This window comes from Bubalus bubalis, chromosome 20 (assembly GCF_019923935.1).
Source record: "Bubalus bubalis isolate 160015118507 breed Murrah chromosome 20, NDDB_SH_1, whole genome shotgun sequence".
NCBI classification, from domain to species: Eukaryota; Metazoa; Chordata; class Mammalia; order Artiodactyla; family Bovidae; genus Bubalus; species Bubalus bubalis.
The window spans coordinates 59,786,494-59,930,672 of NC_059176.1; the positions used below are offsets into that span (position 1 = coordinate 59,786,494).

Here is a 144,179-nt window from a genome sequence, read left to right on the forward strand (position 1 = left end):
TTGAATGTAGACTCCCTGGATTTGAATTATGTGTCCCAGCTTACTAACAATGTGAGTTTCAGGCAAGTTCCTGACCTCCATAAGCTTTGGTTTGCTTGTGTTGTTGTTTTCTCATGGATAATGGAAAATAACCACAGTATCTCCCTCAGAGTTGTATAAGAAATTAAATAAAACAGTCCAAGTGTAGGACTTCCTATGGTGCAGTATATAGTAATCCACCTGCCAATGCAGGGGACATGGGTTCCATCCCTGGTCCGGGAAGATCCCACAAGCCACAAGGCAGCTAAGCTCATGTGCCACAATTACTGAGCCCCTTCATCGCCACTACTGGACCCCATGTATGTGCCTGGAGCCCGTGCTTGAAAACAACAGAAGCCTCCACAGGGGGAAGCCCACGAAAGGCAACTAGAGAATAGCCCCTGCTTGCTGCAAATTGAGAAAGCCCATGGGAAAAACAGCAAAGGCCTAGCACAGCCAAAAATAATAAATTAATTAATTTAAAAAATAATAATAATCCATGCCTATACTCACTATTGGAGAAGGAAATGGCAACCCACTCCAGTATTCTTGCCTGGAGAATCCCAAGGATGGCGGAGCCTGGTGGGCTGCCGTCTATGGGGTTGCACAGAGTCAGACACGACTAAAGCGACTTAGCAGCAGCAGCAGCATACTCACTATAGTTCTGGTATATATATATATAGTAAATGTTAACTGCTGTTAGCAATCACCATCATTTTCTTTATTTAAATAATGAAAAACCCTGAAAGGATCCTAGGAAACCAAGGTATGAATTCTGACTCTGTTCCTATTAGCTCCATAGCCTCAGATAAGTCTTTGAGCCTCAGTTTACTCATCAGCAAAATGGGAATTTAAAATCTCAGTCTTGCAGGATTTTGGTAAAAAATCCAATGAGTTATGCATGTGAGGATAACTTTTGTAAATAGTTAGAGCTCTATAAAAATGCAAGGGTTGATGATTTTATTAAAACATTATTATTCCTAGGTCACAAGGCCTCTCGATGCCTAGAGCCGGTTAACAGGTGATAAAGGAACTAATGCCACTGATTTGTTTCTCAGATAAATCACCTTAGAAATGAGATATATGCAATACCATGAAATCATAAAAGAAAAAATGCATTTCCTCAATTATCACTGTTATCCACTTAGTCCTGTTCCACTGTTCTCTACCTAAACTTGTAATTCTCTCATAATTTTATTTTACCAGGGAATTAGGAGATGTTGAAGTGGCAGAGACAGGGTTTAGAACACTGAAAACAGCACTTTCTTCTTTGCCTTTCAAGTAAGGGAAAGAAAGAAATATCTCAAAGTAAAGAAAACATACTTTATGAAATATTCATTGAGCGCTTCCAAGAAGGCTTCATAACTGTGTTAAAATACTGGCAAACTTTGCCAATGACCAGCTGTCCATTGCATGTGAACTTTAAAGTATATACATGATTAAGATACAGTTTTGTTTAAGCTAAAGAAGCATCATGGGATGCGTAATTGTTTTGTGAGTAGGATTAGTAAAGAGTCAGGGCCTAAAGGTGTATGTCTATTTTAAAAAGAAATTTTCTGATTGCAGATAACTTCTCAATTTGATTTACTGTCGAACGATAGTGATGGGGTTGATAAGTGAGCATTCATCGGTAATTCATCTTGTGCTGGTAGAAATTTACAGCAAAGCAGTGCTTTCCCAACAGTGACAAGCCCTATTAATCTTCTTCAGACACATTTCAATAGGTGTTCCCATCTGTGGCCAACATCTAAACACTCTGGTATCACTGGCGACTTGAAGACACCTTCATTTCAAGTCACACTAGTGAAAATGTGATACTAGATTGTACTCTATTTTTTAACCTAATTCTCTCTCTTCATTCAATTAGCCTTTCTTGCCTGGATTTTCTGCTCATGTGTAACATCATTTCCCAGGGAGAGCACTCAAAAGATGTGGTTTCTTAGAGATGCACAATCTCAAGGTTAACAACCAACAACTTTTTTACAAATTAATATTGCATATAGATTACAGTTCTGACCATCCCTGGCCTCTGATGGCGTATGTCCTTAAAAAGTAGAACCTGCTCAAATGCAGCCACTGGTGCCTTGAGAGGCCGGAGGAAAAGAGGAAGGCTGGAAAAGCTATTGTGTTCATATTCAGAATGCAGGGTAGTATCCTGAACTGTGATGCTTAATTTCAGCACAGGGGAATGCTGGGAAAAAGAGATGTTATTATGAAAACAGAACCAAAAAATGAAAAAGAGGCCCAGCGTTCAAAATAGCCACATGTACTCAACACAGTAAGGCTATAGGATCAAACCCCTCTCCTGTTCCTTTGCATCTGCTGGAGGACCTCCATTAAGAAAGAAATACAGTAATCACTTTAGGGGTAGATTATTTTACTTAAATTGCCTCTATCTACAAGCAAAATGCTCTCTCTAGCTGCAAGGTTAGTCTAGGTGAAAAATGTGGAGAGGGTGTTTGATTTTGGATTGCACCTAAGTGCTTTTTTGTGCTGTTTCGTCCTTATAATGGGTTTGGTCTTGCAAGGAAGGTGCATTTGAACAGCATTTTTCTTGTGCACTTTAGAAATCATTCAAAAGAGAAAACTGGCTGACATTCTTAGTTTGGAAGGGTTAGATCTACCTGCATATTGAATGGATTTTTTTTTTAATTTATTGTATCTTTTTGTTTGTATGTGATCTGAAATGTATATATATGTATTACTTCTGTGTGTGTGTATGTAGGTAGCTACATATGTATGTGTATGTACATATCTTCCTATGTAATAAAGACAGTCATTCTCAGAAAGATCTTCTTCCCTCACATAAATTATTTTTCCCAATGATCATTTGAGTTGTTATAGATCTCAAAGTTCTTATTGTAGGTGGCAAGTTTAAATGTGCCATATTAATAACTTGTTATCCAAGACAAATTAAGTCCTTATGTGTCAAAAGCACTAGGCACTGGATTATCTACAAGACAAGTATTTATTGAATAAATGTTGAGTCCAATTTCATTTTAATGTGACTGACTATGTTTCAGCCTCTCAGACAGAGATAAAAACACTCAGACCTATAACTGTGTTGCAACATTACACCTAACTTGTCTATTTCTATTATTGTCTCCTAACTTAGAATATGTAAAGAAGGCTTTTTTTTTTTTTTTTGGTGGTGGTGGTGGTGGTTCTGAAGAGCAAAGGGAGAGATAGAAAAACGGCTGGCATTCAGCCTAAAGAGAAATCATTGAAACAAATTAATCCTATGCCGTTTAAATTGACATGGTAATCCATCATCAGAGAAGGCAAACTCTGAAAGCAATCTAGAATCTGCCCTGCTCTTTCACTGGCCCTGGAGGCACAAGACAGATAGTAAAGGAAGGGGGATGGGGGGGGGCGGCGGAATCATAAAAGTTAGGAATGCCTTAGAAAATAATAAAATTGGTAATATCAACTCTCACAGTCCTGCCTCTGAAAACCTTCTTTGGAAAGGAGAGGTTGACTTTCAACAGTTGCTTTCCAAACTTTCCCTCTAAGTGGTAGGTCATCTGCAGTGATCTCAGAGAATCTGCTTCCTTTTTGAGGCTGCCAGGCTACTGGCTAGAGTGGAACCACTGCCTGGCGAGTTTCAAAGTAGACCAGCCAGGAGCTCGGGCAGGACCCACAGTTAGCACAGAAACTTTCCCTAAAGTGGTAAGGGGCTTCTTATGTGGGGGTTAGGATTGGAGTTTGTTTTGGCTTTTGTTGGTGCTTTGGTTTTTTGGTAGAAAAGAATGAGAGGGAATCTTTTCTTTTCTCCCTATAATTATCTTGCTTTGCACCTGATGAGAAAGCATGTTATTGTAATTTTTTAAAGTAAAACTTTCATAACATTCCTAAAAACGAAGATAAGCCTCAGCCTTGTCACGTGTGTGTGTGTGTGTGTGTGTGTGTGTGTGTGTTTACTTTGGAGGCTTATTTTTCAAATCTTCCTTCACTTCAAAAAGCCTGTGACATGTTGTTAAAACTTGATATAGTGTTAAAAGTTGCTCAGACTTCAAAAATTATATATAAAACTGAAGTGTCCCATCTTGGGAGATAGTTAAGATGAAAAAAGTCTTATAAAGAGATCCATTGTGAAAAACAATGGTCCTATATTTCCAACACACTGAATCCTAAGGTTTTTTTTTTTTTTCTCTTTAACTTGTGTATATAATAATTTTGTTGTTGTTGGATTTGGGGGGGTGGGCGGAGCAGTGCAGAGAGTCACCTCCTCATTATTGTCTGGACATACAAATTTGAACACAGAATTGAATATTACTTCCCAATTTAATAATGTATGAAACTATAAAGACAAGACCACTTGAAAGTATTTTCATCTCAAAATCTGCTAACAATAGACAGTGTGTGAAGACAAGAACCCAGATACCTTAGTGCCAAAGGCAAAAAGGCAGAAGGACACGAATATAAACCATACCCAACAGCTGCCCTATTTAAATTTATCTAGGATAGACTTTCTTCCAGTTTATGAAGAAAACTTTACATGTTCCTGAAACTTCAGAGTAAACATCACACCTTTTCTCTATAATTAGAATTTTATTCACTATTTTTCAAGAACATGAATAATTCTTGCATATGGACTAATGCTTTTTTAAAGTATTTAACCATAAAAGACAAATTAGAGGCATTTCCCAGGTAAACAAGAAGAGAAATAAAGGCTCTTATATAAAATATTCATCCACAGCCGTGCCAGTTGTAATTTTAAAAGTTGGTAGGAAAGAATAAGTTTAGGTGTTTAGAACCTGGGAAATTTATACAGTAGCTCTTCAATAACTGAATATTCAATTACACTTTGCGAGAAAGATCCGATGCCTTTAAATTTGTTTTCAATGTAAAAACAATGTAGAATTCATCACAATAGTACATGATTTTAAAACCTATTAATCAAAATCATATGGAAAAAGTCAGTGAGTAAATAAGCATAATTCTTGGAAACTATAAAGAAAAATATTGTTTAAGATTTTTTAAACCTCACTTAAATTTCACTTCTTTCTATTTGGATGGCAATATGACAACAAAGTATATGAAAAGTAAAAATTTTCACCATACATTTTGGAGTCAATAAATATATTATTAACATGCATTCTGCAGAGAAATAGGAGTGCCTAAATTTTTAACTTCTCCCTGACCTGTGATGTAATGTAATCCTGTCAAGAAATACCCAATGTGACATTTTTCACTGAAGTCAATATTCTCTTCCTTTTACATTTTCACTTTTTCTTTAAACTATTTTAAGTGATATCATCTCAGTCAATTTGCCTCAGTCAAGCACAGTGTAATCCCTTTGATAAGGTTGACTAATTTATTATAAATTGTAATAGACAGATAGAAAAGGCACCTTTCTCTATTCTGTATTCAAAATAAAAACGATCAGTGTAAATTTTATTTAAACATCACACTTTGTAAAACCTCAAGCGATACTTCCTACAGTCAAAAAAATAAAACTGAATATTGTTATATAGCCTCCTCTTAATTTTGCACAGTAGTCCTTTATTTTAATATGTACCTTTACCATTTCAAGAAACCATCCTTTTAAGAGAAGTACAGTTGATAATTAACTAATTAATTATGTTTTCTAAATTCATACATTATGCTTTTCTATTATGGCAGTATATCTTTGTCCATTTACTTACTTTTCTAATTATATGCTTTGTACTAAAACTGGGGTTTTTCAACCTTCTAAAAGCCAAGAGAATGGAAATTACCCCTTATAGTATTTTCTCCTTCTGAAATTCAACTTAAGTTTGTGGCTAAAGGAAATTAAACAAGATAAATCCCCTCTGTTGTTTTATTTTGTATTTTCTCTAAGCACATTGATGCAGCGAATTAACAATATTAATTTATCTGGATAGTTGCCTTACTAACACCTTCACATTTAAATGACTGGCACTTGATACCATTTGATTAATGCCTTTTTTGACATACCAAAAATGAACTGTCATTTTAAAGAATTCATTACCAGTCTCTTAAGAGAAAAAAAAATACAGAATCAGACAATCTTTCCTCACTCTATTCACTTCTAAATAAGAACTGATGTCCACATGGCTTTAGATGTCTTTAAAACTTTTACAACAGGAGTTGCCTTGCAATATAATATTAAAAGCATATACAGACCACATCAGACTTGGTTAAATGGGCAACAAATCCCTTATGCTATCATCTCTAACTAGAGCCTATTCTCTTTTAATTCTTCAGTTCATTGAAAAGTAAAATAAACAGTAGGGTATTGTTGAATTTTTAAATAAATATATTAGACAAAAGATGCTCACCTTTTGTTTAAATGCCCTGCCAAAGCTACCAAACTGAAAACTGACATTTTTACTTTGAAGTATCTTTCTACGATTCTGCAAGGCACAATAGCTTCATCAATACTAAGTTGTTTTAGCTTGTATTTCAACAATAGTGATTCTAAGGAACTCATTCGAAACTCTTTTTTGTACTGTTTTCCTCCAGAACCCCAGCATATACACATGAGTGACAGCCTCTATCTAGTCCTTGAGTATATAAACTTAAATCCATCAAGGAACTTCTACCACCCCAAGAATATATACACACCCATGTGCATATATACCTTCATGCACATAACTATTATATAACTACTCATTAAAAGGCCACCAGGTATGAAAACTGCAGAATGTATTTTCCAAATCTCATCTGGATTTTATGGCTATAATTTGACTACTGACAAGATTCTAAATTAGCTTTTACTTAAAGAAGGTAAAATATGTTTTAAGATTGGGGGGCTGCTTAACCCCTCCCCAAATAATTCATTGTTGCTTACATGTTAGAATGATTTTTAAAGTGAACTGGGTGGTCAGTTAAATAGAAGAAAATATTTCACGACATTGCGTTTTCTTATTCCCCAAAGTCCCTCTCGGTGGACTGAGGTACCTTGATGGATGAGACTGTGGTCTCTCTCAGTGGAAACCCCCTTTCGTAGGAAGGGTGGGGGTGGGGGAGGACCAGTGAGAGCTTTAAAAATCCTTGGAGCTAGAATGAATTTACCTTTCTGTCCTTCCTCCCTCCCTCTCTTCTTCCCACCCTTCCCTCTCTTCTTCCTTCAACCCTTCCTTCCTCCTTGCTACATCCCCTTTGGTACATTAGTGTAGTTAACCTTCGCTCTGGCCGAGACCAAGAAGGGTTAATAGAGACCCGGCTCCTGACAGCCTGCAGGTCAGCGATGCTCTCGAGCTTCCATCGCAGGAATTAAAGGATTACCGAGGAAAGAATTCGAGGCACCAATCGCTTCACACCTGAACACATCACTCCAATCCACTGGGATTCATAAAAAAAAAAAAAAAAAAAAAAAAAACTCCCTTCTGAAAAACGGTTAATTGGATCTGCAGTTATATTTCCTGTTGCGCCGAGGAGCCAAGTAGGGCAGCCTGAACTGAATTCCTCAAGCTGCCAAGGAAATCGAGCAAATTTGGGGAGAGGGAAAGTAAATAAATAAATAAGCCAGCGAGCTATCAGCATCTTCAGGAAGAGCAGATTGTTAGGGAAAGGTTAAGAGCGAGAAAGGGACGAAGAAACGATAGAGATTCTTCCCTTTCTTGCCTTCTGTGTCCCCCTTTTCCCCCCGAAATTTGTGCCTTCTTGATTATTTGCAGCTGTTTCGAACCTCAAGGTTTGTCCACAGGAGAGAGCGATGCCTCTTCCGCTTCAGAAGTGAAAAGCCTTTTTTTTTTTTTTTTTAACTCCAGGACTTTGCTGTTTGAGTTTGGGGAGATTTTCCTCTTCTTCCCAGCAAACCTCCCCCCCTAACTTCAGCTAGCCCCGCAAGCCTTTGCGCCCTCGCACTTCAGGCCCCTGCATCTCGCCTTGGGGCCACAGACCCATTTCCCTCGCTGGACAGTCGCTTGAGACCCCCCACCCCCAAAAAACTGCTTTCCCAGCCCTGGAGAGGACGGAGACCTCCTTAGGGGCGTCGCTGGTGTGTGTCACCCCGCCTCTGCCTGTCTGCTCGCCCTCAGACTCCCTCCCACCTGTCCAGGAGCCCCGAACCCCGAATCCACTCGCCCTACGGTCCGCAGCGGGTCCCGCCACCCGGCGGCTGCCCTTGACCCTGGATGGGTGGGAAGGAGAGGCAGCCCGCGGGGCTGGGCCGCTGCGTCCTCTCCGGGAACACTAAGAGAGACGGGGGCGCCCAGAGATTCATCCAGGAGAAAGTTCGGGGATGCTACGTGGCGCGGCGAGGGGGAAACGCAACCGTTTGGGCCACACGGTTCCTCCAGGAGGCTGCCTGGAGCGCTCGAGCTGTGGCCAACCTGCCAGCATCCCGGCGCCGGGCCTGCGATCCCCTTGAGCGGCCACCTGACCGCTGGCTCGCGCGACGTGCAGCCCGAGAGCCCAAGCCCTCGGCCCCGCGGCGGCCCGCTCTGCGCTCACCCCGCGCCGGCCCAGCCGAGCCGGGCTGCGCCCTCGCGTCTCCCGTCGAGGACGGAGGGACGCAGGCCTGCGCCCGCAAGCTCCCGGGCAGGGCTCGGGCCGCCCCCCTCGAGGCTTGTTCCCCCTCTCTCAGCCTCGCCAAATCCCTGAAAGCCCCGGCCCCCTCGGTCACCCCGGGGGCTTCTAATCACTCCGTATCGATTTCCCTAACTCTTTTCATCCCGTTGAAGACACATCTTAAAACACTCCAGCCCGGAGTGTGCTCTGGGCTTTATCCACACTAATAAAATGATTTACCCTTCTCTCTGAGCTCTCCTCACAGAGGAAAATCGTTGGAGCCCCGGCTATTTGTGTGTGATCAGTAAATATTTAGTGCGGTGACATCCTCAGCTAGGCTGCGGATCGATCCGGGGCCCACCGGGAGGTGCGCACCGGCCGGGCGGGGCCGCGCCGAGGGGGCTCCTCCCGCCCTCGCCGCCGGCCGCTGATTTACGGCCTCGGCAACCAGCAAAGGGGAGGGGGGTGGGGGACGAAAGCGCGCCGGGAAAATTGGCTTTTCAACCTTTTTACTTTTGACATTCAGCCGCCTCCCCAGGCTCTAATTCTCGCCCTACTCCCCCCTCCCCACCCGGACCCAGGGCGCTCCGTGCGCTCTTCCCGCGCCCCGGGGACCACCTATCACAGCCCTGCGCCGCCACGCGGGGAAGCGCAGGCCGCGGCCCCGGAGGTCGTCTTCTGGGCTCGCTGCACTTTGTCCGCCCACACCTCCGAGGGCGGAGGGGGTGTGGGGAGGCCCGGGGAAGCTGCGGGGACCCGGCCCTCGAGCTACTGTCCTGGCGCCCTCGTCTCCGACCCCCGGTCATTTCCCCACTTCTGCGACTGGCCCTCGACGCCGCTTGGGCCGGCTGGCGTCGGGCGGGAACTTCGCTTTGCTCGCCGAGAAACTCCCGTTTCCTCAGAAGCAGAGAAAGCCCGTAGCTTGGACAAGTTGGAAGGGGGCTTCCTACTCTGATCCCGGATGCCCGAGGGCTGCGGCCGCGGCTCTGTCCGGGCCCCCCCAGGCCCCGCGGGCCTCCCCGGGGCGCACACTCCTTCCTTATGCCAGGGCCGCGCCCACGATCTAGACACCAGCCCTGGGCCCGACCTGGACTCACAGCACCACCCTCGCCCGCTCCTCGGGACCGCCACCTCGGGCCGAGGGTGAGGTTGTGAGAGATGCTAACACCCTGGGCTCCGCCGCTCTCCGGACGGGGGCGCGGGCCTGCAAAGCTCCAACACGGCCCACCTGTGATCCGCCCTGACCCCCTCTCACCTGAGGCCCGGGTTCCTCAAATCCCCCGGAGCCCAGGGAGAGAGGTGAGCGACCCTGCTGGCCCAGGCACCCCCTCCCCAGTGCTAGCCCTCTCTCCTTTGTCCCACACGTGATTTTTCTAAACCGCCTTATCTGCGGACTATATCTTTATACTAATGCATACTTAATTGGTCCGTCTTGACTGTCCATATAAAACAATTTAATTAGGGTGCTTTCTGGCTTTGGAGAGCAAAGAAAAAAAATCTGCCCAGTGCTTATTGTATTTAGCACCAATACAGGCAGAAAATGTAGCACAAGTTTTTGGTTGAAAGAGCACCTCTGTGCCCATTGAAGGGCGTTGATCCGAAAAGACAGAAAGGACAAGTAAAATCGATTTGAAGCGACCCTCTCTGTCGCTTTCACACCATTCAGAAACTCCATTCCTTCCAAGACAAAGACCAGCGCCTTGGGAATTCTCAGGGGAAAAGAGGACTCCAGTCCCACGAGCCTAGGGCACTTTTGAGAAATCTTCAATATTGCACTGAAAACCCGCTCTCAGCTCTGTGTCCGCCGCGTGCGGGTTTCACGGGCACCCCCTCGGAAGCGGCAGGCGGCCCACTCCTTCGCCGGCTCGGCCTTCTGGCCAGGCCAGACCAGCCTTTTAGGGTTAGTGCAGAGCTCACCTTTGACCCCCGAGATCGAAGTGGCTGCTACACTGCGGAGTGCAGAGCTACAACTCAGGCCGGAGTTCAGTCAGCAAAATATGTCTCTAGTCCCAAACCCAGAGAAACCAGTTCCGGTTCGGTTGCCTGAGCCATCTTACCCAATAAACACCTCCACCCTCAACTTTCCTCCCCCCTCCCCTTCTTTCTTCTTTTGCAATGAACTGCCCTAGTCACCTCTAAAGGAGGGAACTTGGGTTGTCAGAACTTGGGTTGCGATGTGCTGTCCTCCATTAGGAGCTCAACGCCAGGTTATCCGACTGGCGCCCTGGCTGGGGAAGGCGGTCACCGATCAGACCTGGCAGGAAAGGGAGGAGGGGAGGGGAGGCGAGGACCAGGGAAGGGGAGGGAAGAGGCTGGGCTGTGATCACCTTCACCTGCCCCGAGCCGGCCCCCCTGTTCAGCTATCCCTCGACCTTCTGCTGGGGTTAAAGGGGGCGGGGGCGAAAGGGAGGGGGGCACCCCCAGTTACACAAGTGGCCTCCTTCTCGAAGAGAATGAGTTCACCACCTCCCCAGAGGAGCCTCGCCATCCATCCCCTCGGTGTAACTGATGAGACAAACCGCAAGGAAAAACTTCTGTAGCCCTTATTTATGGTATTAATGAATAGTTAAAAAAAGATTTACACTTCTTATGATCAATATTCTGAGTTATTTCCCTCAAAGTATATAATTACAGTGTCTTCAGAGTTTTCATCATTGTTTGAGGTGGCAAAACCATTTGTAATTTTCATTAGCCAGTAAACATGTAATTAACATTCAGCACTGTGTTTAACTTAATTCCTGTTTAAGACAAGGACAAGAAGCAGCCGAAGAGCGTTAGTTCCATTTGTTAATTCTGACATACATCTTACCATAACAGTTTCCTAAAATAAAAGATCCGTGTTTCCCCCATTATTCTTCTCTTAAAACAAAACAAAAATCCATTAGTTAAAATTGTATTAAACTCTGAGAGGCAGCATAGTTTATTCTCATTTTTCACTAGTTACTGTATTCCTGCTTCCTTTATTCATTTTGGGAGGTGGATGGAGGGAGGGGGTGAATTAGGCATTCATTATCTGAAGACTTGGAGTAGGGAACCCCTCCCCCCCCAAAGAAATAGGTTCCGGCTTCAGGAAAGTTCTAGAAGCAGAAATGGGAAGAGGGGGGGTAGGCATGAATCCGCAGGGGAGAGGGAAAAATCACTTTGGGGGGTAGTTAAAAGTAGAAAATGAGGATTTCAACGGATTCCTAGGAAAATGTTGCCCTCCTGTTTCAAGTTCTATCTTTGATCCAGGGTGAGGGGAGCCTGTCTGCCAGTCTGTGAGGCTGCTGCTTTTTTCCCCTCCTCTCCCACCTCTGTTTTTTTTTCCAACTTGCTTTAGGATTAGTCTCCATCCCTCTCGACCCCAAACAGTGGAATTTGGCTGTGCCTTGGGTCGTCTTTGCTCTGCACTATCGCCTATAGTTGTTGGCGGTTTTCTGCTGAGGCTGAGCCGTTAGCCCCAGCCTCCGACTAAACTCATTAAGTTGGGAGATTTTTTTCAATTGGACGGGTGTTTTTAAAGTCTCCTCTTTCCAGCCCCAAACAAGGTGTAACAACGCACTCTTCCTTCTAAGGAATGAGATGAGAGACAAGGATCACTCCAGACATCTCCTACCTACGGTTTGGGGTTTTTTTTCTTAAAGGCGAGGCTTGCATTCCTCAGCAGCTATGTACAAAGCTCCCTGAAACCTCGTCTCTCTAAAGTTACTGTGCAGGGCTTTCCAAGGCTGAGAGCGTCTGATACATGGGGAAGCACTTCCTTGAGGTGGAAGATCTTTCCCTTCACCTTTCCTCTTTTTCCCTGCAGGCTAGTGCCTACTTTTTATCAGTTTGCACAATCGCTTAGATAAACACCGAGGAGGAGATTCTCTTTAATTATCAAAGACACATCTTTTCAGGGGGCCAACAAAGCGGTTTATTTCACCCGCCAAACTAAAGGAGAGTTATTCCTGTTTAGAAGGAAGATGCAAGCGGTTTGGGACCTTGAACAAGGCAAATATGGTTTTGGTATGTTTACTTACAGTATTTTTTTTTCTCTCTCTCTCTCCTTTCTCACTTTTCTCCTTGTGCTATGTGGGGTTGGGGATGACTTGGGGTTTTTCAAGAAAAAATCGGATGCTAACGTGTATGGAATGCCTAGGACTGTGGTTTAAGGGGTTTGGGGAAGGGGAGACCGTCAATTCAATGCATTGCCATATTTTATTACATGTGTGTGGTAGGAGAGGTGGTGGAGGGGGGAAGAGGGGGAATATACAATTGCAAAGCTGCCAAAATATGATTAAACCGAAGCGTAAAGACTGCGGTGCCTCCCATCTCCTCAAACTCATTTCCTTCGCTAGAGCAAACTAAAAGCCAGTCCTTATAAGCGTGCTTTTCCAAGCAACAGACGACTCGGTTTTCTAGCAAAGGAGCTGCTAGGCTCGCACTAAGTGTCAGAATTTACTGTTCGATTTGCCTCGGCGCTGCATTTTGCAACCTTGTGCAACTGACAACCAGCCAGGCAGGGAGGGCGGAAAGCGCTGCCCGGCGCCCTCGGCCGCGGCTCGGGGAGGCGAGCGTTCGGTTAGCTAGGAGGAGAAGCGCGACGAGAAGGGTACTCACCATCGGGCGGGGTGGTGGAGCTGGCGTGCGAATTTCAGGCAAACGTTTACCTTTTTGCTGTCTATTGCAACCGCGTCGGGCTGACTTAAGCAATTCTGTGCTCTATCCAAAACGTTCAAGGAACGGTTCCTCATTTTTAAAAAGCCAGCGAGAGAGACGACAGAGACAGAGAAAGAAAAAGAGAGGAGGGGGTGAGGGGGACGCACATAAACCCAGTTCAGGAAGGAAAAAAAAAAAAAAAAATCATCACCTCTCCGCCAGGAAATCGGGAAACGCAGAGGTAGCGAGATCTGAGTCCGGTCCAACCAAGTCAAAGCCAATTAATTTTAAATCCTGAAGAATTATTCAGATTAAAATGTACAGAAGTTTCATTCTGCTATGCCTACGTGAGCTCAAAGTCGTTTCCCTTTAAGAGCTCTTTTCTTTTAAAGTTGAATTTTAGGCAGCGAGGACTCTTACACTAGGGGGCAGACAGATACTGTACTAGCTCCAATCTTAAGCAATTTTTTCCCTCCCAGCATATGCTCTGATTTAGCACTGTAAATTTTTCAGAGGACCCAACTCTGACAGCCCCTGGTGATTTTCAAAGTACCACAAGCCAGTGGTTAAAAATTGCATTGACTTGGAAGTTCAGAGAGACACAATGGAAGCCCCTTTCCCTATTCATGGAGCTCCAGTGTGGTGGAAGAGAAAAACACACACGGACTAGATTGAGGGGAAGGAGGATTTCAATGAATCCTGGTGGACAGAACTGGTTTCTACTGAGTTCAGAGTTAAACTCAGCATTTGCTGAGGTCTGTATTCATATTGTGATTTAATTTGTGTAGAATTACAGGCACTTTCTGCAAGAAAATCATATTCCTGGGTGGGTTTTTTTTTTTCCCCCTACAGTTAAACAAATGTTTTTTCAACTTTCTCTGGCCAAATTTAAGCCTGCCATTCTTCTCATTAAAATAAATTTATATCTGCAATAAAAGACTGGGCTGGATTTTTTAAAAAAACAACATATTGATATTTATCTTTTAGCCTTAGAGCTGTTTTGTTCAAAGAATACGAACATCTCTGAAGAAGACATTTTAAAACCTGCTCCCCTCTTTTTCATTCTCAGTCTGCAATCTTCTCTCTTCTTCTATACAATAAAATTAACTGCAATTGATAGTCATTTTTTTGGTTTGTTTTTGGCTTTTTACTAGCACCCCCATAACTGAATGAGTCCTAAGATAAAAACACCTCTGACTATAGCTGCCCTGGGGTCGTATGCCTAGCAGACTCCAGAGCTGTTGAAGATGGTTGGGAAATCCTTCATTTAAAATCTGAGGCCATCAGAGCGTACTTCAAATACCAAAAATCTCAAAGTGGACGGGGTAACTCTTGCTCCTCAAAATTTTTCCCACTGCATGTTTCTAGAAGGTTATCTTGCCATAGAAATGCCTGCACCCAAGAGCCAAGTTTAGGGTTTCTCTGTAATCAATTATTCTTATCTTCTATTAAATTGAGATAAGGATACCCATTAGATTTTCTATCTCAACCCCAGCCCTACCACATCTTTGCTGAGTCTGCCCCTAATCTACTGACATCTGTAGCATTAGGCAATTCCTCCTCGAATCATAGTGATTGAAAAGAAAAAGAAGAAAAAAGACACAACCTTCTCTGAAATGATTTCTCTTCCATCCTTCTTGTCCTCTTTAGGAGAAAATTATACTGTATCTATAATCATCCTGAAATTTGCTGCCTGGCTTCCCTCTACGGCAATCTCATTACACACCAGGTTCATGATAGTTCAGTGTCCACTGAAGGTTAAAAAAAAAAAAAAAAAAAACTTTCAAATAATCCCAGCACCTGCAGCTTTAGTGAAATATCTAATTTCAGTGGAGAAACGGTGAAGGCTAAGAAGGTTTCAAGAATGAAGCAAGGAGGATCTTTTCTGCCCTAAAACCAAGCCCCTCTCCGCCTACATCTTCCTTTAGTTCTTACCTCGTATTCTGCCCCTGTGTGTAAAGGGAATACAAAGTGCAATCTACACATGTCAATTATTTGTACAATTTACTTTTTTAAATTCTTCATTGCCTCGATTTCTAGAACTACCAAGGATGCTTTCCTGTGGTCATTAATTTACTCTTTATGTGTGTTCATGTTTCCTGAAGCTCAGCATGCTTTGTGTAAAATATCTTAATTGTTCATAAACCTGGTTGGATTACTAGTCCATAGATTTTTTTGGTGCAAAGAGTGTATGATGGAGTCGCAGTTTTGTTCTATAAATGTTGAATAGTGATGATCCACTAGCTGGTCAAAAGTGAACAGAAAGATTACTGCGTTGGAATATAATGTGTTCTGGGGGACAATTCTAGATGTTTGATGTTTAAAACTAAATGCTCCAGAATTCAGAGATACAACCGGCTTGATGATTTTTAGCACACTGAGCAGAATGGCACAGGCAATGAAGTTGTTCTCATTGCAGCGAATCTCTTGAGGTAGAATATGGCTTGTGCAGTGATTCCTGTGACTTGTACTTGGTATTATTGCCAATTTGGGGCAGAATCTCTGTGTGTGTTTTAATGGCTGTATGAATGCTTAAAAGGAATTGAGGAACAATGAAGTCCTACTCAACTGTTCTATGACCTAGGAGCATAGTCGCTGAAGTCTTTGTCTGTGTACGTTGACAAATGTGCATCTGATACATGTGCGCTTACATGTGTGTACAGAGGGTACGCACAGGGGACGCTGGAGGCTGCGTCCACTTGTCCATCAGCCAGCAGAAAGGTCTTTTCACCTCTCCCCACGACTGGGTGTGTGTCAGGACGCTCGCTGGCTTGGGAGTTAGCTGAAACTAACGAGAGAGAATAAAGTTGAAGAAAATTGATTTTAATTGCGTCATGACAATGAGATGAAGTCTACTTCGGCTTCTCAGCATCTGAGATGCTTTATTTGAGCAATTAAAATGTCAGGCCACATACCTGTGAAATGTTAACCCTACATGGACAAAAAAAAAAAAAAAAGCCACTGAACGGCTCTTTTTATTTAAAAAAGAAAGAAAGAAAAAGAACCACCAAACCGAGCAAGTGATCAGACTTGAATAAGGAAAGGGTCTATTCCCGGATTTGACCAAATGGTTCGTTTGGAAAATGCCTGCCAGCTGGGCTCTAGGTACCTTCCCATCCTCACCCACTACCCCTCTGCAAAGAAACCGGGCAGCTTTTCTCTTTCTCTGGCACCGCGGGCACCAAGATGCGCCGGGAGCCCCGGGTGGTGCGCGAGCTGCGGATCCGGTGGCATTGCCAAGTTGCGAGAATCGAAGTCCCCGATTCCATCCAAAGCCTCTCGCGGAGCCTTTAAGAGGCGTCGTTCCGTGCGCGCCGCGTTCCTCACCCCGCCGGGGCGGAAACCTCGGGTGCGGGGTGCGCAGAACGCGGTGGCCGCGCGCCCGGGGATGGCGCGGGCCCATCCCCCGCCTGGCTGAGGCGAGGGCATCGCCACCCCCGCCCCGCCCCGCCCCCCGCCCCGAGCCCCCGGAGCGCCCGGAGCCCCGGCCGCGACGCCGCTCGCGCTAGGACCGGGCTGCGCCCGCGGCCGCCATGGCGGGGCCGCCGCGCTCCGGCCAATGACGGCGAGGGGGCGGCGCGCGCGCGCCTGGCCAGGCCAACCCCGGCGGCTGCCTTATAAGGCGCGCCGTCGCCATGGCAACGTGCGCTAAGTTGCAGCAGTCGTGTCAAAGTTCACTATATAGAGAGCTCAGTGAGCTGATCGCGGAGAAGCCACTTCTGCCAGCCCCGGCGCCTATAAATCGCATTCCCTCCCGCGCCCCCCTTTTTAGCATATTTGATCACTTTGATTCTCTGTTCTTTTCTCTCCGCGGTGTGTGTGTGCGTGCGCGCGTGTGTGTTTTCTCGTCCTCCTCCTCTTCTCCCCGAGTTGCCTTCTTTCTCCGGGTGCCGTGCTGCCTTTTTTCCCCTCTTTCATTCTTTCTCTCCGTCTTTTTCTCCCCCCTCTGCGCACGAAGGATGTGCTTCTAGGTGGTGATCTGCCCTCCTCTCTCTCTTTTATCATTTCTCCCCCGCCGCCGGCGAGTTGACTCTTTCCCTATGTGTGTGAGGCGGCTCCGGCGGCAGCAGCAGCGGCTCCGGCGGCGGCAGCAGCGGCAGCAGCGGCAGAGGCTTCAGCGGCGGCGGCGGCGCTAGACGCGGCGGCTCCGGGCCCGACCCGGCGGCTTCGGCGGCGGCGGCGGCGGCTCCAGCTCCAGCTCCGGCGGCGGCGGCGGCCCAGGCGGCCCGCAGGGAGCAGCGAGCGGCCTCTATCCGGCGAAAGCGGGCGGCGGCGGCCGGAGCGAGCGAGGCGCGCGCCGGGGCGCCCGGGGCAGGCGGCGGCGGCGGCCCAGCGCCAGGACGACGCCGCTCAGCGCCCGACGCGGACCACTTTCATGCTGATTCCCCTGGACTCGGGCAGCGCTCCGGCCACTCCGCGGGCCGCCGGCCTCCGCCCCGGCCTGCCTGGCTCTCTGGGCGCGCCCGAGACCGGCGCCTCTGCTCTCCGAGTCCTCCCGATTTCGATGGCTTTCCTGAATGGCTGACTGTGGGCTGCCCTGGACTTGGCCCCCGGACAGTCGCCTCTCCTCCTCCTCCTCCTCCTCCAACTCCTCGGCTACACACCAGCTCTGAGAGCGAGAGAGTGAACAAGAGAGGGAGGGAGAGAGTGAGAGCGAGGAAGATCTTTGGAGAGATTTTTTTTTTTTTTTTTTTGCCTCCTACTTCTGTCTTGAAGCCAGACAATCGACTTGCAGCTCTCCCTCCCCTCCCTCTCTCTCCCTCTCTCTCTCTCCACGTTCTGCTCCCACTTGCTCTCCCCCGGCCCCATCCCCTCCCCTCCCCGGCGGAAAGCCCCCCGAAAGCAACAAAGCTGAGCCGAGAGAAACAAACAAAACAAACACACCGGGCCAGACGAGCCATCGACAAAACTTTGCAAAAGCAGAAACAAAAAAGGAAAAACTAACCAACCTCAACCAACCAGCCCCCCCGAGCCACCCGGGGCGCCCTCCCGCGCCCTCTCGCACCCTTTGCACACACAAAAGGCGGCGCGCCGGAGCCCGAGACCCGGGAGCCCGCCGCCGCCCGCAGCCAGGGGAGCAGGAAGTCCGGACGCGGCCCCCATAGATATGGCAATGGTAGTCAGCACGTGGCGCGACCCCCAGGACGAGGTGCCCGGCTCTCAGGGCAGCCAGGCCTCGCAGGCGCCGCCCGTGCCCGGCCCGCCGCCCGGCGCCCCGCACACGCCACAGACGCCCGGCCAAGGGGGCCCGGCCAGCACGCCGGCCCAGACGGCAGCCGGCGGCCAGGGCGGCCCTGGCGGGCCGGGCAGCGACAAGCAGCAGCAGCAGCAGCACATCGAGTGCGTGGTGTGCGGGGACAAGTCGAGCGGCAAGCACTACGGCCAGTTCACGTGCGAAGGCTGCAAGAGCTTCTTCAAGCGCAGCGTACGGAGGAACCTGAGCTACACGTGCCGCGCCAACCGGAACTGTCCCATCGACCAGCACCACCGCAACCAGTGCCAGTACTGCCGCCTCAAAAAGTGCCTCAAAGTGGGCATGAGACGGGAAGGTATCGGCCTCTCATTTCTCCTCCCCTCGCCCGGGGTCCCGGGGCCCTGGGTGCGTTTGGCTAGCCTGCTCTGGGTAAGGACACAGATGCCCCAAGCTCTTCTCTTCGTATTGCAGCTGAAAGGGGTTTTTATACTAGAAGCAAGTTCTGCAGTGGAACCCAGACCCCCCCCAAATCCGCATGCTTTGGCCGACTGATTTCCTCAACTCTCTCTTCGGGCTGTTTTCATTTCCTTTGCATTGATGGCCAGTTCATTCGAGTTCGCCTTTTTGCAAGGGATGGGGTGGTGGTGATGATGGTGGTTGTTTTAAAGCCTGGTTTACTTCTTTTTCCTCTCCGTTTCTCTCTCTCTCTCTCCTTGTTTTCCCTGCATGTTCAACATATGTCCCTCCTCCCCACCCCTCTCCCCAGCCCCCACCCTCTCAAAAAAAAAAAAAATCAACCTGAGATTGTACTTTTTGTACAGGAGGTTCAAATTACAAATGGCAATTTTATGCACTTCGCCGTATTAACGCTGCCGCCCGGGCAGCGCTCATGTGACCCTCCGTGGATTAACATTCGGCTAAAAAAAATACCTCTGTTTTCTTTTTTTCTTTCACTTTTGAAAGGAGGAGAGCGCGATAGGGAGTAGGAGCAGGGTGGGCGAGGGGCCTGGGGCGGCTGCTTTCGCTCTGCGCGAGTTGGGTCTTTGTGATATGAAATTCGCCGAGCGCCGCGAGCCCTGCTCGGCCAATGGCGCGCTCGGCGCCGGGCGCGGGCTCCGGGTTGTGGCGAGCGAACGCCCGGGTTTCTTTGTGTTTCTGCGAGAGCGACTCTCCCCGTCCGGCGTCAGATAACCGCTCGTGCCCGAGCCTGGCCGGCCCTCCCCGACCCTCCCGGGCGGCGCTGCCGCCGGCCGCCTGCTCCCCGCCTCTCGCCCGGCTTCCTCTCGCCTCGGCCGGCCTGTCTTTCCGCCCTCTCTCTTCCTGCGAGCACACCGAGTCGGCTGCCGCCAGACCTTGGCTGTCGGCTCGCCTCTCGGCTCGCCTCTCGCCAGGGGTGGCCCGTGGGGCCGGGGCTGCGGGCTTCGGGGTGTGGGGTATGGAGAGCGGTGCTGGGGTGGCCACAGGCCGTCCGGGGTGAAGCTCCTCGGTGTCTTTTGCAAAAGCGTCTCCCCCTCCCCCCAGCCTCGGGCCCCCCCACCCCCACCCCGCGCTCCTTCTCCTCCAATCAATAAAAATATCAGCCGTTCAGCAGTAAAAGAAGAAAGATGCCCCCCACAATGCTCCATCCCTCCCACAGTGCCGGGGGCCCCGAGGCAAAGTGGTCCATGCTGGGTGCGCGGCCTCCCGGCCTGGAACGGGCCTCTGAAGCCAGTGGGCCGCCCTGATCGCCGGAGCTGGACTGGGTGGTGGTCGGAGGAGAGGGCGGCCGGGCTCCCGGCCCCCCTCGGGTCGGTGGCCCTGGCTCGCCGGTGAGAGAGGGGCAGGCCTGCCGGTTCCTGCGCCGCGCGGAGTCGGGGTCGGGAGTTTTGGGGGGTGAGGGGGGCGGGCTTGGGGCTGACCCTGCCATGGGAGCAGGGGAGACGAGGCTGGGCATTAACGGCGGAGTGTCTCCTTTCCTCCCCGCAGCCGTGCAGAGGGGCAGGATGCCGCCCACCCAGCCGAGCCACGGGCAGTTCGCGCTGACCAACGGGGACCCCCTCAACTGCCACTCCTACCTGTCCGGATATATTTCCCTGCTGCTGCGCGCGGAGCCCTACCCCACGTCGCGCTTCGGCAGCCAGTGCATGCAGCCCAACAATATCATGGGCATCGAGAACATTTGCGAACTGGCCGCGCGGATGCTCTTCAGCGCCGTCGAGTGGGCCCGGAACATCCCCTTCTTCCCTGACCTGCAGATCACCGACCAGGTGGCCCTGCTCCGCCTCACCTGGAGCGAGCTGTTCGTTCTGAACGCGGCCCAGTGCTCCATGCCCCTCCACGTCGCCCCGCTCCTGGCCGCCGCCGGCCTCCACGCCTCGCCCATGTCCGCCGACCGGGTGGTCGCCTTTATGGACCACATACGGATCTTCCAAGAGCAAGTGGAGAAGCTAAAAGCGCTGCACGTCGACTCCGCCGAGTACAGCTGCCTCAAGGCCATAGTCCTGTTCACCTCAGGTAGGAAGGAACCCTGCCTCTCCCGCGCCTCGGGGCTCCCAGCTGAGAGTTAGGGCCTAAAACCCTTGGGAGCCCCCAGAGCCACACTGTCGAGGGAAACTTGGAATGGGAACTCTGCCTAGCGGTGGGGCTCCGGCAGGCTTGTTCTGGGGAGAGGAGAGGAAGGCTGGGCCACGGGAAGGATGCTTCAGACTGTTGACTCTCTCAAAATGGGCCATGGGGAAGCCTCGCAGGCCTGTTGCCCTTCCGCCAGACCAGGATGCACGCTCCTGTTCCCTCCCTCACCTCAGGCACTCTGGGCCAGCTGAGCGGGAATCTTCTCTACCCCCATGGCTCTCCAGTCACCCGGGCTGAGCCTACGGGAGATGCCTGTAGGCACTGGAACAGTCCTGGTATCAGCCCCTCAGGGGAAGGTTTGCCCCTGGCGGGAGGGGGAAAAGTTTGCCTGCTAACTCAGTGCAAGTTGGAGCTCCAGGCCCGGCCAACCTGAGGGCAGCAATTTTCAAAAGCATATTTTTTCTTAAAACAATGCAGACTGTCCAGAGAGGGGAAAGAGCTGTCAGGAAGGGGCAGGAGGAAGAAAGGGGCCATCATCACTCTTCAGAATGTCTGCAGGGGGTTCAAGACTCAGGTCTTTCGTTTCCCCCGCCCAGGCAAACACTTAAGGCAATTTTTAAACACCCCAAAGTGTGTTCCAACTTGGGCTGGATATGAGTGTTGCCAGAGATATAAAACCATCACTGACTACATTATGAAATCTAATTAGTTTGCAGGTAGTTTAACCTGTGTGAGTAACAGATCTAATGTTAATTAACTCTGGAGGTCAAATGTTCATAGAAGGTGTCTGGCTTACCACTTTGGGCCACACCTGAGTCTTTTGGCTGGCCCCCCCAGGCTGAGTTCAGCAGAGCCCAGGTGGGTGGAAATCACCCCTTCCACATGCTTGTTCCGAGTTGTCAGCTGACCCCCTTTGTCACGGCTCAGAGAGGAAGGGGGCTCCCGGTTCAAGATAACAAAATTTGGACCTGGGTAGGGCTTGGAACCTAGTCACCCACTGTAGGTTTTGCAGCTTGTAGTCAGGACACCAGGAGAGCTGAGGAGTTCCTGTAGCAGACAAAAAGATCCACAGTCTCTTCCTTATTGTTCCAAGGAAATCTGGGGACCCAAGTCTTGAGCTGAGTCTGTCTGTCGTAGGTTCTGAGTCCTTAACCCACTTTCTTTTATATATTACCTCTTTTTGCATAAAATCCACCCCCTCCACCATCACCCCCAAATTCTGTCTTTGAAAGTCTTTAGGTAATCAATTAAAGGGCAGTGTCTGGGCAAGGAAGGGCTGTATGCAGAGGCTTGGATCTGGATTATTTTTCTCGGGGGACCTGTCACAACTAGAACGGTTGCCTGATGCAAATGTACAGACAGGATCGTCCCCTAACCCAGAGTCACCTTCAACCCTTCCTGCAACCCAACACCCAGCCCATGTTCCAAGACCATCCAGGCGGTGGTTCCTTTCTTGAGCTCATTGTTAGCTCTTAGACTTACCTTAGTCTTCCAGGGAAAGAAATGCCTGATACTCTTGTAACAGTTTAATTTATTAGTGTTTGTAAAATGTAGAGGCCTGTGTGGAGAATGCAGATCGCCTCACAAAGAGATAAAGGTCCCTGTTATCTGATTCTGAGAGAGACAGTGCACTTGCGGAGAGAAGGAGTCCAATGCAAACAGATCTTTTAATTTCTGATCACAGACACCTATGCATTCTGTAGATATGCAGAGCCCTAGATCCACACATGAGGAGGTTGTATGTGTGTTCTGGTTCTTGGGGTGGACTCAGTGGCGGCTTTTTTTGAATATCTGCTTTAAGGATTGACAATATGCATGTGTTAGCCCTAGTCTTGCCTGAGGAGCCCCCAAAGGTCAGGTCACAACCTGCACCGCCTTCACTGAGAAGCCTCTCATTTCAAAGGCACTTATTGTATTTTCACATATCCGAAAAAGAAACGTGTTTTCCTGAAGATAACAGGGAGGGGGTTTCTTCTTCTCGGAGGGACCTGGGTTTACCAAAAAAAAAAAAAAAAAAATCAGGGGGGTGGGTAGGAGAAAAAGGGATAGAGAAGAAAAGGAGGGAAAAGAAACAGCTCAAATGAACAGAGAGATCACAGTTTGCATGGCTGCCCTTCAATAGGCTAAACTGACAAGATCAGTTTTAAAGGGCCACTTAAATCAGTTTCAAAGACTGGAGAAAAATGAGTCGCCCTCTTTGGGGAGAATCTGAGGCTGGGTCGTGGGCACCATTACCCGGGGCTGGGCCAGGTTATTGCCCCCCCCCCCACTATATAATTATAAGCCAAACTATTATTTACAGAGGAGGAGGGGCGGAGCACTGGTAGTTTTGGTTTCATCTGTTTGTCAGTCTGTTTACTGACCTGAGCTGGATTCACCCGGTGCACTTTGCTTGGGCCTCCCGGTCACCAAGCCTGAGGAGTGGGACATAGAAAGCCTGCAGTACACTGAATTGTGTTCTGTTTTAAAGCTAATATCCCAGGACCGTCTCACACGGTTCCCCCCTCCCCAGCCCCCAAGTTTTCAGTCCGTAGGCATTTGCTCCTGCTCCGGTTGGGGCAGTTTGACAGAGCACTGTACACACACTTCATGTGACCCATTTCAAACCTCTTAATCTGATGACTGAATTCTTCGTCGTCTTCTTCTTCTTTTTTTTTTTTTTAAACTTTCTTCCAGATGCCTGTGGTCTCTCTGATGTAGCCCATGTGGAAAGCTTGCAGGAAAAGTCCCAGTGTGCTTTGGAAGAATACGTTAGGAGCCAGTACCCCAACCAACCAACACGATTTGGAAAGCTTTTGCTTCGCCTCCCTTCCCTCCGCACGGTCTCCTCCTCAGTCATAGAGCAATTGTTTTTCGTCCGTTTGGTAGGTAAAACCCCCATCGAAACCCTCATCCGGGATATGTTACTGTCTGGCAGCAGTTTTAACTGGCCGTATATGGCAATTCAATAAATAAATCAATCAAAATAAGAAGGGGGAGTGAAACAGAGAGAAAGAAAAGGCAAAAGACTGGTTTGTTTGCTTAAATTCCTTCTGTTAAGAAAGGATATAAAAGGATGTTACAAGTTTGCTAAAAGAAGAGAGGGGAAGAATTTAATGGACTGTGAATTTCCAAAAAAAAAAAAGACTGTCGAATGAACTTTTACAGAATGCATTAAAAAAAAAAAACTCCTGTGTCGGTCAGAACAACTTGCTACTTATCATTTTTGTATAAAAAGGAAATTAGTCTTTTTTCTTTTTTTGGTAAATTTTGGAAAAATATTGCTAAAAGTGCATTTAAGGAGATTGGGAGAAAATTAGCAGAATGGAGAAAGTAAGTCTTTTTTTTTTTTTTTTCCAAATTATTAATTGTCCTGTGTCTATGTACCTCTAGCTGTTCTTTTTTGTACTTTTCTGGTTCCAAACCAGTTTATTCTGTGGTTCTATAATAAGTTTTGATATAATCTTGGCTTCTTAAAAACTGTGTATCCTTAAAATATATGTTCTGCAAGAATTAAAACTGAGTCCATGAAAATATCATAGGAAGACATAAAACTTTAAAAGGCAACTCAAAGATGATGGAAACGCACTTACAAGTGGTGACCAAAAATTTTAGATGAAGTTGAGCACTCTAATTTGAGAACTGGAGGAACCACATACAACACTTAAAAACTTCCCCTACCCTGACCCACCCCCGCCCCCCAAAAGACACCATGACAAACCTAGCTTTTTAAAAATATTTTAAGAAAGAGAATGAACTGTGGAATTTATTGGCAGCCAAGGAATGTGTCCAAGACACATGCTGAGGTTTTGAATAAAAAGTGAACTTTTGTAATTTGAATTGGGTCCCGCTTAGTTCTTGAATTGTTATGAAAATCCTATATCTGTTTGTATATTTGCAAACCCTTTGTATTATAATTGTTGATATTTTCCCTTTTTAAAAAATACCATTGAAATCAGCATGACAAAATAACACTGTTGGCACTTATAGGTAACGTGATTGATTCAGTATCTTAGAGTTTACAGTTTGTGTTTTTAAAAAAAAAACTGAAGGTTTTTTTTTTTTTAAGTGCAACATTTCTGTATACTGTAAAAGTTATAATAACTGAACTGTTTGGTCGAGTCTTTGTGTGTTATATTCCAAGGAAATTGAAAGTATTCAGAAATTAAAATATTATTTGATATCTGAAACCTGTTTGGCTGTCCCCACTGTCTTTCCATCGAGAAGCCCCTGTGAGCTAGCTCTCTCTGAGCTGGGCCAGGGGCTCGCTCTATTTGTTCACTTCCCTCAGCCAGTTTGTTCAAAGGTAGACTAGTGTATTTGCCTGTTTAATTTGGGTGTGATGGGGTGGGGGGAGCTGAAGTTAATGGTTTATCTATGGTTTAGGAAGTGCCATACTGATATGGTAAACCACCCCCATTCACCTAATCCTTCTTTTAATTAAAAATGGATTTTCCAGGAAAAAAAAAAGGGCCCTTATATTTGTCACACTTAAGTGCCTGCTTAGGGAAGGTATTGTGAAAAGTATTAGAAATCTGGAGATCAGTATCTATTTTATGATCAGGAAAAAATACTGTTTTGTACATTTCTGACAGTTACGCAGAAGGCGGTTCAAGCAAGCTAATCCAGCCTTGTCAATAGAAGGCAGTTGTTTGCAATGAGTTTTTCCTTAAGTAGGCGTGATTTTTAAAAATATTCTGTGGTTCTCATCTAGGGTGGTTGTTGAGAGGATTTCAAAATCAGTGATGTAGCTTAGAGTGGCTGAAGGGTTTATTTTTAATGTATATATGATAACTTGCAGTTGGCCTGCCTTCCCCTCCCCCCTATACGTTCCTTCTGTGAGAGCATGACCACAGGTCAAGGAAATCTTTTCCATTGGAGTTCTGTACATAAAAACACAGCGACATTCTGACATTTCAGATTGTGTAGATACAATCTGTACTACTCTTGGGATCCTTTGTCCTTAAAAGCCAAATTAAGAAAAAGAAGAGAAAGAAAGAAGGAAACTTTATAGGGTGTGTGGATTTGGAAGTATTAACTATTTTGTTTTGGAGGTTTGTTTGTTTGTTTTTTCCTTTTCCCTCTCTCTTGTCCTGGTTTGAAGGAAGCTCAGTGTGTGGGAGCTTGCAATTTTTGTTCTTACTGAGGCTTTGCAGTACCCACACCACCATCATACATCACTGTGTTGTGGTTTGATTTTAAAAGGGGGTGGTGGGTAAGGGGATGTGAAAGAAAAGGGATCATTTTGTAAAGTGTATTAAACTTTGATACTCAGTTCCAGTCAATACATGTAGACCAGAAAAATCTGTCTGATTTGTGCATCGGAGCGGAGTTCTCCATGTGACCCTCAGCTTCTTTCTGTAGATATATACATACATAAATCTAAGTATGTTCTTATGACAGAACATTGCTGACCTCTAGATTGAGGTTTCGTAGGTTGTTGTTTATTTTCTCCTCTTGCAAGTGCTATCCATGTGAGTGTGTGAAGTTTTCTCTAATAAGTAAAACACAGGCCCTTTGCCTTGTTTGTTTTGTGTTAGTTTATTGTAAACAGCCATTTGTTGTAAATTATTATTGGCATTAAATTATAATTTATGATTTTCAAAGCAAAAGACAGTCCCTGTTTTATTCTGCTTTAAGCATGTGTTCTAGACATTGGAAATCTCTCTCTCACTCTCTTAAGTTGCAGCAATGTAGCTTGGGATCTGCGAGGCAGAAAAACAGGACCCAAAATTTTTCAAACGGTTAAAACAAAACCCCTTGTATATGTTTAGAGTGGCCGGAGGAGGATCTGTTTAGAGTCTTGAGTTTGGTTTAAGTTTATAGCATTTAAAGAAAGTTTTTCTTTTCACGCTGAGTTAGAACAAAAGATCTTTGCTGCGACTGAATTGGACAAAAGACGAGGGCTGGGACCCAGCGAGTGCGTTCTGTGTGAAATTGACGAGATCTTTTTTAAAAAGCTGCTAAACATGGCGACTCTTTCCCTTTAAGTGTCTCTTTTTCCTTGCTTTTTTTTTCCCCTTACCCCCCCCCCCGCCCCCCCACATCTGATCTGAGCTCGCTTTATTTCTTTTCCCAACCCCGCTGCCCCTCCTCCTGTTGGTGCTCGGGGGTGGGGGGGGTGTGAGAGAACCCAGTTAGACGCGAAATGCAACAATGGTCCGAGGAGAGAGAGAGAGAGAAAGGGGCGACCGCTGCTTCTCGCCACTTTCAAACAAACCCGGGGGCAGACCGAGCTGGGGAGGGGAGTGGTGATGGTAGTGGAGGGGGTGGGTTGCGGAATCCTAGCCCGTGCGCTCGGCTCGCGGTCGCCCGGCCTCGGCCCTTCAGCAGCGAGTTCTCGCCAGGGGCCGGGGCTCAAAGTTCGCAGGCTGCGCCCGGGGCCGGCCCCGCGGAGACGGGATGCCGGGGCGAGCATCCAGCCGGCCGCCGGGCCGGGGACCGGGAGCAGCCGCAGGAGAGGTGCCCCCGGCCCCCGCCCCCCGCCGACTCGCGGCGGGGCCCCGTCAGCTCTCCCCGGAAGGCCCGGGGTGCCGGGCGCGCCGGGCCGCCCTCCCGGGACGCGCGTGAGGCGGCGAGCGGCGCGCGGGGGGCGCGCGCGCGTGCGAAACTCGGCCGCGAAGCCCCGCTCCTGACTGGGTCCTGTGAGCGGAGCCAACATGGCGTCTCCCAGCGCGCCGCGAGCGCCGGGCTGCCAGGCGCGGCGGGGCCGGCTAATGGGAAACACATTGGGTATCCGAAAGGGGGAAAAAAAAAAGCGGGGGCGGGGGGGCTAGGGGCTAAAGGCCGCTGCTTCTGCAGGCAGAGAACCCTCGTTTTCAAACTCCCCCCGGCGAGTAAGTGCGGGCCTCGGTGGTGCCTGTAGTTAGAGCGACAGAACTGCGAGGGGACACGCTGGTGACGCGGTGGCCCCCTTCTCCGTCCGCCCCCCGCCCCTCATGACCAGGAGAGGTTATTCCAGGTCTGCCCCCTCAGCAAGAACCGAGTGAGAGAAAGTCGGCCTCCACGACCGCTGGTCTTCAATGAGTGGTGGAGGGGGAGGGGGCGAGGCCATAGGAACAAACCTCGGTCAGTCGTCGCGCTCGTTAATGTAGGGGCTGCAGCTGGGGGGGTCGTCCCGCGAGCCCCTCCGAGTTGTTGGGGTGGGGTGGGGGCGGGATGGTGGAGTGTGGGGACCGGCCGGCCATTCCCCCCGCAGGACGTGGGCACAGCTAACTGGCTGCTTCCGTGGCAAACTTGGAGGAAAGGGGGCTTTCCGGGTGGAGGGCTGCCTGGGGGCGCTCAGGGGTCGAGGGCGGGCTCCGGGCGCGGGGGCGGGGGTCTCAGGCCCTAGAAGCGCACGAGCCGGCGTGGACGGCGCCCCTGACAGGAGCGCTTCTGCAGTAGCGGGGGATGATCTCTTTTATCGAACAGGTTTGAGAGCAGGGGAGGTCGGCCGTGGGACAGATCCGGCCGCCCATAGAGGGTCTCCTGAGGGCCTCTTAAGAGACTGGCTTGGGCCCGGGCTGAGCTCTCCGCCGACGGGGGAAATCGCCCTGAACGTCCCACTGCAGCTCCAGCCCAGGCCTGGAGACCCTTACCCTCAGCCTCCTGGGAGGGAAGTGAGGTTACTCTCTGAATTCCGGGCCTCGTCAAGATTTATTGAAGTTAGGTTTAAAAAACGTGCTTCAGATGATTTTTTCCCATTTTCTCAGATTTCAAAGGCTCCCTGCAGTGCGGCTGCCTAATTAATGGTGAAATTCAACTAAATCTAATTATGCAGTAATTTTAAAGCAGTTAGTGCTGGGCGTTGGTTTGTAATAGGACCCCAGTTTTTTAAAGTTTGCTTACTGTGTTGGTTTAGGAGAAAGCTATCTGTTGTATGGCAAAGAAAGAGGGGGAAATAGTTTTCCTGCGTGAAGGCCTGAGACCGCCCCCCACCCGCTCCATTTCCATCCCCACTTCTATCTATCTCCCTGCCCTTCTCGCTCGCTCTTTTTCCTTCTGCCAAGCTCAAGCTGAAAGGCTGAGTGAGGTGCTAACCCAACCAGGAGACCCGGTTTCATAGCCAAAGGGGAAAGGCCGAATTTTTCACAAGGAGACACAAAGGGACTTGGTATCTGCCCTCCTGGACGCATCTGTAAATGCCCGAAAACAGGGAAGGGACTCTCATCTCCTCTAATAGAGAACAGATTTCCTCTCTTTAACATCCATTGTCATTAAGGGGAAAAGCTGGCTCTTGGAGTTATAAATCTTATCGTCCTTCTGATAACAGACTTGTAATAAGTTAGCGTCTTATTCAAAGTGAACTGTAAAACTGCCTCATTTAATATGGCATCTGTGTCATTAAAACTTTTTCATTTTTCCCCCCTTTGCGTCTTGCAGGCCTGGCATTCAGGCAAGCCCCGAGGTGCCTAGTGGGCCTCTGGGGTTGGACCGAGAGGGAGAGAGGTGTGAGAGATGGGCTGCCTGGTTTAGCCTCTGGATCTCAGTCTGGGGGTGAGAGACCCCTGAGGCAGAGAGGACGTGGGTGGGGGGGTTGCTGTGTCCCCCTTTCCCATTCCCCTGAGCGGCCCCCTCGAAATGACGTTCCTTGAAAGAAACATGCTTGTGATTAGCTAAGCAAACACATCTGCTTTCGGAGTTGGGCCTTCGTTAATTAGCTGAACAAAGGGCCGTTTTGCTTTTTACCTTTTGCTGGGGGAGAGTGTGTTATTTCAGGAGTGTCGCGGGCCCTCCTCTTTTCAATTGCAGCCACGACGTTAATTTTATTGGGATTACTGATGGGAAATGAGGTGGCGCAGGCTTCCGAGAGGAAAAGCTTGATCATTACCCCCTCTGGAACTATATTTTTCCACCCTACCTCCTGCTTGCGAGGAGGGGGTGGGGGCCGAACTGCGCAGCAAGTTCGGAGCAATTGGAATCAGGCTCGCCGTCCGCTGATATCGGGTGACAGAGCGTGTGTGGAAGCTGAACTCTGTAATTTGCGCTTCTGTTTCTTTATTAGGCCTGGACAGCGAACTAATGAGCTTTGGCCCAGCACAGTGTCACTTGTATTTATTTTCTTATGGTAACTTTGAGGTAGCGGAAGTGTTCCTCACCAAGAGCCGGGAGGGCCAGCAGCCCCGACCGAGGCTGCCCTCGGCCGGGGCTGGTGGCCGCGTCCCCGGGGAGCGAGGAGGCGCGCAGAACTGACGGAGCCGGGGACTGGGCCTTTAGGTGAGGCCCTGGGGCGCTCAGGAAGGGTTAGGCCCTTTGGAGGCCCAGGCATTCCCGCAGGCCCAGCTCCCTGAGATCGAGGTCGAGGGCCAGGTCGAGGGCCGTGAGGCTAGCCTGGGGCAGGTCCCCAGGCGGGATGATGGTCAGAGGTGCAAAGGTGGCGTGGCTCCCTCCTGGCGCCGGACGGAGGAGGGCTCCACAGGCCGAGCAGGTCGGGCCAGGGACACCTTGGAGCGAGCGGGGCTCTCCCGCCCCGTGGCTAAGGCGCCGGTCTGCTTTGTGTCGAGGGAGGCCTGGTTCAGCTCTCTGGCTAACTGGTGGGGGGGTGGGTGGGGCGGAGGGGACGCTTTAAAGGCGCTCTCGGAATCCTCAAGTGCCGGGGCTTCCCTGCCGCCTCTCCCTGGCTTGCTCCAAGGAGTGTCAGTTGGAGAGGCCTAGGATGGATACAGTCAAGGAGGAGTTGGGGGCTGGGGACCGCAGAGGGTCAGCGGAGGCAGTGCGAGCATCCCTTGCGCTGCGACTGAGACCACAAGCCCCCCCAGGCGGAGCGGGGTCGGGGTGCGGAACGAACGGGAGCCCAGGGAATTGCGAGGCGAACGGGGGCTTCTCCGCCCCGCAGCCGGAGGCTTCCCGCGGCTCCTGCCTCACTCCCCGCCAGGCAGCCCCGGCTAATAAGGCCCAGGCGCTGTGTCCCCGCCCGCCCCATCTCCCCTCGCCCCATCCCTCTGCTTTTTCTCCCCGCTCCCCACCTCTTCCTTCCTTCCTGCAAATGGGTGTTAACGTGGGTCTTTATGTTCTGTCTATAACTAGGATGTAATCACGCGCCCCATGCCTCTCTCTAAAAGCATTTAATAAATGTCTATTAAAGCGCTACAAATGTAAGATGAATTTAGTGGCGCGGCTGCCTCCCTGAATCTGAACGGTAATGATGGATTTATCAACGGGGATTCGCCTTCAACTCAGCAAGGGAGGTTTACTCAGCAAATACGTCTGCGAGCACCCACCCAAATACAATCATTTGACCCCCTGCGGGCATTAGCCACCTCACCTCTTCCGCCGCCTGCTTGGGGCGGGGAGGGGTGGGGGGCGGTTAGGGTCGCCCGGGGCCAGCGCCACCCGGAGGACCAGAGGGGCACCGCCCCTCTCCTGGCCTTTTGCCTCTCCTCTGGGCCTTCGGGTCTCCGTCTCACCTTTTGGACGAGTGGGGGACCCGGCTTGCAGGTTTGGGCATGGGGAGTGGGTGATGGCAGTGGGTGAGCACGCGATGAAGTGTGGGCTGTCTTGGTTTTGCCAGGTGACATCAGTGAGCGGCCTTTCGCTCCTCTCAGTTTTGAAGAGAGAGCAATTGTTCCTGCGATTAGGCTCTCGAGTACCCAGCTTTCAAGCACATCTTAGGTCCTCGGATCCTCGCTGGGCCCTGGGCACCATTCTAGGAGAGGCGGCTTCAGGACAGAGGCCTGGGCTGCCAGGCCCTCAGAGGGCCCCGGTGTGCCCAGAGTGGGTGCCCGGCGGGCCTGCCGTCCCCAGGCTCCCCAGACCAGCCAAGCCAAAGCAGAGGCGGCTATTTTCCGAGTTTAGGATGGAGCCCCTAAGGCAGAGGGCAAAACTTCAGAGTGTCTTCCCCTGAACAGATCTAGCTTCTCTCCCACCTGCCCTAGCAGAGCCCACCCGGCCATTTTAAAGTTTCTGTGGCTGTGGGTTTTATAGAATTTGGTTTGGACTGTGATCATTAACGCGCACAAACCCCCACGGACCACCACCTCTTTCTTTTTGTCTTTTTATCTTTCTTCTGGAGAGGGGAGGAAAAGTGCTGGCCTGTTCCATCAAGCCCAGTTCGCATTTGCTCTGGCCTCTGATTTCTCTTTCTTCTTTGGAAATTTCATTGAGATGTCTCTGTACTTCGCTTGTCAGTTATCTTTGTTCCTTTTAAATAAAGGGCTTTTAAATGGACTTATTGCTCCCAGCGTGGGTTCCTCTCTCTAAATGTTAGAAAATTGTGCCATCTACCCGCTATGCTGAGTACTGTCACACTCGGAGACCTCGGGGACCTCCGGGCCGGCTTCAATGCCGCCGTGTCAGGGGCCGCGGGCGGCTGGAGGAGGGGGCGGCTCACGTGGATTTTTGCAGATTTCCGCCAGCAGTCGGCCCGCGTGGCCACGCCAGGGCCCGGCCCGCCCCGCGCGCCGCCGACGGCTTCATGGCGGCCGCGAACCCGGGACTGCGGCCGATCCCGGAGCACATCGCAGGCGTGGCCGGGGCTCTCCCCTTCTCCCTTCCCTCCTCGGAGATGCCTCGGGCCGGGAAGGGGGGCGCCGGTGCTGCCTGTGGACCCGAGCAGCCGCCGGGGGTGGGGGTGGGGGGGGGTCGGGGATGACCGCGGACAATGCGGGGAGGCCGCCGGGGAGGGGCCGCGGGGGGACTTGGCCACGCCGCTTTGGAGTGCTCCTGCCCGCCACCGGCCCCCCTCTCTGCCTCGGGGAAGCCCGGCCCAGGCCTGCGGAGAGCCACGGCCGCCGACCGGCTTCCCCGCCTCGGTGAGCGAGAGGGGAGCTCGGGCCAGGCAGTTCGCTGGCAACTTTCAGCTCCGTTTTCCCCGGTAGAGATCCTTCTGTAGTCTTCTGGAAGGCCACTCACTACTTGCTTTGCTTCAGGGGAGTGTGGTTTAGCTGAACCGAGTTCGAACAAATCAGATCTCTGACGTGGGGTCTCCTCACCCCGACCCCTCCTCTGCAAAAACCACAGGTTCTTTTTGAATGAGTTAAAATGGATTAACAGTTTAGATTTTATTATGTGGCTACCCCTCTCAGATGCCTCCCCCCCCCCTTTTTTTTAGCCTATTAAAAGTATTAGCTAAGATTTCCAAGTGTCAGTCGGGTATTTATGCTACTGGAGGTGGGGGGGAATCTCCGATACGGTTTATGACTTTTATTACATGTTTCACACTGTTCGAGAAATGGAGTTTTAAACAACATACAATTAAATCTATATTGCTGTTTGGAGAAGGGCCAAGGAACTCGACAATCAATTAGTTTAGATATTTTGATACTTGTTGCTAAAATCAAAGTGTAAAACTACCACCCCAAGGTAGAGCTGCTTCTCCATTTTTCTTAAGGTCATGGAGCTACCACATAGGAAATGGCAGTTGCTTTTTTCCATCCCAGGCTGTTTTTCCTGATTACTCTGCACAGATTGGTCTTTTTTAAAAATTCAGACTCTTTTCTGTGTTTTTTCCTCCCGTTTCTCTCTCTTACTGCCATCTCACATCTGCCTTTATCAGTCAGGTTTAATTTTTTAAAAACACATTTACTTTTAATTTGTATTATTTGAAAATGAATTGTCTGCTCACCCTTTCTCTTTATCCCTCTCTCCTTGCCTTGACACTAAGAAGGGAAGCCGGCTTGTTTAATAACCACAGTAATACAGTGGTTTCCAGACAAAGACAAAATTCTATTCTTTATAACTACAACATGATGAGAATAGGGGACTCATCCTTTCTCTCTCTCTCTCTTACTCCCTCTCTCTCACTCACACTTCTGTCTCTTTCAATAAGCAGTTTAGGAAACAATCTGCATTGAACAGAAACTGCTTCCTTCTTGAAAATGACTCCTTTTCCACCTCCCTGGCTCTCTCTGGGCCAATCCCCTTGACTGCCTGGTGGCAGTCTGCCTGTCCTTGGTCCTGGCAGGGGTTGGGGGTGCCTATGGAGACCTGGAGCATCATGAGAAAGTAGGAGGTCCAGTTCACCTGTACCAGGCAGCTGAGGCAGGGCTGCTGGCAAGTTCCAGAGAGGAGCTTGCTAATTTATTAGATAGTTCTTACTTCCCCTTAGCATCTTCTCTTTGCAGACACCCCAGGTTCTGGAAAGGAGGGGGGTGTCTGAGGTTTTGCGTCTGTCCACCCAGCCCAGCCCACCTCCGCCCACTTCCTCTTCTGCTTTCTAGGCTGGGCAGCTCTTGGCCAGCTTCATGACTGAGTTGAAACCCCTGTGGCTCCTGGGATTGCGCAGGCCAGTCCGTGAACGGCCATTTCCACTGGGATGTGGCATCCAGAACCTCCCCGCTTCTCCAAAAGAAAGGCTCTGAACCCAGGGAAGGGATGGGATGGGATGTCATTAGCCTCCCTCCAGAAGCCTTCCTCTTCCTCCCGGGGCGGAGAGGGACCTTTGCCTGGACTCAGCAATGTGGCCTGGCTGCGCCTGGGCCTCTGCTTCCACCCTGCCTTGTGCCCACCCCCATGCCGCGGCCCTAATTGTGAGGAAGGTCTGGGAAGCATTTTCTCTGTGCTAATTTTATATTTCCCCTTTCCCCCTCACAACATTAAACATAATTTTGCGCTGTCAGTGTCACTAAGATTGCGGTTTGTTGACGTCTCTACTTGGAAACACGACCCCTCCGCCTCCAATGGGGAGTCCTCCCTGCGTAGCCTCTGGGAGGCCGCTTCTCCACCGAGGCTTTCAGGGTTTCTGGAACACCCTAAGAGAGAGAGAGAGACTGCAATAAAGGCCATAAGGGTCCCTACCAGAACCCCACAATCATTTCAAATCCCCTCTCCCTGTGACAGCAGGAGCCAATGTGTTTTTGATGTGCGTTTGGTTGTTGGCTTGTTTGTTTAATAAAATCCCTGTGTGTGTGTGTGTGTGTGTTTTACTGTCTCAGTGTCTGTGACGTGTAACCACAGCCACTCCACTTTAAAAATTTCCCTTTGAATTTCTTTTCTGTTGGTCTGTTTTAGTCTGTCCTCTGCAACTTCTTTCTGTTCTCCATCCCTGCCCCCTCCCCCCCCAATATATTTCCTTGGTCTTAGCAGTAATCCTCTGGCCCACCGGCCACGTTCCTGGAGATAAAAATCCATTTATCCCTTGTGTTGCTTCACCGAGGCCCAGTTATCCGGGGTTTCTGGCGACAGAAGGGAGCAAGAGAAAGGAAGACACTTCTTACTTTGCAGGCCCTGCTCCTTTCTTTCATGTGCCAGCCTGGAGGGGCTTGGGACTTAGCAGATGCACCTAGGGTCTGCAGGTTTGCTCTTCATGCCTGGCCGTGGTTCTGGTGGCTTCTCCTCTGTTTTCCTTTTCTAGCTGCTAGCTACTCTGCCCTCTCCACAACAGTGTTTCCGCGCCTGTGTGCACCAAGGCTGGTGGGTTTCAGGGCGATTATCTCATTGCGCTGGTGCAGAGCGAAGCGGCTTGCAGCCCCTGGGTCAGGCATTCAGCAGAGGGCCCATGTCACAGACCCAACCCAAAGGTTAATTTTCCCTCATTAGCATGTCCATAGTTTGCTTCTAGCCCAGGAGCTCGGGCCCTCCGTATGTCACCTCCCGGCTCCCTTCTAAAAGTCTTTGGCACCTTCGCTGTCTCTTCTGGACCTCTCTTCACAACCTCACGTTCTGCCAGGTTCCTACTGGGTTCCTGGACTTTAATCTCTGAAAACCCATCTCATGCATTTTCAGACAGTTTGCCTATTTTCATCCTAGAGCCCCTAGCTTCCACCCGCCCCTCTCTTTGCCCCCCCCTTTCCTCTATGCACCTCATTTACAAACGGATTCTGCTTTATTTGAATTAGTTCACTTTTCCTCTTTTACTTTCTCCCCCTCCCCTTATCCTTTCATTCAGGGCTAGTAAAAGGAAAAGATACAAAATGGCAAAGTTCAGCTGCATGTGCGTGGGGGGAGCCAACCATCCCAGCCACCTAGAAAGAAGCTGAAGGTTTGTAATGACAGAAGAAACAACAAAGAAAAGAGAATTGCATTTGCGGCTTAAGTGGGCAAGTGTGTTTGTGTGTCTATATCTGTGTGTATTTTTCAGATTTCTTTGAACTGCTTTTGTGCTGACTCGACAGAGACATTTGCCGAAGCTAGTCAGGGTATAGGAACTTTGAGTTAACCTCTTATATCAAATGAATCTTTTCATTTAGAGACCAATAAATCTCAATCTCTAGCTACCTTGTGTAGACCCAGCCTGAGCTCAATGAGACAAGACTGGGGCTTATAATAAAGACCAGATAAAGTTTGCCAAAGTTTGTTTTTTTTTTTCTCCCCCCTCTCCATTTTTTTTTTTTTTTTTAAAACCAGCCTGAAAAATTCCCCCATCTAACAAATAAAACTTCAGGGAAGTAGCAGCTTTTCCTCAGCAGAAGGTTGGGGATTTCTTTACCTTCTCGCAGCAAGCCTGTTGACTGAAGTGGTTTTCCAAGCTCAGACACTGAAATGATTTATAGTTTTTCAACAAGTCATTATTTTGGTGTGCTGTTTAGGTGGGGTTGAGACAATCTAATAATCAACCTAAGATGGGGGGAGGGGATTGCCAGTGACCAAGAGGAGAGTTAACATCAGAAACATGAAAGCCAGTCAGGTCTCCAGGGATAGAATTTGGGAAAGAGCCTGCACACGTCTGCTCCTGGGCTATAAAGAAATACATTGTTAACAACAACAAAACAGACAATGCCCTGAGCTCTGCCTTGATTCAGAGCTGAGCTACTTTCAAGATTTTTTAGCAGCACTGTTCATTTTGATGGGGTTTCTGGGCCATTTGAAATTCAACCTTTAGCCAGCCTGCTCATGGGGTATGGTTACAGAATTCATTTTCTGATTTACTATCCCTCCTCCTGTATTTTCTTTATTTCCTGATGGCCTCCCATGGGGCTAATCTTTTTTTTCCTTTTCTTTTATATTTTCCAGTTTTGTTCTCCCCACAAACGACTCAGTGTTTTTCCTGTTTCTAGTGATCACTCATTTGCTTCCTTTTTCTCTTTCCTTCCTTAAGAGACTGAGGAAAATAAAGAGCATGGGAGGGGGATTTCCAAATCATTCCTAAGTGTTATTAATTACTGTTACAAGGCAGGCGATTCTTAACTAATAACAAAGTTGTAAATTACCCCTGACTTTCAAATATTTCTCATTTGTCAGCTCTGATTGATTTGATTAATATTCTGTCCTTTGGAATAATTTTAGCCACACTTAAAATCAGCTCTACTCAAGAAGCAGGGAGCAAATCATCACACTCACAGGACCTCGCCCCTCTGCTTTTACTTTTTAAGTGAAGTTTTGGTTTCCGTCCTGAGGTCCATGATTCTGACTGGAGAGCAATGATGGAAAAGCTCATAGGCAGTTAAACCTGCGTATGTCCAGTGATTTATGTGTAATTTTGAAAACATTGTTGAGGAAATTAATTTTATTGAGACAACCAAACAGCTTCATTTCCTAGTTCTCCTAAACGTTTTACCCCTCCAGATTCAGGCTGAAGGAATGGATTTCTATAGGATTCCTAAACACAGGACATTCACCCAAGCCAAGCCCAATTTCTCCTTATTTTCCTCTACATCTTTTCTCAGAAAGACCTGGTCTACCCCCAGTCTACCCAATCAGAGATGGGGATTGCTGCTGGGGGGAAAAGGTATATGCTGAGCGTTGGGGGTCGAAAAGGTCAAAAGGGCTGCCCAGAAGAGAGCACCCTGAAAACCCCATCCTTTGGGAAGGGGGTTTGTATTTTCCAAAAGTCCTTTTCCCTTCCATCATCATATTCAGAATGCAATTTTTGAAGCTATCAATACCCGCTGCCTCCAATACCTCCGGAGTTTTCATCTTAATTATATTATTAAGTGAAGTACTGTGCTGTCAGGGAATTGAACATGATTTATGACGTCTGCCTATTAAAGGATCGATTGTGAATATCGCTACTATCATCTATCAATATTCTTAGGCCGGGGGTATTTCTCGCTCCACGGTTGTTACTTGTAATACCAAAATGATAGACTGCAGGATAAGACTATTTCTTCTTCTCAGGACTAGCTTTCCAGGTGCAGCGGTGAGTCAGCGTGGAGAGATCGGAAGCTCAGCGCGCCCCACCACGTCTCGCACCCAGAGAGGGTTTAAAGTTTGTTTTGTTTTGTTTTGTTTTCTTAATGTGAATTTTCCCTCGAGTCTAGTAGAAGAAGCTAGAGTCATTTTTTAGAGAAAGAAGTAACCTCTGCTGGTCGATATCAGGAGCCGGTGTTTCCCTGCTGCCAGGTGATTCGCAATGAGACCAGAAGCCAAAAGAGAGAAAAAAAAAAAAAGAGCGAAGGGGAGGGCCCTTTTATAGGAGGGTGGCTGGGTGGGGGCAATCGGGGCGGGCGGGGGCAGACTGGGTATTTGGGGAGCAGGTACCCGGGTCGTGCCGATGCCCTGGGCCTCGGAGGTGTTCCGTTTCTGGGATCAGTCGGGGCTCTCTACCCCGACCACCCCGACCACCCCGACCACCTGCTCCGCCTAGGTGGAGGCGGGTGCGAAACGTGCTCCAGCCGAGCCTGCACGCGGAGGCCTTTTGTTTGCAGACAGAGCGCAGCGTCTGTTTTCTTCTACCCTTGCGGGGCACGGCACGGGGTCACCGGCGAGTCTCAGCCCCTGGTTTGGTGGGGTGGGAAGGGGAGGCCGTGCAGGGGGAAGCCAGAGCCCTCTTCCCCGGAGCCGCCTGGGAACGGAGGCCGGGGCGCCCCGGCGGGGTGGGGCGTGGAGAGCGGCCGGGCCTGCGCCCCGCTCCGGCCCCGGGGCGCGCCTGGGGCCGCGAAGAAGGCGGAGGCCTCGGAGCCGGTGCAGCGCCCGCGGCCCCGCGGGGGAGGCGCACCTCGCTCGGAGCGCCGCCGCGCCCGGGGCCTGGGCGGCGGGAGGAGGCCTCGGGCCTGGTTGCGGGCCTAGTCTCGGCGCGCCCCGCGCTCGCCCCGGCCCTCGCGAGGTCTTCGCCCTCCTCACGGCCCAGTCGCCTTGCCTCCTGAATTCCAGCAGGAAAAAGTGGGCACATCAGTGGAACTCCTAGCCCTCCTCTCCGGCCGGAGGTTGGGGGCCCCGCACAGTGCGTGGCCGCGCGGGGCCGGTCGGATGTGGAGGACCACAGGCAGGGCGGGAGGCCGGCTGGGCCCGGGTCCTCGCTGCCCCGCGCGACCCCTCCTCTCCGGCAGAAGACGCCTTGCGAGGCAGGAACCTCTTATCCGCCGCCACGGGCTCCCACCTCTCTGGCTACTTATCTGCTCCCCCCTCCAGGCCCCCCTGGTCTGCGGCCTACCCCTTACCACTGCTGGGTGTTCCAGGGGAAGGACACAGTGTCTGGTACACAGTAAGCACTCAGTAAATGTTAGCTGTGGCTCTTAGCATTATCAGGCACTTCCGGTTCCTCCGTGAGCATCACCTCTCTCATACACGTTTATTCTGAATCAACCACAGCACAGCCGCGGTCCCCCAGCCCCCAACTCGTACCTAGATGCCCAACAGCTGCTTCTGGCCCCTCTGAGCCCAGAGCCACAGCCCTCCACCCCTAACACACGGGAAGAACACCCGGGGACCTCCCCCCTTCCTCCCTCTCGGAGTGTGTTTGTCCAGGTCTGAACCACCGTGAACCCAAGACACTGAGGCCCGAACCAAGTGTTACCCGGTTTCTTCTGAGCTCTGCCCGGGTCAGCGCCAGGAGATGGGAACTTCTATTAAATAAAAACTTGCTGGGGAAGGTGGGCGGGGGGTGCGATTTTTAAAGCAAACAAGAAAAAATGACGACCTTCAGTGTGGGGTTTGGGGGGGGAGCAGGGGCAGGCCGAGACAGGAGGAGCAATAATAGCTGAGTCAGAAGCAGCGGAAGGACACCCTTTTCTTCCAGAAACACATTCTTGGGTAAGCCTTTCATCGGCCTGGGCTGAGTACCTGGGCTGAGCTGTCGGAGACCTGCCACTAAATATACATAAGACACCTTCAGGCCGGATTTCATCTTACGACCTCAATTAAATATCACCCCGCCTTCCTGATTCTTATTATCAATAATACCTCTAATATTCTTGTTATTATTTTGCAAACGACGTTTCGGCGGCGGATGTCCCCTGGAACTGCAGCGGGAGCCACGCCCAGGAGGGCGCTCACCTGCTGCGCAGGGCCCGGGACTTTGCCCCATCCGCGTCCCTTGCCTCTTCCCCACTCCCCCTAGGCTGATGGATATCCTTGGATGTGGAGCCCTTTAAAAATGACAAATGCCTTGTCAATACAGACCATCCCTCCCCTCCTGCTTTCTAATCTTTTTTTTTTTTTTTTTTTCCGGAGCAAGGATGGACCCAGACTCAAGCCCAGCGGCGCGGATTACACGGCCTGCGTTGTACCGTAATCGCCAAAACCTTGGCCTAATTTACAGCTAATAGATCTCAAGCAAGGGAGTCGGGAAGAAATCAGTGGCCTAAGGAGTTAGATTGGGGCTTTGGAGGGATCGGAAATTAGGGACTGGAAAGAGGATGTGATTCACTTTATTCACCGCTCCCCCCAACACACGCAACACACACACACACACACACACACACACACACACACACACACACACACAACCAGGCGCCTCCCGGCTCCGCCTTCGCGAATGCGGCCCTTGGTTCTCCGCGGCCTGTGTCCCTGTCGCTCGCTTCCCTCCATCGGGACCACACTGAGCGTCAGGGGCGCCTGCGATGCGCTCAGACCCCTCGCCCTCCTCCCGGCTTCTCCCAGCACCCGGGAGGAGGCGCTGGCGCCCGGGTCGGCCTCTGGTCCCTCCCCGTCGGCGTCCCGGGAGCCCCCATTCACAAAGCCGCGCTTGGAGGAGGCGACACACACACACACACACACACACACCCGCGAAGAGGGGAGCTTGATCTTGTCACACACACACACACACACACACACACACACACACACACACACACACCCCGAAGAGGGGAGCTTGATCTTGTCTCATTGGTGTCTCGGGCCTGAAAGGAAAATCTTTTGGGTAAACAGCCAAGCTTCCAGGCTTAGCGCCCGGCTCCCGCCCCCGCTCCCGCCCCCCGCCCCTCCGCCTCCCCCACTCCCCTTCCACCCCGCCCGCCACCCACACTCCGCTCCGCAGCCGGGCCCCGAGCGAGCTCCGCGCCGCCGGCCGGGAGTCCGGGGCTCACGAGTTCAAAGGGCCGCGGCCCCGAGGGAGATGCCCTCCTCGCTGTGCCCCGGGGGGCAGAAGCGGACCGCAGGGCGGTGGGACCGGTCCGGGCCACGGTAGGAACCTCGAAACCTCCCGCTTCCCTAAGTAGAGCGGGTCTCGGGGGAGGGCGCCGGGGAGTTCCGAGCCCGGAGAGACTGTTTGGCCAAGACCGAGCAGAGACTGAGCCCCGGGCCCGGACGGGCCGTCCCGGGCAAATGTGCAAGTGTGTGCACGACCGCGGGCGAGGGCGGTGAGCCTCCGCAGGCCCCGTAGCGGTCCACACACTGCGGGTTGATTACCGGGTCCCCACCTCCCTCCAAGCGGGGCGGCTCCTGGAAAAGCCTTTAATCTGATATTAAGGGTTTTCCGAAGTTTGATTCTTTCCAGAGGAGAGTTCTTCACTTAACTGACTGTAAACATAATTAATAGTTATTTAACATGCAAAAAAAAAAAAAACTTTATGGTGTTTAAAAGGATATTGCTCTCTCTAGTTCACACTCTTAAAATCTCGAAATCCGAAATTATCCTGATGAGATTATTAGACCTGATTATATGGTGACACTCCCTCCCCTTTCCTCTATAGAAATTCCTCTCTCTCCTGCCTTCCTCTCTTTCTCTCTCTTTCTCCTTCTCCAGTCTCAATCTCTCTCTAATCCAGGAGTCATTAGCAACACCCTCTGGCTACATGTTTTGCATCAGTGAAACACCGTGACATAGTTGTAATACAAACTCTGCCGCCTTGCACTGCATCTTGCGGTAGGAAGTGTAATAGCAATAAAAATCATTTTTCATCTCCAGGCATTATTCGACGGGGGTGGGGGGCGGGGGTGGGGGACGGAAAATCTGAATGTGAGAAGCTGAGGGGGAGGAGAGAGAAATGAAGAGAGGGAAGATAAGGAGGGAAGGAGAAAGAAGAAAAAGCTTTCCAATTTAGAAACTTCTCAGAATTAGAGGCACATAGATTCAAGCCTATCATTTTCTCTTTCTTCTCTGTTTTCATCCTTGTCCCTCGGTGGGCCCCTGAACCCTGATAGGAATTATCTCCTAGTTCCCAGGGTCTCTCAGCTACTCCCCTCTACCCCCAACATAGCATCCCTTCTGGTGAGGAAGCCCCAGAACTCCCAGGGGTTGGGCCACCCTTTCTCAGCTGGCTGGGGTGAGGAATTCTCATTCAAGTCCTGCTAGGAAATTGGGGCCTCTTTTCCATTGGGTCTCTCAGGAATCTTTCCTGGCTTGATAGAGAAGGAACAACCACCCAGGAAGCCAACGTGGCTATTTTCCTGATGCAGCCCTATAATTTTCGAGCAAGGGCCCTCAGAGAGCCCCCTAATCTTCACTGAGGAGTGCTGGTTATAGGGAGAAGGAGCATTCCCTCCTTGCCTGCCAGCCCTTAGAGAACTCACCCTGCCAACTCAGGGAGGGCAGAGTTTCCGGGAAAGGCTCTCCATGTTGCCTTTGCTCAGGCAGGGAAATGCCAGGGCTCACCCACCACCACAAGCAGTCTCCCCCAACCCTGTAGTCCCCAGTCCAACCATCATTCTATGTGGGAGCCACCGAGTTCCTTTAAACAAAAGCAAACTTGCAGTCAGAACTAAATTAGAGAAAGGTTCTGTACCTGCCTCAAAACAAAGAAACCACACAAATCTTCACAGGACCCTAAAGTAGATACGCTCTCCTTTTAACAGGAAAAAAAAATCTTATTTTGTGAAATATCTTACTAATCACCCCTAAAGTAGATACTCTCTACTTTTAACAGGAAAAAATCTTGTTTTGTGAAATATTTTATTAATCACCCTGTGTCTGGGGCAGTGCGCTTTGAAACAACAAATTGAACAAATACACATATAAGTGAGTTAAATTTTCTGTGTATTTTTAGTCGTTTGAGCTTAAGAGTAGGACAAAACAGTTAAGTTACCAACCGGATAAAATAAGGTCAAACTTGCACCTTGAAGAGAATTGCTGTGTGATTTGTGCTTCTTGCCTTTCCTGTTTTCACTGGCCTACAGGTGTACAAGTTAGGAGCGGCATTTTGTGATTATTTTGTCAGCAGAGCTGAAGGTTGGGAGGGGGACAAGGTCCCAGTAGGCTGGCGACAGGCATGGCACAGCCCCTCTTTATGTTCATCTGATGAGAATGAGTGGATATGGGTGGAAATCGTAATTGGGAAGGTCTGACTTCATAAGCACCCGCCTCCTGGGAGATATTCGCAGCCGCCACAGCTGAGTGGCCCTGGAACACACGACGGCCCAAATCCGTGGCCTCCAAGAAGACACCGCTCATTTATGTTTCCTATGAAAGCAGCATCACCACTTAGATTCGGTGATGCTGTAGCTGTATATTTGCTCCTCTTTCTCCTATGATTTGCCCTTTCGCCCAGTGCAGACATTGCGGGGTATATTGGTCACAGATCGGTGGGAAGAAGGCCTGTGCGTTTCGACTTGTCTTCAAGTTTAGATGATGCAAGGAAAACTCGTTGACTGTCCAGTGAGGCGGGAGGCTGCGCGGGGCGGCCGAGAAGTTCCCGTTTCCGCAGCGAGGTGGCGCTCCAGGGCGCGGCAGAGCGCCCGGCCGTCCGCGCCGAGCGCCGCGGCCTCGCTCCCGCAGAGACCGCGGCCTGCGAGCGTCACTCCCGCCGCCTCCCTTTCGCCTAGGCGCCAAAAGGCGGGGAGCGATCAGACCCGCTCGGCCTGCGGGTTCTCGGGGTGAGCGGACGCCCACGGCAGCGACCGCGAAGCTGGCGGGGTCGGGGAGCGCGGCGGGGCCCCGCCGGGGCGCGTTTAGAGCGCCGTGGTCCCGAGGGCTGCGAAGTTCGTATTCGCAGCGGGACCCGGGCGGGGCCGGCGCGGCGGCGCAGGGTTCGCTGGCCCGGTGAGCGCGCGCGGGGTCAGCCCCGGCCCGGACACTGCGGAGGGTTAGGCAGCTCTTCCCCGGGCTCGGGAGCCTTCCTTCTTTTCTTTTTCTTCTTCTTAATTTACACACATACATATATTTTAAGAAAAAAAAAAATACAGGAAAGAAAATCTAATGCACTCCTTATTGGTTTGTCCCCAAACTAGGCAGTTTTCCAGTTTGATAGGTTTTTCTTTTTCCTTTCTTTTCCTTTTCTCTCTCTCTTTAAAAAAAAAAAACTTTCCCCCTCTGTGGTGTTTCCCCCTCCTTTCTGTGTTCCCTTCTTTTCCCCCCCAACCTATTAATACTTGTGAGAGCTGGTTCCTTGTGAATTGGTGGGTGAGAGAGAGATTAATACTAGCTCCAGAAGACCCAGCATTGGGCAAATGACAGCAAACTGGAAGAAGAAACTATTTCAAATTATTTAACTATTTCCATCCACACGATTTCGTTTCCACACTTGCCTTCCGTAGGTATCTCAGAGCTCTAAGTCAAAGACGACGGGCAGGAAATGCCTTTCACCCTGTCACGCTCAACCTGCGGTTGTGGGGCCCATTAGAACCAGTTTGGAAACAATGTCAGAAATAATAAGAGTCATAAATAGTCACGGTGAACAGAAATTCTATCCTGCGTGAACTTCCTCTGCGGTTTGCCCCCGGCTCTCTGGGACCCCGGCTCCACGCGCAAACATCAGGCTGGGCCCTCTTTTCAGCATTTTGATTCCCTGGAGCCCTGCCCTGAGAGTTGCCCCCTTACCTAGGGGCTTTGGGTACCTGGCCTAGGCCCTCGCCCCCACTGGGGAGACTCTGTTGAAGCTGTACCCGGTCGCCGACTTGTCGCCAGCTGCACTTCCTTTAGTCCGTATTTCCGGCTCCCTCAGCCTCCCTGACATTTTCTGATCTAAATGCAGGAAATTTCGGTCCGATTTAGGAATCTACAAAAATTCAGAGGGTCAGGTCATTAGAATGTTAACGTGGCGACCAAGAATTATAAACATGATCTAAAAGTCTCTTCCAATTCATTTCTTCAAGTATTTATTTGAGTTAAGCGATGAAAAGTGACAGTTGTGAAATAGACAGCTTTTAAAAGTAATGAAGTCAGATGAGGCTTTAACCTGTCGATTGCGATAAATCAACTTTGAAAAAGACGAATGAATAATATTACTTGGGCGCCTAACCGCCAGCGTTTGCTGGGCAGGCTGCAGATTCTGAAATCGGCCTGTGATTGCCCTGCGAGCCATGGCCTGGTGAGGCCCTGAGACTGAAGCTTGGCCCTTGGGTGACCCAGCAGTCCTGGCACCCGCGCTGCCTAAAGGCAACACTTTGACGGGGATGGGTCTCTCTTTCCGTTTAGACTTGGGCAGATTTCGGCCACCGCAGTTTGTCTGGGCAGGTGACTTCAGCCCTCAGCACGGTTAGAAATTCAGAGGGGCCACCCCCCAGGGGACTAAATGCTATGCGTGAGAGAGATGGGTGCTCAGCCCAGCTCCCCACCCAGCTGAGGGTGTCAACTTCCAGCCCCGGTTCAGAAGGACCAGGGCCTGCCTGACCCCCGATATTACTAACCCTTTGGAACTGGTAGCAGAAGTTGGAAGGTGAAGAAGAGCAGAAAACTAAATTTCCCAGGGGCCCTGGGTGGGTGGCGCCGGGAGCGCTTCCGGTTCTCACTGACATCAAATGGCCTTATCTACGAGGGAACCTGGAAAAGACAGAGACCCCCGGGACAGGCATCCAGGGGTCTTGCGATGGGGAGAAAGGTCTTAATTCTGCACCTCCCCCAGTTAGAGGGTCGGAGAGGCGGTTCTAAGCAAGGTGAACTGGTAGGGTGTTTTAAAAGAAAGTTGACACATTTTCTTGGACATCTCAAGTTCCCCACAGTTCCAACTTGGGCCCAGGCTTGGGAGGACTGGTTCCCTTCCCAATGATTTCAACCCCCAGTCCCTATCCCCGCCCCCCCAAAGTCTGAAGGAGCATGCCAGGGGCTTCCAGCCCTCTGGGTCTGCCAGGATCTCTTTCCTCCAACAATTCTCCCGGGCGAGGAGGGCCCAGAGGTTTCCCCCGTTTCCTTTGCCCCTGTCCCCCAGGGAGAGGCGCCACTCTGCGGGAGTGCCAGCAACAGGTCCCAGCACTTTGTCCCCCGAACTCGCCTCCCCTTGCTCTCTCCATCCTCAACTTCTGGGGTCCACTGGGAAGCCTGGGAGCGCCTCTCCTTCTCTCTTGGGGTCATGGGGGCAACGCAAGGCCAGTGAGGAGACAGCGCCAGAGTTTGCGGGCAAGTGCCGGGAGGGGCGGCTCTTAGACCTGTCCTGTGGTTCCCGGCTCCCCAGCCTTCACCCAGCTCCAAATTCCAACTTTAGTCCGGAGGCTCCGACTCTAGTCTGGAGGCTCCGACTCACGACTTTGAGGATGAGACCCAGGGGAAGGGAGAGGAAAGGGACCATGCCCTTCCCGGGGACAGTCACTAGCGACGTGGGGGCCACGCTGGGCTGGTGGCTCCACGCTGCCCACTCGAGCCTGAGACGCCCCCGCTCTCCGCCGCCAGGGGCCTGCTGTCGACCCCGTGCAGCGTCCTTTCCCGCTTCCCGTCGCTTTTCCTTCTCTGCAGACCACATCGTGGGGAAGGAGGTGCCCCAACCCGGGCGCACAAATCTCGGGCTCTCCTCGCGCTTGGCCCGCCCTCCGGGTCAGCCGAGCTGGAACCCGGCGGCGGGGACCCCGCCGGCCACCGCGCGGCCACCGCCCCTTGCCCGCCCCGCTGGCGCCAGGGTTCCCGGCCTCCCAGGCTGGGGCTTCGGGGGGCGCGGGGGCGCCCGGCCTCGCCGGGGTGGGAGGGTGGGTAGCGGGGAGAGCAACTCCCAGTTTCCGGCCGGGCGGAGGGGGCCGCTGAGACTCCTCCTCCTCTCCGCCCCGAGGCACCCGGCAGCGGCTCGCCGCGCGTCTCCGCCCGCCTGAGCGTTTCCATAAATCAGGCCGCTGGCAGGCTGCTAATTAGCTCGGGCCGAAAAGAATAGGCAGAGGGAGAGTCCAGGAGCGCTAAGGGGGGTGCGGGTGCCAGCCCGGTAGGTGGGAGATCAGAATTTCCCCGGGACCAACCGGAGGCTCCGCGGAGCACGCCAGCAGCCCCCGCTGAGGATCCCTCATATTGCTCCTCCCGCCCCCCGCCAACCCCCATCCCCCCCTCCCCGAGCCCAGGCCTCCAAGCTGGGCCCCCAGATCACAAGCACCCCGCACCGAGCGCATCCCCGCATTCGACCCGGCCCGCCCACCCACGCCGCCGCCCGCTCTCCCACTCGCTGAGCCAGCCCCACGTTAATTAACTCTCCCCTCACCCCCTGCAATCTCACAAGACTTTTCACAACTCATCCCAAGTGTTTCCTCCTTAAGCCCGCAGCCTCTGGCGGGGAACAGCCGCCGGGCAAAGAGGGAGCTGGGTCTGGAAGGAGGGTCAGTCCCCCTCCAGGCTTTTGGGATGGCGGGGTGCTCCCAGGGGTAGAGGATGCAGTGTGACCCTGGACTAGTTCCCCTCCCCCAGTGACAAGGCTAGGCAGGCCCTTCGAGATGAGAAATAATAACTAAAGTTGGAATATTGATGGCCGTGTAAATTCAGAGCAGAGCACGCGGCGAGAGAGAGCAACTGCTGTTTATTTTCCCTCTTTCCTCCCCCACCCGTCTCCCAGGCCTCCTGGCTCCGCTCGCCCCCGCCTCCCCCAGTCCTCCCCGCCCTCGGCCTGGAAGAGACTCTGCGATGACATCAGCCTCCCCGCCCCCGGCCCCGGGACCCTGGAGTGGAGATTGACAGGTGTCGCTCGCAAGGACAATGCCTTCCAGGTGTCACCGTCGCCGTCTCAGCCCTCCCCACCCGCCCTCTCTGCCCCCTTCACTTCCAACTCGCCTGCCCCCCCCACCCCGTTTCTCCTCCGAGGGAAGCGCTCTCCTCACCCCTCCCCTAGCTCCTCGCGTCTGGGCCTCGGGGCCTCGGTCTGTACTGGCGGGGGGTGGCGGAACTCCGCCTGCTGCCTGCGGCGGGGCGGCCGGGAGATTGCCCCGAGCCCCGGAACGGGTCCAGGCTGCTAGAGGCAACTCGGGCAAAGGCGGATCCGGCTCTGCTTTCCATCCTCATCTTCGCCCCCACCCCGAGACACTCCACAAGCACACGCACACACACACACACACACACAATATAACAGACGCGAAGATAATCCTGCCATCTGGCAAATCCCAAATTTGGCGCCCGAGCTCTGAAAGCCACGGCGAAGTGGCATCCGGGAGTAGGTGGCTGGCTGAACCTGCCCTGCGCTCTGGAGCCGAAGCGAGGGCACTGAGCTCCGCGCCCGCGCCTCGGCTGGATCCCCCATCTCTGCCCTGACCCCTCGATTTCGTGAGGTTTTGCTCTTACAGTGGACAGAGGCTCTGGGAGTCGGGAATGGGGACACAGGAATTGCGGGGGGGGGGGCGTCCCAGTTCCCACCAATACTGCCTCAATGAGCTAAAACCCAAATTCGGCTTCATTATGTAACACCAAATGTAATTTATAGCTGGGCGGCCTGTCGGCAGCGATTTAGATCATTTGGTGATAAGGATCACACTTACTAGATTTCTTCAAAGCCAATGGGGGTTTTCTGTTTTTTTTTTTTTTTTTTTTTTTTTTTTTTAAAGGAGGGCATTTGTGCTAAATTGCCCAGTGCTGGTGTGATAACTGTCAAAAGTTTGACATCAAAGGAGCTAATATTATTCAGTTACTAGAGACACTGTCTGTCTAAATAAGAATATCTTAATTACTGCATGACAAAGGTAGGAAGGGGTCGTATCTGAAAAGGGGAAGACATTCAGACACTCCTTTTGATGCGCTATCTATATTAGACCGATGCGTGGCTCTTAATCAGGCTTCCCCCGATTTCCTTTCCTCTCCCCTGTCGGTCCTCTGAACTTTATAACTATATGTAAACACGTTGTCAGTGGGGACATAATCTTCTCGGGTTCTTATTAGAAGAAATTTCCATCCTTTCCCGTTCTAGATTAGCAGTGGAGTCCGCTCCATCAATGAAGGGACTAAGGTTTCGTGGACAATAATGTGGCAATTGTTGATGGTTTGTGACCCATAAAATGTGGAGGTGACTGTTCTGGCTTTGGTATGTAATTATGCAAAACACTTTCCATAAAGACTTGCCATTCGATCTAATGGCAGTCCCTGCGGTCTATTTCAAATAGGGAGGGTCTATGTACAGAGAGAGAAAAGTAACATTTGTTTTAACACAGGTTTTATGGGGGGGATGGATAAATACAAACACATCGTAACTGTCGCCCAAAGTATTTTTTCGAGTCGAATTAAAATAATTACGAGGGGGTTTAATAAGTTAATCATAGCAACACGGCCTATCCAAACAGAGGGAGGGGCGTTCAGGCTTCAGCCCACCACCTCCGCGACCTAGGACTGGGCTTGTGGGTGGCGATTCAACCTCCCGCTTACGCAGGGTAGGGTGAGTCTCAGTCCACCTGAGTGCAGGGCTGGGCTCTAAAGCTCACTCTGGGGCTGAGCTTGGGGGAAGGGTGGGCAACGTCCCCACCCCAAAATCTTATCCGCGCAATTATTCGACAGAGGGAAGTTTAACAAAGCAATCGTCTCCCAGGAAGCCCTCCCCCACACTCCCTCTGCCTCTAGTGCCCTCGGACCCCCAGGATCTGGGGCCCACAGAGAGCCTGGTAGGAGGGGGTGCGGGGCCGGAAGGAGTGCCCGCTTGACTGGGGTGAGCTGTCTAAACTTGGCGCCCTGGCTCAAGACACAGCTCCGGGCCCGACTCCCAGCGGTGAAAGCAGCACCTTTCCATGCCACCTGAGGTTTTGTTTTGAAAAAGGAGAAGAAGAAGAACCTAAAAAGGCTTGAAGGAGGAGAGGTGGAATGAGACACGAGGTGGTCAGCGGGCCCAGCCCAGCCCTGGCCGCCGGCTACAAAGCAAGCGTTTCTCTGTGACACCGCCGCCCCCCACCCGTCCTGGAGAGGCGCCCCCCAGACTCGGATCGGCTCTGCGTCCAGCTTCGCGGCCTCGCTGCCCGCCACACAGTGACGTGGCAGTGTGAGTTCCTCAGACGCAGGCGACAGGGGATTTTTTTTTTTTCCAAGGGGGAAATGATGATTAAAAGATAGAATCATCTAAATATCAAAGTGACACATGGGGAGATCTGGAAAAAATATTTAAGCTAATGAAAAGCAAATAAAGAAGCAGACACTTAGGCCAGGAAATTAAATATTATGTTTAAGATGGTGCTTTTCTGCGGGCTTGAAGATTTCCGATTCATGTACACATAATAAACACTCAGGTTTGTCATCTGGAGGTGCAAATCTGAAAGATATTCCAACAAATGAAGTGCCAGCAGAGAGAGGAATAAAGAGATCAGTGCCTGTCAGGGGTCAGGCAGCCTGAGATTGCTTCTAGAGATCTTTTGAAAATTTCACACGATTGAAGGCTTAGGGGCTTCACTGTGCTTGCATTTCAAACTCAGATCAGTGGGATCACAATCAAAAATAGAGGTCTGGAAAAATTTGATGCAAAGATGGCCACGGGCTGCAGGGTTTCTCTCACTAGCGCACTCTTTCTCTCCGCCCCCCCCTCCCTTTTTTCTTCCCAGGACAGACACCCTGACATAGCTGTGATCCTTTGGATGACAGAGTTGTCAGAAAAGAAAGAGAAAATTGCATCTTGTCTCGTAACTTCTTTTCCGTCAAAAGGAATTTTGGATCCTATTTCCAATAAAAGAGAGGGAAAATGACCATTTTCTGGCAAGCATAGGACCCTAGCTCAAGAGTTTTGGATTTCATAATTAGCGATTTACTCCTAGACATGTAGGTCTGGGTCTCCTCTTCATTTATCCAGATTATTAAGATGATTTCTCATTCAGCTTGTGTCCCTACATTAGAGTAAAATTTCTTCCCACTGTCAACCTTATGCAAGTTGGGGTGGATAAACATAAGTACACACTTACACATATACATGTATATTCACACAGAACTTTGTTAAACCTGGAGATTGGCCTGGCTGCTTCATATTTTGTGGGATTTCGGGCTCACTCAGATTTAATTCAACCCCTCAAGATGTCAGAATTTTCTGGTTCAGGAAAATCAATTGTCTCTCTGATTGATCCATGGCTGGTGAAGGGAGAAAATAAAGGAACAGGGACGGTAGGTCCTATGAGAACAGTTCTAAGGAACTCTGAAATGGGACCAGGCTGAGTAGAAGAAGCTGGTTTGACAGTCCCAACTGTAGAAGACTGTGAACAAGCAGAAGTAATGCCAGTCATGCTAAAATGGGAGTCATGTAAAATGAATTTCTATTAGTTTGGCCAACTTAAGGAAGATCAAAAAAGAATGGCTAATTCATCATCAATTTGCCAGTTTTCCTATTTACCTAGCTAGCATAGACAAACAACAAGGTACTTTTGGGAAATAATTTAAATTATGGTTGGGTTTCATTAAGTCTGAGACCAAGATGAGCAGAAGTTAGATGCCTAAGAACTTCTCTTAAGTGCATGCGTTAAGAGCAGTGACCTCACAGAGGAGGAAGAGGCCAGAGTAAAGAATGTCTCCTGTTCTCTGAATTACCAAGTCAAACGGTTTAAGAACATGTGTTCTTTAACAGGTGGGCAGAAAGGGAAAAGTGTTAAGAGTTGCTCTAACTGGTTTTACAAGTTCAAATCCTTGACTGCTCTAGCTTCTGTCCACCAAGCAGCGGCTGCCAGCCCCTTCTAGTTGGGGAGCAGGGGCTGAACCGGGGTGGCAGCTGGGGAAGGAACCAGGCCTCAGCTGTGGCCACTGTCTCTCCTGTACCAGGCCGAGGCGGGGGGCACTTGGCTGCGGACCCCCTGGATTTGGGATTCCGAAGAAAGGCGGGGGAAAAGTAGAGTGCCCCTCAAATCTCACATCCAGACCATTGGCAGACACTCAGGTTACCAGGGCAGAATCTCCCGCCCCGGAGATTTGCGAGCCAGTGGCCCTATATCTACAGAGCAGCGGCTCTTCTAGATCGGCATGTCCTATATATATATATATGTCCGAATCTTTTTCCAGACCTACAGGAAAGGAAGAGACAGCAGCCCTGAGTATAACTTTTAAACACTTGACCAGAGATGCAAACGAAGGGGAGCCTTTTCATTGCAAGAGGGCCACCCCCTGGGCTCTCAATCTGCCCTTTCTGTCTCCTACGAGGGACCGAGGCTCCCAGCCGGGCTTTAAAAGCGGGGGTTTTGTGCCTTGAATACGTCGGGGCCCTGTCCTGGCTTTCAGGAGGAGCGCTGGAAAAAGGGCCGGCGGGCTAACGGACAGAAAGCCGGGGAGGCTAGAGAGGACCCTCGGCCGAAAGGAAACGGCGCCGCCTCCGAGCCGGAGCCGCGCCGGGGCCCGGCGGGGCGAGGGTTAGGCGGGGATCAAGCCCACGGCGGGCGCGCCGAGTAACCGCCATCCCCGCTGCACCAGGGCCGGAGAGGGCTGGGGGCGCCTTGACTGGGACGTCGGGGGGTCTTCCCTGCAGCCTGCAGAGCTGGCAGGAGGCTCCATCAAGAAACACCACGAGGACGCGGTTTTGAGGACTTCCCGCTTTGCCCACCACAGAGCGCCTGGAAGGAAGGTGAAATTCCCGAGTGCCGGCCCCGCCAAGGACCCGCGCGGAGTGCCCCTTCAGCAGCCTATTAGACAGGGACTTAAGGGATGGAGAAGAGGGGGGGTCGCTCCAAACCACAGGCTGCGGGTGACCTCCAGGTCCCCACGTTCTAAGGTCTCCAGCCCTGGGAGCTATGGACAGGGGAAACCCGTCCTGGTCTCGCCTTGGGGACAAAAAAAGGGCGGCAGAGCGGAGAACTGCAAAGTGCAGGTCAGAGGCTTCAGGGAGAGGGAAAGGAACCCGCGCCTCTAGGTTTTAAAGTAAACAAAGCCGAAAACCACCCCAGAGCCCCTGAGCCAGATCTCGAGACGTTCAGGGTAGCGCGTGCGCCGAGCACCTTGCTCCGGGATCATCCCCAGGCAAACCCTGGGCTGGGCCCCCCGCGCGCCTCGGCCTGTCCCGCCTCGAGTGAGGAGACCCTGAGAGTGCACCCCTGTTCGCAGCTGCTGGACCCTTCCGGACAGGGTGGCTGTGGGGGGCGCTGACCAGGGCAGGGAGGGCTCGGGGCTCAGAGAGGGAGCCCAGCGGCTCTGGAGGCTGGCGCGCACGGCGGGGCCCCATTGCGACCCCTCTGCCAGGCCGCACGCTCTTGCACTCTCTAGGAGTGAAACTCGCAAACCTTCCCGAGAGCTGGGTAGGGAAAGGGGGAGCAACCAGAGGCATCTTCTGGCTATGTTACCACAAGCTTGGAAACGGCGTTTCCACTGTTGGAAACCTCCCGTGGTGGCTGGGAGAGGCCGGCCCCGCGGGGCGGGGAGAAAGCACTCGAATTCCCATGTTGCCGTCTTGGCCTTTTCTAAAAATGATTAAAAATATATATATATATATGAAACTAAAAACTCCAGGCGAGGCAACGCCTTTCTGCCTCTTTTGACATGACATCCACTAAATAAAATCCGCTTTTAAGCTGTCTGTACTCTAACTTCAAAGGAGCAAATGTTAATTTTACCTTTATTTAAATGGTTGCCAGGCTGCCTTGTGAGGGGTTCTCCCCCTCCTCCGGCCCTCCCTCTAGATTTTAACATATGGAGTACTGTAATGATTTAGCGCCACTGGGGAAAGCAGGCAGCTCTTTCCGCTCGCCTCCTGCCTCCCCCAACACTTTGCCTCATTTTTGTTGATATTGTTAATTTCATGGACCGCTCCTTAAAGTTTAGCCGGAAATACACGGTGCCAGGGCACAAATGGCGAGTGTGTGGGTTGTCTCCAGTGGCCTTAAGTGGCGACACACCAGCAACAGACCCCAAGTCTCCTTGGGTGCCTGCACACCATGCCATGTGGGATTTCGTGGGCAGGGCTCCTCGATCTAAAACCAGACATGAATATTTTTACTCCCCACACGCACAGGTGACCACACTCCCGGCGGTTCGCCACATGCGCCTGGAACTCTGTTCTTGAAGGCAAGGCTGCGGACCTGTAGGGAAACGCAGGGAATTTCAGGTGGTCTTTTTGATCCCACCTCCAGTTTTCAGGATCTCCTGCCAATTTCTCAGTGTGTTTCTGTCCAGATAGACTAAGCTCTTCGGAGTTAATTAACCTGTGGTCCAGCTATGATGAGTACACAGCGAAGAAAAGGCGAAAAGAGAGGATATTAGAAAGAGGAGAGGGAGATAAATAGCGTACGTTTAGCCCCATTCCTTTACACGCGTCGGCCACAGTTCGTTACCGACTTCCCAGCTGCGAGGACGCTGCGCGCCATTTACGGTAATTGAATTGCTGTTATAACACCTTTCAGGGGGACGGCAATGCGTTTCAAAAAAAAGTTGTGCGCGGCCTGCCTGCTGCTGCCTTTCCTGCTCTTGCTACCACCGGCTGCCCGCAGGGCAGAGCTGCCTCTCGGGGACTGGGGACATGGGAGGTGCCCCGCAGGTGGAACAGGAGGGACCCGGGCCCTGGTGAATCCAGCCCAGGCGGGGCACCTCCCCAGTCCAGCGAATACTCTGGGGTTGCTGGGGACCCCGCGAGAGCCAGAACCCGAAGCCTAGTCTGAATAAAAGATGAGGACAGGACCTGGAACTGTAGAAACTGGGAAAAGCAACATGCAATCCAGAGTAATCCGAGCGCCACCAAGGCCTCTGCCTTCACTCTTCCACTGGATTCGGATTCTCTCGCGCTGCCTGCCGCCAAGGGTGGTTCAGACAGCACTCCCTTGGCCTGTGCCCTTCCCCCAGCCTGAGTTTGGGGACCCGTGCTGAGATGCCCCGTGTGTTCCCCCCACCCCTACTCCAACGACCTCCCCAGCCTCTGATTTTGGCCACGTGGGGCTGCGGCAAAGCCTGGGAGGCCCCAGGATTAATCACCTCTCTCTAGTCTCTTGGTAACAGCCCTGGCCTCCTTCTTCCAAGGTGTATCCCTCCAACCCTTCTCCTGTCTCTCCTACCCTGGAGCAGTGGCCTCGCTGAGACCTCAGGGCCAGCCAACTCTTTTCCCTGGTACCCTTCCCTTCAGGCTGACTCCTCTCTCCAGCAGGACACAACTTTCCAGGTGGAGAGAGCAAACTTGATTAATTGGTTTTTCCCCCTCTCCTCCTCCCCACCCCTTTCTGGTCCAGGACAGCCTTTGGCTTGGTGGCCTGGGCAGTAGCAGGTTGACAGAAGTGTGCGAAAATGTGTGTGTGTAGAAGGAGTGCAAGGGGATCTCCCCACCCTTACCCACCGTGTAAGACCTCTATGGCTAGCTTAAAGAAACTAGGAAAAGAGAAAGGTGAGAACTAGAGGCTGGGCTGTGTTTCAGCAGGCCCGGGGAGGTGAGCCCAGTGTGGCTGGGAGGGACTAGCGCACTGGGCTGCTAACCCAGGAGTCTGCGCCTCATCTACCCAGGTCAGCCAGAGAAACTGAGATGCTAGTGGCCACGCTAGGCTTCCCCAACCACCCAGTGCCGTGCGCGGTAGGAATCAGGCTGAACGAACTGTCCAGGAGGAATTGGGACTGAAACCAGTGGGCAGAACAGTGTAGAAGGAGAAACTGCTCCTGGGGGTGGGGGGAGAAACAGTGTTGTGGGGTCTGGCCCTGAGCCACTGAGTGGGGAAAGTCTTATGGCCTTAGTTTGGGATTCACCGAACAGGGGTGTTTGTGTGTGTGTGTGTTTGAGGTGGTGGTGGTAAGAAGGAGCCGTGGTGGGGGAAGGGTGGTTGGCATCTATCTCACTCATCACTGTGGCTCCAGTTAAACTTCTCTTTTCCTGGGAAATCTTCAGCGCCCCCCTTAAGTCCCCCCCCACTCCTTGGTAGACTCAACGTTTCCTCTGGAACCAAAAATCTAGTGCTCCTGGAGGCATCCAGCCCTGGGAGCAGGAATGTGCTCTGTGGTCCTGCAAGGTGGGGGTGCATTCGCCTGACCCTGCCCCAGCCACACACAACCCTTAGCCGCCTACGTCTACTTTTCGGCAGAACCAAGTTCTTTGGCTCTCCTGCGTGGTTAGGAGATGGGGTTGGGGGGAATGCCATGCCTCCTGGTCCTCCCAGGCCTCCTGAAGCTGAGATCAGTGTGGGGTGGAGTTGGGGAGGGGATAAAAATCTACACGAACTCGGTAAAGTGACTTGATGGGGAGGCCTAGGGAGTGTTGGGAGTAAAGGGACTCAAGCTTCAGTTGAAGGCAGGAGAAAAAAGCAGGCTCCTCCTGTATCTGTAACCGGTACCCGGTGGTCTCTGCCGAAAACTACTGGCTCTTAGGTTTGCGCTTCGGCATCTTGGAGACGGAAGAGGTGCGCCCCTGCCTCCTTCCGGTTCGAGGCTAAGAGGGTGCGCGTCAAGGGCGCTCGTTCTGCTCACCCAGGGTCGATAGCAAGGTCGGGGGAGGGGGGTGGCTGGTTCGAGACTCCCCTTCACCTGGGAGCGCAGTCAAGGCTGGGTTTGTGAGTGTTCGAGTTCCCGCTGCATTGTTCCGCTCTATCTACTCTCGCCGCCCAGTTGAAATATCTACTTTGCAGGTTTGACCCTCCCATCTCTAGACTGCTCAGGAGTGATTTTCCTCGGATATTGACCTTTGCGCAATAAAGATTTCCAACAGCTAGAAAGATTCTTTAGGAAAAGGCATGGACCAAAAAAAAAAAAAAAAGAAAAAAAAAAAAGAAGAAGAAGAAGAAATAAGACTGAAGCAAGCCCTGAGCCCTGCGCGCGGCTAAGCACCGCACCTTAACACTCCCACAAGCCGCCCCACCCCACCTCCCCACGGACTTAGGAACTGCCATTGTCTCCTCTTTGCTGCTAAAGAAACTGAGCTTCAGGGAAGTTAAGAACCTTAGGTTGAGCCCACTAGCAACAGACCAGGCCTGGATGGAACCGGGCCAACTTGTTGGAAGTCAGCTTCCATTCCACACTGGATTTAGGAGAGAAAGCTGCTCACTTGGAGGGTAAAATGGAGCTTCTCCCGGGGAAAAAGTGGTGCTTCCCCGGTCATCTGTCCTTGCCAAGGGGGTCAGGAAAGGGTTTTCTAGCAGGCTCTAGCCCGTGGACCCTTCAGCTGACAGGTAGCAAGCTAGTGGGCCAGCGATTCCCCTTCAAGGCACAGCCTGCTGCTTCCAGGGACGGGAGACAATATGCCCCTGTGCTTTCTGATTTCAAAGGTGAATCGGGGTGCTTGCTGTGTTACGTGTGCCCACAAAAGAAGCTTGGGACCTTATCCCTTTTAAAGAGCTTATTAAAAGAGCACTTGGATTTGTCAGGGAAAGATGGGAGGGGGAAAAGGAAAAAAAGTACCTAAGATACTTGGGCATATTCATCTTGGGAGCTGGAGCACAGATTGGTGGAGGCCAACAGTACGATTTGCAACATCGGAATAAATAGTTTCATTTCAAACATTTCGGTAGGCTCCCTGTTCTGATGGGGAAAGACAGTGATGTGAACACAGTCATGAGAACTTCCCTCTTGCTAAGAAGTCCCATTTCCTCATGGGATCCCAGGAACATGTCCTCAAGGTAGAGCAGAGAGTTGTCTAAGACTCAATGAACATGAGTTTGGGCAAACTCTGGGAGACGGTGAAGAACAAGAAGCCTGGCGCGCTGCAGTCCACGGGGTCACAGAGTCCGCACCATTTAGTGACTAAACAACTGCAAGTTACTAAGGAAAGCATCTCACCCATTTTTCCTTTTAGTCTATCTCCACGCTCTGTTCGTGGATTTCATGAGGAATAAGACTTTAGAATTGATTATTTTTTTCATCTAGAAAAGCATACTATGCCTTAAGCATAACCACAACAAAAACTATGAACTTTCCTACCAAATTGGTGTGGGTAGTATTTGACTTCACCTTTTCTTCTTTTCTTTTTCAGATTTTTCTGTTTGTTTGTTTCTCAGTTTTCTCATGAGGGTGAAGTGAATTTAAGAAAATACTCTCCTTAATGTCTCTCTCTCTCTTTCCATATACACATACAAGTTACATCCCCATGAGTCTAAGCATCCAATATTTTTAATGTCGATGTAGGAAAAAAATCAGTGTACTGAGGTAGTCATTTTTTTAAAAATTCAAAACAGAAAAATGACAGATAATATTCACATCTTCAGCTTGTAGGAAGGAACCTCCCGCGAGTGTATTACTTATTTGGAAGGAGATGGTCAGCTTGGGTCAGCCAGTCCTAGGGGAATATTGTTAAGTCAAGATCAGCTGTGGCTACCTGGTGACACTGTAGGCTTTCTGGATTTACAGTTTCCTGCATTTAGAGCTTCCTGGCTTGAGAAGTGGGTCATCAGTGTTGGGAGGAGGTGGAAGCATGGGTGGGCTATGAGTGTAGCATGGAAAATACAGGAATCCAGGAGGAGGAAGAGTGATTATGTTCCTGCTCACCATGGAGACTTTCTCACTTTTGCTTTTACTTAACGCCCACTTATTAAGCAGGTAGGATGTTCCCAGCGTGGTATGAGGCACTTGTGGACACAAAGATTAGTAACTCATGGGCCCTGGCCTGGAGGAGTTTTTAAGTTTGCAGCAGCGAGTGAGGCAAGCAAACAGGGCATAATCCTCTCTGACAATGTGAACAAGGAGCTTTGGAAGTTTGAAAGAGAACTGCTTGGGACAGATGTCCAAGGTAGGTGATTTCATTTGGTATTCAAAAAGTATTGGAGGTAGGGCAGAGCAAGGAGAGGGAGGAGAGAGAAATGGGAACTTCAGCTGGAAAGAGGCACAGAGTAAAGGTAGGGAAGGTCAGACCAGGGTTCTTATTTCTCTGGGGGACACTCAGGTTCACTGTTCCTTGATTATTGGGGCTTGTATAAAGAAGCTGGAGGTTTCTCCCATAGTTCTTATGTAGAGTGTGCCTTCTGCCTCCCTGTCATTTTCATGGGGGGAGGAGTGGATTTGAGATGATTTTCTTTTTAGTCTAACTGACGAGCCACATTTAGATTCCCTTCTGGAGTGAATAAGTTGAACTCCTTGTCCCTTGGGCATTTGCCTGAAGGTTTAAGATAGAGAGAAGGACAAACAGACATGGACAGGGTTGTGGAAATATCAGAGGACATTCGTATAAGGAGGATAGTGACCAAAAAAAAAAAAAAAAAATCCTGCCAGAATGAATTCCCAACTTTGCGCGAGTGCCAGAAGTATGGGTACTGTCGGCTTCCACTTCAGAGCTTCCTCTTCTCTCAGAACAGATGAAACATGCTGTTTTGGTTAGTTCTCTGTGTCTCTCTCTCCCTTGGGGCTGGAAGCCCCTCAGAGGCTGGGAGTTGAACTGTTTCACTTCCTTCCCAGCTCCTGGCACAGCGCCAGGCACATAAAAAGAGCTCAGTCCATTCTGAATGAATGAATGCTGCAAGTGTAAGGATGTTGGCTTTTAGTTTGTGTTCATGATGGAGACTCTGAATATCTTAGGTTTATCATTTTGGGTTTTTAATTGTGATCGCACAGAGTAATCACTGGAACAACTAGTTCTGATAATAACTTGTTTTTATTCATGGTAGAACTAGCCTGTTGAAGTGAAAGATTTGAGCACAATAGTTATGAAACTGTACCCCCTGCCTTGACCTTGGACACTCACTTACAAGACACTCAAGAGCCACAAATTGAAAAACCACTGTACTAGAGGCTTCACACCAGCGTTGTCCAATTTGTTGCTCTCCTTATTCTCAGCATGATGCTTTGACTTAACTGTTCTCTCTGAGCTGGTCTTCCTACCATTCAGAGTCATGGTGAACTTTCATACAACCAAAACTCAATTCTGGCATATGTTTTGCTGTTGTTTTCGTCATTTCATGTATGACTTGTATATTGGCCAAGATCCTTTCATAGCTGGACTAAAGAAAGGTTAAGATACCTTCTTCTTCCCAAGGCTTCTGTATAACTTTTAGATGACCCAAGAAATGGCAATCATCTGGGTTCTTAAAAGTCAATATCTTATGGCCACTTACTCAGGGAGAGGGCAAAATCTAGATTGGAAGAAGGATTCATCTAAGATGTTTTGATGCCCTTCTTTTGCTTTGCTGCTCTGTGTTAACATTTTCCAACATAGGCACCAATTAGGTCTTGGAAACAAGCATGAAGAAAAGCATAAAATGAGATCAAAACATGATCAGCTCCCTCTGAATTCTACCTTATGTTTTAGCCAGTCTATTGGCTCCTTGGCTTGGAGTAATTTCAAATTCCCACTGGCTTAGTGGCAAGACATCTTCTCATTCTTTTCTAAATACACTCTTCCTTTAAAAAAAAAAAATTCCTCCCCACCATCTTCTCTCTTGTGAATTCTTTTTTTAGGATTCAAATCGCAAAGAAATTCGTAGGTGAAATAGAATGCATTTTTGAGCACTATGTTCATTGTTGTTCCTGGCTCAATGGGGCAGTAGAATATTTCAGGAAGGAAGTTTATAGTTGTTTTTTTTTTTTGCTTTGAGTTGAGGAGGCTGTGCTATCCTTGATAATCATCTCAGTGATACTGTGTCTTGGTACCCAGTCAGCTGAGGTACAATACAAGTATCATCCAGTCTTGATTACATTGCTCATAAAAAGGCAAAATTTTGAGGGCTATGGACCTCTCAGGGCAAGGAGAGTATCAAACTTTCCTATTAGCAGTATCAAAATATGATTCCAGAAAACCCATGATAAGAGATTCAGATGGGATTATATGATACAAATGCAAAGGATGGGAAATCCAATTTTAGGTCAGTTGCCAGCCCTTGGCATTCTGGTGGCTCTGTGACGATTATAGAAAGTAGAGACTTCACTTTTGAGATTCTGATAGGAAACCAATATGTTACAGTAACCTCTTCCATCTTAGAAAACTGTGTTCATATCCATATGCCTACAGAGAGGAATCTAAGTAATTATTACAACTAACATATCAATTTATTATTCTCGATGTGTGCATTCCTAAGAAATAACAAGAAAGGAAATTATAAATTTATAGATTAAAAAGATAAAAATCATTTGAATTTAAAACTTGAGATGCTAGTACATTTCCTTTTGTTTAAATTATGGCTGCCTCAAATGAACCTATGTCTCACAGACATAGCAGACTTGTGATTGCCAAGGCAGCTGCCTGGGGCCAGGGGCTTCTATATTTTAAAAGAATATATAAAGGCAAATTTAATTTAGAGATTTTTGTTTAATATCTATAAACACTACACTCCCATGTAGGGACCAGGAGACTTCCAGCCATATTGCTTTTTGAGTTACAGTGGAATTTTGATGAAAAAGTGAGTTGCACTAATTTTGTGTTGCAGGATCGGGGGTACTGGGGAAATGAGCACATTTTCAATAGGTTTCCCATATTTGTCTACATTTGCTCCTTTTTGTCCCGCTTCTCTACAAGGATGGTGTTTTAAAAAATTAATGCACATTTATTAAGAGGGGGCTGAGAAGAGCTGAGAGTTTGAGGTCAGAAGGTGCAAATTATTACATATAGAATGGCCCTACTGTACAGCACAAGCTTCCCGGGTGGCTCAGTGGTAAAGAATCGGCCTACAACGCAAAAGGCACAGGAGGCTTGGGTTCGATCTCTGCATCAGGAAGATCCCCTGGAGGAGGGTATGGCAACCCACTCTGGTATTCTTGCCTGGAGAATCCCACGGGCAGAAGATTCTGGTGGGCTAGAGTCCACAGGGTCACAAAGAATCCAACACAACTGAAACAACTGAGAACTCACTGTATAGCCCAGGGAACTGTATTCAGTATCCCGGGATAAATCATAATGGGAAATAACAAAAAAGAATGTACGTATGTGCAAAACGGAGTCACTCTGCTGTCTGGCAGAAATTAACACAGCATTGTAAATTGACTAAACTTCAATAAAAAAATAAATGAAGAAAAATAATAAAGTATGGCTGCCGGTGCTATCTTTACTTACATGAGAAGGTCTATAATAATCTTCCATGGTAGCCAATGAAAAATTTCTTCCCATGCTGCCAACTTGGTGAGCATAAATTACTGGGAACTTTATATGGAATAAATTATGTTCTTAAGCCTTCTCAGATGTGCAGCCAATAGAGATTTTAAAGCAGAAAACGAAATGCAAAATTGAGCTCGAAGGGGTATTTGTTGTGTTTGGAACCCTCTCTGGAGTAGCTTCCTCTTTAGCTCTGGGAGGGGATTACGGGCACTGCCTTCCAACCCCAGGCTTTCTTAGTCACACGCGGCTCTTCAGAAACCTGCGTGTGGTTTGCTTCTTCGATTTAAATAAAGCAATGTGGACTATTGCAAATGCTGATGTGGCAGTGGGCCCGAGGAAAACAAAATGAAGAACCCTGCTCAAGTGACAGACAGGACAAAGAGGGAAAGCGTCACTGACCCCAAATGTGCCATTGCCTGACTTGCGTGCTTTTGTTGAGAACCCTGTGCTGCATCTTTTTTGTACGACCACTGTAAGTGCAATTCATGGGTACTCTCAAATCCATGGTGAGTTTAATTGATTTGTGGCTTTCCCCACTGCTGACGATGAAGTGGTGCTTTGGCTGTTGAAAGGTGAGGGGAACTTGATTTCAATGCAGAGATGAGATGAGATGCAGCATTCTGTAAACTGACAGATGGAAATTCTGCTTCAGAATTCATTATTTGACATGGAAGATAATGGTGAAAATTTGAATCTTTGAAAGAGTGCAGAGGGTCAAAATACAGTCAGACCATTGAAAAGTTAAATGAATTGCACTGGGAAATACATTTAGACGGCAGCTTCTAGGTTCCCTGATGATCTTTCTGATAGATTTTTCTATGTCATCTTAAGTTTTCCTCATTCTCTTTGAGCGATTAAGGTGCCTAACTAGAACTTTGGATGCATGCATGTGTGCTAAGTAGCTTCAGACATGTTTGATACTTTGTGACCCCTTAGACTGTGGCCCACCAGGCTCCTCTGTTCGTGGGATTTTCCTGGTAAGAATCCTGGAGTGGGTTCTCATGCCCTTCTCCAGGAACTAGAACTTTGGGTCTGTGTAACTCCTGACACATGAATGGAAAATGATATTCTTCATCTAAAGATACAGATATCTTGAGGGATTGATGCTTTTTGGGTCTCCTAGGAAAAGGTTGAAACTACATGGCTATATCTAGTTTATTAGCAGCAAATTAAGTTACAAAATATCACATGTTAATTGTAATTAGTCAAAAAAAAAAAGAAAAAGCTATGAAAAAAATTTTTTTTAGCAATTTCCTTTCTAATCAACTCCCCTCCATGGTTTTCAAATGGTATACATGAATTCTCTGATGCTTGTCTTTGAAGGACGGAACCTCTTTCCCAGAAGTGACACAGAACTGCTTTGGAAATTAGGTAATAAAAAGCAATGGTAGCTTCTGATTTGGGTGCAGGCTCTCTCTCTTTTGGATCTCTGGCTCTGGGAAGCCTAACAAAAAGGTCCACAAGAGTAGGAACTGAAGTCTCTGCCAAGAGCCAGTGAACCACTGAGCCTGCCAACAAGTAGGAGAGTGAACTTGGAGCCAGAGTCTGCAGCTCCAGTCAGTCTTAAGATGACCTGAGCTCCAGCCAATAGCTAGACTGCATCCTCACAAGAGATCCAGAAGTGAAACCACTTCACTAAGCTGTACTCAGATTCCTGAGTCTCAGAAACTGTGTGAGATCACAAGTGTTTGTGCAGCTTGCCAAGTTTGGGGCTAATTTTGTACAACAATAGACAGCTTGTACATCACTCAGAAGTAACTTGCACAGTGTCTGGTGCTGTCTAGGAGGCTAAAAAATATTTGTGGAGTGCATGAATTAAAATGAATAAATGAAAAGTTGAATTTAGATCCTTCCCTAGCAGTCCCTATTATTTAACAACCTTTTAACTAGCTTCAGAGTGTTTCTAGGAAAGGGTCTCTTCAATTATTAAAAGTTCAGTCATTCAACAAATATTCATGGCTGTTTGTCAATGAACAACTCTTCCACTGTGGAATATTGTAAGCCCACTGGAGCATCTGCCAGGCTTTTAAAAAGAAGTAGTTATGGAAGCTCTCTCTGTTTAAAGCAGTTGAAAACTAGGTTTGGGGTTGGGGAGATACAAGTCACCAAGAAAAGTGAAGGATTAGGAGAAGGACAAAATTTATCTCTACACTGACAAACTCAAGGTATTCATAGGTGAGAATGAGACCATCACTGAAGCGAGGGATATAAATAGTGTGAGACATTCAACAGTGAGTGTGGACAGTGAGGGGGAGTGTGGCCTCTCATCCTCTCTGGGGTGTGATGTGTGCCCTGAGCAGCTGCCTTTTGGGTCAGATGACCTGGCTCAGAACCCCACCTCTTCCATTTACCAGTTGTGAGAACTTAAGGGGCTCATTTAATCCTTTGAAATCTCATCTGCACATTAAGCAAGCAAAGAGTATGATGCACGATTTTAAAACAGATGAAACTGGTGAAAGGTTTAGTCCACTTCCTGGAATGTAGTAAATCCTTTAAAAATTGTTATTTCCTTTTCTTACGATGAATTGTCATGTCTCCTACGTGGTTAGCCACTTTCCTGCTCACATGAACCTCCCTATGAGGTTCTGTGTGACATGTTGAGATCATCTGAAAATATGGAGTCACGGAGTATAATTAGGACATGGTTGGATTCATCTGCTGTTCTAGGAGGAGCCTGGTAAGATGAGATAAAGGGAGCATGGACACGTCTACAGTCTTTAAGGATGGACACTATGGAAGATGCTGAACGCTCATGCTACTATTCTTTCTGCTCCATATGGCTTTCTGCTTAGGTGTTCTTTCTTCTTAGGTTCTAGCTTTTGACTGGTTTCTTGAAGAGACCAGATGCATTTGGAGGCTCCTCCTGCACCATCAGTGTGACCTTGATGGTTGGTCTTGCATATCTCTAAGGGCTAACTCTGAGGTTTGAGCTACCTGGGCCATTGCAGAAATAGTTCAGCCAGAAGATATCAAGGCTGCTTACTGAGTGAGACAAGTGGTTCTCTCACTCACCACTGGCTGCTTCACCTAGTCTTGGCCATGCTTGATATTGTCTGCCTTTGCGTGCGTATTCTCTTCTCCTTTTCTCTTTATCTTGTTATGTTTTGTCACTTGGCCACTTCCTTCTTCTGTTCTTACCCATCCCTATAATCTGCCTCAATTTTCCCCCTCTCTCCTCCCCTTCTCTCTTCTCCTGCTCCAGGAGGAGAGAAGAAAACCCGGAATGGGCCTGGAGCTATGCTGGTTCCTCCCTTTCTTTTCTTCTTACTCAAGTTGTGTGATTTCATTGTAGAGGTACTTTGGAACTTGCCCAGCAAGTGAGTTCATAGGTAGATGCCACTAGAATATTATTCAAGCCCTTTGGGACACATCTGCAAATAAATATGACAAACAAATTAAATGTAACATCTAATGATATTAAAGCTACATTTCTGTTCTGTTCACTATTTTTTGTTTGTTTTTTGTTCTGTTCACTTTTGTATTAACATGTGTCTTCCAAGTTTGACTCCCATTTGTTTTTGATATTTAGTAAGATAAAACACACCTTTTAACTTTTTAAAAGTCCTGGTGGGAGGAATTGGAAAGCATAATCAAGAAAATTCTGTAGAATGCCCCCTCCTAGGGGCAGAGAAACTCCATGGAGCCTTTCCTTATCTTTATAGCTCTATCTCTCCTTGCAACTTATAAAGAAAAATATCCTAGAAGATCTGTGGGGTTCATTGCTTCTTTTTGCTCTAAATCCATTATCTCAGCATAGAAAACATATTGCATGGCAATTGTATCAATGAGAGTTTAGAGAAAACATGGAAATTATTTTATTTGTAAGGATAAACTAGATTATGCTGCTGTAACAAATTAGCACTAAAGTATTAGTGATTTAACAAAACGAAGGTTTTTTTCTACATATCAGTGGCAGGTTGGCAAGGGGATTCTGTTCCATGTACCTGCACAGAGCCCAAGATGAGGGAGGCTCTACTATCTATTGCTGGACCACCCTGAATTAATCCCTGGAGAAGGGAATGGCTACCCACTCCAGTGTTCTTGCCTGGAGAATTCCACAGACAGGAGTCTGGTGGGTTATGGTCCATGGGATCATAGAGAATTGGACAAACTGAGCGACTAACGCTTTCACTTGAATTAATGGCATCCTCTGTGGCTGCAGCAGGGGAAGAAAGTACTGAAAGGCTTCATGACCAGAAGTAGCATTGGTCTTTCTTCTCATACCCTGTTGGCCAGAACTAGTCGTCTGGCTAAGCATAACTGCCAGGAGTCTCGAAAGTACAGTCTTTTGTGTGGTTGGAAAGCAGCGGAAAGCCAGATACTGGTGAGTGCCCGTGTTGTCTCCCACATTACAAATTTAATCCCTTCAGGAAAGCCAAGGGCTAGAAGGGGCTGTGTCCTAGGCCACAAAATAAGCCAGTGACAGAGTCAGTACTAGGACTCAGCTCTTCTGGTGCCAGCTATTATTTCTGCGGTTATTTTTGCAGTAGTTAACTCCTTCCTCTGTGGGAAAGAATGGCACACGGACAGGTGGACTAGTGGTCAAGACCCTGCCTGCCAACGTAGGAGACGTGGGTTCGATCCCTGGGTCAGGAAGATCCCCTGGGGGAGGAGAATTCCATGGACAGAGGAGCCTGGTGGATGGCAGTTCATGGGGTAGCACAGATTTGGCCGTGATGAGGTGACGGCACAGAGCATACGCCGAGTGAATCCTCAGGCGTGAAGGAAGAATGATGACCTCGCTGTGATTTTTAAATTATCCTTTTCAATCATATGCCAGGCAAAGTTTATTTTCTTGTTGTGGCTTAGAGGAGTTCCAGGCCATATCTCACTAGTAGAGAGTTTTCTTTTTCTTACTTAAGCAAAAGCTACTTTTTTTTTTTTTTACACTCAAGTAGTAACAATATTCTGTATGTACTCAGACAGAAACTTCTGAAGTCATTTTCAAGTATCTTTTCTCAAGTGCTTTACACATAATGTATGAGAAATAAGGAGGTTGCATGTCACTGACTTAATTTTACAGATACCCAAGGCGATGAGAATATGCGTATAAGCTCACACAGCCAGTTAGTGGTGACCCTGGGACTCAAATTCAAAGCTGTGATTTTCAAAACTGGTACTGAAGCACAAGCTGGTTTGCTTCCATTCTTTTTCCTAGCATTGTGGTGTAAAATAAATAGTTAGGTTACTTTCTCCAAGCTTCAGCAGCTTTTCTGTGGTAGGAGGAGGAGCATAATTTGACTCTTAACCTTGGATGCTTTTGCTCGATTCTTATGTTGAGAAAAATATAACACACTTTGACATGTGGAGGGTGTTACATTGAGGCTCAACTTATGTCTCCAATACTCTTCTGAAATACAAAAAAAATTTTTTTTTGCTCTTTATATTTTCCTTAGTTGGGAATAATAATATAACTAAGACATGGGATTAAAAGAATGCCTCTCATATTCCATATACTATATGCATGTTTGCTGTTACTTATTACTCAATATTCTGTGATAATCAAGAGCAAAGAGGAATATGAAACAAATGGAGTAAACTCAGCTCTACAATTTCTCTTTCTATATCTACTTTCTATTCCTTAGAAGCTATCGGAGTACTGATAGACAGTATATGTCATACGTAGAAATTTTGTACAACTGATACATCTCCTTGGGCTAATGGTTGCAATTAACAGAACCTTGGGCTAATGGTTGCAACTAATAGAAATAATAATGCTTGCTTCCAGTTGCAGCTAATAGAACCAGGGTAGAAACTGGCTTGATCAAAAAAAGAATATATTACCTTTGGTAATGGAAAAGAAGAGGGAAAAGCTAAGTGTGCAAATAATACCCCTAGGAAATTATTTTTTTATCTTTTGGTTCTGCTTCGTATTGATGTCATTCTCAAGTAGGTTCTTTTCAAGTGGCAGCAAAGATGGCCACTAGTACCTCAAAGATTATAGCTTTGTAATTTAGCTTTTTTTTTTTTTCTTGGTAGTTGCTGCATCAAACATTTCAGGGTTAATAACCATAGGCTTGATTGGGTCTCATGCCCAGCTTTGGAAAAGTCACCATCGTTTTGATTGATCAGGTCTCAGTTATCATTCAACTGCTGGACCCAGTGGGTGGAGTCAGCTCTATAAACCTTAAGCACTGAGATACAGAAAAAAGGTGTTATCTTAACAGAAAATCCAGATTCTATTACATAAAGAAGGAATGAATGCTGGGCAGAGAAAAATTACAGATATCTATTGCAGTTCTCAACTATATTCTCAAGTACTCAACAAATGCAGGAGAGAAAAATAGATGATTACCACCATGGGTGTTATTTTATGTTGAAAGCAAAGAGAGCTAGGATGCTAAGGACAGGTGGAAAAATCTAACAGATGAAGTCAAATCTCAAGTTACCTTCTTCTCTTTAATACTACAGTTTCCCAGAGCTTTACACACGTAATAGAAGTTGATAATAATTTTCACAATTTTTTAATAGAAAAATATATTGGGGGGGGGTCTATAAGCTATAAAACAAAGTTTTTAAAGTTTGTAAGTGATCTGTCTTCTCCAGGTAAATAAACATGGAGATGCTGGTCTATTCTTTAGATAAGGTCACGTTTCAATCCCCAGGATCCCTGTTATTCAATTGGATTTACCTTTGCTTAATTTGTAAGCAGCTCTGATCCCAAGTACAACTGCCTTCAGAAGAGGAACCTTATTTTTGATGTTCTAACTTTCTAAAAATGCCAATTACTGGTGCCTCAAGCCTGGAGTGCAGTTATGGGACAACCAGTTCCTTCTACAAATCATGTCCATTTATCTCTGTGGGCTAAGTCCATCATTTTCATCTGCTTGTCATATCTGGTTTTTGTGGAACTCATTTGCAACCTTCATACATAAAATATTCGCTAAATACCAACTAAATCAATACAAATCCATCAACAGGCTATGCTTGTAAATAAACTGTCAACTGATACTTGTATAGCACACCCCTGCTTCCTAAGTTCTTGCATGTAAACCATCTCACTTGATCATCATGAGAGCTCTGGAAGGCAGGAAGGACAGATAAGAATATTACTTCTCTCCTGTCAAAACTAATGAAACAGAGACTCAGTGATCTGCTCAAACTGATGACTACTGTGTTTTTGGAGTCCAGACCTCAGGTTTTTCTCAGTACATCTTGCATCTGAATTTGGGTGAAGGCTGTAGTGTTCACTGGAAGGTTCAAGAAAAAACTCAGGAGTCAAATGAACGAGGGTTTTAAGACTGACCGCTGATTGTTAGTTGTATGACTTTGGGCAAGTTTCTTTATCATTTAGCCTCAAATTATTCAACTGTATTGTTTTAACCATTGCATACCTCATAGGATTCTTGTGATAGAATAATACGTGGACAGTGCTTAGCAAAGGCTCTGTATGTAAATTCATGCTTCAATAGTCTAGGTATTGTTCTCATCATATATCTCTAAGCGCTTACTTAACCTTCATTCACAAAGAGAAATAAAGATTTGAATCATTCATGTGGATTGCTCCACGCTTATGTCTCTATTAACTACATCTTTTTTTTTTTTTTAGTTTTTTATTTATTTTTTAAATTTTATTTTATTTTTAAACTTTACATAATTGTATTAGTTTTTTTAGGTATGGGTAAAACGTGAGAGCAAATTGCCTGAATTAGTCTTTTACCTCACCATGCTTGCATCTAATTGCTTGATCTATCTTTTTTGCATTTCTGATCATCCACTATAAAGCCAAGTGTTTGTTATTTGTACTCAATAGATTATAAGGTTAATACTATCCTGCATATTCTAGGAGATAAGTATAAATTCTGCAATATGATTAAACAATTTAGACTAATGTAAACAACACTACCACCCATTGGAGTCCTGTTTTTCAGACTAAATAAACCTCAAAGAAAGTTATTTCTCCCCTGTTACTTTGTTTTGAACTTTTCCCAATTCAGGCTGCATTATAGATTTTCCCAGTGTTTGTTTTATAAAAGGTAGGCCAGTTATTTCCATGAAGCCCCAGCATGGTTCTTCTGTAACACTGGCTTTGAATATGATAGCCAAAACATCCATTTCTTTTGAGCAGAGCCTCATCAGGAGTGATTTTGTAGAGTACATGCAAAGGGAAATAGGAAGCATGTTCCTGAAAAGGGGCAGGCTTTCCTGTTGGTCTTGGTGCTTTCTGTGGTCTCAGTGCGTCAGAACTGGAGCTCAGCGACAAGGAGCACTGCTCCATGGCGGATCCAACTATCTGCCAAGGAGAGTTTCTAGTGTAATGGTGGAGGCAGAGAGTCAGCAGAAAATAAGAAGTGGTGACTAAAAGAGGGGGGCTATGAGCATGTGGACGGGAGCACCAAGCATAGATTTGCCATGGGGGCGATTCTCCAGGATGATGACATCCAAGGAGAGGGCTGGAGGATGAGTGTGAATCAGCCACATCAGGATTTGGTGGGGGAGAAAAGAGGCAACTATTTTGGGCTAAGAGGAGATGCAAGGACTGTGAGGAGTGAGCAAATTTAGCAGGATTAAGGAACTCAGAATTTAAGGAGCAAGCCAGCTTCCATGGTGGCTCAAGGGTAAAGCATCTGCCTGCAATGCAGGAGACCCAGGTTCAATCCCAGTGTCAGGAAGATTCTCTGGAGAAGGGGATGGCAATGCATTCCAGTATTCTTGCCTGGAGAATTCCATAGACAGACGAGCTTGGCAAGCTACGGTCCATGGGGTCACAAAGAGTCAGACATGACTGAGTGATTGATACTTTTACTTTTCACACTGGCAGGAGAGAAGGCAGAAAAAAGGGTAGGGACCAGAATGAGGAGAGAGTGTAACCTTGGAAATTTCTCCCATTCCTACACCCAACTCCACAAAGGAAGAAATGACCTCTGATGTCCCATTCTCTCCCAGGCGAAAGATTAGTGAAGTCAAAGTTGCTCAGTCATGTCCAACTCTTTGCGACCCCATGGACCATAGTCCATTGAATTCTCCAGGCCAGAATACTGGAGTGGGCAGCCTTTCCCTTCTCCAGGGGATCTTCCCAACCCAGGGATCGAACCCTGGTTTCCCACATGGCAGGCGGATTCTTTCTCAGCTGAGCCAAAGGGGAAACAGGGGAAAGATGATTGCCTTTAAAGCCCAGATTTTCAAGGGATTGAAAGAAAATAACAATGACTGAGCACTCTGTGATATACCAGGCACAGTTTTAGTTACTTTGGATCGATTTAAACAATCCCGTGGCATAGGCACTATTGTTCTACCCATGTTATAGAAAAGGATATTGAGACAAGGGAAGTGAAATGATCTGCCCAAGGCACTCAGCTGATGGCTTCCTTGGGACTGAAACTGAGGGAGGCTGGCTCTAGGGAAAGTCCCCTCCACAAGGAGTGCTTGTAGCAGTAAGCTGTCCCGTGAGCTGATTCAGGAATTCCTCTCGAGCTTCCACCAGTGCCACGGCAACTATAGAAAACTCTCCTGAAATTCATATATGGCATTTACTCTTTCATTGTTGAAATTTTGGGGCAGGATAATGTTTTAATAAGACATGGTTATGAAAATAATGATGTTCTTAAGCTCAACTTATAACTACCATTGCAAGTTATGGAGGTTTATCATCAAAGAACTTCCAGACACCTTTTATCTTTACTTTTGCTTTTTTTTTTTTTAACATGAGTAATGAAACTAGACAGGTCACTGTCCGTTAAAGTCAGTAACATTTCCTGGTTTCCAGGAGATGACAACAAAGACTTTTCTTTGCCTTTTCAGCACGGCTACATTTTGTTGAAATTCGAGATCTGCTTTTAGTATGACTTATTCAGGATTTTATTTTACTTTGCAATTTTTATCACAATTTCACCCTCTCTCTCTTTTTTTTTTTTGTAGATTGTATTACACTCTTTTGTCCCCAAATGAAAATGTAGGCTCCAGCCATACTTCCAACAATGGTTTTTTGGGTGTCTTGTTCAGAAGTTCATATGTTAGGGTGAATACGACTTTTGATACATGGGTTGTAGCAAAATGTGAAATTCTAGAAAATACATTACAATTTCAAGAAAAAAAAGTTAAAAAAGTGGAGCAGATTCCATAAAAAAAGAAGCTAATTTTAAACTGAGATGCCTTTATCCAGGGGTTTGTTACTGATCTGCTACAGGACAACCTCAGAATTAACATTGCCTTGCTAACATTTCTAGTGTATGTATAACTTCTGACTAAACTCTATGCTCTATCGGGAAAAAGAAAGTCATGCTTGCTAACTGTTTTCAAACTTAGCAGATTTACTCTGAGAGTACTAGTCAGGCAAATCAGATTCAAAAACAAAAGCATCATGTTGTATTTGTAGTATCACAAAAATGTTTTTATGAAAAATATTTTAGGAATATCTATAATTATTTCCTGGAATAGTTTTTTCTTTTTCATCGTTTAATTTTTGGTCCCTGTCAACAAACATTTGTCATATTAGATCAGGTCATTTGAGCTTTGCATCCTATTTCGACATTTCTTCTAGGACATGTGCGCATGGGCAAACAGTTTTTAATTATCCTGATCAAGTGTGGGGGACATCTTTTTGCTGACCCCACTTGTAATCAACTGTGATCTTCCAGAAGCAGGCAAATTGATTGCTTTTATCTTTCCCAACTAGTCAGAAGAGTGGGTCATATATTATTCTACCCTTTGGAAAAATGCAACCCAGTGATTGATTTTATGGCTGCCGCTGGCAGCAAATTCCTCAGAATGAATTCTACCAGGTGAAGAAGTATTTCCTCTAACTTGCTTTAAATTTTCTTAGCATTAACTTCTGCAAGTGGCCCAGTCTCTTATGGGACAATGTAACAAGGATCTATCAGTTTTACTGCCCAGTACCTATCTTTAATGCCTAAGTAAATCTCTCTTATTTTCTAGCCCTGACTCTGTAATTGTAACTTACAAAATCTCTCGTCATGAGTGAATCTACCCTGCACTCAATTTCTTGCCCTGCTCTGGAGCTCTGCCATCCCTGAACTACATACTTGCAGGTGAGAAAGTGAGAGATAGAGACAATGATGCAGATGAACATGTATTACTCTCCTCCATAATGCTGTGCTACTGTGCTCTTTCATATCTATCTTCTCTGCACACAAAAAAGGGAAATTCATGGAAGACAATGAAAAGTTGCTTTGAAAAATTTTTATCTAGCTCATATGTATGTGGATACAGTGCAATATTCTCTTTTATAGCATTATACACCCTGGGATTTTTTTTTTATCCTATAAAGAATAATCTAAAGGGGCTTCGACACATCTTTGTTCTAATTTCTACATCCCATGGGGGGGCTGTCAAGCCTTCTTTTTATTTAAAACACTCAAAAATTTATTTAAAGAAAATTTATTTTCTTTAAATAAATGGAGACCTCAAGTATTAGTTACTTGTGAAATCAAATGATAATATAATATCCAACTATTCAAACTCCACATTTTTCTCCAGATTTTTGCCAGGATACACCTCATCTTCACCTGCACCCCCAAATAATATTATTTCTAGTGTCTTAGTTTTGTAATGCCACTATCAAATTGGACTTATCTGATGACAAGAAAACTTGTGTAAGACTTTCTAACCTTAAGTGAAAAAACTATCTTAACAAAACATATTTTGTCATTTATTTACTGAGGTGTATATGAGAGAGACAAGATGCTTTGTGCTTGTTGAATAAATTGGCTTTGAAATTGTATATTTGAATCATGGAGGCAGGACCCAGAAGGACCAAAAAAACCCCACATCAAATTGGAGTACATACTGAGGCAAGGATGATTTTAATTTTGCTTTACTTAATGGTGTTTCCATGAGGAGGATATCACAGAGGAGGAAGAGGGAAAAGAGAAGGGGAGAGGCTGTGAGAAGGAGGTATGACAAACCGGGAATGCCTCTGCAGTGATGCTGTTTTGTCCCTTCTCTCACATTCTTCCCTCCCTCCTTCCTTCCTTCCCTCCCTTTGTCTCTCTCTCTCTTCCTATCTTCTCTCTCTTTTATTTCCATCAAAGATTATTGAGCACCTACCACACGTACGCATGGTCCTGGGTTCTGGGATACAATTGTAAAACAGGAATAGTGTCTGAACTCAGAGCAGGAAAACTGCACTCAAGAAGCAATTGCATGAAGTGCCTGAGAGGTCATCGTCCAGGAATTGGGAGCATGGGTAAAGAGCCACTGTCCGAGATGTGAAGACTTGCTGTGGGGAGCTATGTTCAAACTGATGCTCAAGGGATGCGCAGAAGCGAGCCTGAAGAAGACGGAGTTAGGAAGAGAAAAGGTCATCTGTAAAACAGACGGAGCTCGTGGCAGACAAGCTGAGGGAAGTCCGGGTGGGCAGGAGGGCTGGGTTGCTGCAGGGCAGGGTTCCAGGGAAGAGTTCACTGGTGAAGAGGGACACCAGGGCTCGGGGGAGGGGGCCAGCTACTGCTTTGGAAACAAAACTAAAAACAGTACCTGGGAAGCTATCTGGGGAAAAGAAAGTGTTCTTTTCCCTAAATCTCATCAAGATTAGTTTGAGTTCAAATAATTACAATAAAGTCTTTTGAAGTAGCTTTGGAACTTCAGAAAAGAGAACATTGGAGATTCAAGAATATACCAAACATTTATATCCATGCATCCCCCTCCCTAGATAGGGACCACAATATGGGATATGGGGAGCCTGGCAGACTAGCTGGGTGTAATGACCTTTACTGTCTCTGGAACCTAACAGAGGCTCACCTGGGGCAGAGAGATTTTTTTTTTTTTTTCTTTAAGGGCACTCCTTTCAGCATCAGGCACATACAGCTAAGAGAGACCACAGAAAACACCTTTCCAGGTATGTAGTACTTTTCATTCTAACTTGCAAACTTTTTTTTTTTTTTTTTGCTGGTAAAAGCCACTACCGTCATAAAAATTGATGTTTTCGCTTTCCCACGCAGGGGGAGTATCAGTCTGCTGATGAGTGGAAATTAATGATCAGAGTCAGGAGCACATTTGAGTCATCTCTAATGAGGTGGATGAGCCTAGAGCCTATCATACAGGGTGATGTTAAGTCAGAAAGAGAAAGACCAATATTGAATATTAACACATATCTATGAAACACATCTAGAAAGATGGCCCTGATGATCCAACTTGCAAGGCAGCAAAGGAGATGCAGACATAAAGGACAGATTTTTGGACACAGTGGGGCAGGGGGAGGGTGGGATGATTTGCGAGGCAGCACTGAAATGTATGCATGACCATACGTAAAATAGAGAGCCAGTGGGAGTTTGCTGGGAGCCCAAAGCCTGTGCTCCGTGACAACCTAGAGGCATGGGGTGGGGAGGGAGGTGGGAGGGAGGCTCCAGAGGGGCGGGAACGTGTGCACACCTATGGCTGGTTCATGTTGACATGGGGCCGAAGCCATCGCAGTACTGTACTCATCCTCCAATTAAAGATAAAGTTTAAAAAATAAAGGTCAGAGTCAAGATCCCCCTGCCCATCCTCCCACTGGTGCAGAAAATAGTTGCCCTGACTGCACCCGAAGACTAAAGACCCTGTGCACCTCCATCCATCCATCCATGTCTCCACGACCGACAGGAGACAAGGGCCATTCAGCTGCAAGGAAAAAGACACTGTGCTAGACTGGGCCTCCTGGGAGCCCAGCACAGTTCTGCCATGTGGAGCTGTGACTTGCTGGACATCAGGAAGGCCATCTGAGCCCCCATCCTCTTCCACATACTCTTCACGAGTGAGCTCAACATCTCGGTTTACCGACCTGCTTATCTACCTTAGTCGATCCCCTGATTTTGTTTTTGTTTGGCCTAATGAAGGCAAGTGGTTAGGAGAGATATCTAAGATACAGGTTCTAGTCTGCCGATGTAAGACTATATTCTGAAATTTGGTTTGGAGAGTCAGTGTAGGGTCCTAGACCACCATTCAGTTTCTGACCTTAATATGCTTTTATACCAAAAATATTAAACATTGATGCAGAAGTTATATGCCAAATCATTAAAGAGGCATGACTCATCCATGTTCTCACTGAGGCTGACAAATACTTTGGGTACAGAGACAAGCAGAATGGGACCAGAATCAACCATGGTCCTGAATGGGATCAACCATGCTTTAGGTTGATATAGTGTTTAAACATTTGGAACCATGTTTTCCTCAAAGGATATTTAGGAAAAAAACCTCTTTTGCTTAGACATATTTAATGCAGTTAGTTGATATTTAAAATTTAACTTAAAAGGGATTTTAAACTGGAATTATTTTATACTATACTAATACTAGCTATAATTCTACTCTACTATACTTATGATTCTAATACTATATTAATGGGCTTCCCTGGTGGCTCAAATGGTAAAGAATCTGCCTGCAGTGCAGGAGATCCAGGTTTGATCTCTGGGTTGGGAAGATCCCCTGGAGAAGGGAACAGCAACCCACCCCAGTATTCTTGCCTGGAGAATTCCATGGACAGAGGAGCCTGGGAGGGGGCGGGGGAAGGTGTTCGGTCCATGGGGTCGCAAAGAGTCAGACAAGACTGAGCGACTAACACTTTCACTTTTCATACTAATACTATATCTATATCTATCTATCTACCTATATTTGGGGGAGAAGGAGAATAGGGGTCGGGATTATGTGTGTGTTAATTCAGATTCAAAGAGGCTAATCTGATATTTTGAAAGACTATGTTCAATTTCATCACTAACTGAACAGGCACATGTGTTAAATACCCCTTTGTGAGGCAGGAACATTACTGTGTCCCCTGGATCCCAGAACACTCCTAGAACGTTTTCCTGAATCTTCTATAGAGAAGGAACTCAAAACACACTTGCTGAACTGAATTAAATAATGGAGCAGCGCAGCTGGTGGCATCTAAGGATGCTGAAATGCTCAGCTTGCGTGTCCATGCCTGAACCCTGCTACTACTAACTTCTTTCCTGCCTGTTTCCTGTTCCAGATAGAAAGGTGTCCATAACTGGGGTGGCTGACTCAAAACAGCAATGATGACGACAGTAGTGTGGTAACGACCTAGATCGAGCACCCACTATGCATCAGAGGCCTGGCCACGCACTGTGATGTTCTGTGATCCTTACAGCAGCTGGAGGAGGTACGTTGCTATTATTATTTCTGTTTCACAACCAAGAAAGCCCAGGCTTAGAGAGAAACTGCTCAGTGTCATGGGACTAGTGCGGGGTGGAGTCAGAACTTCAAGTAGCTTTCTATGGTCTGATTCTTGATACCATGCTGTTAATCATTTCCCAAACTCACCAGGCCGGACCTTAAAGCACAGAAGGTTCTAGAAAATCTAGAAAGATTTCCCTGCACCTCAGAACAGCCAAAGCAAATTCAGAGTGGGAGACCTTTCCTTGGGGCCAATTCTTTCCTTCTTTCCTTTGTTCTTCCTTTTCCTCATGACTCTACTAAGCTCTGCCAGGCACTGCAAGACGCTTGAGTGGGTGTGGGAGGGCCGATTGAGAAAGACTGCTCGTTCTGATCTTCTGCCCTCTTCCTGTTCTTCCCACAGGACTGATGGGCTAAACAGACTTAATGCTTGGCTGTCAGCATCCCTGTGGAAGACTCCAGCAGACCCACATGTCCTACGGTTCAACTTTTCAAACCTACCTCTTTGTAATTCCTAAGTAGGAGTCTGAGCTCTGTTGTCATATTTCAGTTTTACAGTTACTCTGAAATATTTTGATCCAAATATGCCCTTAGTGTCATGCTTTATTAATGCGATATGCCTCATATTAGTGACTGCTTGTTCTTGAGCCATATGCCCTGAATAAGTTATTGGGTTTCATTGTTTACCCTAAGTTTAAAAAAAAATTCCATGCGCTCTGACCTCGTGACACCTAAACCCTGCTCATGCAGTTAAAACAGGAAAACTAGTTATCTGATATCACGAAGGCAAATCAGCTTGTAGAAGCCCTCAGATGTTTCCATTCCCACTGGTGGGAGGGCATTGTGGGAGCCATGGATTATTCATCAAGAAAGCACAGGAGAGAATTTCTTTTTTGTTTGTTTGTTGATTTCCAAAGTAAACCCAAGTATGAAGAGATACAGCTACGGTGCCTTTATTTTTCATTGTTAGCACATATCATTATGTCATCCTGGAAGAACTGCCCAAAGAAATAGAAAAAAGAAATTACCACGTGGATTGCTGAACGGCCCTCCTCCTACCTGCCTGCAGAATTGTCTGAGAAAGGAAAATACACACGCATTAGTCAGGCCCTCGGGGTTACAAGGCTTCTCACCAGGAGCAGTGCCAGGTTAGCCTGGGAGTCTGCGGAGCAGGCTTTGGCAGGCCACCAGAGAGAGGGCATTTCATAATCAAGAACTTACCTGAGAGGGTTCTGAGCCAACAAGACAGTGTTGGGAGTCAAGGGCTAAGGAAGAACAAGCAGATTGATTCTGTGGACCAAAACCTCTGCACTTAAAGATATTTCCTTTCTAGTTTTGATTTCCTTTTATTTTAGCTGCTGCACATTTTTTTTTTCCCTCACCATATTTCACAATATATCAACTGTTCTGTCTTTGGTGTACCTGGCTGAAGTGTTACACAAATCGTCACTAAAGAATATACTGGCTATACATTGGGTGGTGGTGGTAGTGATGGAAGAGACACTGGTTTTCCTAATAAGATATAGGAATAACGAACATTTCTTGAGCACTTTTACTAAGTGATACTAAGACATGCATGAGATAGCTCAAGTAATCCTCTGAACCCTAGCATTTGGGTATTGCTGCTGCTGCTGCTGCTAAGTCGCTTCAGTCGTGTCCGACCCCGTAGATGGCAGCCCACCAGGCTCCCCCATCCCTGGGATTCTCCAGGCAAGAACACTATTACCAAGTTAATTTCAGTTGAGGTAACAGAAGCATGGAAAGGTTAAGTAACTTACCTGAAGTCACAGAGCAAGTAAGTCACAAAGGCAAGACATGAAGCCCTGTAGCTTGATCAAGTTCATGGTCTTAAGAGAGACTCTTTGCTCCTCCAAATGGTCCCAACTCTTGCCTTGGGGTCCACCAGGAGCTGTTGGCAGTGCCTAGGTCCCCATGTTTGCTTAAGGACCTATTATGTAATAGGACCTAACTAGTATGTCATTTAAAACTATAAGAGACGCATTGGGTTGAAAGACAGTTTGGCCATTTCTTATAAAACTAAACACACTCTTCCCATATTATCTAGCAATGATATTTATTCACATGAGTTGAAGATTTATGTCCACACCAAACTTTGCATATGACCGTATATAGCAGCTTTATTCATAATTGGCAAGACTTAGTCCTTTTCAAGTTGTCCTTCAGTAAGTGACTGGATAAACACACCATGGCACGACCAGACAGTGGAATGTCAGGTGACAATAAAAAGAAATGAGCTCGTAGACAGACATGGAGGAAACTTACATGTACTGTACATAATTCCAACTATATGACATTCTGGAAAAGGCAAAACAATAGAGCAGTAAAAACCCCAGATGTTGCTAGAGGCTTCATGGAGAGAGAAGGATGAATAGGTAGAACACAGGTTTTTTTTTTTTTTTTCTCACTTTTAAATTTACTCATTTTTAACTGAAGGAGCATTGCTTTATAATATTGCATTACAATATTTCTGCCATACATCAACATAAGTCAGTCATAGGTAGACATATGTCCCCTCCCTCTTGACCTCCCTCTCACTTCCCACCCTTCCCATCCCTCTAGGTTGTTGCAGAGCCTAGGTTTGAGTTCCCTGAGTCATACAGCAAATTCTCACTGGACATCTATTTTACACGTGGTAATGTGTATGTTTCCATGGTAATCTCTCCATTCCTTCCACCCTCTCCTTCCTTCCCTCCTCCCATGTCCATAAGTCTGTTCTCGATGTCTGTGTCTCCACTGCAGCCCTGCAAATAGCTTCATCAGTACCATCTTTCTAGATTCCATGCTGCTGCTGCTGTTGCTGCTGAGTCACTTCAGTCGTGTCTGACTCTATGCGACCCCATAGACGGCAGCCCCCCAGGCTCCCCTGTCCCTGGGATTCTCCAGGCAAGAACACTGGAGTGGGTTGCCATTTCCTTCTCCAATGCATGAAAGTGAAAAGTGAAAGTGAAGTCGTTCAGTTGTGTCCGACATTCCTTCTCCAATGCATGAAAGTGAAAAGTGAAAGTGAAGCCGTTCAGTTGTGTCCGACCCTCAGCGACCCCATGGACTGCAGCCTACCAGGCTCCTCCGTCCATGGGATTTTCCAGGCAAGAGTACTGGAGTGGGGTGCCATCGCCTTCTCCATAGATTCCATATATATGTATTAATATGCTATATTTGTCTTTCTTACTTCACTCTGTATAATAGGCTCTGGGTTCACCCACCTCACTAGAACTGACTCAAATGTGTTCCTTTTTATAGCTGAGTAATATTCCATTGTGTATATGTATCATGGCATCTTTATCCATTCATCTGTGGATGGACATTTAGGCTGCTCCCATGTCCTAGCTATGGTAAACAGTGCTGCACTGAACATCAAGGTCAAAACACAGGGGATATTTAGGGCAGTGAAACTATTTCCTATGATGCCTAATGGTGGATACATGTCTTTATACATTTGCCAAAACTCACAGAACATACAACACTGAGTGAAGCCTAATGTAAACTATGATCTTCAGCTAATAATAATGTATCAGTATTGGAGCATCAATTGTAACATATGTACCATACCAAAGCAAGATGGTAATAGCACGGCAAGGTTGGGAAGCGATATGAAGGGATATACAGAAACTCTTTATACAGTTCACTCAAATTTTCTATAAATCTAAAATTCCTCCAAAAATGTATGAATTTAAAGGAAGGATTTTGGTGAACTTGGATGGGAGGGACTGGGAGATAGGAGGAAGTGTTGTTGCCCTTTCCTACCTTTTACATGTCTATTCAAGGTAAATTAAAATTTAAAAGCCAGTAAAGGAAAGAACAGGGGCTTCCCTGGTGGCTCAGACAGTAAAGAACCTACTTGTAATGCTGGAGACTTGGGTTTGATTCCTGGGTTGGGAAGATCCATGGAGAAGGGGCACTATCCACTCCACTCCTGGGCCTCTAGAATCCCATGGACAGAGGAGCCTAGCAGGCTACAGTCCATGGGGTCACAAAGAACTGGACACATTTGAGTGACTAAGGAAAGAATTCTCAACTTTAGGCATGATCCTGAGGCTATGGCCTATTTTGAATGGTGGAGTCTTGGTCTCCTGTATTCTTGATGCAACAGAGGAGCCATGCTCAGGAACCACCTGCTTGGTGGCTGGGGTAGAGTCAGAAGGTGTTAGGTTGGGAGTGATGATAGGGCTCCACTCGGGCCCTGCTCAAATCTGCACATTCATCAGAGATTTTGGAGAGCCCGTTCTGGTGGGCTAGTTTGTATCCTGAGCTTGCTGATAAGACAATGCTTGGGAGAAAGAGGCAAAAAACCAAACAAACAAACAAACAAAAAAAAAACAAAGTGGGATGGGAGGAGAAAAGAACAAAGAAAGAGAGAGAGGAAGGAGCAAAGGAAGGAAAGAAGTGGAAGGTGAATGTAATTTTGGTGGGCCATTCTGAAGGCTGGTATAGCTTCCTACTAAAGGTCTGGTCTTGGCAAGTGATACTGGAGAAAGAAGGAGGGGTGCCTTCAGATTTTTCTAGTAAAAAAGAATGGGGCTGGAATTTTTCCCAATCCCTCTCAACTTCAAACCTTGGAAGGACCATTAAACCAAAAAGGGGACAAGCTCATGTCTGTCACCATCTCCAGCATCCTCACCACCAGGCCTGGTTGATGCCATTAATCATACAAGGCGTCCATCTGTGTGCCTGTCACTTGAGCTGCTCCCTATGGTCAGAAAAGCAGATGACAGGCAAATGCCAAACTCTTGCTTGTGTGGGTGTTCAGTGGTGACTCTGGGTAGAGAACTCACTTCCCTCTGCCTACATTTTAATTTTCATTATTCATTAAATTTTCTCATTTGCTTTCCAGAAGGAGGCAGTTATGTTGGAGGGAATGGAATGAACCCAACTCCATTTGGCTCCTTGCTGAACTAAAGACATGAGAGTTTTAAATATCACTGGGCAGTTGATACAGTAGAAAAAAACACACACACACCAAATCTCATATAAGGATTCAAGTATAGGGGCTATCTGAACAAACTGGTTTTCTATATAATCATTTAAGGAATGTTTGGTTTTATATATAGAATCAGCTAGGGCAAGGATTTTATTTAGTTGTGTTACATGTAGATGATTTACGATTGGAAATTTCCAGTTCTTACCACGCCGCATCTTTCTAGGAGATTATACCAATGAACTCTGAGGTGTAAGGGAATCTTCCAAGCTATGGAATATTGCTTCCAACATGAAATTTTATTTCAATATATGGGTCCCCACAAACCCTAATAGAATTGAATTATTGACTCAATGGGCTTCCTAGGTGGCTCAGTGGTAAAGAATCTGCTTGCCAATGCAGGAGATGCAGCAGATGCAGGTTTGATCCCTGTGTTGGGAAGATCCCCTGGAGGAGGAAATGACAACCCACTCCAGTATTCTTGCCTGGAAAATCCCATGGCCAGAGGAGCCTGGCGGGCTGCAGTCCATGCGGTCACTAAGAGTCAGACACGACTGAGCGGTTGAGTGCGCACACGCATATTGACTCAACGTGATATTCCTAGAAAACCAGGATTGATGACTCCTTCCCAGGCAGTTTTCTGAGAACTGCCTGACTCTTTCTGCAGCTGCTAGAGGCTGCTGGCTTCAGAGTTCCTGTGGGTTCTTTCAAGAAGAATCTTTAAATGGCACCTGGGTCCATCCTTATGTGCAAGCTCAAGAAAGGTTTGATTCTATTTCTGGAAGTGGATTAATATAACCATAAGGAAATGATACGTTCCAATTCTACAATCTCCTTCAGATTTTGAGACTCATTTTGGAACAGTGAGTCAACTTCCCTGAGTTTTATTTCATCCACTTTCTTCATCAGAAGAGGTAGACTTGAGCTCAAGTCCAATTGGTACAATTTCTGAGCCCAAAGCAATGGGTCAAAATGAACTAAAAATTAATGTCAGATTTGCAGAAATAGTTCATTAAGAAGAGAAGGGAAAAGTTAGAACCAAGGAAAAGGATTAAAGAATCTTGCAACTGGAAACCTAAATTTTAAAGTTTGGAACAATTAAACATTCTTACTAATAAAAATTACCCCAAATTAAATGTAAATCTCCAGTATCAACAACAGTGACTGCTTTAGTCTCATAGTCTGAGGTCTTTTACCTTTTGTTTTCTTTTTTAAAAATCTTATACCAAACTTTAACTTTCATATTTGTGAAATTAAAGGTTAAACAATAAAAAACATCAGAGTTTGAAGTATTATAATGATTTTTTTTTCTTCAAGAATATGACTCATATACTATTTTATAATAACACTCAGGAAGTAGAAATTATTTGCATGAACAATAGGGATTATGTGTGAAAGTGAAAGGAGAGATAAATACTTTTATAGGTTTGAGAGTCTTCACTTAGGTATAATACAATAAAATATGATATTATCCACTAAGGACAAGAGCAATACTTCCTACTTTGAACCAGGTTTTATTACCTCACATTCAGTATCAAACACATGCAAGTCATCTGACCTACAGAGGAGGGGGTGGAAAAAAAAAGATCCATTTTGTTGAGAAAAGAAAGATATATGAAAGCAATGCTTACTTAACAAAGTGTGAAAAAACACAATTCTTGGCTCATTTTACTTTTTGAGACTGATAAGAGCATCCTAAGCATCTTTCGTGGATTTTTATTTGTGCATTTAGAGCACAACGTGGTAAGCCACAAGATAAAGCTGAAGAGACGCAGTTGCATATGGCGCCACTAGGAACCAAAGGGCTTCAGCCAGCTTACGTTCACAGACTTGAATCAACCTTTCCGCCTCCAGCATCTCCATTTTGCTCCCTCCCCACCCATGCATGTGCAGGCATCACAGGCGGGAGGGAAGTTTATTCTCCATAAACAATTCGCTCTTTGGCCACTCTTTGAGTGTGCCAACCAGGTTGCCAATTCTGATGTAGACACCTGTCCATTTGGAACAGGAATGAAAACAGCCACTCATTTCCTAGAAACCATCAAACACCCTGTCAGGGAACAACAGCTCTCTGCTAACTGCAATCTGGGCAAGACGTGAACGGGTCACGTCGATAGCCAATTACCAATCCTCTGAGCCATTCAGCTTCCTTCAGATTGATGAAAGTTCCTGATTCCTTCACTGCAATATAGTTTCAAGAGGGTTCTCTTATAATGACTGTGATACTAAGCTGCTAAAACCTTAATTTCTCTTGAGCAACAGGCTTTTTAAAACACTGCTAAGCAGAACCTGCAAATAAGGGTACAAGGCCAATCCATATTTTAAGGTAACTGCCTGAATGATGGCATCTTCATTGTTCAAACAACAACAAAAGTGATTTTTAACTGCATGGCTTTTGGACTCTGGAAATTTTGCATAATTTCAATACAAGCGTGGGCATTTTCCTCTGTGTGTGTGTGTGTGTATATGTGTATGTGTGTGTTGGAGGGCCCTCAGCTCTTTATCTTGTTCTTTGTCCTTTGTCCTGTAAGACACTGGCTTGGTGTCTCTAAGGACGACACCTTCATGAATCCTGGATGCAGAATATTTTAGGTTAGTGTTGCCTACGACTTTCCGATGAAATGTCACTACTGAAGTGAACTTTTGGAGAAGCCTGGGTCCCGAGTTTACGAGCTCCTCCCTGGCGGAGGCTGGAGACTAATGTGGGTTTAATGTTGTTATGAGCCAGGCGGCTGAGCCGGGTAACAATACGAGTCTGTTGGACATGTCTTCTGGGTTGTCACGTTCAATTTGCACATGACCTCCTGGCCAAAAAATGGGAAAGAAGTGGTAGAATGTGGGACTGAAAGCTCATATTATTGCTTTGACAGCTTCACTCATCTAGAAGTAATGCAAAATGCAATTTATATTTATACACTCTGACCTCCTGTGCAGAGAGGGAAAGTATCTAATGATGGGCCGAGGTACTGGAGGAAGAAATAGATCTCAATACAGCTGGAATTTGTCTACATTTTTGCTTTTCAACCATTCAATTACAGTCAAAAGATAAATGAAACACGAACAGTGCACTGGTGAGGTAGTGACACAATTATTTTATAGTGACTGGGTTCTGGCTTTGAGTCTTGGCAAAGGTGGCCACAACACGCCTTATTTCACTGGAGACAGATAATCTGTCTGCTCCCACTGGACAAAGGCCCTCTGCTTGTAGGTGCGTCATTATGCCCATCAGAGAGGAAAAAAGACACCAGCGAGTCAGTGACACTCCAGATCTGCATTTGGAAATTCTTGAGAGGGGCTGACACGTTAATCCTATTAACCAAGATAAATCAAGTCAGGCCTGGTAGTAACTGGGGCATTATTCACTTTCGAGTGGAAAGAGGCAGTAGGCAGAAAGCACCATTTTCTTTTGTGCATTGGGAAATTTACTGGCTTTTACATGCCCTCAAATAGCTTCCTTCTGAATAGAGTCCACGAGATAACTGGGGAGAATAGGACTATAATTGTCAGGATCTTCAAATATGTCGAGGATTTCAGAACAGGGTTTTAAACCCATACTGTTTCCAGGATCTACGGCCTCATAGTCTCTCTAAAAGTAGGACACACAAGGAAAAGGAGTCTGGCCCCGTCCAGAGATTAAAAGGGACACTAATCATCACCTTCATAAAGGCAGCAGCTCCCTGCCTGGCTGAGGGCAAACTACCATTTGATCATGTTTGTGTCAAAGGTTATACGAGAGACCCAGAGATCAACCTCGGGAAATAAACAAAGAGAAATGGGAGACTGCACTAAGCAGTGCACTGGAGTATTCCTAAAATGATTGCTAAACCATTGCATTTGTCTATATTTTTCCTAATTTTTTCTTAATTTTTATTCTTTGGGGAATAAAGGGCTGCCACTGCATAAATTTTCCTACATGTGTTAAACTTCTCCCCACTGTGTCCCACCAGAAGTTCTGATGCAGAAGACAGGAATGCATTTTTTTTTTTTCTTAACGGAACAGAATGTTCTGTGTGGAGGAATATCAAATAACATAGACTCTCAAATCAAATCTTTCTACTTTCCCTCTCTTATCACAGTTTATGACACAAACTCTCCACCATTACCTCCACCCCTATGGAAAAAAAAGGGGAGATCACTTGCAGAGTTCAGCTGGTCAATTTCCATAGGTTTCTTTTAGGGAACAGAATGTGGTTTGGTTTTAAGATATTGTTTTAAGGTTTTACTAGCTTCTCAGTACAGAAAAAAATTAGCAGAGAGGGTGTGAATTGGAGAGAGATGGACACAGGAAGTCTGGAACCCCGGTCATACGACAGAATCAGGGTATCAGTCTCTTGGGGATGCTCTGAGGAGGTAGGGTACCACACCTGGGGTAAGTTAAGTATAGGCTGTTTCTGCTTTACAACTGGATGAGAATAATCTCACAGCACCTCTCCAGTTGTAGGTCTTTGAAGAAGAGTTTTGGGGTTGGACATGGGGCCCAGAGGTCACAGGGGAGACCATGTCCATGAAGACACCATCTTTATGAGGAAACGCCTTACTTGTTAAACAAACTCGGGACAAAATGGCTTCCCTGGTGGCTCAGCTGGTGAAGAATCTGCCTGCAATGCAGGAGACCCAAGTTCAATCCCTGGGTTGGGAAGATCTGGAACAATCCTCTCCAGTATTCTTGCCTGGAGAATCCCATAGACAGAGGAGCCTACGGTCCATGGGGTCACAAAGAGTTGGACGCGACAGAGTGACTAACACTTTCAGGACAAAATAAAGCACCAGGAAGACAGCTGGTCGGTTTCTGGTTTGGTCCCCTTTCCCAGGTATCTGCCGCCTCCCCACACTGGCTTTCCTCCTGGGTGCCATCACAGCCATTGATTCTCCTAGGACGAACTGAAAAATGGCTGAAGACACCCTGGCTCAGCACATGAGGGTATTCCAAGGTGACTTTTCCGGGGGTAGGCAGGTAAGAAACCGGCAGCTCTTTCTAAACACACAATGGTGGCAAAGAGGGGCGTTCCAGAGATTTGAGAAGGATGGGAAGCCAGAGATCTCCTTCAGGGGCGCTCATCCTCGCTTGGAACTCCACGGACCTGGTGGCCTGCGGGACACAGGACACACCAACTCCTTGCCCTTCGCAGGTGGCGCGGCTGGGGGTGGGTGGTGCAGAACTGGGTCTTAGGGAGCTCCTAATTTCTGCTGAGATGAAATGGTGATGCGTGTGAACTCTTCACGTTCACCGGCTGGAGAGGGAATCTCGAATAAATCTTTCCATTTTGATTTCAGGCTTCTGAAAACAGTTATGAGACTGACTAATTAAAGACATGATTTCAACCAGTTACATAACCAGGCTCGCGAAAAGCTCATGGGATGCTGACGGAAGTGACCTGGGTACCATTCTTCTATCTGTTTCCATCCTGTTCTGTTCCTCCTGGCAAATCCCCCTTCCCATGAAAAAATGAACCCCAAAGTGCAACAGGGCTCTTCTCATTTCGAGGAACACGCCTTCGCAGCATGAGCGCGCAGCCCCCAGACCCAGAACTTTCTGGCAGAGGCGCGGGGGCGCCGAGCCTGGGAGCTGGGAAGGCGGGTCCCCCGGACCCGGGTCCTCGGAGCGCATCCACGCGGGGCCCCATGTCCCGGGGCCGGTCTCGCAGGAGTTAAACCCGGAGGCAGACAAAAGGGAGGCAGCCGCGGTTCCTTCTCTGGGCTCTCAGTTGGAAATAGAACGGCTGCCCTCTGGACTTTAACTCCCGCCAGAAAGGGCATTTTATTACAGGTTATGACAAGTTGCCGAGAGACACGCAGAACTCAATAAGAAGGAGCGGCGAGCGGAATCAAAGATGCTCGAGATGTTCGGGAGACAGAGCGGAGATGGCTTCAAATGATAGGTGTTAGCAGGGCTCGAGATGGAATCTGAGGGGCCGGCCGGGCGGGAGGGGCGGCGCGGGGAAGGGGAGGTCGGGGTCCCCGCCTCCCGCGCCGCCCGAGACCCCTGAGACCTCCCCTCCGCCTCCTCGCGGAGTCCTGCCACTGCTGCGACCGACCTTCCCAGAAGGTTCGCGCCAGCCCCTCCGCCCAACTTGGCTACTTTGCGTTTTCCGAATCAATGCAGGGATATCTACACTTTCGCCCTCCTCCCCGGGTTCTGTTTCTCTCTGAACCTCTGGGAGAATAGGGATGTTCCTCTGAGAACCTGTGTGGTGCTCCATACACTTCCACTTTCGGTTTTTCTCGGAGTTTACCTCTTCCCATCTAGTTAAAACAGAAATAAAGGACCTCAAGCGGAGTGTTCTAATTTTTTCTGCCAGGTGGGAGATGCGCCTTTTGGGGTTTCTGGTTAAGTCAGCCCCGCAGTCCTAACAGCTGCTCAGGGTCCCGCTGACCCGAGCTGATTCTGCAGAATGGGGAACACAACCCCCTTCTCCCCGGCCGCCTTTCAGATGCTTTTCATCAGTCATCGCCCTTGGAAAATAATTCTGTCTTCGTGAGTGCTCAGACCTGCAGAGCCTTGACCGGCTCTGAACTCGCGGTGGAATGGAGGACCTCCATCAGAACAGAAAACTAGCGCCCCAAATGGAAGCGGCGCTTGCTAGATGTGGGTCGGTCTGAGGGTGGCGGCTGATTTCCAGGAGGGGCAGTTATCTAGAGAATTGCAGGAGGGGAAGAGTGGGGAGGAGGGGGCAATGTATTCCCAGAAGGGACAGAAGTTTATCTAAATTCCATCTCTAGCACTCAAATCTAAAGAAGACGTGGTTAGTAGTTTCAGAAGCAAGCCTCCCTACAAAGTGCAGTAATTTTCAGGATTTGAACTCAAAGCCAGAAACAAACTTTCTGGCAGAAATACGTAGCACACTATGGCAGATATTTAAAATGAACAAACTCACAGATCTTTTTCTTCCCCTTTCCCCCTCCTGCTTAAAAAAAAAAAATCTAAGGAAATAAGAAATGGAGGACCCTCTGAACCTCTGTTATTGAGGAGGTGAGGGAGGAGATAAACCACAAATACATACCAAATATGTAGCTGGTATCCCTCACCATTTCCCATCCCCTGATGGAAGGCTGGGTCCCCTCAAGTGTATGAAAAGTAGCTCAAGTGCTTGCCTAATGGTCCAATCGGATAAATGTAACAACCTCTTAAAATAGTAGAGAGGCAGTTTCTTGGGGTGATGGTCTTGAACATACATGCCTCCTCCGCCCCCAGCACCCACCCTGTGCCACAGACCTGTGCAAACCCAACTTCGTTTTTCTCACCTCGATCCAATCTTTTACTGGAAGTTTCTTGCAGAATTATTTTTCTTCCTCATGTCAGTGTGCCTGATTTTTTGAGACTTTGCTTCTTGACTCTCCCCTGGAACTCTCAGTAAAGCCTCCCCACTCCCCAACAACTTGTTTCGGATGCACAGACCTCTACCTCAAATTTGTGACAGAAGTTGGAGAAAGTTCATATGAAAACAGCTGAGCCTGCAGAACAAGTCCTGGGTGCTCATCATGTGCAGAGTAACTGCTGCAGAAGGCTCTTTACAAAGTTGAAAATGAGTGGGAAAGGCCCCTGGAAAAGAGAAAATTTGTGTGACATGAAGTCACAAGATGAATAGAATGAGAGATGCTAGTCACTTTTCTGTCATCATGAGCCATAATAGTACCTTGAAGATAAAACCATATTTCCCTGGAGATCTATTTATTTGTGTTATTTTTGTTTTAAACTTCTTCAGAACTAAAAAAAACAAATAGAATTCTTGTTCTTCAAATAACTGTCCATTGGCAACTCATCAGCTACACGTTTTACGGAATTGTAGGACTCTTTTGGTAAAATATTAACATATCAAAAAATTTTAGCCCTCACAGTGGAAAACCTTCCTCTAGTGTTTTGGTTTTAAAAAGATTGGGAAAGAGAAATTGTAAACGAAATCACCCCTTTGGCTTGGTCCATGTAATTTGGGAATCCTTACAAAAGTGCTGGAGGGAGAGGAAAAATGCAAACTGAGCTCAATACCCATTCTTGCATTTGGCAAAGTTTTAACAGATAAGGATCATTCCTTGTTTCTTTTTTTCTTCTGTCTTGCTTTCTGGAATGGGGTTATATATTAATTCATCTTTCAGAATCAAACTCAAATATGCTTAAAACTTCATGGATTTTTACACATTCGCATCTTTTCTGTATGCTCTGTCCCCTGCCCCCTTTCTGAAAATAGCAAATTGTTGAGAATATAAAGAAAAACTGCACATCTCAAACTTTCCCGTACACCCTGCTGAAAAGAAAGAGGATAGAGAGATTCAAGTAGAAGGAACATTAAAATGTCTCCAGCAACACCCCAGAAAAAAAAATTATAAAAATAAGAAAGGTCATCGGTAAGTAAGTTAAAGCCAGAGCCGTCACCTGTAAGTGAAACTGCCCTGCAGAGGTGTTCTGTATTGTGGCCAGGGGCCGGGAGAAAAAAAGAAAGGAATCGCCCCTTGGGAGTGAATAAGAATGAAGTTACTGGTGATGGGGGACAGAGGACAAATTTGTAAGAAGAGGTTGCCTAGGGATATTTTTTTGTACCTGTCTTCACAAATCACCCTAGCAGCTTGGAGAAGATCTGGAAAGTGAGGCGAGCAAGGTGAGATGAGGAACTCTGAGGGAGGCTGGCGCGGCTTCAGCCCCTTTATAAGATGTGCAGGGGCATCTCTTTTTACAGTTTTCCTCGCTTCTGAGGCTGGAATAATAAACTCAAGTGGCCGCCCCTCAGCTCCTGTCCATCTTCTTTAGTAAACCTGACATAGTGGAAGAAATATGACATGTGAATTATTAAAGAGGAGCAAGTTGACTTTTAACCCTGATTACCTTTCTCAGACCCCATTACCTGAAAGTTTATCTAGCAATATACTGCCAGAATTACAGGGCGTGCCAGGCAGGGGGAAGAGAGGAGAAAACAAAGCTGGGATCTTGTGCAAATATCAGGGAAAAGCAGAATGCTTTACCTTCCTATTTATGTCACTTTAAGGGATGAGTACTATGGTACAGGAAACAAACCACTCCTAGTCCAAGAAAAAAGGCAATTCCTCTGAACCTGAAAGAGACAACATTTAAAGAATCCAGGATCGCCCCTCCTTATAGCCCTCTGATTCTCAGTTCCTTCTGGCGAGCTTCCCAGGACTTTAATTTTTGTTACCTTTAACCTGATTTAAATGAAGTCTTCACTTTATTAACAGTAATCATATAACCAGCTCTTCTCTGAATCCTCTTCCTCCTCCCCCTCCTTTTTTGGATACAACTCCTGTTTTTGCTCTGTTGCAAACACTTCTCAAAAGGGAAGCAACATTGTTCTACATGCTTTTAAAGTAGCTCAAAGACCCTAAATTGAACTCTTTCAAAACTTTAGAAGACATCCAGAGACTATTTAATTTAGGCAACCGATATTATAAAAATCAGGAATAATCATTCAGGCATTCAAACAAAAGTTTCTCTGTACTAATTAGGCAACCATTATTCTGGGGGGCTTGAGTAATTCGCCAGCTGTTGTTAGGCTAAAACAGGAAGGAATTTTTGAACACTTAGGGGTGTCTTCTTCTTTTAAAATGAACAAGAGAAGAGTTGGAGTCAAAATAATAATAATAATGATTGCTTAGTGCTTTGGGCATAGATTTGTGTATCCTGTTGCCAGGGTGAAGGCAATAATTGAATCTATCCCAAATCTGAGTGATGGAGTAGTCAGAAATGACTCTACGTGACAGAAGAGCCAGGAGGCAAGTGATGGATACTATTGTCCAAACGTGACCCTCCATTAACACCACCTATCAGCATCTGGATCCTGTCACTGTGTCCCATCCCAGAGCCAAGAGGGCTGCCTGGCATATTTCTAGCGCTTCAAGCGCTTGCAGGGTGCGCTCAACCCCGCATCAACTAAATGGATGGGGAGACTGACCCAAACCTTGCTCTCTCTATCTCCAACTCGCCTTATTACCCCTCTCCAGGCCCATTGTTCGGCAGGTGCTGGCAATTTGCTCCTTATCTTGCCTCTGTTTATGAGGGCTTTTTATTAATAACAAAGGGAGAGATGGTATTAATATTAATTAACACAATAAAATGAAACAGTTTGGAGAATCCACCAAACGAATCACCTCATCCTCTAATTGGAGCTGGAGAGAAAAGGGGAGGAGGAGGGGAGCAGGGGGGAGGGGAAGGGGAGGGGGAGGGGAAGATACAGATGACCTACTGGGTGACAGGCACAGGTTGGAAGGGTGACATTTTATTGTAAGCCTCCCAATGAAAGGAAGAAAAGGAAGGGACCAGTCAATTTAATGCAGGGACCAAGAGTGCAAGGGTGTTGCTAAGAGACAGGGATGCTGCTAAAGTTCTATCAGAAGCACTACTCTGACCTTATGCAAATAGAGGCGGCCAACGCTTTGTGGAGCGGCTGAAAATTCCACCCCCTGTGTCACCAATACCTGGCATCGAGCCTTTTATTCAAATGTTCTCTAAAAACACACACAGAGGATGTGACAAAGCATGACACATTTAGGGGCTGTAAAAAACACACACACACACACAGACAAAATGGGGGGGGGGGAATAATCATAATAGTCATGATTTTTAAAAACCAGGGAGGAAAACCAACATCAGATCTTCCTGCAGAAATGTCACCCATCTTTACCTCCTGACACTATCATTTCCCTTTAGCTGAAAAGTAACCTAAAGATTCAGAAATTGTCTTCTCTTTGCAGAAATGAAGCTTATTAAGCACCACCCTGGCTCTCAAAGTAGTGTCTTAATTTACACCCCAGGGGTGTGGGCAGAGGATGGTGTGTGTATGTGGGGGGTGGGGGGGTGGGCCGGGGATGTGAAAGCCCGGTACAGACTGGAGAAACTGCATCGCATGCCCTCCTGACAACTAATAAAGTAGGCATGCTATCCCTTCCATTTTTACCATCCACCCTAGGACAAGTGTTAAGTGCAAAAGGCCAGAGGTTTGGAGACCAGTTGGGTCTTCCAGGAAGTTGACTGTCTTTGCAGTTGTATAAAGGGGGAATCGCAGCGGGTGTCACTGGGGCACCTGCGGTTAATCGGCCAAGGCAGGGTGGGCATATATCGCACGCCACACCCCCGCCCCAGGCGCCCCAAGAGGCGGGACTGGGCCCGGATGCGGGAGAAGATGCTGGCCCTCGGGGTCAGGGTCGCGAGGAGCGCAGGTGCTGGAAGGAGCGGCTGCGGTCGCCCGCCTGCCCCCGCCGCTCCACCGCGCGGCCCTGGAGAGGCGGGCACGGAACCGGCCGGGAGGCAGTGCGGCCGCCGCGGGCCTCGGGTTGGCGCTTCTCTGGACCACTGCAGGCGGCTGGACCCGGGGTCCGGTTTGTGCAACAGCACACGCAACGGCCCAGGCCAAACTCTCCCTCTCCATCTGCTTTACTCTCTTCCTCTCTTCAGTCCAAATTAGCATTTGTCCTCCCCAGCCTGGTCACACAGAAACACGAGGAAAAGGAACCTCGGTTCCCAAGCCAGTGGGAAAACCATTGACCTTAAGGGTGGCAGTCCTGAGAAGTTTCAGACAGGCGACTCTCACAGCTCTTTGCGGGGACTTTTAGTTCTCTGGGGCCACTGCAGCTTTGGGAACTTCTGGGGCTTTGGGCTGGTGGGGACGGCAAGCTGGTAGCAGAGAGCCTCCCAGACACCTGGGCCAACCCTGCACCCTCCCTCCACCTAGGACTGGCTGCAGCCAGAACCCAAAGCCATCACCCGGAGACTCCTGCTGATTCCTCCCTCTCCTGCTCCCCAAGAAGGAAAGAGGCATCTGCCAGCGAAGGCAGAGCACCAACACACACACACACACACACACACACACAAACTTTATAGATTCGATTTAACCAGCGAGCTTTTTACCCACTCCATTCCCTCCCTCACTGTTGACTTCGATATTGATAAAATGCCCGCCCGTTCACGTCTTTCTGGGAATAGCTGCAAATGAATACATTTAAGACTCGGGGGGGCGTTTCCAGGCTTCTGCGGGCGGTAACTTCCTAGAGTAACTTCTCCTTAGGACCCTCCCACCTCCCTTCTTAATGGTGGGCCTTTTCATAATGGGCACACTACTATTAAAATTTCATATTAGCAGTGTGTATGGTGAACTTTGTAATGGGAAATTCAATAGCTGCTGTAAATATTAATGGAATATGAAATGAAGCCACAGCCTCGACCAGCCCTGGCAGTAAAACCCAGCGAGCATGTGGCGGCCCCGGGGCGAGAGGGGCCTTTCGTCTTGTCGCGCTCCTTTTATGACATTAGCGCGGGGCTTTCCGCGCCGGCGCGGCATCAGAAGCCGAGGTGCTGGGTCACCCTTGACAAATGTCCCCGTGTCTCGCCAACAGGCCCCCGCCCGGCCCTACCACTCCATCTGCCCAACAGGCCCCGGGAGAGTGCTTGCGGGTGTCAGTTTCAGGTAAAGAGCTCTGGAAAGCGCCACGTCCCCCCCCACCCCCCAAAGACTACAGGATTCTAGCGCCTCCTCCAGCAGGGGCAGCCCCGGGTGCATCCAGTTCAGGACGGGCCCTCGCCCGGAGATGGAGGGAACCCCAAGCAAATTTGGGGGGATGGAAATCAGGGTCAAGGTTGGCCGGATCCGTACCTTCCGCACCTCCCGCCCAGAGGACCCGGCTCAGCAAGGGAACCGGGGCTCGGTAGGGCGTCTGGGAAGGGACTCGGGGAAGCCAGTCCAGGCCGCGCGTTCAGGTCCCACACGTTCCCGGAGTCTTGACGTGTCCCCACGTGCGCTCGAGTGGCAAAGGCCGCCAGGGCTATCCAGCGACGTGGTGGGGCGGGGGGCTCAGGGGGCGGTCAGTACTGATCTAAGGGCGCTCGGACTCCAGGAGCTGGGTCGCCAGTACTGCCCCCGGGTTCGAGCGTGGGTCTTGGGCAAACCTGAGGAGAGGGTGCGCGTGGACGCCGGAGCAGCTGCGCGATCGCTGCGGCCGCCGGCGCCCAGGTTGGATCAGTTCCGAGCGGCCATCGCCACCGAGGAGGGTCCGGGGAGGCGCGACGCGCTGACAAACGTGGCCGTCAACACCTCGGGCTGCCCCGGCGAGTGATTTCAACAGGCTGAGAGAGGTCGGCACTTTGAGTGGCAGGCGACGCCTTTCCTCACTCTCCGTATTTAGGGTGTACAGACAGCACTTCGGAGAGCTTAGTTGTAGATGGGACATTAATCTTGTTAAGAGATAGCTTGTCAGCTTCGGCCCGGGCCTTTCCCTCTCTCTGGCGAACCCCCATCCTTACCCCCCAGGCACCCCGACACTACCCGCCTGGCCTGACACAGGCGCCCGGGGTGGAGGGTCCACGCGGGATAAGGGGATGCCCCGGAGGTAAACGGGGGCAGGGCGAGACGCCCCAAGAAGGTTCAAGTCAAAATCGACTTAAATGACAGCCAAGCCTGGGTCCTGGCACCTTCACCGCCCGCGCCCCCCACCACTGCCTCCGTCTTTTTTGCCTGTTTGCAACTGGAGAGAGGGGAGGGCTTGATCAGGGCGGGGAGCTTGTTCTCAAGTCACCAAGCACGCAGGCGAGACCCCCTGGCTGCGAAGAACTCCGGGCAACTGTCTTCCTATTTTCCTTCGACTGACCCCCAGGTGTCATCGCTGTGGAGTCTTCTGTCACCTCCCCCCTTACCATCAGCCCTATGGGATCACTTTTCTCTCCCGTTCTCCACTTTTAAATGATTTCCTCTCCAGTTATTCCCCCGACCCCCGCCCCAGTTAATCCAGGATAGTTTCTCATGCGCTCCAGATGCAACAAACTGCAGAGCTGAAATGAACTGAAATAAGAACGGAATTGACATAGCGTGGGTTGGTTTTGCACCAGGGGTTTCACTGCGGGAATAGTTTCAACAAGGCATCCGCGTTTTCCAGATCCATCGAAAAGCTTCAGGTGGGGTTTTGCGTTCTCACCGAGCCTCTGAACAGTTCTCCACCCTCAACTGCTGTTCCTTGTACCACCCCCGCTCCCTCTCACCCCCACCCCACCATGTTAAATAGCCGTGCCTCACTGTTTCTCTTCTTAAATCTTCTTCCTTCCTTCAGGATAGTGCATCTTTTCCCTTTTGCCCTTAAAAGAGTTGCACTTTAAAAAAAGATTAAAAAAAAAAAAAAAAAAGACAAGAAGTGGATATAGGTTTTGTAAGTGTTAAATAACTTTCTCAGCGTGTATTAAAGGAAGATTGTATTTTATCAGCAGCTGATTGATGCAGCCCTATGATCCTGTCGGTTTGTCTATAGTATCATATTTATTTAACCTGCTGGGGGACTGTGTTCAGGGGCAGCCTGTTCACGCTGACAAGAGCATGCACATTACACACTACTCCAGGTATTTTGATTGATTGTTCCCACCCCAAAGCCTTTGGTTCATAATTTAGCACAGCAGGTTTTGCATCACAGACTAGGTTTCAACAACAAAAAAATCCTGTAAGAGATTTCAATGAACAACTACCGCCAAGAAACCTTTCTCCACCTGCAACCCCCAAATATTTTAAATACCTCCTGAGATGGTTCAGTTGGTATAATTACAGGGCACACAACCTTTATTTACCCCAGTTCCCTAAGTGTGATCAGATTATTCATTTTAATTTGTAGCTGGACCAACATTTCCTTAACTGTGGGTGGCACGGGAAGTGGGGTGGTGGTGGTGAAAATGTCAGATAGTGTGGGCTTTTCTTTTCTTCTCTTTGCTCTCTTTCTTTCAATAACAGCTTTGAGATGTGGAAGCAGTAGAAAGACAGACGAAGTGGCTCTTTTGCACAGTCTCCTGAGGTAGCTTTGGGAATGAGTTCAAAGCATCCTTTGGCAGTAGACTAGATTTTTACTACCTCTATATGTCCCCACTGTACCCTGTGGTTAAGGCAAGATTTTTTAATAAGTGACGTTCTGTTCAATGTATGGAATAAACTTCTTAATATTTGTGTCTTTTCAAATAAATAATCCCAACGATCTGGGCACATCCTAGTGGTTCTGAAATTTTTGATCTAAAGTTAGCATTACCTATTGAAGGACACATGAATAATTGCTTCCTATGTGGTTTCTTATAAAAAGGAGACTTCCCTTTGACTTCTTTTTAAACTAACAGCAACAGAGTACACATATATTTGTACTAACTAAACTAAGCTTGAAAAACAATATATATGTTTTGCTACAATGAAATGGGACATACTTTTTGTGCATCTTCTTGGATTTTTATATTCTGGTTAGCAATGGTTTTGTGTGTGTATGTAAAAGCAAAATTTCAAAATGTGTGCTATTTTCTAGTAATAGAAATGTTGTTTGTTATGCTTGCTATTTTTATATTTGTCCTTTAGAAACTCTTGGAATGACTCCCAAAGCCTGGAAAGGCAATCTTAGCACAGTATCTCTTTGTCCATTAGAGTCTCATTTTGTTGTTCTAGATCAGATGAGAAGATTTTTACCAAAGTGGTTTATTGCATATTTACATAATGCTTCACTGCTGGGGTGGGGGTAGGATTTAAAAAAGATGTCAAGTGGATAGTTGCCCCTCAATAACGCAACACATTTAAAGGGTTTTTTCCCTTCAGCTCTTAGGTTAACACTGGGGAAAAATTATGTATCTGGTGATGGCAGGGATTCCAACATTTATAATTAACACTTTCTTCCCCATCCATCTATCCATCCATCATGCATCCATCCATCCTTCACTTTTCCTCATTCTTAAATATGATTATTCACAAAAGTGTACCTTTTGGCTTGATTGTATACTTTATAATGATGGTAAAGAAATTAACCAGTGTGATCCACACTTCTCATTCCGGTTAATATTTCCTTTTATCGAATGTCCCTTTTATTTGGAACAGGTTTAGGAGACCCTGATTGTAAATCTTCCTTGCATAATATTCAGCAACGTATTTTTATCCCTAGATGTTGCTATTTACCCTTAGTTGGTGCTTGATGACAAAAACCAAAATATTTATAAAACTCCAGGAGATGCATCTTTCTGCTGAGAAAAACAGCCATTATCAAAAGTCAGTACAGACACAATATCTGGAGAGTAGGAGAAAGGGCAGGCTGACAAAGAAATATTAATCTCTGACTCAGCGGCAGCCAAGGGGTAGGAAGGCAGATCAAGCAAGGTAAAGAAAAGGCCAATTTGTTTGTGATGAGCCAAATCTACACATTTTAATCACTTGCGCTAAGGAGTTTTGAGATACCTTGTGAATCAACTTGAAGCCATGTTTCCAAAATGTTTTAGTTTTGCATTGGTTTGCATTGAAAATAAATCTTTTAAAGCCATCTACCACCACCATGTTTCTTTAATAGAATGTACATCATTCCTAACAAGGAAGAAAATACTTTCACATGTTGGCTGTCTCCTGGGGACTCAAATAAATTGGGTCCTATTTCTTTTCAAGGGGCCCCTTTAACCATGCTCATAAGCTCACAGAGAGACACCTATATTAATACAAAAGAACTTCTTTGAAGTTTAGTCATTTCTTAGCTGTGCAGCCCCAGACAAGTCATTTCATTTCTCTGTCCCTCAGTTTCCTCATCTGGAGAAAGAATAATAGTACCTACCTCAGGGATTGCTGTAAGGAGTGTGTTAACCTGTGTGAAGAAGCTCTTCAAGCAGTACCCCCCACATACTTATATCTAGATTTGCATCTGCTATTATTATAGCCCATAGTATGCATTAGTGTCGTACTAACATCATTGCTGAAAATAGTAGTTTTACTTATGGTCACCTGGATTGTTGTGACTGTCCTCCAAATTTAAAGTGGTTCTTTTAAGTCATTGTGTTCAAATCTGCATTGTACTGAAGTGCAAAATTGTCCCCAAATGAGCAAAGTGATCGCTATGTTTCTCCCTGTCTCCCTAGGCCCCAAACACACTAAGGAGCCTTTCACGTAAATGCCAAGCTAACGTGCCACTCCAGGGCATGGTGGGTACTGCCACTCAAGTGTTTGTGCATCGAATAACAAGAAGATTCCACCAAAAGTCTGTAAAAAGGCAAACATCTCTCCAGCCACTCTGGTAAGGCTGTCAGCGTGCCCTTCCTCATTTTATCTTACGTATCTAAGCCCTTCATAGCTTATGTTAATATCCTCTGGGTTTCAGGATATGGTTTTTGTACGTGCTGGCACTGCCCTCCGTTTGACTGTCAAAGGCAAACAGAAAGTGATGTTTCCTGATACTAGGTTAGGATATTGATCAATAACTAGAATCTTGATGAGAAGGTGAATGGAATTAAATAATAAAATTCAGGAGGGGGGTGTGGATTTATCCACATGTCAACTTCTGAAATTTAGACAAACCAATTTCAATGGGGAATAGCATCAGCATTACCTCAACTATGGAATATCTGACTTTTTGTTTTTGAGCTGATCTGTTGCTACTTCAGACAGTAACTTGAGATCAGAGCTAAAGTGAAACCAGAGTGCTTGAAAGGCTGCTAGCAGCATGCCCCCCCCCCACCTTCTTTTTAAGTTACCCGACATGGAGACAGAATATGACTTGCCTTTGTTACTGTTAGATCACAGAACCTCAGATATGAATAGGTTTCATTTTATGCCACTCCCCAAACTAAATCATGACAAACACGGCGGACAGGAGCTCGTGTTTTCTTACATGTGTTAACATTGACCTTGCCACTTAGAACCACACCCCTCAATTCCCTAAATCACCATTCCATATCCCTTTCTTTTCTTTTCTTTTCAACCTGCTCCATAGTGTGAGACAGTCGTTTTCCACTCTATACACACTGAAAATCCATGAAGTTCTGGCAGCCGAACTTTTCACGAAGAGTCCAATAAACAGGCATGTACATTGCTCATCCACTAAAATATTTACTCTTAAATGGCATGTGTCATCGACCTATGTAATTAAAATAGTGAATCTCACATGTTTAAACTCAGCTTCAGTGTTAAGTATCTTCACATTTTAATTAGTTTGCTCTTTTAGGTCAGAGAAAGGTAACTTTAGTGAAATAAACATAACTTCCAATATCTCTTTTCATGATCGTTCTATAGGGCTAGAAGGCTACTTTGGTTTTCTCATTTTTGGACTAATAATAGCTTCAAAGTTGCCTAAAAGGTACTAAACAAAGATATTAGAATGTCCCCAGAAAGGAAAACACATCACAGTGATCTGTGGTTTCCTGTCTGTGAATGCTGAAATTTAAGGGAAAATATACATTCTTTTTTAAACATTGCTCCCTTTGAGATTTGCAAATAGTTAAACTAGTTTACACAGTTCTCGTTTTTTTAGCCTTCCTTTTAAGTGCAGCTCTTAAGTAAGCAGACACTTTAACTTGCCTCCCTATTAGACAGCTTTTTCTTTATTGGCTTTTCATAGCACAGCTATCAAAAATAAGATAATGCCCAAGATCTGGGACCTAATCAGCTTTCTAGCTGAGTTTAAAGAGCCTGGAGGCTGTTTAAAGGTAGCTCCGGTTCTGTGTGCCGGCCTACTGCGGTGTTTGCACTGCCACATTTTGATGGAGAGGGTAATGTGTTTGCTAGATAAGGCGAAGGGGACCAGCCAAAAAAGCAAGGCTCTGTTTGATAAACCCTGACATATTTAGCCATTTTTCACACACATGAAAGGAAGCTTTAAAACCCCAAGGAAAATAGAGGTGTCCATTCAGGCACACTCATGTTTATCGAGACAAAAAAGGTAAATAAAGAAAATTGGCATCTTGTAGTCTATTAATTAGGGCTAGAGCTTATCATTAAATTGAAAAGCTGGATAAAATACAAGTCTATTTTTTGTTGTTGTTATTTGATGTGAAAGTTCAGTTCTTTAAGTCAGTGTACTTTGGAAGGACAGTTATTTTGTTTGGCTTGCCTTGCCCTGGTGGAAGTTTTGAGCTCTGTATAAAGGAGTTGATGAATTGAAGTTAAACTTTTAGAGGGTTGATCTGCATAGACTTGAGATGAGAACTCAGTCTGAAATCAGTGTTAACATAGCATGATGACATTCGTTATGAAGTGACCTATAGCCTGAAAACAGATTGATAAAGCCAAAATGAAAATATACTTTCTGACATCCAGTACTTATAATTAGGATCAGTTCTAAAATGTCAATTAAAATAAGTTCATACATAATGATGTTTTAAAGTAAAATAGCTTTACAATCTAGAATGATTAAAAATTCTGGAGGTGGACTATTGATTGCCTTATAATAATTCCTCTTTTCTAGAAGAGTTAAGGAATAAAATATCAGGAAGTTTCACAAAATAGAGCTATTTATCAAAATAAGAATTTTAATGATGTGAATATAAAGATAATTTGGGGCTACATTTTTAGGCTGGGATCACTTTACATTAATTTAGGAGGAAATATAAGTTCTAAATCAATATCTTAGTAAAATTTTTCTAATTTTTTTCTTTGGGAAAGGTATCTTTCAGGTTTCTTATTTTTCTAAATCAAAAATACTTTGAAAACTGAAAATATGGCCTCAAAAGAGTAGTTCAGCTATAGAACATTTTAAAATATAATAACTTGAATCTTTAGAAATGTATTTCTTCTATATACTAATCATTTAAAACATTTTTATGTCTTAGTGTTAATAATCTATATAAGTGTATATTTTTAGATGAATTTAGTGTCAACTAGGGATTAATGTGAATTAATTAAATTGACTATCTTCTTTAATGAGAAAAAAGGATTTAGTTTTAATACAATGATCTTAATAAAGCTTTTCTGTACTTGTCTGTATTTTCTCAACATTAGGAATTACTTTTATTAGAAGGTGAATTAATTCAATAATGGCAGAGTAGCAAAACATGAACTAAAACAAGTGATTGCAAACTGACTTTGTTATTGTTATGGAGGTTGCATAATCAAACCAAGTAACTTTCAATTAAAAAGGAATCAATTTGTGTAAGCTATTTAAAAATAAAAACACAAATTGGAGTTCACATTTAATTTTCTCTTCAGTCATTGGACAGAATTTTAAATAATATCTACAATGGAAGGCAAGTGTTCAACAAGCTTGATTCTTTTTTCCAAATAGTGAAAATTCATATCTCAGAAATCCTTCTCCAATAAAATTACAGTCCCCAAAGATGCAGAAATCTGTGAGGTCTCTGAGGCTAACTTGAGACAAAGAGACACAGAAATCCAAACACATATCCGGAGTGAATAAGGTCTCATGACGCCTCCGTTATAAGATGTGCTAAGTCTCTTCAGTTGTGTCTGACTCTTGTGACCCCATGGACTGCAGCCCACCAGGCTCCTCTGTCCATGGGATTCTCCAGGCAAGAGCACTGAAGTGGGTTGCCATGCCCTCCTCCAGAGGATCTTCCTGACCCAGGGATCAAACCTGTGTCTCTTACGTCTCCTGCATTGGCAGGCGGGTTCTTTACCACTACTGCCACCTGGGAAGCCCCTGTGATATAAGATAAGATTGAAAAAGAAGATGAAAACTAGTTGAACACACGAGACCACCTTCTAGTTCTCATCCTTTATCTTGAGGGGTACTCATTGGAATTATGGGCTATGTTCTTTTTAAAATTGAAATTGCATTTGGTTATCACTATATTCTAACTCAATGAAACTAAGCCATGTTGTGTCGGGCCACCCAAGACGGGAGGGTCATGGTGGAGAGGTCTGACAGAATGTGGTCCACTGGAGAAGGGGATGGCAAACCACTTCAGTATTCTTGCCTTGAGAACCCCATGAACAGAATGAAAAGGCAAAATGATAGGATACTGAAAGAGGAACTCCCCAGGTCAGTAGGTGCCCAATATGCTACTGGAGATCAGTGGAGAAATAACTCCAGAAAGAATGAAGGGATGGAGCCAAAGCAAAAACAATACCCAGTTGAGGATGTGACTGGTGATAGAAGCAAGATTCGATGCTGCAAAGAGCAATATTGCATAGGAACCTGGAATGTCAGGTCCATGAATCAAGACAAATTGGAAGTGGTCAAACAGAAGATGGCAAGAGTGAACGTCAACATTCTAGGAATCAACAAACTAAGATGGCCTGGAATAGGTGAATTTAACTCAGATGACCATTGTATCTACTACTGCAGGCAGGAATCCCTTAGAAGAAATGGAGTAGCCATCATGGTCAACAAAAGAGTTCGAAATGCAGTACTTGGATGCAATCTCAAAAACGACAAAATGATCTCTGTTCGTTTCCAGGGCAAACCATTCAATATCACAGTAATCCAAGCCTATGCCCCAACCAGTAACACTGAAGAAGCTGAACAGTTCTATGAAGACCTACAAGACCTTTAGAACTAACACCCCAAAAAGATGTCCTTTTCATTATAGGGGACTGGAATGCCAAAGTAGGAAGTCAAGAAACACCTGGAGTAACAGGCAAATTTGGCCTTGGGGTACAGAATGAACCAGGGTAATAGAGTTTTACAAAGAGAACGCACTGGTCATAACAAACACTCTCTTGCAACAACACAAGAGAAGACTCTACACATGGACATCACCAGATGGTCAACACAGAAATCAGATTGATTATATTCTTTGTAGCCAAAGAAGGAGAAGCTCTATACAGTCAGCAAAAACAAGACTGGGAGCTGACTGTGGCTCAGATCATGAACTCCTTCTTGCCAAATTCAGACTTAAATTGAAGAAAGTGGGGAAACCACTAGACCATTCAGGTATGACCTAAATCAAATCCCTTATGATTATACAGTGGAAGTGAGAAATAGATTTAAGGGACTAGATCTGATAGACAGAGTGCCTGATGAGCTATGGATAGAGGTTTGTGAAATTGTACAGGAGACAGGGATCAAGACCATTCTCATGGAAAAGCAATGCAAAAAAGTAAAATGGCTGTCTGAAGAGGCCTTACAAATAGCTGTGAAAAGAAGAGAAGTGAAAAGCAAAGGAGAAAAGGAAATATATAAGCATCTGAAAGCAGAGTTCCAAAGAATAGCAGGAAGAGATAAGAAAGCCTTCCTCAGCGATCAATGCAAAGAAATGGAGGAAAACAACAGAATGGGAAAGACTAGAGATCTCTTCAAGAAAATTAGAAATACCAAGGGAACATTTCATGCAAAGATGGGCTCGATAAAGGACAGAAATTGTATGGCCCTAACAGAAGCAGAAGATATTAAGAAGAGCTGGCAAGAATACACAGAAGAATTGTACAAAAAAGAGCTTCACAGCCCAGATAATCATGATGGTGTGATCACTCACCTAGAGCCAGACATCCTGGAATGTGAAGTCAAGTGGGCCTTAGAAAGCATCACTATGAACAAAGCTGGCTGAGGTGATGGAATTCCAGTTGAGCTATTTCAAATCCTGAAAGATGATGCTGTGAAAGTGCTGCACTCAATATGCCAAGCAAATTTGGAAAACTCAGCAGTGGCCACAGGAATGGAAAAGGTCAGTTTTCATTCCAGTCCCAAAGAAAGGCAATGCCAAAGAATGCTCAAACTACTGCACAATTGCACTCATCTCACACGCTAGTAAAGTAATGCTCAAAATTCTCCAAGCCAGGCTTCAACAGTATGTGAACCGTGAACTTCCTGATGTTCAAGCTGGTTTTAGAAAAGGCAGAGGAACCAGAGATCAAATTGCCAACATCAGCTGGATCATCGAAAAAACAAGAGAGTTCCTTGTTTTTAAATAAAATAAATAAAACATCTATTAAATAAATAAATGTTTTAAATAAATAAAACATCTATTTCTGCTTTATTGACTATGCCAAAGCCTTTGACTGTGTGGATCACAATAAACTGTGGAAAATTCTGAAAGAGATGGGAATACCAGACCACCTGACCTGCCTCTTGAAAAACTTATATGAAGGTTAGGAAGCAACAGTTAGATCTGGACATGGAACAACAGACTGGTTCCAAATAGGAAAAGGAGTATGTCAAGGCTGTATATTGTCACCCTGATTATTTAACTTATATGCAGAGTAGATCATGAGAAATGCTGGGCAGGACAAAGCACAAGCTGGGATCAAGATTGCCAGGAGAAATATCAATAACCTCAGATATGCAGATGACACTACCCTTATGGCAGAAAGTGAAGAGGAACTAAAAAGCCTCTTGATTAAAGTGAAAGAGAAGAGTGAAAACGTTGGCTTAAAGCTCAACATTCAGAAAACTAGGATACTGGCATCTGGTCCCATTACTTCATGGGAAATAGTTGGAGAAACAGTGGAAACAGTGTCAGACTTTATTTTTGGGGGTTCCAAAATCACTGCAGATGGTGACTGCAGCCATGAAGTTAAAAGATGCTTACTCCTTGGATGGAAAGTTAAGACCAACCTAGAGAGTATATTTCTCTTTCATGCATTGGAGAAGGAAATGGCAACCCACTCCAGTATTCTTGCCTGGAGAATCCTAGGGATGGTGGAGCCTGGTGGGCTGCCATCTATGGGGTCGCACAGAGTTGGACACGATTGAAGCGACTTAGCATAGCATAGCATAGCATAGATAGTATATTGAAAAGCAGAGATATTACTTTGCCAACAAAGGTCCATCTAGTCAAGGCTATGGTTTTTCCAGTAGTCATGTATGGATGTGAGAGTTGTACTGTGCAGAAAGCTGAGCGCCAAAGAATTGATGCTTTTGAACTGTGGCATTGGAGAAGACTCTTGCGAGTCCCTTGGACTGCAAGGAGGTCCAACCAGTCCATCCTAAAAAAGATCGGTCCTGGGTGTTCATTGGAAGGACTGATGCTGAAGCTGAAACTGCAATACTTTGGCCACCTCATTGGAAGAGTTGACTCACTGATGCTGGGAGGTATTGGGGGGCAGGAGGAGAAGGGGACGACAGAGGATGAGATGGCTGGATGGCATCACCAACTTGATGGACATGAGTTTGAGTGAACTCCGGGAGTTGGTGATGGACAGGGAGGCCTGGCGTGCTGCAATTCATGGGGTCGCAAAGAGTCAGACATGACTGAGTGACTGAACTGAACTGATCACTATATTTAGAACAAAAATGGACAAGGAATGGCTGGAATACACGGGCTAGCAAAAACAAAACAAAATTGAAGCCTAAACCAAAAAACAAACAGAACAGTCTAGGCTGTTTTCCCTCCCCCTACTTTTTTTCTTTTAAGAATCCCAAATGCAACCCTGATTTTAATGGTCAAAGCTCATGTGTAGTGTCTGCTACCAGCTCCTCTTGAAGGCTCTCCTTTCCCCTATTCTGTTAGGACTCTTGTGTTTAAAAATCTGACAAGGTAATCTCCCACCCCTGTGTTTTCAGGTGGATGTGTGCAGTGGATTATACCTTTAGCAAGCTGCTCCTGGCATCTCCCAAGGTGCATCTTTCAACCAGTCAGATAAAAGACTGAGTCTAAACCAGATTATGCAATGCTTTGCTTCTTAACCTTAAACATGAAAATATAGCATTTTAGACCAAGAATCTCCCAATTAAAAAAAAATTATGCCCAGATCTGGCCAATGAAATGTCAAACCACTCCAGTATTCTTGCCTGGAAAATCCCATGGACAGAGGAGCCTGGCGGTCTACAGTCCACGGGGTCACAAGAGTCGGACATGACCAAGAGACTAAACCACCACCACCATTGGCCACTGAAAGTTTCCAGGCCTATAAAGGAAAGATTGAGGACAGGAGGAGATGGGGCAACAGATGATGAGATGGTTGGATAGCACCACCCGCTCAATGGACATGAGTTTGCTAACTCAAGGAGATAGTGAAGGACAGGGAAGCCTAGTGAGCTGCAGTCCATGGGGTTGCTAAGAGTTGGACTCGACTTAGTGGCTGAACAGCAACAAAGTTTTTACTAGCATGACTGCCTTGGTCCCAGTTCTGGCTTTGCCACTTGAAGAATAGGTGACAGAATCCAGTTTTCTCGTGTGTTGAGAATTTGAGACTAAGGATCCAAAGTTCATGTCTGACACAGAATAAGGTTTTCAGAAGTGATGAATCTCATATAACTACTAAGGATGGTGGCCACAATAGATCTCAATTTAGAAACGAGATAATTCGAAGGCCAATTGAGGTACTGTTGGGTGGGATGTGTTAAATGCCCCCAAAGAGCTTTCAAAGGGAAACAGGTAGAAAACAGTCACTGCAGGTAGTGGATTTCAATTCCATAAGCAAGGACTTTCCAATAATTAGATCAGTTTCAGGACGTTACAAAAATGATCATGTCATCTGTCGGGGTGTCAGAGGGAGGGCACTTGGATTATGCTGGGGCTTCACAAATCAGTGTTTCCTAAAACTGCTTGCATAAAATGGAATCACCTGGGAAACTTTAAATATCCACATTACAAATACATTAGAAACATCTTGTCTTTCTGCACAGACATAAGCATACCATTTACAAGTGTAATTTCATGGTATTTATTAGAAAGGAAATGCTTTGACTAATACTAAGATGGAATGCAGTCAGTGTGAGAGCAAAATTGTTGGCCTTTTTGATTGTTTGCTGTGAAACTCAGCACATTACATTGTGTCTCCCTTTTCCAAAGAGCATTCTGATATGAGAGGAATCTGATAAAAATGCATATCAAGGATAGTCACAAAAGAAAAAATATGCAGAACCATAATACAGAAAGCATCTCAAAAACTAACATCCTGGCCCAAATTATTTTTTCTTTTAATGAATAATATTATAATAGTAGCTACCATTTATATAATACATTATTCTGTTCCTAAATTGCAAACTGATTTTGCTTAAACTCTGATACTGTTTACTTTTCTGAATGGGGTTGGAGAAGTTGAACTAGATCAGGATTGGTCAAGCCAAATGCCTACAGGGATCCAATGGGAACTACAGATGGATAATTCAGAGCCAACCAAGTGTGATGACTGAGAGTCATGGGGACCGTGCAAACTGGAGAGGGAGGTTTTAAAGAGAGGCCATTCTATTTGATGCTTGTTAAATGTGGCCTTGTGGAAACGCATGATTCAGTTTTACCACAGCTTTTGATTTTTCAAGATGACATGGAAATTCAAAATGGCTTAGTAATTTCTGGATATTCACTTGTGGATTAATTCAGGGAGTCTCCCAGACCCTTCGTCCCCTGCTTCTTTTATTTTCCTCCTTCCCTGAATTTATATGAGACCTTAGGGTGGTTGTTGCTATTGTTCTTTACTAAGTCATGTCCAACTCTTTGTAACCCCATGGACTGCAGCACCCCAGGCTCCTCTGTCCTTCCCTGTCTTCAGGAGTTTGCTCAAACTCATGTCCATTGAGTCGGTAATGCTCTCTAACCATCTCTCCTCTATCTCCCCATTCTCCTCCTGCCTTTGATCTTTCCCAATATCAGGGTCTTTTACAGTGATTCAACTCTTTGCATCAGGTGGCCAAAGTATTGGAGCTTCAGCTTCAGCATCAGTCTTTCCAATGAATATTCAGGACTGATTTCCTTTAAGATTGACTGGTTTGATCTTGCAGTCCAAGGGATTCTCAAGAAACTTCTCCAGCACCACAGTTTGAAAGCATCAGTTCTTTGGTGCTTAGCTACTGTATGGTCCAACTCTCACATCCATATGTGACTACAGGAAAAACCATACTTTGACTAGATGGACATTTGTCAGCAAAGTGCCATCTCTGCTTTTTAATATATACTGTCTAGATTTGTTGTAACTTTCCTTCCAAGGAGCAAGCATCTTTTAATTTCATGGCTGCTGTCACCATCCGAAGTGATTTTGGAGCCCAAGAAAGTAAAATCTGTTACTCTTTTCCACTTTTCTCCCTCTATTTTCTATGAAGTGATGGGTCCAGATGCCATGATCTTAGTTTTTTGAATGCTGAGACTTAAGCCAGCTTTTGCACTCTCCTCTTTCGCCTCATCAAGAGGCTCTTTAGTTCCTCTTCACTTTCTGCCATTAAAGTGTTATCATCTGCTATCTGAGGTTATTGGTATATCTTCCAGCAATCTTGATTCCAGCTTGTGATTCACTGAGCCCGGCATTTCACATGATGTACTCTGTACAGAAATTAAATAAGCAGGGTGACAATACACCACCTGGACCTATTCCTTTCCCAATTTTGAACCATTGTTCCATGTCCATGTTGCTTCTTGACCTGCATAAACGTTTCTCAGGAGACAGGTAAAGTGGTCTGGTATTCCCATCTCTTGAAGAATTTTCCAAAGTTTGTTGTGATCCACACAGTCAAAGACTTTGGTGTAGTCAATAAAGCAGAAATGTTTTTTCTGAAACTCTCTTGCTCTTTCCATGATACAAAGAATGTTGGCAACTGGATCTCTGGTTCCTCTGCCTTTTCTAAATTCAACTTGAACATCTGGAAGTTCACAGTTCATGTACTGTTGAAGCCTGGCTTGAAGAATTTTGAGCGTTACTTTGCTAGCATGTGAGATGAGTGCAATTGTGTGGTGGTTTGAGCATTCTTTGGCATTGCCTTTCTTTGGGACTGGAAGGAAAACTGACCTTTTCCAGTCCTGTGGCCATTACTGAGTTTTCCAAATTTGCTGGCATATTGAGGCAGCACTTTCACAGCATCCTCTTTCAGGATTTGAAAAGCTCAATTGGAATTCCATCACCTCCACTAGCTTTGTTCATAGTGATGCTTTCTAAGGCCCACTTGACTTCACGTTCCAGGATGTCTGGCTCTAGGTGAGTGATCACACCATCGTGGTTTTCTGGGTCATGAAGATCTTTTTTGTATGGTTCTGTGTATTCTTGCCACGTCTTCTTGATATCTTCTGCTTCTGTTAGGTCCATAGTATTTCTGTCCTTTATTGTGCCCATCTTTGCATGAAGTGTTCCCTTGGTATCTCTAATTTTCTTGAAGAGATCTCTAGTTTTTCCCATTCTGTTGTTTTCCTTTATTTCTTTGCATTGATCACTGAGGAAGGCTTTCTTATCTCTTCTTGTTATTCTTTGGAGCTCTGCATTGATATATATATATATATATATATATATATATATATATATATATAATATTGCTAAGTAAAACAAGTTAGAAGCAAAGGAAGCAAAAAGGAAATGCAGATGGAGTACAATATGGCATTTCATAAAATCCTATTCCTTTACTAGTAGTGGGTTGTCAACTTGACTCTGAGCTCTTAAAGAAAAGATAGTCTCTTAGACACTAAGGATACCATGTTACGGGGTGAGCTGTGCCATCAAAGGCAGAGAGGAAGCAAAGTTGATGAAACAGTCTCAATTCCCAAAAAGGGTCCTGACCTTGTCTCCATCCTTACTACAGGATGTCCTTTTGGGTTTGTGACTACCTGAAAAAATTACTGAGGATGTTCACAGATCTATCTGCACCTAAGATCCATGGAGAAATGATGGGTGATGCCAAAGAAGACTTGTTGCAATTGATCTAAAGCAAACAGCATGGGATTATAATCTGAAGCCTGGGATCTTGTCCACTTGATTCCATCTATAATTTTTCTGGCACAGCACGCTAGGTGGATTTTTTTAGTTAAACCAGTGTCATCGTATTGATGATAGTGCTTCAGGTTAATTGCTTTCAATCAAGTGTCTGATCTTGTCCATCACACACTTCAACACTAAAGTCCTTCTTTGGTCTTTCATCTGTTTTAATGTTCAATACATTTGGTTGGTTGAAACATAGCGAGGCTTAAGTGTAGATGATTTCAGAGGAAAAAGAAAAAATAAGAGCCGTGAAAAGAAACAAGGTAAGCACAAAACAAGAAGCTTTTTGTTGCTGTTGTTGTTCAAGGGCAAAGAGTACATTATGAGAAATGCTGGGCTGGATGGCTCACAAGCTGGAATCAAGATTGCTGGGAGATTTTTGATCACAGCTTCAGTTTTAGTGTTTGTAATTGAGTTGTTCATAATTTCTATTTCTTCCTGGTTCACTCTTGGAAGATTGAACTTTTCTAAGAATCTGTCCATTTCTTCCAGGTTATCCATTTTATTGCCATATAGTTGTTCATAATAGTCTCTTAAATTCCTTTGTATTTCTGCATTGTCTGTCAGCCTCTCCTTTTTCATTTCTAATTTTGTTGATTTGATTCTTCTCTCTTTTTTTCTTGATGATTCTGGCTGAAGATTTGTCAATTTTGTTTATCTTCTCAAAGAACCAGCTTTTAGTTTTATTAAGCTTTATTAATTTTATTAAACTTGATTAAGTTTTATTAAGCTTTGTTAATATTAAACTTTATTTAGCTTTATTAAGCTTTACTATTGTTTCTTTCTTTTCTTTTTCATTTATTTCTGCTCAGATATTTATGATTTCTTTCCTTCTACTAATTTTGGGGTTTTTTTTTTTGTTCTTCTTTTTCCAGGTGTTTCAGGTATAAAGTTAGGTTGTCTATTCGATGTTTCTCTTATTTCTTGAGGTAGGACTGTATTGCTATAAACTTCCCTCTCAGAGCTGCTTTTGCTGCATCCCATAGGTTTTAGGTTGTCGTGTTTTCATTGTCATTTGTTTCTAGAAATTTTTTAATTTCCCTTTTGATTTCTTCAGGAACCTGTTGGTTATTCAGAAGCGTGTTGTTTAATCTCCATGTGTTTGTGTTTCTTACAGTTTTTTCCTTGTAATTGATATCTAGTCTCATAGCATGGTGGTTAGAGAAGATGCTTGACATGATTTCAATTTTCTTAAATTTACTGAGGTTTGATTTGTGACCCAAGATGTGGTCTATCCTGGAGAATGTTCCATGTGCATTTGAGAAGAAGGTGTATTCTTCTGCATTTGAATAGAATGTCCTGAAGATATCAATGAGATCCATCTCATCTAATGTATCATTTAAGACTTGTGCTTCCTTATTAATTTTCTGTTTTGATGATCTGTCCAGTGGTGTGAGTGGGGTGTTAAAGTCTCCTACTATTATTGTGTTACTGTCAATTTCTCCTTTTATGTCTGTTAGTGTTTGTCTTATGTATTGAGGTGCTCCTATGTTGGGTGCACAGATATGTACAATTGTTATGTCTTCCTCTTGGATTGATCCCTTGATTGTTATGTAGTGTCCTTCCTTATCTCTTGCAATCTTCTTTATTTTAAGGTCTATTTTGTATGATATGAGGATTGTTACTCCAGCTTTCTTTTGCTTCCCATTTGCATGGAGAAATGCAAATAAAAACTATGATGAGATATATCACCTCACACCGTTCAGAATGACCATCAACAAAAAGTCTACAAACAATAAATGCTGGAAAGAGTGTGGAGAAAAGGGAATGCTCTTGCACTGTTAGTGGGAATGTAAATTGATACAGCCACTATGGAAGACAGTATGGAGATTCCTTTAAAAACTAGGAATAAAACCACCATATGATTCAGCAGTACCACTCCTAGGCATATACCCTGAGGAAACAAAAATTGTAAAAGCACATGTATCCCATTGTTCATTGCAGCATTATTTACAATAGCTAGAACATGGAAACAGCCTAGGTGTCCACTGACAGAATGGAATATTACTTAGCTGTAAAAAGGAACACATTTGAGTCAGTTCTAATGAGGTGAATGAACCTAGAACCTATTATACAGAGTGAAGTGAGTCAGAAAGAGAAAGATAAATATCGTATTCTAATACATATATATGGAATCTAGAAAAATGGTACTGAAGAACTTATTTACAGGGCAGCAATGGAGAAACAGACATAGAGAACAGACTTATGGACATGGGGAGGAGGGAGGAGAGGGTAAGATGTTGGAAAGAGTAACACGGAAACTTACATTGCCATATGTAAAATAGATAGCCAGTGGGAATTTGTTGTATGTCTCAGGAAACTCAAACAGTGACTCTGTATCAACCTAGAGGGGTGGGATGGGGAGGGAGATGGGAGAGAGGCTCAAAAGGTAGACGGTATATGTATACCTATGGCTGATTCATGTTGAGGTTTGACAGAAAACAACAAAATTCTGTAAAGCAATTATTCTTCAATAAAAAAAAGAAAACCAAAGCATAAAACAGGAAAAAAAAAAAAAGATTGCTGGGAGATATATCAACAACCTCAGATATGCAGATGATACCACTTTGATAGCAGAAAGTGAAGAGAAACTAAAAAGTAAATTCATCCTCTTGATGAAGATGAAAGAAGACAGTGAAAAAGCATGCTTAAAATTCAACATTCAAAAAACTAAGATCATGGCATCCAGTCCCATCACTTCATGGCAAATAGAGGGGAAAAAGTGGAAACAGTGACAGATTTATTTTCTTAGGCTCCAAAATCACTGCAGATGGTAATTGCAGCCACAAAATTAAAAGACGCTTGCTCTTTGGATGAAAAGCTATGACAAACCTAGACAGTGTGTTAAAAAGCAGAGACGTCATCTTGCTGACAAAAGTCCATATATATAGTCAAAGCTACAGTTTTTCCAGTAGTCATGTATGGATGTGAGACTTGGACCATAAAGAAGGCTGAATAATACAGAGTCAATGCCTTCAAACTGTAGTGCTGGATAAGACTCTTGAAAGTCCCTTGAATTGCAAGGAGATCAAACCAGTCAATCCTGAAGGAAATCAACCCTGGAAGGATTGATGCTGAAACTTAAGCTCCAAAACTCTGGCCACCTGACATGAAGAGATGACTCAGTGAAAAAGACCTTGAGGATGGGAAAGATGGAGGGCAAGAGGAGAAGGGGGTGACAGAGGTTGAGGTGGCTGGATAGCATCATTGACTCAATGAACGTGAGTTTGAGCAAATTCTGGGTGATAGTGAAGGACAGGGAAGCCTGGCGTGCTGTAGTTCATGGGGTTGCAAAGAGTCGGACATGACTTAGTGACTAAATGTCAACAACAAGGGCAAAGAAGTTATCTCATACATGAGAACATTTCTAGAGGGTTTATTTGCAAGTTTCCTCGTCTGAAAATGAGGGGGCTGGTGCTGTACTGGTGCTTGATGGAATCAGAGACAGGCAAAGAAGAAAGAGGAGGGCGTAATCCTCAGAATGCTGTAACCAAGCAGCTACTGAAGCAGCCTTGCATTGAATAGGAGGGCGATGTCTCATTCTCATCCTGTAGCTGTATACTACAAAGCTCGGCAGCTGTATAGTGCGAAGCTCAGCTGGCTAGCTCCTAACAAGGAGTTCAACCCAGGCTGGAAGGCATTTCCAAGGAATTCAGATCTTCTGCCAACCGGATTACTTGAGTCATCTCTCAACAGTGCATTCCAATTATAATGTTCATGCAATGTCGTCAGGCATTAATAAGGAGACTGGCCTCGGTTTTGCTTTGGGCTTTGTACATCTGCCACATCCATGTTTCCTAACTTCATCTGGGTTTTCAGAAAATATTTGGCAGAAGCCATCCCATCAGCACTTGCTTTTTAAACTAAGATTGTAAGTTTCCGATCTGAAACTATTTCCCTTCCCATTTTTGTTGAAACTTGTTGTCTGGTTAGTGCAAATTAAGAAAGAATAGGCAACGCAACAATCACATGAAGCACCCTTTGAGGACTCCTCGTTTGGTGGGTGCTAGAGTTTGTTTTCACAAAATTGACTTCTGGCTTTCCTGATAATCTAGCTCAGCTACTTGCCAATTCTTCAGTCAAACACGCTTTGGGATCTCCAGGGGCACTATGTAGTTAGGTCTCTTCCACATACTTTGCTCTGAAGGCTATTATTTGTATTTCAGAATGTATAAGCTTCTCAATGGCTAGAAGCACATTTTAAGCAAATGAGTTTTTTTCCAAAAACAACAAAATGAATCTCTTCAAAAAGAGATGGTATTAAACACAAGACACAAGCAAATCAAGGTGTGTCTCCTCCACCCTGTTTAATCTGGGGACTGTGTTTTTCAGGTGGTAGATGTACACTGTGGTACCCACCCCTCATCCTTCTGATTCTAACTTACACCCTGATTTCCCTGGGGATACATCTCTCCTCCATAGTCAGTTCTTGGGGCTCTGATGGAGCTGTTTCAACCATAATTTCTGTCCATGGTAGTTGGCCCAGGGTTTGGCAAGTGGTCCATCAGAGCCAACGAAAGTTTTATCAGTTAGATTGGTTTTCAGGGAAAGACATAAAAAATGAGAGTGGCTTCAAAAAGATACATAATATTTCTACCTCTTGGAAAAGTCCTGAAGTTCACTGTTTAAGGCTAGATGCAAACTCTGCTTCAGATTTTTTTTAAAGGAATTAACATACTGATTCTAAAATTTATCAGATCAGATCAGATCAGTCGCTCAGTCGTGTCCGACTCTTTTCGACCCCATGAATAGCAGCACACCAGGCCTCCCTGTCCATCACCAACTCCCGGAGTTCACCCAGACTCACGTCCATCGAGTCAGTGATGCCATCCAGCCATCTCATCCTCTGTCGTCCCCTTCTCCTCCTGCCCCCAATCCCTCCCAGCATCAGGGTCTTTTCCAATGAGTCAACTCTTCGCATGAGGTGGCCAAAATACTGGAGTTTCAGCTTTAGCATCATTCCTTCCAAAGAAATCCCAGGGCTGATCTCCTTCAGAATGGACTGGTTGGATCCCCTTGCAGTCCAAGGGACTCTCTCAAGAGTCTTCTCCAACACCACAGTTCAGAAGCATCAATTCTTCGGCGCTCAGCCTTCTTCACAGTCCAACTCTCACATCCATACATGACCACAGGAAAAACCATAGCCTTGACTAAATGGACCTTTGTTGGCAAAGTAATGTCTCTGCTTTTGATGCAAAAAGCCTAGAATAGCCAAGAACATTTTGTGGAAGAAGAGTAAGTTGGAGGGCTTTTACTAATGATTTTTCACTGATTTCAAGACTTACTACAAAATCACAATAATTAAATGGTGTTTGTGGCATGGGGTAAACCAATGGGATTGGTAGACTAATGAAACAAAGCAGAGTCCAGAAATAGTCCTTCATGGATGAAGTAAGTTAATTTTGCACAAGGACACAAAAAGATTCAGTAAAAAATATGAAAGTGTTTTTCGTAAATGGTTCTGGAACAATTGGTTAACCAAGTAAAAACATGTAAATACGTCAGCATTAGATTTGATAGACACAGGGCCTGAAAAACTATGGACCAAGTTTCGTGACCTTGTATAGGAGGTGGTGATCAAGACCATCCCCAAGAAAAGGAAATGCAAAAAGGCAAAATAGTTGTCTGAGGAGGCCATACAAATAGTTGAGAAAAGAAGAGAAGCTAAAGGCAAAGGAGAAAAGGAAAGATATACCCATCTGAATGCAGAGTTCCAAAGAATAACAAGAGGTAAGAAAGCCTTCTCAGCAATCAATGCAATGAAATATAGGAAAACAATAGAATGGGAAAGACTAGAGATCTCTTCAAGAACATTAAAGATACCAAGGGAACATTTCATGCAAAGATGGGCACAATAAAGGACAGAAATGCTATGGACCTAATAGAAGCAGAAGATATTAAGAAGACATGGCAAGAATGCACAGAAAAGCTATACAAAAAAGATCTTCATGACCCAGATAATCACAATGGTGTGATCACTCACCTAGAATCAGACATCCTGGAATGTGAAGTCAAGTGGGTCTTAGGAAGCATCACTATGAACAAAGCTAGTGGAGATGATGGAACTCCAGCTGAGCTATTTCAGATCCTAAAAGATGATGCTGTGAAAGTGCTGCACTCAACATGCCAGCAAATTTGGAAAACTCAGCAGTGGCCACAGGACTGGAAAAGGTCAGTTTTCATTCCAGTCCCAAAGAAAGGCAATGCCAAAGATTATTCGAACTACCACATACTCATCTCACACGCTAACAAAGTAATGCTCAGAATTCTTCAAGCCAGGCTTCAACAGTATGTGAACCATGAAATTCTAGATGTTCAAGCTGGTTTTAAAAAAGGCAGAGGAACCTGAGATCAAATTGCCAACATCTGTTGAATCATTGAAAAAGCAAGAGAGTTCCAGAAAAACATCTACTTCTGCTTTATTGACTACTCCAAAGCCTTTGACTGTGTGGATCACAACAAACTGTGGAAAATTCTTCGAGAGATGGAAATACCAGATCACCTTACCTGCCTCCTGACAAATCTGTATGTAGGTCAAGAAGCAACAGTTAGAACCAGACATGGAACAACAGACTGGTTCCAAATTGGGAAAGGAATACATCAAGGCTGTATATTGTCACCCTGCTTATTTAACTTCTATGCAGAGTACATCATGCGAAATGCTAGGCTGGATGAAGCACAAGCTTGAATCAAGATTGCTGGGAGAAATATCAATAACCTCAGATATGCAGATGACACCACCCTTATGGCAGAAAGCGAAGAACTAAAGAGCCTCTTGATGAAAGTGAAAGAGGAGAGTGAAAAAGCTGGCTTAAAACTCAGCATTCAAAAAATGAAGATCATGGTATCTGGTCCCATCACTTCATGGAAAATAGATGGGGAAACAATGGAAACAGTGAGAGACTTTATTTTCCTGGGGTCTAAAACCACTGTAGATGGTGACTGCAGCCATGAAATTAAAAGATGCTTACTCCTTGGAAGAAAAGCTATGACAAACCTAGATAGCATATTGAAAAGCAGAGACATTACTTTGCCGACAAAAGTCTGTCTAGTCAAAGCTATGTTTTTCCAGTAGTCATGTATGGATGTGAGAGTTGGACCATAAAGAATGCTGAGTGCCAAAGAATTGATGCTTTTGAACCATGGTGTTGGAGAAGACTCTTGAGAGTCCCTTGGACTGCAAGAAGATCAAACCCATCACTCCTAAAGGAAATCAGTCCTGAATATTCATTGGAAGAACTGATTCTGAAGCTGAAGCTCCAATATTTTGGCCACCTGATGCAAAGAGCTGACTCATTGGAAAAGACCCTGATGCTGGGAAGGCAGGAGGAGAAAGGGACGACAGAGGATGAGACAGTTGGATGGCATCACCGACTTGATGGACATGAGTTTGAGTAAGCTCCGGGAGTGGTGATAGACAGGGGAGCCTGGTGTGCTGCAGTCAATGGGGTCACAGTCAGTCATGACTGAGCGAGTGAACTGAACTGAACCTCATATGTACAAACAATAATGGCAGATGAATCGTGGACCTACAATGAAAGCAAAAAGTATGAACTAGGAAAAAAAGAGTCTATCTTTAAGAATATGGGGTAGGCAAATTTTCAAAACTTTTTAGAAAAGATAAAAATTAAATATAAAAAATGAATTACTCATCAAAATATAAGTCCTATATATCAGAGACATTTCTAAGCAAATGAATAGATATTTTTGTTTCCATTTTATAAAAGTTTGACATAACTTGAACTCCTTAATATTTAGCAAAATATAGACTTTTTGAACACTGCTTCAGAAAAGTATACTTTAACTTGTTTTCTCTCCCTTGCTCTCCTTTGCTTTCTGTTTCACTATAAGCCTAAACATTACTCTGGCTTTTAACTCTCAAACCCCAAATTTACTAACTTCTGTATCATCAGAATATTATTTGCCTTACCACATGTAGGAAGACTCAGAGCCAATTCATTCCATCTATGCAATTACCTCTCTGTCTATAAAGATCTCCACTGGGATTTCCTTGGAAATATTTCAGTGATGACTTCATTTTGCAGACAAAGGAAACTGAGAGAATAAAACATTTCCTGGAAATTTGACAGTCTCAGTGTTGAAAAGTTAAGCACCGTAAATTTAACAGATGCGAACAAACGAGTCCTCCTGATCCTGATATCAGAACATCCCCTGAATTTTTATTCGATTGCTGCTTCTGACACAGGCCTCATTGGAAAGCATTTCCCCTCCTTGGTTTCTTTCTTTGCAATAACTGATGGTTGCCAGTTAAATCTGTGGGAGAACTAATGTATGAATAGCTTTATGAAACAGGACCTGTATTTAGCATAGCCTGGAGATATATATGCTTTCTGAATATATTTCTTAAAATTAAAAATATTTCTTAAAATTCTACCTTTGCTATGATTAAAACATAGCATTATTAAAAAAAAACAAACATAAAACAAAAAGAGAGAGATAGCAGATAAGGGAGTGATGGGTAAGGAGCGAGAATGTCATGTCTCCCACTGATCATAGGTAAGTGTGGTATCTCCTTTCCTAACAGGTATTTGCTGATACTTTGCGTACTTATGGTGGGCTGTGTTTTATGAAGGATTTCCACAGACATAACCTTATTCAGTCCTAGAATTCTGCTAGTGTATAATTATCTTCTGGCTTTATGGACCTTCTCTGCAGGTAAATCCTTCAAAGTATTGTGAGTGCTAAAGCCCCTGAGTGGGAGCTTATTCTGGTTTTTCCCCCAGCAACATTGATGCAATTATATCTGAGCTTCAAGAAGCTCTGTGGAGTCTTCACATATTTGGCCGTGACCAGCCTGCCTCTGAGGTTGTCCAGAATCCACTCACACTCCGCAGGCCCCGATCCTAGACAGCGTTCTGGGCCTCCTGTCTTGCCAGAGAAGTCCAGGGGGATAGACCCTTCTTTCCTCTGCTCCAGTACAGACGGGCTCGGGCGTGTGTCCCAAGCCTTGCAAACAGATGGAAGGAGAGGGAAGACTCCTTCCTCCCTGGAGGCGGTCTGCGGCCGGGGGATTCCTGCAGTGAGGGTGGGCCTCACGGGCCTGTTTCTGCTCTCCACAGCTGCCTCTGCTCCGTCGGCTCCCAAGCCTGGTTCTGCAGCACTCCCCCAATTATCCTGTGTCCCTAATCTCCTTCCAACAGATTCTCTTCACTCGACATTAGCCAGAGTACATTTTTTTGTTGTCTTCCTCAAAGGACCCATCTATGGACATTCAGTTCTCTTTTAGAAACACGAACCCAGCGACACCAGACCAAGTTTGTTGAAGTGGTTTTCTCGTCGGACTGAGCGAGACTTTCATAACAATACCCTGACTCCCTTGAGGAGAAAGGGGTAATTTGGAGGAGGAGAGGAATCTAGGATTTTTACTAAAAGAATGATACTCTTGCTCCCATTTTGAAAGTTTCCCTGAAAAAGTGTCAGTGTCTCAGCTGTGTCTGACTCTTTGTGACCCCGCGGGCTGTAGCCCACCAGGCTCCTCTGTCCATGGGATTCTCCAGGCAAGAATACCGGAGTGGGTAGCCGTTCCCTTCTCCAGGGGATCTTCCCGACTCAGAGATCGAACCCAGGTCTTGGACATTCCAGGCAGATTCTTTACCACCTAAACCGTAAAGTTTCCCTACTGATCGTAAGAACTAGGTTGTGTATATATATATATATATATATACACACACACACACACACAGGGGTCCCAGAATTCTGATTTAGTATCACATAGTCCAGGAAGCTGACCATTTCCCAAATCATCTAGGTAATAATCGTACCTAGAATTTTCCAGGTGTCATAACCCGCGTATGGTAAACACTATCCAGGCACTACCTCCTTTAATTCTGAAAACAGCACAATGAAGTAGGCATTACTATTATCTTCATTTTACTGATGAAAAAATATACTCAGGTTATGTGAGCTACTGGTATGTGGTGCAGTCGGCATCCTAAAGAAGCGACCAAGCTGTGCTTTAACTACTCTACACTAACGCAATAATTGTGCCCTGGATCATAAGACCCTGTTTTCTGATTACACAGATTGTGGAAATAATTTTATTCTTAGTGTTTATTCTGAGCTCCAAACACACACTTAATTAATAGATTTCATATTTATTTCATTTGTTTATAAAACTATGCTTCACTTTTATGATTAAATGACTAAGTGGCAGGGATGATAACTTACTTAATTACATGTTGCTTAATTGGTGTATTAGTTAATTATATGGAGTTAACTTTTAAAATTAAGTAATTGTATTTTATAACATGTTACAGTTCCGATGTCAATCATATTTCTTTGTTAATTTTGAAACTTTGATTCAAGCATTATTAAGTGTGCAACAAATTAGTATAGGCTGTTAGTAAAATTGTACACACACAACACATACAGCTCAAGTCTCTTAAAAATGTTTATTTATAACATATGCAAAATATATTAAATATTAAGAAAAATTTGAAAATAACATCTGAAAGGAAGACTCAATTTTGAGATGAGTTTGGAAAGTTTGTTATTTTATTTTAGCATTTCTTGGTCTTAGTCCTTTTATGTAAATGGAAATGATTCTAGGTTGAAAACCTACTGGGAGAAAATGGCTTAACTATGTTGTCAGCTTCTTTAGGACAGGGTCATTGTTTTATCATCTTCATGTGGACTAGCTCCAGGCACAACGAATGTTTGTTGAATTTGAATTTTGAGTTTAAGTGAAATGATGCTGAAAATTTTACATTAACTATAGACATCCATCTGAATATAAGCCAGCAGTTGCTATCCTGTACGGGAGAATCATTAATAATGTTTCCAGTGAGATTATTTTGGTGACAGTACAAAATGAAATATACCTTCTCCTTTGAGTTTTCTATTTCAATCATGCTTCGCTGTCTTTAGGCAAGTGTCTTTCATGCAAATAAAAATTATAAAATTTAATTTCATTAAAATTTCTGTTATTTATGGGATAAGAAATTAATAAATTTAGCCCTGTCTTTTATTTCTGTAAAGACAAAGAAATCAAAGCCCAGAGATGCTGAGTCATTTATTAAAATCACACAGGTGGCTCCTGCTTGAAGTGGCTACTGAATGTAGCGGGCCTCAGTTCAGTATGCCTTCTACTGCCGCTATCACAGACTGTATTAAATGGTTAGAGAAAAATTATCATTCATTATTGAGTAATACTAATTTTTATACTCATATTTGCTTTTATTAGCTCATGGCGACTTCACTTTCGCTTTCCACTTTCATGCATTGGAGAAGGAAATGGCAACCCACTCCAGTGTTCTTGCCTGGAGAATCCCGGGGATGGGGGAGCCTGGTGGGCTGCCGTCTATGGGGTCGCACAGAGTTGGACACGACTGAAGCGACTTAGCAGTAGTGGCAGCAAGAAAAAGAATCCAATAGAATAGAAAAAATCAAATTAGCTCATAGACAACAATAAGAAACCACCAAATAGAAAATATTAGGCACAATGAAAGAAAAGATATCATCCTTATACCAGAATATGAACATGGTATTCTAGGAGGGAAATTTGAACATAATAAAATTGACATATACGTGTCTAACACATAGTTTCTTTTAAACTTTTCAAATTTGATTTTATGTTTTGACATTTTAAACTTTAAATTTTGTATTAAATATAGCTGATTAACAGACAATAATGTGATAGTTTCATGTTAAAATATTGAATTTAACACTCCCTGGCTAGTTTCAATTTAAACCCTGATTCAATGTATAGAATACATAATAAAAATTATCTAGTGGATTCTTTTAGGATAAGAATTCTATGAAATATATGACACATTTCCAATGCTCAGGATATACATACACTATATATACTGGTGGCTCAGATGGTAAAGAATCTGCTTGCATTGCAGGAGACCTGGGTTTGATCCCTGGTTTGAGAAGATCCCCTGGAAAAGGGCATGGCAACCCACTCCAGTATTCTAGCCTGGAGAATTCCATGGAGAGTGGAGCCTGGTGGGCTGCAGTCCACTGGGTCCCAAAGAGGCAGACACGACTGAGGGACTAATGCTTTCACTTATTTCACACCACTGAATGTAATTATAGTCTTAGCTGATTTTTAAAACTGTCTGGAAAACTGCCTCTTTGGGGCCAATGCAAAGTCTTTTGAGTTTCTTTCCTTTGTTCCTGCTCCTTTCCAGCATAGCATCTAGGATGACTTTGTAGTGGCTAGGAATGTTGGGAGGTGATTTGCATGATACTTCTATGATCTTAGTGGCCTTTGTTCCCATATGGATTTCTTTGGAGTAGTATTCCTGTGTTTTCTGTTGGAATATATAGTTTCAGGTATTTGCTCTTGGTCTCAAAATGTGACCCAAATGCATTTTCTCCTTCTTTGCTAGTAAGCATGTTACGCATATCTGAGATTATTTATATTTCTCCCGGCAATCTTGATTCAAGCCTGTGCTTCATCCAGCCTGGCATTTCGCATGATGTACTCTGCATAGAAGTTAAATAAGCAGGGTGACAATACACAGTCTTGATGTACTCCTTTTGCAATTTGGAACCAGTCTGTTGTTCCATGTATGGTTCTAACTGTTGTTTCTTGACCTGCATACAGATTTGTCGGGGGGGCAGGTAAGGTGATCTGGTATTCCTATCTCTTGAGGAATTTTCCACAGTTTGCTGTGATCCACACAGTCAAAGGCTTTTGGCACAGTCAATAAAGCAGAAGTAGATGTTTTTCTGGAACTCTCTTGCTTTTTCAATGATTCAACAGATGTTGGCAATTTGATTTCTGCTTCTTCTGCCTTTCCTAAATCCAGCTTGAACATCTGGAATTTCATGGTTCACATACTGTTGAAGCTGGCTTCAAGAATTTTGAGCATTACTTTGCTAGCATGTGATATGAGCGCAACTGTGCAGTAGTTTGAACATTCTTTGGCATTGCTTTTCTTTGGGATTGGAATGAAAACTGACCTTTTCCAGTCCTGTGGCCACTGCTGAGTTTTCCAAATTTGCTGGCATATTGAGTGTAGCACTTTCACAGTATCATCTTTTAGGATTTGAAAGAGCCTAACTGGAATTTCATCAATAACCTCAGATATGCAGATGACACCACCCTTATGGCAGAAAGCAAAGAAGAACTAAAGAGCCTCTTGATGAAAGTGAAAGAGGAGAGTGAAAAAACTGGCTTAAAACTCAACATTCAAAAAACGAAGATAATGTCATCTGGTCCCATCACCTCATGGCAAGTAGATGGGGAAACAATGGAAACAGTGACAGACTTTATTTTTTGGGGCTCCAAAATCACTGCAGATGGTGATTGCAGCCATGAAATTAAAAGATGCTTATTCCTTGGAAGGAAAGTTATGACCAACCTAGACAACATATTAAAAAGCAGAGATATTACTTTGCCAACAAAGGTCCATCTAGTCAAAGCTATGGTTTTTCCAGTAGTCATATATGGATGTGAGAGTTGGACTATAAGGAAAGCTGAATGCCGAAGAACTGATGCTTTTGAACTGTGGTGTTAGAGAAGACTCTTGAGAGTCCCTTGGACTGCAAGAAGATCCAACCAGTCCATCCTAAAGGAAATCAGTCCTGAATATTTATTGGAAGGACTGATGTTGAAGCTGAAACTCCAATATTCTGGCCACCTGGTGGGAAGAACTGACTCATTGGAAAGGACCCTGATGCTGGGAAAGACTGACTGCAGGAGGAGAAGGGGATGACAGAGGATGAGATGGTTGGATGGCATCACTGACTCAATAGACATGAGTTTGAGTAAGCTCCGGAAGTTGGTGATGGACAGGGAAGCCTGGTGTGCTGTGGTCCATGGGGTTGCAAAAAGTCGGACACAACTGAATGAAGTAAACTGAACTGATGTTAAGCATGTGGTTGCCCATCCAGGGACTAGATTTTCCAGTGATCTGTTGCAGGTAAGTTTGCCAATGTGAGTAACCCAGCAAGACACAAGTGATATTATGCCATTTTCATGTTTGGTCCTTAAAAAATCGTACCTACATTCCTCTTATTTTTCTTTCTTTTTCCCAGGGGCAGGAAAACTGATGTGGCTGTGACCCTAGCTTTGGCCTTGAAGTGATTATGAATGGAGGAAGAAATTTGGCTCTCCAAATGACCACATGGAGCTCAACAGGCATCCTCCCCACTCAAGGTTGGTATGGAAAAGAGAAATTAAAAGAACATTCATTCTTAAAGTCTTTGCCTTTGGGGGGTATCTCTTGCTTCCTGTATCCCACATCTTTTTATTCATTATTTATTTATTTTTTTCTTGGCCATACAACATGGTGTTTGAGATCTTAATTCCCTGACCAGGGATGGAACCTCATCCTCTTCATTGGAAGTGTGGAGTCTTAACCACTGGGTGGCCAGGAAGTCCCTCCCCCATCTTTTAAATTTGTTTTCTCCTTCACTTTAATGGAGCACGTTCTCTGATAGCTTTCTGAGAAAAGAGTGCAGGAGGCTATCCATTTTATATATACAGTGTGTACATACAGTATTGCACTTGGAACTCTGCTCAGTGTTATGTGACAGCCTGGGTGAAGTGGAGTTGGGGAAGAATGAATACTTGTATTAATATGTGTATGTGGATCAGACCATGAACTCCTTATTGCCAAATTCAGACTTAAATTGAAGAAAGTAGGGAAAACCACTAGACCATTCAGGTATGACCTAAATCAAATCCCTTATGATTATACAGTGGAAGTGATAAATAGATTTAAGGGCCTAGATCTGATAGATAGAGTGCCTGATGAACTATGGAATGAGGTTCGTGACATTGTACAGGAGACAGGGATCAAGACCATCCCCATGGAAAAGAAATGCAAAAAAGCAAAATGGCTGTCTGGGGAGGCCTTACAAATAGCTGTGAAAAGAAGAGAAGCGAAAAGCAAAGGGGAAAAGGAAAGATATTAACATCTGAATGCAGAGTTCCAAAGCATAGCAAGAGACAAGAAAGCCTTCTTCAGCAATCAATGCAAAGAAATAGAGGAAAACAACAGAATGAGAAAGACTAGGAATCTCTTCAAGAAAATCAGAGATACCAAAGGAATATTTGATGCAAAGATGGGCTCGATAAAGGACAGAAATGGTATGGACCTAACAGAAGCAGAAGATATTAAGAAGAGATGGCAAGAATACACAGAAGAATTATACAAAAAAGATCTTCACAACCCAGATAATCACGATGGTGTGATCACTGACCTAGAGCCAGACATCCTGGAATGTGAAGTCAAGTGGGCCTTAGAAAGCATCACTATGAACAAAGCTAGTGGATGTGATGGAATTCCAGTTGAGCTATTCCAAATCCTGAAAGATGATGCTGTGAAAGTGCTGCACTCAATATGCCAAGCAAATTTGGAAAACTCAGCAGTGGCCACAGGAATGGAAAAGGTCAGTTTTCATTCCAGTCCCAAAGAAAGGCAATGCCAAAGAATGCTCAAACTACTGCACAATTGCAGTCATCTCACACGCTAGTAAAGTAATGCTCAAAATTCTCCAAGCCAGGCTTCAACAGTATGTGAACTGTGAACTTCCTGATGTTCAAGCTGGTTTTAGAAAAGGCAGAGGAACCAGAGATCAAATTGCCAACATCCACTGGATCATGGAAAAAGCAAGAGAGTTCCAGAAAAGCATCTATTTCTGCTTTATTGACTATGCCAAAGCCTTTGATAGTGTGGATCACAATAAACTGTGGAAAATTCTGAAAGAGATGGGAATACCAGACCACCTGACCTGCCTCTTGAGAAATCTGTATGCAGGTCAGGAAGCAACAGTTAGAACTGGACATGGAACAACAGACGGGTTCCAAATAGGAAAAGGAGTTCGTCAAGGCTGTATATTGTCACCCTGTTTATTTAACTTATATGCAGAGTACATCATGAGAAACGCTGGACTGGAAGAAACGCAAGCTGGAATCAAGATTGCCGGGAGAAATATCAATAACCTCAGCTATGCAGATGACACCACCCTCATGACAGAAAGTGAAGAGGAACTAAAAAACCTCTTGATGAAAGTGAAAGTGGAGAGTGAAAAAATTGGCTTAAAGCTCAACATTCAAAAAACGAAGATCATGGCATCCGGTCCCATCACTTCATGGGAAATAGATGAGGAAACAGTGGAAACAGTGTCAGACTTTATTTTTCTGGGCTCTAAAATCACTGCAGATGGTGACTGCAGCCATGAAATTAAAAGACGCTTACTCCTTGGAAGGAAAGTTATGACCAACCTAGATAGCATATTCAAAAGCAGGGACATTACTTTGCCAACAAAGTTCTGTCTAGTCAAGGCTATGGTTTTTCCTGTGGTCATGTATGGATGTGAGAGTTGGACTGTGAAGAAGGCTGAGCGCCGAAGAATTGATGCTTTTGAACTGTGGTGTTGGAGAAGACTCTTGAGAGTCCCTTGGACGGCAAGGAGATCCAACCAGTCCATTCTGAAGGAGATCAGCCCTGGGATTTCTTTGGAAGGAATGATGCTACAGCTGAAACTCCAGTACTTTGGCCACGTCATGTGAAAAGTTGACTCATTGGAAAAGACTCTGATGCTGGGAGGGATTGGGGGCAAGAGGAGAAGGGGACGACAGATGATGAGATGGCTGGATGGCATCACTGACTCGATGGACGTAAGTCTCAGTGAACTCCAGGAGTTGGTGATGGACAGGGAGGCCTGGCGTGCTGCGATTCATGGTGTTGCAAAGAGTCGGACACGACTGAGTGACTGATCTGATCTGATCTGAGTCCCTTTGCTGTTCACCTGGAACTATTCCAATATTGTTAATCAGCTATACCCCAATACAAAATAAAAACTTTAAAAATGAGTGGAGGAGGAAAGTTTTAGAGACATATCTAAAAAATGTCTTTATTCTAGTCTTTAATATTGTGCTTAGTTTGGCTGGGTATAGAAGTCCAAGTTAGAAGTCATTTGCCTGAAAATTTTTGAAAACTACTCCACAGAATAAACTCCCAGTCCCTTTTTCCTAGGGTGAGGGTGGGATATTTTGGCTGTGTGATCTGAGGAGAAGATCTATAAAACTGATTTATTCTTAAGGAGTTTTTTCAACCAATTTTCCTTATTTTATTGTTTTAACCTCCCTTCTTTCCATCATTCTTACTTTCAGAAATACTTGATGTGACACATAATTCCCTTTCTTGGAAATTCTGCCATGTAATTCACATTTGGTTCACATGCTTGACTTATGATTCAGTTTTCTGGGATATCTGCTAATCCAGTTACTAGCTGTCCACTGGCTTTCCAGACTCAAAAGTTTCACTCCTTTCATATTGTCTTCCATTCTCTCTGTCTTAGTAGGCTTATGTCTTAAAAAACTCTTTTCTAACATTTGGTTGGTTAGGGAAGTGAGTTAAAGATTATGTATATGCTTATGTGATAAGATTTACTTAAGAATTTGGAATGATTCCTCATTTTGTTACTGCTAGATTTTTGCTACATTATAATTGTAAAATTTTATCATTCAAACTGTAATATTAAAAGCATATTCTCTCCTGACACCCTTGGCAATGGGCTTTCTCTCTGACCCAACTGAGCTTTCTAAGTAAATAAAAGAGTATCAGTTGTTACCATTTTATGGATTACATGTGGGTTATGGCGTCCAGATTTCTGAGCCTTTGTTTTCCCATCTGTCAAATGGAGCAAGTGAAGAGCTGTTTAAAGAGTTGGAACAAATAGAAAATGCCTAGCACAATGCCTGGTAGCTGACACTGTCATTAAGGGTGAGATTTTGTGGCAGAGGTCTTACCTGCTTGCTCAGGAAACAGCTACATGTGTTTCTGCTTCCTTGATAAGTTAACCAGGTGTGCAGAAAGAAAATTAACAATCATATTTTTTTTTAAAAATTATTTGTTTTAATGGGAGGCTAATTACTTTACAATATTGTGGTGGTTTTTGATATACATTGACATGAATCATCCATGGGTGCACGTGTCCCCCATCTGAACCCCCTCACACCTCCTTCCCCACCCCATCCCTCTGGGTTGTCCCAGAGCACTGGCTTGAGTGCCCTGCTTCATGTATTGAACTTGTACTGGTCATCTATTTTACATATGTTAATATACATGTTTCAATGCTATTCTCTCATATCACCCCACCCTCGCCTTCTCCCACAGAGTCCAAAAGTCTAGTCTTACATCTGTGTCTCTTTTGCTGCCTTGCATATAGGATTATCATTGCCATCTTTCTAAATTCCATATATATGTGTTAATATACTATATTGGTGTTTCTCTTTCTGACTTACTTCACTCGGTATAATAGGCTCCAGTTTCATCCACCTCACTAGAACTGAATCAAATGCATTCTTTTATAGGTGAATAATATTCCATTGTATGTATGTACCACAACTTCTTTATCTATTTGTCTGCTGATAGACATCTAGGTTGCTTCCATGTCCTGGCTATTGTAAACAGTGCTGCAATGAACACTGGGGTACATGTGTCTCTTTCAATTCCGGTTTCCTTGGTGTGTATGCCCCACAGTGGGATTGCTGGGTCATATGGAAGTTCTATTCCCAGTTTTTTTAAGGACTCTCCACACTGTTCTCCATAGTGGCTGTACAGGTTTGCATTCCCAACAACAGTGTAAAAAGGTTCCCTTTTCTCCACACCCTCTCCAGCATTTATTGTTTGTAGACTTTTTGATGACAGCATTCTGACTGGTGTGAGGTGATACCTCATTGTGGTTTTGACCAATCAAAATTTTGATGCATCAGTTGATAATGAGCCTTATTGATACTTCAGGATTCGTGAGCTACTCTTGAAAATGCATATTTATGAACCAGCTTAGTGGAATGAAACCTTATGCCATCATAGGAATGGTAGGATCCTGGTGGAAAGGAAGACCACAAAGTGAAGGACAGGTCCAGCAAAGGTGAACATTGTAATCAGTCTTGAGTTTATTATTATTTTTTTTTACAGGTATAGGACAAACAGTAAAATAAATTAGGTACTTGAAGTCAGGTTGTTATAAAAGTCGATCAGAGGGGTTATTTGGTTTGCTCTGAAAGTGACTGTACATACTTACGTGGAGTGAAGAAGAGCGTGTCTTGTGACACCTGTAATATGGTGAATACTTTGTCCTCCCACAATTAGGGTGTTGAAATATTTACACACATTCTGATGATACTAGGAGGTGGGATCTTTGAGAGGTGATTTGGTTGTAAGGGTGGACTCCTCATGAAAGGGATTAGTGTCCTTATAAAAGAGACCCTAGAGAGCTCCCTGGAAATCAGTGCAGTATTCTTTGGAAGAACTGATACTGAAGCTGAAGCTCCAATACTTTGGCCATCTGATGTGAAGGGCTGACTCATTGGAAAAGACCCTGATGCTGGGAAAGGTTGAAGGACAAAGGAGAAGGGAATGGCAGAGAATGAGATGGTTAGATAGTATTACTGACTCAAAGGACATAAATTTGAGCAAACCCTGGGAAACAGTGAAGGAGGGAAGCCTGGCATGCTACAGTTCACGGGGTCGCAGAGTGGGACACAACTGAGGGACTTAACAACAGCAGAGAGTCCCCTCACCATTTCCACCATGCAAAGATGCAAATGACTCAAGAGTTAGATTCTCACCAGCCACTGGATTTGTCAGTACCTCAGTCTTGTACTTCTCAGCCTCCAGAACTGTGTAAAAGAAATTTCTGTTGTTTATAAGTCTATGGAATTCTGTTATATCACTCTGAATGGACAGACAATATCCAAAGTACATTGTATAGCAATATTTCCAATAATCTTTCCAGCATGGATATATATATATATATATATATTTATATTCTGAAATTATTATTAGATAAAAGCAAAATTGGAAATTATCATTTTATTGATAATTTAAGAGAAATGAATGTTCTAATTACTGATGCTGGCTATGTGAAAATTAATCTTCTTTATCTTTCAGAATTTGACCCAGTGAGACTAAGCCGTTTACAAATAAGGAGAGTAGATTTTATCTTTGATTTAGAGAAAAGAGAGACTGTATTTTAGAAGATTCTGTTCTTTAGTTTTTAAACAATATTTAAGAATGTTGAGAAATCATATAAAGTAAGGGAAAAATCAACTTTATTATTTAGAATATGACTCCATATTCTAAATTTTGTCAAGAATCTGCATTTACATATTAACATAGGAGGAAAAGTTTAGAGTTTGTGCTATAAAATGTGTACAATGGCTTTGATGAATACTTCATATTTTCTTTGTATTTGTCATATTTTCTTTTTTTTTTTTTAAATTGTTAAAAGATCTCTCTGGTTTCTTTTTTTTTTTTTTGTTCTTCAATTTTATTTTATTTTTAAACTTTACATAATTGTATTAGTTTTGCCAAATATCAAAATGAATCTGCCACAGGTATACATGTGTTCCCCATCCTGAACCCTCCTCCCTCCTCCCTCCCCATTCCATCCCTCTGGGTCGTCCCAGTGCACCAGCCCCAAGCATCCAGTATCGTGCATCGAACCTGGACTGGCAACTCGTTTCATACATGATATTTTACATGTTTCAATGCCATTCTCCCAAATCTTCCCACCCTCTCCCTCTCCCACAGAGTCCATAAGACTGTTCTATACATCAGTGTCTCTTTTGCTGTCTCATACACAGGGTTATTGTTACCATCTTTCTAAATTCTATATATATGTGTTAGTATACTGTATTGGTGTTTTTCTTTCTGGCTTACTTCACTCTGTATAATAGGCTCCAGTTTCATCCACCTCATTAGAACTGATTCAAATGTATTCTTTTTAATGGCTGAGTAGTACTCCATTGTGTATATGTACCACAGCTTTCTTATCCATTCATCTGCTGATGGACATCTAGGTTGCTTCCATGTCCTGGCTATTATAAACAGTGCTCGATGAACATTGGGGTACGCATGTCTCTTTCCCTTCTGGTTTCCTCAGTGTGTATGCCCAGCAGTGGGATTGCTGGATCATAAGGCAGTTCTATTTCCAGTTTTTTAAGGAATCTCCACACTGTTCTCCATAGTGGCTGTACTAGTTTGCATTCCCACCAACAGTGTAAGAGGGTTCCCTTTTCTCCACACCCTCTCCAGCATTTATTACTTGTAGACTTTTGGATCGCAGCCATTCTGACTGGCCTGAAATGGTACCTCATAGTGGTTTTGATTTGCATTTCTCTGATAAGAGTGATGTTGAGCATCTTTTCATGTGTTTGTTAGCCATCTGTATGTCTTCTTTGGAGAAATGTCTATTTAGTTCTTTGGCCCATTTTTTGATTGGGTCGTTTATTTTTCTGGAGTTGAGCTGGAGGAGTTGCTTGTATATTCTCGAGATTAGTTGTTTGTCAGTTGCTTCATTTGCTATTATCTTCTCCCATTCTGAAGGTTGTCTTTTCACCTTGCTAATAGTTTCCTTTGATGTGCAGAAGCTTTTAAGGTTAATTAGGTCCCATTTGTTTATTTTTGCTTTTATTTCCAATATTCTGGGAGGTGGGTCATACAGGATCCTGCTGTGATGTATGTCAGAGAGTGTTTTGCCTATGTTCTCCTCTAGGAGTTTTATAGTTTCTGGTCTTACGTTGAGATCTTTAATCCATTTTGAGTTTATTTTTGTGTATGGTGTTAGAAAGTGTTCTAGTTTCATTCTTTTACAAGTGGTTGACCAGATTTCCCAGCACCACTTGTTAAAGAGATTGTCTTTAATCCATTGTATATTCTTGCCTCCTTTGTCAAAGATAAGGTGTCCATATGTACGTGGATTTATCTCTGGGCTCTCTATTTTGTTCCATTGATCTATATTTCTGTCTTTGTGCCAGTACCATACTGTCTTGATAACTGTGGCTTTGTAGTAGAGCCTGAAGTCAGGTAGGTTGATTCCTCCAGTTCCATTCTTCTTTCTCAAGATTGCTTTGGCTATTCGAGGTTTTTTGTATTTCCATACAAATTGTGAAATTATTTGTTCTAGCTCTGTGAAGAATGCTGTTGGTAGCTTGATAGGGATTGCATTGAATCTATAGATTGCTTTGGGTAGTATACTCATTTTCACTATATTGATTCTTCCAATCCATGAACATGGTATATTTCTCCATCTGTTAGTGTCCTCTTTGATTTCTTTCACCAGTGTTTTATAGTTTTCTATATATAGGTCTTTAGTTTCTTTAGGTAGATATATTCCTAAGTATTTTATTCTTTCCGTTGCAATGGTGAATGGAATTGTTTCCTTAATTTCTCTTTCTGTTTTCTCATTATTAGTGTATAGGAATGCAAGGGATTTCTGTGTGTTGATTTTATATCCTGCAACTTTACTATAGTCATTGATTAGTTCTAGTAATTTTCTGGTGGAGTCTTTAGGGTTTTCTATGTAGAGGATCATGTCATCTGCAAACAGTGAGAGCTTTACTTCTTCTTTTCCAATTTGGATTCCTTTTATTTCTTTTTCTGCTCTGATTGCTGTGGCCAAAACTTCCAAAACTATGTTGAATAGTAATGGTGAAAGTGGGCACCCTTGTCTTGTTCCTGACTTTAGAGGAAATGCTTTCAATTTTTCACCATTGAGGATAATGTTTGCTGTGGGTTTGTCATATATAGCTTTGATTATGTTGAGGTATGTTCCTTCTATTCCTGCTTTCTGTAGAGTTTTTATCATAAATGGATGTTGAATTTTGTCAAAGGCTTTCTCTGCATCTATTGAGATAATCATATGGTTTTTATTTTTCAATTTGTTAATGTGGTGTATTACATTGATTGATTTGCGGATATTGAAGAATCCTTGCATCCCTGGGATAAAGCCCACTTGGTCATGGTGTATGATCTTTTTAATGTGTTGTTGGATTCTGATTGCTAGAATTTTGTTAAAAAATATGGAACGCTTCACGAATTTGCGTGTCATCCTTGCGCAGGGGCCATGCTAATCTTCTCTGTATCGTTCCAATTTTAGTATATGTGCTGCCGAAGCGAGCACTGTATTTGTCATATTTTCTATAACAAGCATATTTTTTCTTTGTAACCAAGAAAAATGCTGTTTAATAGAGAATTTTTCTCTCAGTTTCTGCATCCATCTTCAAACACATTATTTTTCCATTTTAAGTTGGGTCCTGGTTTTTATTAAATTAGAAATGGAGATTTTCATAAAGCCATTATACGTTGGTCCCAGCTTTAATAAACTCTTCTTTGGGTGACATCTTCTCTCTTAAATTATTCTTGATTTCTTAAAATAAGAGCCAACCCAATCCATGGGGACATCTCTTTGGATCAGATAACAAACTTCATTTTCTAGCATCTGTTATTCCAAATCAATTCCACGAACCATTTATCACATCCCCAAACCATGTGACATGACTTGATGACCTTATTTAGTAGAGGCTTCAGGTAAACAGTGGCTGCCTTTTATCATTTTAAGATGGAGGGAAATTTTCTTGCATCAACAAACTTCATATGAATTCTCTAGGCAACAAGAATACTGGAGTGGGTTGCCATTTCCTTTTCCAGATGATCTTCCCAACCCAGGGATCGAACCCAGCTCTCCTGCACTGCAGGCTGATTCTTTTCCATCTGAGCCACTGGGAAAGCCCTAACACTCTAGCTAAAGGAGAATTTTCAATGTCTCAGCCACTTTAGTGGAGAAGGAAATGGCAGCCTACTGCAGTATTCTTGCCTGGGGAATCCCATGGGTAGAGGAATCTGGAGGGCTATAGTCCATGGGGCCACAGAGAGTTGTCCTTCGTCCTGTTTAGTCATGACTGAACAACAACAACAACACCGACTTTAGAGGTAGTTACATAATTATTTATCATAAGCATTGAGTGTGGTAGTTCAAAGCCAGTGTTTTTAATCCTGAAGATGAGTTCCTTCATATCCTGTTTTAGTTTGAAGGTTTTTTTAAAACTTATTCTTATAAAAATAACTCTGGTTCCAGCTTCAGGAGTCCTGGGTTAGGGTCCATTTCCCCCACTTAATAACTATATGAACTTGTTCAACTTGTTTAACTTCCCTGGTTATCCAATGATAAAAGGTTAAATAATCAACAAGACATTTCACTTTTTAAAGGTTTTAAAGTTAAATTTGTCATTTTCAGATGAATCTCCCAGTTAATTTAATGAGAGGAAGTTAAGTATTATATTATGCTTCTGAGGTAGAACACTTTACGTCCTCTGTCCCGTCTCTGTCATACTGACATATTGACACATACACACCTCTTGTTATGAACTCTAGGCTGACAGGCTGCAATTCTTGATAGGTGCACACTGAGTGGAAGGATGAGCATCTTTTAAGAACCAGATGGGGAAACTCAGTTGGAAAAGCACAGAAACCATCAAAATGAGAAAGAGCTGAACTGGGACTAGAACACAGTGAAAGCTAAACAGTGCCTGTGTGAGGGCAAGAGAATTGGTTAAATTCACATCATTAGCCTGTTTTCTCTGGTGTTGTGTGCTTATCACAGCTACCTCGTGGGATTGTGCACCAGGATCCTGGAAGCAGACAGAGGAAGGAAGGCTGAAATCCACCCCTTTGCCAGTGGCTGTGCTTGGGAGATGGGTCACATTACCCTAATTTGTAGAAAGGTGTCAGATGGGTTAGTGGTAGAAATAGTCTACATTTCAGCAGAAACTACCACAAGTAAATAAATACTGAGTCAATGAAAAGAGTGGATTTTTGTTGCCGATTAGGCAGAGCAGGAAATGCCTAAATTATAGCAGGGGTTTAAGTTAGATCAAGGAGGTGTCTCTGGAGGCTTTGAACGTAAAGGAAGATTGCTGTCTTTCTAAGATGCTTCTAGATCTGTGATAATGCTGGCTTTAGGAACCTGGCAGACTTCTCTGAGACCACAGAGTCATGGCAACAGAACTGTAAATGTCTTCATTTTTCTTTCTTTTTTTATTTTTATTTTTTTAAATTTAAATTTATTTATTTTAATTGGAGGCTAATTACTTTACAATATTGTATTGGTTTTGCCATACATCAACATGAATCCACCCCGGGGGTACACATGTTCCCCATCCTGAACGCCCCCTCCCACCTCCCTCCCCATACCATCCCTCTGGTTCATCCCAGTACAAATTAAGTGATGCTCACTATTGAGATACATGATAAAACGTATCATTGCCAATTCACATGTTTAAGAAAGCTGAGTTTCAGTGATTCTGAAACATCATGACTAATATAGATGATATGACCCAAAATGTAAAAGATACAATTAACACTGGAACTGAGTTGACTTTTGTGAGTGGGGTCTGGGAGAGCATTTTCCTTACTATGGACCTAAAATGGTTGTAAATGTCCCTTGGCCCCATTACTATCTACCTCCAATCTTTCAAAAGGGTCCTTGGTGCACTTCAGTTAGGAAGCAGACAAAATAAGGTCAAATAAAAGTCAGAGTAAGGTGGGCTGCAATTTTTCTTCTCATGCATTCCAAATTAAGAGGGAATGTAAGGGTTAACTATAAAGTATTCCACCTTGAACCCCTGCACTCTCTTTATCTATCACACCATAATAAAAGATCAAGAGTTCCTACTTATTATCTTATTTTTCCTGCTCGCTCCACCAGGCTAAGGCCCAGTCTGGTTATGGATTAACACGGTGATCGATAGTAAAGCCTGCTGTCTCTCTCGGCAGGGGAAAATGAACTCAAAATGCAGTCAAACTCTTATTGATCAAGGATATAGGTCTCACTTTCATTACCTCTGTCTCCTGATAACCCACAAGTAATGTGATGAGTTGCTAATCTCTCTGATTTTCAATGGCCCCTTCACCCCTCCTGTCTGCACGTTGCAGCTTTTATTTTCATCTTGATACACACTCTGTGTAATTCATGGTGCACTAACTCGCACTCTCTTACCGTCAGACCTGGTCAATCAGAGCTAATAATATCCCTCTTCAGTGGGGATTCAGCTCCAGAGAGTTCAACATGTCGTCTTCAAACAAGGCAGGGAGAAGCAGCACTCAGAAGGTTACTTTCAGGGACAGAAAGAGGCAAAGTTCTTTCTGGTGAAACCACATTCAACTCGGTAGCAACCTTCTCAGGCTCTGACCTACGTCTCCCCAAGCAGCCCCCAACTCTGCCAACTTCACCGTTCAAGTCTCTTGCGTGGCTCATCTCTCAGTTTCTGCTTCTCAGAGAACCCAATCTGAGGTAGATCTGACACTTTTTATTGCTGGCTCTCAGAGTGGACATCGTTAGTGGTTTAGGACAGGGTCGCCTTTACCCTTGGTCACTTAATGACCTCAGAAAGTTTCTGTTAAACGGCGGCAGAAAATGCCACAGAAAAATCTAGAAAAATTGAGGTATTTCAAATAGGATACAGTGTCGACTGCTTCAACTAAAGGTAGTGTGGTATGACAGAAACTCCAGCTTTTGAGTCAAAAGTCCTATTTCCAGAATTCTGAACCGTTTACTTATTTGATAGGGAAATGAAGCTGTCATCCTTGGTAAAGACAGACTACTTCACTTTTGTCTAGAGAATTTCCATCCGTTTTAAGTTAGGAGAGGAACGTGGAATCAGATCAGAGTTTTAGGAGAATAATTATTTTCAGAAGCAAAGTTACTTTTTGATTTGTTAACAGCTTATTATGAGTTTATTACATTTTTTATTTGCAACTTGCTAGTTTTTTAAAAGCAAAACAGGAAAAACTCAACTTCTATTACGTATCATGTCGGCATCCAGTTTATAAAGACACCCTCAAGCATAAAACAGCATCTATCACAGGTACAGAACAGACTGTGTTGAAATGTATTATTTTCCTCAGTCCAACTCTTACTAGAGTCAAATTAAAGCTAGCAACAGTTACTTCGGGCTTCTCTGGTGGCTCAGACGTAAAGAATTTGCCTGCAATGCAGGAGACCGGGGTTCGATTCCCGAGTTGGGAACATCCCCTGGAGGAGGGCGTGGCAACGCACTCCAGTATTCTTGCCTGGAGAATCCCATGGACAGAGGAGCCTGCTGGGCTACAATCTATGGGGGTCGCAGAGGAGGACACCACTGAGGGACTAAGCCCAGTAGTTGCTTCACCTCTCTGATCTAAACTCAGGAGATACTCAGCTAACTGAATTACTTTTGTGAGGAAAGTTACAGTATTTTCTACTCACACTCTGGTTAAAACAAACTGCAATGGCACAGATGAAGTCCTCTTTTTTGGAAGAAATACCAGATGACCACCAGCAACTGAAGTGATGAAAGACTCTGCTTTGGTTCAGCTGACTGAGTCTGAATGGTGTTCTCCAGCTCCAGTCCAAACAATTTGTACACCTGTTGAGGAGAAAATAAAGTCTGACAGTGGTACAGAGTCTGGGGGATTAAGGTGATTTGTACTGAGCTTGTAAAGCTGAGGTAATTGCAGGTCTCATTTTCTTCTTTTGTTCTGCAGAGCTGCATTTGAAATTTGACAAGGAAGTTCTCTCTCCCTCCCACTTTTTTTTCCTCCAAGGGAATAGGTGGAAATTTCACCAGATTTCGTCCTTTCCTGTCTGCTGTGTGTCCTGTGAAATGCCCTGGTTTCCTTTGGCTCAAGAAATAAGGTAAAGACAAGACCAATCTAATGGAGACTCTTGTTTACTCAGGACTTGCCTGGGTGGCACGCTCTTGTACCTGTTGTTTTCAAATCCTGAGGTCAGAAAGCCTGAGAGAGATGCAAGTGTGCTGGGTTTCGGCTGGTGAGAAAGCTTGCACCATTTTGGTAAACACGGGGAGAGAAGGCACTCGGTGAGTCCTGCTCCTTCCATCTGTGTGTCCCCGTGGTGTGCAAGGTCATATACATTCAGGCTCCTATTTGCTCTACTTCTCAAGCTGTACGTGTGCTGCCGAACACCTTTGATGTTGCTATAATTGTGTGTGTGATCTTCAATCATGGATGTCATCAAATTTTATTAAACGTAATATAGATAAAACCAAGACATTATTGATTAGTTCTGCCATGGAAACCTCCCAGGCTCCCTCGTAGAGTGGTTTTCTTCTGGGGAAGCTGTCTTTATCCTTTCGATAATACTCATGCCCTCAGAGCTGCTGTGGCTTCTGAGTTTTCTTTTGAAGCCCACATCAATCATATAATTAAGACGTCTTAATACAACTACAGCAATCTCGCCATATTGAGAGCCATGCTTTCTGGTCTGCTGGTGCAATTCTAATTCATGCCTCTCTTTCATGTGGGCATAATTACTGCTGTTCTTTGTGTAGGGTTTTTCATGGCATATTTTCCGTTGATCCAGATTTAACCAGATGGACCCCTATTTGGATTTCACTTTTCTACCTTATTAATAAGATTAATTTGATTCTGACAAAGGATGTTGTCTCCTCTTGCCTTTTTCTAGATAGCTGCTCAGCTGTGCTCTCCATAAATAGAGCCTGGTGGGGTCCAAGTGACACGAAACATTAAGATAGAAAATGAAGAACTCCAACGATCTTCCAGACTTTCCAGATGATCAGATGTTTAGTATCATGTAGGCAAAGCGTCAAGATCACTCACTTAAAAGCAACTGTCTTTCATCAGGGTGTTTGGCATGAGGCAATCCATTCAAATTTCCAACTTCCACCCCTCTGTCCTGTTTTCTACTCTATTATCCAGTCTTTCAGTCTCTTTGTTTTTGGTCCTCGTCTTCTCTGCTTTGATGCTACACTGCCAAACCTAACATCTATATGAAACTGTGGGCTGGAAGGCAGGGTGGAGCAGTGTGGGGAGCACCATTATGGGAATGAGCTCTGAGCAGAGGGCTGGTTCTGGCTGGATTTCTAGTTAGCTATATCTTGATGGTATGGGACTTACCACTTTGAGTCTCAACCAGGTATCTGTTTTTCTTGAAAAGAACTAGACTTACTTGCAAACGAAAATGTTGAATCTTTCCAAAGAAAATCTTTCAGTTTTATCCAAATAGGATTGGCCTCCTGCTGAATCTGAAAAAAAACCTCACTCTTTAAATATAAGCAATGGATTAATGGACTTCCCTGGGGTCAGTAGTAAAGAATCTGCCTGCCAACCAGGAGACATGGGTTTGATCCCAGAATTAGAAAGATCCCCTGGAAAAGGAAATGACAACCCATTCCAGTATTCTTGCCTGGAAAATCCAATGGACAGAGAAGTCTGGTGGGCTACAATCCATGGGGTCACAAAAGAGTCCAACATAACTTAGCGACTAAACAATAGTAACAATGGATTGATAACCTTTTCCTTCTTTGTGTCTGATGTTTAAAGCATATAGTTCTTAGCTTAAATAAGATCACAGAATATCTTCACCCTAGGTTCTTGTTAGAGAATTATTTCATGAGATGTTGGCAATACAGCATCTGCTAGAGGTCTGTTCAAACATCTCATATTCCTCTAGGATGTTAGAATTAAAATTAGCAGGCCGTTTTGCTTGTCTTCCTAGAGTTAAGCCACCCCTGAGTGACTTGCCACTAATGGTGTGAACCTAGTCACATATACTTATCTGCAGGGGAACATTTGGACAAAGTGTGTGTATTGCTTTTTTAAAAACGGTAATGGATAGTGACATTTTCATAAAAACCATTTCAAAAAGGTAAAGAACCTGCAGGCCAATGCAGGATGTAAAGAAACGTGGATTCTATCCTTAGTTAGGGAAGATCCCCTGGAGAAGAGCATGGCAGCCCATTCCAGTATTCCCTCCTGGAGAATCCCATGCACAGAGGAGCCCGGTGGGCTGCAGTCCACGGGGTCACCAGGAGTTGGACATGACTATGGTGACTTAGCATGCAAGTACACTACTCCCTGAGTTTAGTTTGAAGAAGTTTTTGCCACTGAAAACTGATGCTTCTCCTTTCTTTTAGCAGAAAAGTTTTCCCAATGTGTGTCTTATTGGACCTCAGCTACCAGGAAGCTGGTCTCTAATTTGCCATCCTTGCCGAACCTCTCGGGGACTGAAGAACATTTGTTATGTTTTGCTGCCTTTGGAAAGTATGTTTTCAACCCTCGCTACAAGTTAGAATTTTCTGAGTAGTTTTTAAGAAAGGGTAGTGGACAGATATTGAATGGTATTGAAGTCTGATATCCGTCCCTGGATATTCTGATTTAATTGATTTTGGCTAATTTGGTAAACCCTTTTGGAAGCTGATGGAGTAGAATTATGCAATAAACAAGTTATATTAAATCATATGTTAAGAATAAGGGATATATATATGTGTGTGTATATATATGTGTATATGTATACATATATATATATTTCCTGGTGACTCAGATAGTAAAGAATCTGCCTTCAATGTGGGAGACCCTGGTTTGATATGTATATATATGCAAAAAAAAAAATACCATAAGCAAGCAAAAAAAACCCAAAAACACTGGCAAGTGGGCCCTGGACATGCCACTTAACCTGCCTGGCTGTGCTTCCTCATTGTAATCAAGGCCTCACCTGCCGCAGAGCCTTACAGGGGTCTGGGCTTGCCTGCCAGCCTTCCCCAGTTCTCAGCCTCTCATACTTCAGTTGGCCTATCTTCTGAGCCTCAAGAAATACTGCACACCTGCTGGTTGCATTGTTCCCTTCTCAAGACCCATAAATGACCTTCCATTTGCTTCTCCTGGAGTCAAAAATGGCAGCCCACTTCATTATTCTTGCCTGGAAATAGTATTCTTTTTCCAGAGCATTCTTGCTCTGGAAAACAGAGTATTCTTGCTCCATCAGAGGAGCCTTGTGGGCTATAGGCCATGGGGCTGCAAAGAGTCAGACATTACTGAGCGACAGGCAATCCTTTTGTATGTTGCTTTTAGTTTCTCCCCTTCCTGTTCCTTTTGTGGCTCTCAGAACCATCATCACCAAGCGATCTTTGTTATTTTCTTTCTCTCTTCTTCTGAACAACTGCTTGCCTCAGTCTATTGGTGAAAATTGTGCAGGTTGTGCCTACCTGACTTCAGCCATTCTTTCCATCATTCTAGTGATTCACTCTTCCAGAAAACCTCAGCTACCTACTGGTGCTTTATAATCATATGGCTGGGTTTTGTTGGCCTGATGAAAGTCAGAAATTAACCGGGAAATCGTCCAGAGACCCATCTAACTCAAACCATGTAGAGATGAACAAAAACTGACAAAGGGATTAAAAAACACAAATGGTGTCATTTGTATTCTCTGCACACTATCCAGGTCACTTGGAGGTTCCCCCAAATCATTAATCAATAAATCGATTGTCCTCACTCTCCTCTTGAATATGTTTCCTTACCACTACTTTAAAATGGACATAGAATCCAGCACCCTAGATTTAGAGCTAATGTGGTTAATTTTTTGTTGCAAAATATGTCAAGAAGGACTCCAAGGGCCAAATTGTTATTGCAACATGAATTCAAATCTCCTGAGATGGATTTTCTAGTTTTCAAATGCCATTGACGATGGATCACCATGTCCCGTTTTGAGTTTGTTTCCTTAGATAAAAGGGGAAGAAAGAAATTTATCTTATATATAAAGTAGTCTCTGGATATCTTTCCTTACACATAGTAAGCATTTAACATGTTTTGTGTGGATGAAGTAGAACCATTTTTTAAACTTTTTCGCTCCTTCGACTAACAGTAGCAGGATCACTTGTTAGGGATTGTGTGTGTGTGTGTGTGTGTGTGTGTGTGTGTGTAGGGCATGCCTATTAAAACTCAGATTATGAGACTTCACACTAGATTTACTGAATTTTAATGTCTGCCGAGGAATGTTTATGTACACTAATGTTCGAAAACCATTACCTTAGGATAATATCCAGATACGTGTTGTGCTTATGCTTAGTCTCTGTCAAGTCTGACTCCTTGCAACCCCATGGACTGTGTAGCCAGCTCCTCTGCCCCTGGGGATTCTCCAGGCAAGAATACAACCTGGAGTAGGTTGCCATCCTCTCCTTCAAGGACCTTCCCAACCCAGGAATCGAACCCAGGTCTCCTGCACTGCAGGTGGATCCTTTACCAGCTGAGTTACCGGGAAAGCCCCAACATTCAATAACAGAGTATATATAACATTCAGATATACTCTGTGATAAATTTTATTTAGAATTTATCAACATCAGGAGAGTACCCAATTATAGCCTTTTCTAACATTTTACGTCTCTAGCTACATCCTGTAATATGCAGTTACCAAGACTCTGAGAAATCAATGTTGTACCTAAATCTTCCATTTACATCATTCATCACATTATAGGGATAAAATCAAAGTCAGTTTCAGTATGGTCCAGACTGCTAGTGAGATAATCTGTATCTTTAGTTCTCTTTCAATCCTGACATCCTATCCTTGACCATCAAGTGAATAAAATGAAACAGTATACTACACCAAGCATTTTAAACAATTTTTAATTCATAGAGACTTCATATTTTAAAAAACAATACATAAAAATCAATACATTTAAAGGTATATTGATTTGAAGCTACCAACTACAATATAGTAAGCATTAATGTTAAAGGATGAGAATAAGGATTCTGATTGTTCTGACAAAATGTTCCTTTTTCTGTTGTTCTAAGCATGGGCTCGTGCTTAACTGCAGATCGTGATTGCAACCATGAAATTAAAAGACACTTAGTCCTTGGAAGGAAAGTTATGACCAACCTAGAGAGTATATTAAAAAGCAGAGACATTACTTTGCCAACAAAGGTCCATTTAGTCAAGGCTATGGTTTTTCCAGTGGTCATGTATGGATGTGAGAATTGGACTGTGAAGAAAGCTGAACGCCGAAGAATTGATGCTTTTGAACTGTGGCGTTGGAGAAGACTCTTGAGAGTCCCTTGAACTGCAAGGAGATCCAACCAGTCCATTCTAAAGGAGATGAGTTCTGGGTGTTCATTGGAAGGACTGATGTTGAAGCTGAAACTCCAGTACTTTGGCCACCTGATGCGAAGAGCTGACTCATCTGAAAAGACCCTGATGCTGGGAAAGATTGAGGGCAAGAGGAGAAGGGGACAACAAAGGATGAGATGGTTGGATGGCATCACCGACTCAATGAACATGGGTTTGGGTGGACTCCAGGATTTGGTGATGGACAGGGAGGCCTGGCGTGCTGCAGTTCATGGCGTTGCAAAGAGTCAGACATGACTGAGTGACTGAACTGAACTGAAGCATGGGCTTCCTTGGTGGCTTGCTGCTGCTGCTGCTGCTAAGTCACTTCAGTCATGTCTGACGCTGTGCAACCCAATAGATGGCAGCCCACCTGGCTCCCCCATCCCTGGGATTCTCCAGGCAAGAACACTGGATTGGGTTGCCATTTCCTTCTCCAATGCATGAAAGTGGAAAGTGAAAGTGAAGTCGCTCAGTTGTGTCCGACTTTTAGCGACCCCATGGACTGCAGCCTACCAGGCTCCTCCATCCATGGGATTTTCCAGGCAAGAGTACTGGAGTGGGTTGCCATTTCCCCTCAGTGAGTCCTACATTTGATATAGCCATCCAATGCTTAGGCTACCTGACCCTGCATCCCTGGAGGACTGACACTCTTATTGAGAACTTACATTACATGCTGACCACCCCACTGGGAAATTCACAGTGACTAGTGGAGTTTCTGTCTATTTAAGAGTTTCTCAAAGACCTTTATAACCTCAGACGAAGAGAAAGGCAGAATCAAATAGAGCTGCTTAAAATAAATGGCTTTAAAGTACATTTGATGATTTATGAACTTTTAGAGTGAAAGTGTCAATGAAACATATCTCAGTTCAGCTCAGTAGCTCAGTCATGTCCGACTCTGCAACCCCATGAATTGTAGCACGCCAGGCTTCCCTGTCCATCACCAACTCCTGGAGCTTACTCAAACTCAAGTCCATCAAGTTGGTGATGCCATGCAACCATCTCGTCCCCTTCTCCTCCCACTTTCAATCTTTCCCAGCATCAGGGTCTTTTTCAAAGAGTCAGTTCTTCACAGCAGGTGGTCAAAGTATTGGGGTCTCAGCTTCAGCATCAGTCCTTCCAATGAATATTCAGGACTGATTTCCTTTAGGATGGACTGGTTAGCTATCCTTGCAGTCCAAGGAACTCTGAAGAGTCTTCTCCAACACCACAGTTCAAAAGCATTAATTCTTCAGTATTCAGCTTTTTTTATCATCCAACTCTCACATCCATACATGACTACTGGAAAAACCATAGCTTTGACTAGATGGACCTTTGTTGGCAAAGTAATGTTTCTGTTTTTTAATATGCTGTCTAGGTTGATCATAGCATTTCTTTCAAAGAGTAAGCGTCTTTTAATTTCATGGTTGCACTCACCATCTGCAGTGACTTTGGAGCCCCCCAAAATAAAGTCTCTC

General features: G+C 45.3%; 1 protein-coding gene, 1 long non-coding RNA gene and 1 other non-coding gene across 16 annotated transcripts; 2 read left to right on the forward strand and 1 right to left on the reverse strand.

The window, feature by feature from the left end:
* Window positions 1-11,687: 11,687 nt before the first annotated feature.
* On the forward strand, window positions 11,688-25,011 carry NR2F2 (nuclear receptor subfamily 2 group F member 2). Of its 3 annotated transcripts, none has more exons than XM_006044256.4 (3): window positions 11,688-12,465; window positions 20,258-20,785; window positions 23,519-25,011. In XM_006044256.4, the coding sequence occupies exons 1-3, from the start codon at window positions 12,423-12,425 to the stop codon at window positions 23,791-23,793; spliced, it is 846 nt and encodes a 281-aa protein (XP_006044318.1). In that variant the 5' UTR covers window positions 11,688-12,422; the 3' UTR covers window positions 23,794-25,011. The 3 variants fall into 3 exon arrangements, with proteins under 3 accessions (XP_006044318.1, XP_025127289.1, XP_044789314.1); XM_025271504.3 differs by lacking the exon at window positions 11,688-12,465 and adding an exon at window positions 16,856-18,647; XM_044933379.2 differs by lacking the exon at window positions 11,688-12,465 and adding an exon at window positions 19,955-20,100.
* A 15,649-nt stretch (window positions 25,012-40,660) lies between these two features.
* Window positions 40,661-77,794, forward strand: LOC102406087. Of its 12 annotated transcripts, XR_006546759.2 has the most exons (6): window positions 40,835-41,020; window positions 63,118-63,165; window positions 72,670-72,782; window positions 74,530-74,590; window positions 76,694-76,843; window positions 77,261-77,794. It is a non-coding gene; the product is annotated as an uncharacterized LOC102406087 (long non-coding RNA). The 12 variants fall into 12 exon arrangements; XR_006546761.2 differs by lacking the exon at window positions 74,530-74,590; XR_326320.4 differs by lacking the exon at window positions 63,118-63,165.
* Window positions 77,795-132,844: 55,050 nt separating this feature from the next.
* On the reverse strand, window positions 132,845-132,951 carry LOC112581045. The gene has a single exon (XR_003105486.1). It is a non-coding gene; the product is annotated as a U6 spliceosomal RNA (small nuclear RNA).
* Window positions 132,952-144,179: the final 11,228 nt, after the last annotated feature.

Bases quoted from the DNA above. Each gene is read 5' to 3' on its own strand.
- NR2F2 (XM_025271504.3), top strand. From the start codon at position 18,206: ATGGCAATGGTAGTCAGCACGTGGCGCGACCCCCAGGACGAGGTGCCC. The intron at 18,648-20,257 runs GTATCGGCCTCT...TCCTCCCCGCAG, and splicing joins AGTGGGCATGAGACGGGAAG to CCGTGCAGAGGGGCAGGATG. The intron at 20,786-23,518 runs GTAGGAAGGAAC...ACTTTCTTCCAG, and splicing joins CATAGTCCTGTTCACCTCAG to ATGCCTGTGGTCTCTCTGAT.